Source organism: Papilio machaon, chromosome 24 (genome assembly GCF_912999745.1).
Source record: "Papilio machaon chromosome 24, ilPapMach1.1, whole genome shotgun sequence".
In the NCBI taxonomy this organism is placed as follows: domain Eukaryota; kingdom Metazoa; phylum Arthropoda; class Insecta; order Lepidoptera; family Papilionidae; genus Papilio; species Papilio machaon.
Genome location: NC_060009.1, coordinates 3,964,950 through 4,109,128, shown reverse-complemented (window position 1 = coordinate 4,109,128; position 144,179 = coordinate 3,964,950). Strand labels below are relative to the sequence as shown.

At 32.8% G+C, this 144,179-nt stretch overlaps 11 protein-coding genes across 13 annotated transcripts in view; 8 read left to right on the top strand and 3 right to left on the bottom strand.

The window, feature by feature from the left end:
* Positions 1–19,029, top strand: part of LOC106719061 — a 34,341-nt gene extending 15,312 nt beyond the window's left edge. Inside the window, exons 2-8 of the mRNA XM_045683958.1 lie at positions 10,103–10,808; positions 11,047–11,166; positions 11,971–12,175; positions 13,563–13,650; positions 15,704–15,803; positions 18,276–18,435; positions 18,734–19,029. Of these exons, the coding sequence (XP_045539914.1) occupies positions 10,184–10,808; positions 11,047–11,166; positions 11,971–12,175; positions 13,563–13,650; positions 15,704–15,803; positions 18,276–18,435; positions 18,734–18,941 (1,506 nt within the window). The 5' untranslated portion in view covers positions 10,103–10,183 and the 3' untranslated portion in view covers positions 18,942–19,029. The remainder of the gene's footprint in view (positions 1–10,102; positions 10,809–11,046; positions 11,167–11,970; positions 12,176–13,562; positions 13,651–15,703; positions 15,804–18,275; positions 18,436–18,733) is intronic.
* Positions 19,030–28,700: 9,671 nt separating this feature from the next.
* Positions 28,701–32,268, top strand: LOC106719060. The gene is made up of 7 exons (XM_014513306.2): positions 28,701–28,869; positions 29,415–29,581; positions 29,788–29,931; positions 30,695–30,825; positions 31,015–31,158; positions 31,467–31,621; positions 31,996–32,268. The coding sequence occupies exons 1-7, from the start codon at positions 28,717–28,719 to the stop codon at positions 32,125–32,127; spliced, it is 1,026 nt and encodes a 341-aa protein (XP_014368792.2). The 5' UTR covers positions 28,701–28,716; the 3' UTR covers positions 32,128–32,268.
* An 898-nt stretch (positions 32,269–33,166) lies between these two features.
* On the bottom strand, positions 33,167–33,942 carry LOC106719065. Its single transcript, XM_014513312.2, has 2 exons — positions 33,877–33,942; positions 33,167–33,703 (listed from the first exon to the last, which is right to left on the bottom strand). The coding sequence occupies exons 1-2, from the start codon at positions 33,883–33,885 to the stop codon at positions 33,239–33,241; spliced, it is 474 nt and encodes a 157-aa protein (XP_014368798.2). The 5' UTR covers positions 33,886–33,942; the 3' UTR covers positions 33,167–33,238.
* A 3,087-nt stretch (positions 33,943–37,029) lies between these two features.
* Positions 37,030–47,875, top strand: LOC106719044 (putative uncharacterized protein DDB_G0282133). Its single transcript, XM_045683904.1, has 14 exons — positions 37,030–37,041; positions 37,301–37,462; positions 38,102–38,190; positions 38,378–38,459; positions 40,752–40,833; positions 41,269–41,485; positions 42,367–42,496; positions 43,843–44,005; positions 44,342–44,453; positions 45,710–45,794; positions 46,034–46,098; positions 46,283–46,403; positions 46,486–47,502; positions 47,744–47,875. Exons 1-14 carry the CDS (start codon positions 37,030–37,032, stop codon positions 47,873–47,875), a joined length of 2,469 nt encoding a protein of 822 aa, XP_045539860.1.
* A 10,071-nt stretch (positions 47,876–57,946) lies between these two features.
* On the top strand, positions 57,947–69,512 carry LOC106719056. Its single transcript, XM_014513302.2, has 7 exons — positions 57,947–58,277; positions 66,386–66,657; positions 66,797–67,346; positions 67,718–67,907; positions 68,137–68,350; positions 69,074–69,201; positions 69,392–69,512. The coding sequence occupies exons 2-7, from the start codon at positions 66,393–66,395 to the stop codon at positions 69,470–69,472; spliced, it is 1,428 nt and encodes a 475-aa protein (XP_014368788.2). The 5' UTR covers positions 57,947–58,277; positions 66,386–66,392; the 3' UTR covers positions 69,473–69,512.
* Positions 69,513–70,560: 1,048 nt separating this feature from the next.
* LOC106719045 (ADP-ribosylation factor-like protein 3) lies at positions 70,561–71,552 on the bottom strand. The gene is made up of 5 exons (XM_014513288.2): positions 71,492–71,552; positions 71,161–71,421; positions 70,898–71,030; positions 70,684–70,787; positions 70,561–70,605 (listed from the first exon to the last, which is right to left on the bottom strand). Exons 1-5 carry the CDS (start codon positions 71,495–71,497, stop codon positions 70,561–70,563), a joined length of 549 nt encoding a protein of 182 aa, XP_014368774.2. The 5' UTR covers positions 71,498–71,552.
* Positions 71,553–71,867: 315 nt separating this feature from the next.
* On the top strand, positions 71,868–72,856 carry LOC106709452 (H/ACA ribonucleoprotein complex subunit 2-like protein). The gene is made up of 2 exons (XM_014501257.2): positions 71,868–72,209; positions 72,625–72,856. Exons 1-2 carry the CDS (start codon positions 71,971–71,973, stop codon positions 72,854–72,856), a joined length of 471 nt encoding a protein of 156 aa, XP_014356743.2. The 5' UTR covers positions 71,868–71,970.
* A 4,794-nt stretch (positions 72,857–77,650) lies between these two features.
* On the bottom strand, positions 77,651–93,910 carry LOC106719046 (rho-related BTB domain-containing protein 1). Its single transcript, XM_045684008.1, has 21 exons — positions 93,647–93,910; positions 87,297–87,479; positions 87,029–87,132; positions 86,505–86,588; positions 86,296–86,409; positions 85,664–85,871; positions 85,258–85,350; positions 84,698–84,853; positions 83,927–84,012; positions 83,090–83,216; positions 82,624–82,761; positions 81,961–81,984; positions 80,882–80,995; positions 80,499–80,669; positions 80,070–80,257; positions 79,882–79,942; positions 79,463–79,596; positions 79,072–79,193; positions 78,760–78,791; positions 78,596–78,675; positions 77,651–77,812 (listed from the first exon to the last, which is right to left on the bottom strand). The coding sequence occupies exons 2-20, from the start codon at positions 87,474–87,476 to the stop codon at positions 78,613–78,615; spliced, it is 2,199 nt and encodes a 732-aa protein (XP_045539964.1). The 5' UTR covers positions 87,477–87,479; positions 93,647–93,910; the 3' UTR covers positions 77,651–77,812; positions 78,596–78,612.
* An 878-nt stretch (positions 93,911–94,788) lies between these two features.
* Positions 94,789–127,115, top strand: LOC106719048. Its single transcript, XM_045683903.1, has 66 exons — positions 94,789–95,207; positions 95,757–95,907; positions 96,305–96,464; positions 96,971–97,228; positions 97,855–98,068; positions 98,345–98,498; positions 98,766–98,934; positions 100,587–100,754; positions 100,835–100,978; positions 101,769–101,868; positions 102,351–102,455; positions 102,656–102,778; positions 102,859–102,943; positions 103,105–103,504; positions 103,769–104,482; positions 105,491–105,601; positions 106,130–106,217; positions 106,290–106,356; positions 106,518–106,572; positions 107,166–107,219; positions 107,322–107,406; positions 107,777–107,806; positions 110,385–110,473; positions 110,986–111,028; positions 111,147–111,223; positions 111,513–111,537; positions 111,779–111,894; positions 112,264–112,306; positions 112,410–112,531; positions 112,634–112,670; positions 113,061–113,179; positions 113,437–113,476; positions 113,548–113,666; positions 113,734–113,785; positions 113,867–113,931; positions 114,050–114,698; positions 114,832–114,875; positions 115,161–115,197; positions 115,280–115,327; positions 115,723–115,814; positions 116,264–116,387; positions 116,675–116,764; positions 117,147–117,211; positions 117,317–117,371; positions 117,700–117,752; positions 117,936–117,957; positions 118,401–118,478; positions 119,036–119,104; positions 119,497–119,613; positions 119,954–120,037; positions 120,222–120,263; positions 120,635–120,712; positions 120,830–120,904; positions 121,000–121,202; positions 121,456–121,483; positions 121,893–121,993; positions 122,488–122,515; positions 122,754–122,848; positions 122,944–122,980; positions 123,551–123,675; positions 123,981–124,017; positions 124,372–124,463; positions 124,673–124,706; positions 124,780–124,838; positions 126,862–126,901; positions 127,034–127,115. The coding sequence occupies exons 1-66, from the start codon at positions 94,789–94,791 to the stop codon at positions 127,113–127,115; spliced, it is 7,584 nt and encodes a 2,527-aa protein (XP_045539859.1).
* Positions 127,116–128,233: 1,118 nt separating this feature from the next.
* On the top strand, positions 128,234–136,075 carry LOC106719062 (proteoglycan 4). 3 transcript variants are annotated; one of them, XM_045684035.1, is made up of 17 exons: positions 128,234–128,249; positions 128,558–128,751; positions 129,011–129,062; positions 129,262–129,428; positions 129,611–129,653; positions 129,740–129,801; positions 129,929–129,980; positions 130,087–130,655; positions 130,894–130,995; positions 133,184–133,224; positions 133,456–133,524; positions 133,653–133,707; positions 134,227–134,270; positions 134,543–134,637; positions 135,262–135,343; positions 135,785–135,830; positions 135,988–136,075. In XM_045684035.1, exons 1-17 carry the CDS (start codon positions 128,239–128,241, stop codon positions 136,032–136,034), a joined length of 1,731 nt encoding a protein of 576 aa, XP_045539991.1. In that variant the 5' UTR covers positions 128,234–128,238; the 3' UTR covers positions 136,035–136,075. The 3 variants fall into 3 exon arrangements, with proteins under 3 accessions (XP_045539991.1, XP_045539993.1, XP_045539992.1); XM_045684037.1 differs by lacking the exons at positions 133,184–133,224; positions 133,456–133,524; positions 133,653–133,707; ... (3 more) ...; positions 135,785–135,830; positions 135,988–136,075 and adding an exon at positions 131,304–131,705; XM_045684036.1 differs by lacking the exons at positions 133,184–133,224; positions 133,456–133,524; positions 133,653–133,707; ... (3 more) ...; positions 135,785–135,830; positions 135,988–136,075 and adding an exon at positions 131,301–131,705.
* Positions 136,076–137,034: 959 nt separating this feature from the next.
* On the top strand, positions 137,035–140,758 carry LOC106719057 (ubiquitin-like domain-containing CTD phosphatase 1). The gene is made up of 5 exons (XM_045684002.1): positions 137,035–137,270; positions 137,660–137,841; positions 138,394–138,529; positions 139,264–139,475; positions 140,012–140,758. The coding sequence occupies exons 1-5, from the start codon at positions 137,099–137,101 to the stop codon at positions 140,339–140,341; spliced, it is 1,032 nt and encodes a 343-aa protein (XP_045539958.1). The 5' UTR covers positions 137,035–137,098; the 3' UTR covers positions 140,342–140,758.
* Positions 140,759–144,179: the final 3,421 nt, after the last annotated feature.

Genomic DNA, 144,179 nt, shown 5'->3' with positions numbered 1-144,179 from the left:
TTATAATGGACGTTGAGAAATGCAACGTACATTTTAGTGACCTTTGCGATATTATTTATTCATTTGAATAAATTTAATGATCTCTTATAAAAGGCACAAATATGTTCTTTAATTGTTAGCTATTTTTAGGGCATTGGAGATAAAGACTGAAATGTGAAGTGTAATTATTTAATTTGCACCTTTTAAATTTAAAAATAAATTCAAATTACTTACTACATAACAATACTAACGTACGCCTGTAACCCAGAGGGGTAGGCAGAGACAACGGATCTTTATTTAGCGCGGTCCTGACACTTCTCTAATTTTTTCATACATCTACGCATAAATGCACGTCGGTTTAGGGTGCTCTTAATACAGCCCTTAAGTATTTCATCAATTCAAGTTTTTTTTGTTTTATTATGTTGAAGGTTATGGATAAAAGGGTTCATAAGATTTACCTTTACGTATTTTACGGCCAATCTTCTGACCACGACCAAAATGTATTATTTATTAGGCAGATATTTGTAGGATGCCTTACGATGTTTTCCTTAAGCCCAAGCCGAGGTCCCCTCTCGGGGGCCCTTGCGCCCAGTCACTCCATGGAGCGTCCGCCGAAGCGACCTAAGAGCTCGGTGACCTCCCAATCCGGTAATAATAACGAAGTAACAGCCCGAGCCGAGGCTCCTGAGGGAGCCTTTGAGCCTAGTTACTCTTAAACGAGGTTTAGGCTAAGGCCATCTGCGCCCGGCCAACTCAAGCCCGTTGAAACTGTAAATGCCTCATCAAGGCAAACAGTAACTACTCAGTCACAAAAAAAAAGATGTTTTCCTTCGCCATAAGAATTTTGGATACAAACTAAATCGAAAATCAAAAAACCCATAAGTACATGGCGGGATCCGATCCCAGGACTTGCAGATTACAAGTCAAGTGCTTAACTCCTGAACCATCGACGTTCTTTTACACTCAACATTGAAAACATCACTTTGTATATCATAAAACTTTACAGTTATAACCATGAATATAATTTATTCCCAAAGCACAGAGCACATTTACAACAGAAACAATAAGTTTCTATTACCGTATGTTTTACTTTGAGAACAACTGTCGTAATAAACATACTCTGTGTTATTCTGTTGTTTTATTGTATAATGCTTTAGGGTCAACAACGGTCACAAAATTGTCTACATAATTCGTAAACCTGAGGTTCTCGGTTTAAGTTGTCGTATTTCGTAAAAGGAAATTAAACTGTTCCATTTAATTTTCTCTGTTCATTTGCATCTTTAGTATTTTAAATAACACCCGCTTCGTGTTTTTTTTTTTATATTATTAGCTAGCACACGAGCCAAGCGACCTCAGTCCATAGATGTAGACTGGATATAAAGATGGATTCATGTGGGTATTAGTTTTTGATCGGTATTAGAAAGCGAACTGTAGAACGTTAGAACTTAAGTTTAAAAGCGAACTTGCTTTTATCCGATTTACTTTTAAAGATACATCAATTTTTTAAATCCGTCTGTCTGTTCGTTTGTCCACAAGGTCGCGTTAGTTCTGGGTAATCTTCAGAACGGCTGGAACTATTATGATCGGACTTTAACGAGAAGGCAGCTGATGCACACGGGAATATTGTAGTTAATTTTTTAATTGACGAAGTCGCGGGCGACCGCTAGGCATTATTTACAATTATTTTGTGACCCACTACTCCTAAACAATCAGCAGAGTATAAGAAATCAAAAACTAATAGTCATTCATTTATCGGTGTCAACAAAACAAATGTACGCATCTCGAAGCCGGATTCTGAAGGAAGTTACAAGGTCATTGCTAAGTCAATAGAAAACTCTCTCAACTCTCACAACTCACATTTGCTAATTGAATCAGCTGATATTGGTTATGTTGGACAAGCCCAAGACAAGACAAGAAAACAAATGGAAATTTGTCATTTAATAAAAAAAAACTACGTTAATGATGAATAAAAACTGGAAAACGTTCTGGCTGTTTGTGACGATATGTCAGGAAAGAGTTTTGTTTTTAAATTATTTACCTTCGGTTTCTGAGAACAAAATCCCCTTTTAAAACATATTGTTACCTCTGTGTGTTACATGTGTTTAAAACGATATGTTTTATACAGAGATTTTGGTCTCAGAAACCATATGAAAACATTTGAATGTTTCTCAAGTTTCTTATTGAAAATTGACATTTCTCAAATCAAAAGGTCTACAAAAGGAAAAGACAAAACATAACATGTTAAATGAAATCACCAACAAAAAAGTCACTTCACAAATAACACTTGGTGATGATTTGTGATGTATTGATGATTATTAATAGCGCTGAAAGGAAAGTGCAACTTTTTTGCAATCATCGAACGATATTAGTAATATTATGCAAGCCATTAATAACATAAGTATTGCATATCTACATATCCGTACATATTAATATACAAGATACTTAGAAAGTGGTAACCGATATTGAAGTCACACGTCACTGAACCATCTGCATGAAGTGCGTTGCTTTTACCGCGTACTTCGTACAAGTCATACGCTGAAGCGATTTACAATAAACAAATAGCACTAAAACACACTAACGCGAATGAACATCCGCAACACCAAAGGAACCCAAGGTGTGTTGACGGCTTTAATGGAACATCCTCCTAGATTTTTAACAGCGGTAGATCCCGCAACAACAATATTTGTTGGGTGCACGAATTGGCCGGGTCAATCTTTAAAATATCACGACAACACAGAAGACAGGCGTGAAGTAGAAGCAATCTCGTGTTTCGTCTGATGAGTGTGGTGCTGAAGGCTTAATTTTAGTCATCTTTCCCTTCCCGCCCTTTTCTTACTAGAAAAGGATTGACAAGTGGATTTGGCGGAAGAGGGAACGCATAGGAAGGGAAAGATCCTCTTTCTGTGCGTCTTCTTCTCCATTGATTAAAGGTAGGCAACGCATCTGCATTTGCGGATGTCTATGGGCAACGGTCGCCTCGCTATTTAGGCGAATTCAGGTGGCCGTTTGCTCGTTTGTCACCCTTTGATGATGTGCAATCGCTCTAAAGCGATACCATAACGAAGTTCAAAAATTTAACACCTCACAACTTAAGCCATACGTCGTCCAAGCGAAAGTTGTTTACCGGTGATTATTTTATTCTTTTGAAACATTCAAATTAATTATAGTAACCATAAAAACATTACGTTCATCTTGCCCTTTTCCCTTCTGTGGAGTCGTTGCGCTTTTACATCACTAATAATGTTGGGCTCGGTCATCAGTTGGTGGTCCCACATATCTCTGGATGGATGAGGTAGATAAAGATCTTCAGAAGCTACAGGTCCGGGACTGGGTCGGGACGTCGATCGGAGAAAGTGGAGACTTTTGCTGTCAGAGGCCAAGGCCCATTTTGGGTTACTGCGTCACCTTAGTTATAGATATTTTTGCACTTTACTACTAGTGCCTACTTTAGAATATTATCCAGATTCCACTTTAGTATCTAAAAGGTATTGAAGTAATTAATTAAAGTACAGAAATAAGTTAATATTCATTAACTGGATATGTTCATATATTTAACGAAGAAAATAGAATACAGAATAGAGTATAAATATAGAGTAAGAGTAATACAGAATGCGAAGCTATTTTTATTTAAAAATAACTTGCATAATAAGGTGCACTTACTTTGTAATTCAATAGAATTTTCCTTGAAAAACGAGGCGAGTGAAGCGGCGAAGAGAATAAATTTGAAATAAAACTGTAGAATAGCTTTGTTGCTCAATTTATACAGTTATTTACGTCTTACATGAACTATTACCAAAACACCAAATTACCAAAATTAGGTACATAGAAATTGAAATTATATTCCAAGGATATATTTAAAGTCAAAGAAAATATTCAGCTATCTATAGTAAGGTACTTAATTTTATTACGATTTAATTTATATAAAGAAATATTTCATTTCTGGGGCCACAATCTAATATATAAAATTCTCGTGTCACAGTTTTCGTTCCCGTACTCCACCGAAACGGCTTGACCGATTCTCATAAAATTTTGTGAGCATATTCAGTAGTTCGGAGAATCGGCCAACATCTATTTTTCATTTTTTTTTTAACTTCGCGCGGACGGAGTCGCGGGCGACAGCTAGTCAATATCTTCTATATATATAAAAGAAAGTTGTGTTAGTTACACGATTTATAACTCAAGAACGGCTGAATTGATTTGACTGAAAATTGGTGGGCAGGTAGCTTAGAACCAGGAAAAGGACATAGGATAATTTTTATCCCGTTTTCTATTTTTTATTCCGCGCGGACGGAGTCGCGGCTAAAAGCTAGTCTTTGTATAAAACATATCGTCATCCTTGCCATTATCTTTGGCAAAACAGAGATAGCAATATATTTTAAACGAAGGTTTTGGTCTTAGAAACCCACTATAAATCAATTACAAATCAAATCAATTTACATGTTAAAGCTATTATTCAATAAAAGTAAAGAGAAATCCTTGTCATAATTAATCTCTGACGTATTGTACTTTTCAATAGTAGCGTGGGAATCTTTCTTCTTTCTAAATGTTTACGTAATTATAACGTAGTATAACTTTGTAATTCCTGTCAATTTAGATTCTTTTCTATAGTTGTGTTAAGGTTTATTTTGTTTTATATTAATCCTGTATTCTGTATCGATATTACGTATTAACCCGCAAGCCTGTATGTTATATTTTTTTTTCTCATTGTAAGTGAAACATTGTGTTTTTTATGAGAAATAAAGATCTTTAAACCTAATTATGTTCATGTTTGTTATAGAAATAGAGTTACTTATTGATTGTGTCAAAACAATTGTTATTTAAACTTGAAAGACAGTACATTTGTTACTGTACTGTGAATCCAAAACGGTTAGCACTTTAAGAATTAAATATTTGAGTATATTTCAGTTTATATTCTCTCCCGGAGTGAATGTTCTTTTTGATAATCATACCCTCTGTCCTCATTACATTCTATTTTTATTCTTTAGATGGATCTATAATTTATTAATTCAGTCTCTCCCTTCTAAATATTTGTTTAATAAAACTCCATATTGAGCAAAACTGATATTTTAATATACTAAATGATAAAAAATCATTCACCTGTTTATGAATACAGATACTACATCATCCTCATTCCTTTAAAAAAAAAACATTATGCAAAAATCTACAAACTAATTACAATATCGAAAACTTAACACAAAGTAAATAAGTTTTTTTTTGAACCATAAGAATAACAGAAAAAAAAATAAACTATTAACATTTAGCTAAATATAAAACTAAATAAGTATTTTAAACTTTAATCACGGAAACAAATTTTTCGCTGAAATAGTCGCCTGCCTAACATCAATTTTTTGCACATTATTATTGGGTAAGGTTGAAAACGTTGCGAACTTCCTTGTTGAAGTCTGTTACATGGAAAATATGATGCATCCGATATAAAAGAAAAAAAAACCTGTACACTTTATACGACTTCCATAACAATGTCACATCACATTTTCACAACAAACCTCATAAGGCGGAGCTATAAATTTTTACGTTTATTTTATCACGCCCTACTTGCTTACCCCACGTTTAACGTTACAACTGAAATATAAGTAGAAAGCACTATCACGCACTGCTTTTTTATATATATTTTCTTATACCGGAGAACTTTAAATAGGTTTTGGAGTGAAAGCCGTCAGAAAAGTTTTTATATTCGTTGAATTGTGACCTGTAACATACAGCTTAACCTAAGGTAGTATAATGGACAGGCTATAAATGGAAATATATTGTGCCTATTTGATTTTCGTCATTTTAACCTAACGGTTGCGGTTGGTAGCGGTTTTTTTAATTAATTTATTCTTGTACCTACTGTTCTTTTAATTGGAAGCTGCCATTATTTTTAAGTGATTACAAAAATCGGTAAAATCATATTTAATTCTAATAAAAGGTGATTCAATTGAGTGAATGCCTTCTTAATTTTTCATTGTGGGAAATAAATTCAAACAACTGTTATAAAAGCTAGAATAAAACCACAAGCAAATCTGTTGGCAACAAACGTAATGATAAATTAATTAGTTTTAATAATGAATACAATGTACAGTCGAACCTGGTTAAAAAGGAATCCAAGCTACCGCCATATTTTTCTCACCGTTATAGGGGTCTCTATAACCATAGTTTCTCGGTTATGGAGGTCGTGGAAGATTTCGTCTGATGAGTGTGCTTGCCGCAGGCCTAATTTTAGTCCCTTTCCATCTTTTCTTATAAGAAAATGACGGGAATAGGATTTGGCAGAGGAGGAGACGTATAGGAAAGGCAAATATCCTCTTTCTGTACATCCCCTCCCCAGTTCATTAAAGCTAGTTAACGCATCTGCAATGACAAACGTCCATGGGTAGCGGTCGCTTTGCTACGAGTATTTCGGTGAATTCAGGTCGCTAATGATAAAGGTCGTCCGCCGCGACCATATAATGACATGCTCATAGAGATTTCTCGCTTATCAGGTTTGATTGTAGTCCCTGACTCTGTAATAAAGCCGTAATCTAGCAACGCCTCGGAATTACTTTTCCAACAAATATGGGGATTATAAGGGTAGTTGTAAGTGCGGTCTCTAATAACCATGTTGTGTAGATAGCACTTAATGTTGTATTAATTAAGGGATTGTATACTACCGTATATGTTTCAAACTAGTATATATTTAACTGTAAACAATTTATGGATATGGTACGTAATAGGATTAACTTTAAGATTCTGAGTGTCATTAAGTAGATCAACATTTTATATGTGAATGATTTTTGTGAATAATACTCGTCATCATACTTATGACTTGAAACTATTCATGTCCATAAAATTCAAAGAATAAACTAGTCCAAATTGATGTTTTTTTTTTTAATTTGAGTGTGCGAGCATCGGTGGCTCAGGGGTTAAGCACTTGACTTGCAATCTACAGGTCCTGGGTTCGAATCCCGCCACGTACCGATCTGTTTTTTTTTTACATTTACATTTGTACAATGCGACGTTCAGACGCAAAAATCATATCCTCATCCTTATACATCGTGATGTAATCTGCACATATCTGAGAAGAAATTCAAAGTTATGTGTGAAGTCAACCCGCACTGGGTCAGCGTGGTTGACTATGGCCTAGTCACCCCTAACTTATGGTAGGCTCCGAGCCCCTCAGTGGGGACGTATAGTGAGCTGATGATTGTACAGAGCATATATAGGAATCTTTATAATACATATATTACTTTTTATTAGTAATACTAATGCGAATGTTTGGATGGATGGATGTTTGTTAGTAGGTAACTACCGAACGGCTTAACGAATCTAGATGAAATTTGGCATAAATGAAGAAGTCTGGAAGAACACATAGGTTACTAATAAAGTTTATTTTTAATTCCGCGCGAGTGGAGCAACGGGCGATAGTTAGTATACAATAATTATAAATGTTATACTTGTGTTAAACTTTGACTTACTAATATCATATTGCAAGTTCTCATTTCTCCAAGGAGCTTGAATGCAAGCTGTTCATTTGCAATTTACTAAGTTTGGTTCACTTCAATAGCTTCGTTATGAAATGTACAACTTCAGTAACATAGTTTCTAAGAATCCCCTTGAAAATAATTAATTTAGTCTTATTAAGCCTGTATAAAACAATTTCGGAAATATAGTTTTAGTTGTTATTCTTCCAACAAAGTCAATAACATTTAAGTTGATATAACAGTGTTAAAAATGTTATTTGTTAATAAATAAACAAAAACCTAGCGACTTTTACTCAGAAGTACGATACAAATCGAATGACATGTCACTTGTCAAAATCGGTTTATTAATTTAATCTACAGGAGGCCCTGCCCTTATCCCTATTGAGGGTGAGCCCAGTATGTACTACTCCTTCATCTCTATCAGCAGTCATATCTGAATTCACCACCTTCTTATATCCTCTTTCACACAATCCATTCATACTTTCTTTGGCCTTCCTATACCTTTGTAGCCATCCACATTCAATCTCATTACTTTTTTGTTTATGTGATCATCATCCCTCCGCATAATATGTCCACGCAGGAGACTACAAACCAACTGTTGCTGAAGATACATGGTTTTCTGGAGTTTTTTTGATTACAACGGACGGTCGTACGCTGCAAGAACTTTAGGGCGAGTGACCTCGACACCCCGCACCGTGTCGCAGACGCATCCTCCCGCACTTTAGACCTCTTCGCCGCATTAGTCTTATAACCTATAACCCTTCCAATCTTAATTGATGGCTCGGAGTATGGCTAGTTTGCAACTACCATAACTAACTTATTTACTTCTATAATTTTTAATATTATCACAAACACCAACATACATAAAAATTTACAAACGCGCGAAAATCTTTATTCACCGGAGCAAAACTGGTAAAAATATATTTTTATGTTTTGTCAGGAAACTTTGTCGTGATATATCTATAATAACATCAGTCACACGACAAAATCACCGGCTTACATTATCGCTTATGTATCCGATCGAAAGTAAAAGGGGGGGCCTTTCACCCCGCCTTTATTTATGACTGCGGAAAGTTTGCTAAGAACATGGATCGTAAATGTCAAAAGATGGCCGTAAATACACAAGTAAATTTGACATACAACTTCAGTTTTGTGAGGATTTTATGGAATAATTTATTTATATTTCATATGTACATTTCTGATCGTGACAACTAGAATTTTAAATACTAATAAGGAGGGGTACATCAAGATAGGCCTAGGAGGAGACGGATACGTTAAAGTTGACATGATTAAGAGAGTAGCAACTAATATGATGAATGATCGATGAATGAATGAATGAATGATCGAACTGGAGAACGAAACACTTGTCATTTGTAGGTAATTTTAGATATCATTAATTAAAATTGGTTGAAGAGAATGGCATGCTTTTGTACCCCAACCAAGTGTCAGATAGATGTAGTGAAGGGACGTAAGCATTGATATTTTTATAGGTCTAGTGTTGCGCCGATACACCGGCACAGTGTCGGTTTTCTCTGTTAACAGTAGTATGATGTTATCATAAACTTAAAAGAATACTTATTCTAATGTATAACGTATCATGGTTCATGTTTAGTGCAAACCATTAAAAGGCACTGTAGGAGGCTCACTGTAGGTGGCCGCTCTATTTGTCACGCTGCGTGAACATTTGTGGTAGACTTTTTGCATGAGTGTCGCCACCGACCATTGACCGACCTTAATTGACCTTGCGTGAACGTCGACAACGATATAGAACAAAATTGTAGACCAGTTCGTAGTAATTGTGGCGCTGTTTTCACGGTTACTTCTGTCAGAAAATATCTAAAAAGACTCGCTCAGCGTTAACGATAAGTTAAGCAGACTACTAAAAATCTACACTTATATTCGGTTTGCCTTATTAGTGATGTTGCCCAAAACTCCCGCACGGAATTAAACAAAATATAATAAGAAAGCCTATGTCTAAAATGTTTCTTCCCAAATGTAAAAGAATTTTTCAAATAGGTTCAGTAGTTTCGTAGCCTATTTAATACAAACAAACGAACAAATCTTTTCAATTTATGATATTAGTAAAGACAAGACAACTACAGTCCAACAATCTTGTCGGGATATTTACTCATTTTTGACATTAGCAGCGTCTATGAGCTATTGTATGTTACGATAATTTTGCTTATGTTCACTAGTTAGATAAAAAAAGTATATTTCAGATATAGTTGATGAATTAATAATTAAAAAATAGTGAAGAAACTGTAAAAAAAAACTTTTCAAAGAAAGATTTGTAAGCATTGCAAAATACAACAGAAAGAAAACAAATATGTGTATTGATAAAATTTAAAAAATATACTTTACATTTTAATCTGAGAGAGAGTTTACTCGAAGTGAAATCTACTTATAATAAGAGTTTTTACGTAAATCATGAATCTATCATAATTGATAAATGTCAACATATTTTTTTTTTTTTCAGAAAAATTTAAATTGAATAGAAACTTTCAATTGTTGGACTCATTTGTCACACTATGTAATATCTGAATTTCCTTTCATTAAATTCACTGACATGATATATTTTGATCAATAAACTAAAACATTGTGAAACTTACTTATTAATAATTTTTACTTACCGATTGAATATTTATTTTGACTTTCTTTTATTTCAGATTACATCCATGAACATTGCTGCTGATTTATCAAAACTAACATAAATCCGGTGATGAAGTTTGAAAGAATATATATTAAAGATGTACCAAACAAATGGCAGAGTAATGAGCAAACTTACCAGACCATGTCGGTTAAGGTTTGCTGATAAAATTATAGTAATATTGTACATATTTCATCTAATTATCACATGTGATTGTGAAACTAAATTCAATGATTCAAGTCAAATTTATAACGAAACCAAAATAGCAAATAATATAGAAAGTAATTTAGATTCTAATAAATGCCATAGTTGTGAAAATAGTAATTTAAAAGGAAATATAAACACGAATAATATTACAAATGAAAAAGTCAACAAAAATGAAGAGCAGAAAACTGAAAGTTTTATGGAACAAGTTATAGACAGTGTTAATACATTTACAAAAAAATATATAATTATTAATCAAACAGAGAGTCAGTTGGAGAATGAATTCGAAAAAGTATTAGACAATGCATTGAGTAAGGATCGATATGAAATTTTAGAAGGAATTGAAATACGACCGATAGATACGAAGAAAGATATGATGAAGACAGACAAAGTAGATGGAAGAGCATTATTTAGTACTTATACTTACGAATACAGAGTCTATCAGAAGATAAAGAACTTTTTTGAGACTCACATATTATCTATTAACCTTCCAAAAGCCGCAAGACTAATGGGATTTAGATGTAAGTATGTTTTGTTAACTTTGATGAAGAAAGTATTGCTTATGCGGAAGAAGATATGCGTAAGAACATAGAGATGTATGAAGTTGTTGATGATGTCGATGTTTTGTTGTCTTTTATTTACTAAATTACTGTTAGATGCAAAAGTGTACTTTCAAAATTGTGAATCATTTTAAAAGTACAGTTAAGATATTAATTGTTAATTGATGCCATAAAATAATGGTTATTTGCAAAATTTCAGCTTTCGGTCTGAAGAAATTCTTTCTACCGCTGATAATAGGCATGCAAGTCTTCAAGAGTATTTTGCTGGCAATGTTCCTGCCGAGTATTTTGGGAAGTTTCGGCAAAATTCTTGGTAAAGGTGAGTGAAAGTTGATAAACTTTTCCTTAATTAAGTGAGTGCGGTTGTATTACATATCCTGCTGTGTCGCACGATAATTCATAAGAACGAGTTTATAGCAGTTCTGTACCTTTAACTACTGTATATATAGGTAAATAAAATAAAAACTTACCCAAAACGATGATGTTCACTGAAAGAAAAAAGAAAAAAAGTTATATTAATCATTGCTATAAAATATTTTGAATGATTACTATTTAACTGTTCTATTTTCTTAACAAAAATTTGCTCTAATTTCCATGATTTTAAGTACTAAAAGTATTGTTTTTTTTTCTATTGCAAAAAGTGGACTTTTTTAATTAACAATGTTTCCATAAGAGCACAAAAACATTGATTAATGCCAGACAAAGTTAACTTTATAATTCACAATATTTTAATTAAATGAACACTGATCTAGAAAATGATAAATGATGATGTACGCATTTTCACAATTATTATTTCAACAAAATATAATAACAGCAATTCGGCATTTCCAAAAATATGTGATCATTTTTACCGAAATAAACAGGATGTTTTGATGTAAATCCAATATTTCACTTCATTTCCATATATTTTCGTTAATATTTCATAAATATTTTTTACCCGACTGACTCAGGAAAATAATATTTTTTGCCGGTTTGATATTACTTACATCAAATTTCATTGTAACCCTCGGGAACCTAAAACGACTGAAGCGATGTTAACGAGTGAGGTATCCTGTGATGCGTAATCTTCCCCAGAGCGTCACAGTGGATCTTTTTTTAAATTAATACGTTTGTAACATTTCAGGAATATCCCAATTGTCAGCAGCATCGAGTCAAGCCAGTTATCCACCGGCAAACACAGATGACCAAAGCGCGTACAATGACAACAAAGACTTCATGGGTTACGATACCAATCAAGCTGGTAGTTATGCGTACCCACAAGAAGGATTGTACGAAGCAATGGCTGAAGCCAATGATGTTAATGACTTGTCAAACGTCGATATGTCTAGGTAGGTTCCTTTTTTATTTAAATGTAGAAATTTGTATTTGAAATGAAAAAAACTTGAGAGGTGTCAAGGGACACCCGGATGGAACGAAGTTCATTTCAATTAATTAGTGAAGGAACCAATGTTTATTCTATGAATAAAAAAATTAAGTCTTCACAAGAAGTACATTTTATTTCTATGAATTTTCGTTATATTTTGTCACGTCGTTGCCATGGTTACTATAGCAAAAAGTGTCGTGACAACTTTTCGTAAGAATTTTTTCCGTCTAGCCCCCTTTCACAACGTGCGATAAGGAACTTCGTTCCAATTATTACCGACCAATTGTCACACATTTAGTAATTCTAAACCTTGTCTCCGTTTGATTTACTTAAAATCTACCTAAATCTGGCTAATATTTTAAATGCGAAGTATTAGATGGATGAATGTTTTTATTATTTATTATCTTTCTGTTCTTATCTCCAGAATGGCATAGATCGCAGAAATTTGGCATAGATGTAGTATATGATGTGGCATAGTCTGGAATAACACATAGGTTACTAATTATTTTTGTATACAGATATCTTTTCAAGATTTCACCTAATAAATAAAGAATGTAGTAGTGAAAATAAGTGAGCAGATATGAGATGGAATAACCTTGTTGTAAATAAAACACTAATTTTAGTTGTATTTGTTAAAAACAATATAACGCCTATCAACGCCTATTACAAAATCGAATTTAGTAATCTGTGATGACCTTTACCACTGGTGTTTTTATGTGACTAGCTGTCACCTGCGACTTCCTCCGCGCGTAATTTAAAAAAAATAGTAGCCCATGTGTGCAAAACTATGCTCTACATCCATGCCAAATTTTATTGAGATACAACAAACATCCATCCATACGAGTAAATCTAAACTTTCCCGTTTTATAATATTACCAAGATTAATATTATCTCGAATTTCAATTTATGCTTATTCTATTCCCAGATTAAAACTTCTATTCAGATTTATTCGTAAATCAGAACGCAAATGAAATAGGAAATTGAAAAAGTACTTAGAATAGAATTTCCGTGCGGAGCTTAAGTGCCAATCTATCAAAGCCAATGGAAATACTTTTCATAAAGATAGACATATGAAAAAATTTAATCTTCAATTTATTGCTTTATAATGAAAAATGTCAAATCAATAGGTTAAAGTTTAATCTGTAATGTATTAAAGTTATTTTCCTGAGCTATAGTACGACAAAATTATCTTGCCCGGTGATAGTCTCTGTGTCGGTTACTTTTATCAGAAAACATAGCGAGTGCTAATGAACTATTGTATTATTATTTATGCCCACCGGGTCAGACAAGTTTAACAGATTATATTATTCTGTATTACTGGTTTATATATAATATATTTTTTATCATTACAGATTCGGTGCTAGCGGCCAGAAAGTATCATATCTGCCATCAAAGAACAGCTACTACAAAAATCAAATGTCAAATACTAACAACTATAAGGTAACTAATTTCATAAACCTAAAGAACCTTTTTTCCCCCTTTGCATTTAAATTTTTTGTTGGCCTGAAATACTTGCCTGTTATTACAATGCCTTTTGATTGCGTTTGAGTCAGTAAGCGCTTTTAATGTGGAATACCTACCAATACGAAAATATATTACTAACTTCGACTTACTGTCGGTTTTTGAGACCAAAATCTCCGTTTAAAACACATTGTTACCTCTGCTTTGTGAAAGATAAAGACTCTGATGACGATAATATGTTTTTATACTGATATTTTGGTCTCAGAAACCGACGGTAACAGAGTATGATTTTTAAAATACAAGTTATCAAGTATAAATATTTACTACACAGCTACTATTGCCCCTACTATTTACTATTAAAATGTCTACGCAGGAAAATAACATTTTATTCGAGTTACAAAGTGTAAATAATTCGAGACACCGAGTATTTGTTGGTTCAGCGGAAGGAAACGGCATTTTTTTTTCGATTAAATGATTTCAAATCAACAAGTTAAAAAAAATAACTAAACATGTATCTAAATCAAATCCTATGAAATGAATGACGTTAAATTATTATGAAGTTTACATCTAGTTCTCGCATTATGTTTAAATCACGTTCTCAAACCCAAAGCGGTGAATCGGGTCAGTCATAAAACCGACTAATCCACTGCGGTTGTTCCCTAACCACTTCATATTACTGCGGTCCCATTTAGATTTGCCATATTAAGATTACGAATACAACGTGATAGCATAGACGCATATTGCTTTTAAGTCTCTTTTTATTTTTAGCTTTACGTATTTAAAAAAAGTTAAATATTAATTCTGTGTTTTAAACAGTCAAAGAATTTGCTTCCCACTTTAAATGGAATAAAAACAGTCACCATACGAGCTATAGTTTAGCTCGATGACAAGTTTACGATCAAATTACATGATCGTCAAAATGGTTAGGAAGTAAACGTCCTCGACTGGATGTCTTTCCATTCTATTGTTACCCCTGTAGAATAAACGACTAAATCAATTTGGGTTGTCATAGAATAATCTACCCCCAGAGAAATCACTTACTATGACCCGAATTATATGTCAACGTGAAGAGAAATCATATTTTCTGACAAAAAGTTTTACTTAGCACGTTATTTTATCTAACTTGTTGAGGCACTTTGACCCACTTGTGAACGTGTCACGTTTACACTAGCAAAGTTTTTACTTGGATTGTAGCGCTAATATTTTTAAGACAAACCAGATGGGACGCTTTGCTTAAGTAAATTGTAGGAAACGTAGTCTGTAAATGGGTTAAATAGTTATACGTAAACTAGCTATTGCCCGCGATTCCCTCCGCGGCAAAAAAAAACTTTATAAGTAGCCTATGTGTTCTTTCAGGCTGTGTTTTACCAATATGCCAAACTTTCGCATTTATAATAATAGCGAGATTAACTTAGTTTTATAAAAAAAATACCTAAACCATATCAAAAAACTGTGATACATATTTTACTACATTTGAATTTTGGCTAAAATTATCAAATACTAGCTGTCGCTAGCGACTCCGGCCGCGCGCAGTTAAAAAAAAAACTTAATAGCGGTATGAAAAATAGATAGTAGCCGATTCTCAAACTTATTCAATATGAATATAAAATTTCATAGAAATCGGTCTAGCCGTTTCGGAGGAGTATGGCTTTGTGATTATTAGATCCTGCGTCTTGCAATGTATTCAAAAACAAGTATTGCTCGCGATTTCGTCGACGCCGAATTAAAGAAATATAGGCTACAATATGCTCGCATGCATCAGCCACCTTACCTTCAAAAGCTGTTCCAGGGATAACCCGGAAACGCTGCCTTGCGTACAACAATACAGACAGACAAAAAATTTAAAAATTGACTTTTCGTTATCACTAACGCAAATACGATTTTTGTCGATAAAACAAACACTACAATTTTATTTATATATAGATTGCGCGATAGAAATTATTATGTGCAATTTAAAGGGAATCGCCTACGTTCAAAATATTTTAATTTTGAAATTAACGTGAATACTCATAACATTTTCATTGCTTTCCAGATATTCCAGAAAATACCATCCTCATCAGTGATTCTTAGTAACTACGATCCATTCTATTCTCCGCTGCTCTCTCGACTTGATGGTATCTTCGCAAGATTAGGTAAGTAAATATAGAATTTCTTTCCCACCATTTTCTTGTAAAGAAGATTTGACGGAGAACGGGACGTATAGGAAAGGGAAGTATTCTCTTTCTGTGCGTCCCCTCCTCCGTCGATTAAAGCTAGGCAACGCGGCCGTTGCCACTTTATAATATAAAAAAAATTAAAACATGAAACCGAACCACATTTGGTATTCGCATTTTTTGTTACATTAACTGAAATATTTTATTAAATGTTTTGGCATTGTACATTCTTTGTGATTCACGTACAGTCATTCAGTGGTCACCAAAGTATTCCATAGTTTAAATTTAGTAGTAGAAATCTACATTTATAACATAGCATAACATCTATAGTTGCTTAACTATTTAAGTAAGTAAACGGCTGAGAGTCAGGCAGATAGACGAGCAAATAATCATCTGTTCCACGAAATAAGAATATGAACAAAACTCGTGTCTCTTCCAAAATGCTTATAATTATCTTCAAAGTACAATTGTTGTTTGGTTAAAAATTTGAATGCAAGTAAAGCATATAAAGTGTAGCTACTCTATACATATGTGGAAGTGTCTGTGATTGGTTTATAATAAAGACGTTTTGGCCGCTCCTCTAAACAACACCTAATCCTATACTTACACAAAAAAGAGTGTAAGAATAAAGGTGTGTCATTTTTGTGTACTTAAAATCAAACACTACCCAAACAAACCAAATCAAAATATGCAATAAACTGATATATGTGTATACCAAACCATCAGAAATAAGTATTCCACATCAAACAAAAATCCCACAGGTCCTTAGACTCTAGGACGAAGCCACGAGCGGTATACTATGTATAGTATACTATGAAACTGTAGATTAAAAACTTGAAATACCAAACCTCTTTAACTAATAACAACCAACAGAAAGGAGCTTTCTCCTGTACTTTGTGAAATGTATCTGCAAAACATAGAGTTATAAAACCAAATAGAGAAGCCATTAATGTTATTATAATTACTTAGTAATCACCCATTTTATTACGACTTTATTTTAATTAATAATTAAACAATTTTATTAGTATTATTTTATTTATTTAGGCATTTAATTATATTTTTTAAGTCTCTGTTTTATCCATTTTCCAAATCGTCAATTAAATAACTAATTATGTTATGATCATTCTAAATTGTTGTAAATCTATGTTTTTATACAAATATTTTATCAACATTTGCCACGTACCGACGTTTAGAGCGTTGAAAATCTTCATAACATATTTCAGAAGATATTAAGATTTTACGTAAATTTTCAATTTAATATGTTAACTCTTCTTAGAAAACATTTTACCCGAAAACATATTAAAATATGAACGTTTATATTTCGCGTGTAATATTCTTGTATAATACGCAAAAGAAAAACAAAAGTTAATTTAACGTTTTAACTTCGTTATGTTAGTTGGTTATTCGTGTTGTGTTACAATTAATATTAAGTTCACTGCTGAATCACCAGAGGAATTCATAAATAAGATTTTTTTTAAGATAGTTCACAAATTATTCGTAACAAAAAATGAAAAAACGAATAAAATTTTTATTGTTTTTTTAATTACTCAAATGACGAATAAAAAAACTGACAGATGGCAGATGACAGAACACTTGACTAGCGTCACCTACTTAAAACTTTAAGTTTTTCGCCCCTTTGTAATATAATATCAGAAATTTTATTTCTAACTTGCTGACTAGTTGTTTTAATAGAATCCGACAAGATATAAAAAGCCAAAACAAACCTCTAGAGACAGTGGCTTTAGAAAATTGGGACCAAATAGATAGCAGATTAATTTCATTGTTGTACACTAGATAATAAAAATAAAATGGTATATTTTTCCTTAGCATTTTCTTTTTCTTATATAATAGGCCTAAGTCAAAGAAGGTAGAAAATGATGTAAAACTAACGAGAATTCAATAGTCCTAAATTAAAGTACTCAGAACTTAATATGTACAGTTAGCTTCGTACGTGGTTTTCCAGTTACGAAAAATCCTTATATTTTGTATCAAACATAAACGCAACTTACACTATTAATGTTTTGATCAACTTAAAAAATAACGGTGGATTACCTTCCCTGTACCCCTTTACAGTATAGGCTCCAAACCGCAACACGCTAGATAACCACCAGCAAGCTCCACTGTACCTTACCCCGATATCTGTCTTATAGACTTCCTCTGTGTTTAGTTGTAAAACAGCTGACGCTTGTGATAATAAGTGTCTATTTTTATTAAATTGTTAAAACATTCGTCAAACAAACTTACAAAAAAGATTATTATCCCCACTAATTGTTAAATCATTGTCGCCACCAACTTGTTTCGAGCCTTGAAGAAGGGTCCCATTTCTTCAAGTGGAACAAGGATTAATTCGCGGTCCGTCTTACACAGACGAGTTTAGTATTAAGTATATGTATGTAGCAGTTCGTATATGGTCTATTTTTATATTTTAATACGTAATGTTAATTTCAATAGGTCTAGCGCCGTCGGAGAATTCAATCGACAATGGTATGGGAGGTCAGAACATGGTCGACATGAAGCTGGAGTCATGTCGGGAGCAACTCATTTGCCTGATGTACGCCAGCCCTGCGAAATACGCACCATACAGTAACTTAGTGTCGGCGCAGTTGAGCAGGTAAACATATGAATTCGTGATAATAATTGGTTAAAGTGTTCATTGAATTATACAGTAGAGTATATTCCATTAAGTAGCTGTCGCCCGCAACTCCGTCCGCGTGAAATTAAAAAATATAAATATTAATCAAGATCCGTTGAGCCGTTCTGGAGATACTTTCAAACAAACATCCATCCATCCACCCATCTAAACATTCGCATTTATAATATTAGTAAGATTGACGTCTTTAGGGTAAAATTATGACCTATTGGAAAACAGTGTTAACTAAAATGAAATAAATAAATGTTTTTTGTTCCAGGGAACTAAACGAGCTCCGTCGCCCGGTATCCGATAACCCTGAGATTTTGCGGTTCTTCCGCTACATGCGAGCAGCGCGGCGTGGGCAGGAAGGCGCGGACTGCGTGGGTTTGAATCCCGCCTGCGCCACTACAACACCCTCGCACACTATGATCGCTGCATACCATGATATTAATAAACTCGTCACCGCTAGAAAGATCAAGAAGTGATAGGGTATGCAAACTTTTATTTTATAACATAATAAAAAAATTAACCAACCATTATTTGAAATATTTCATGTTGACATAAATCTTGTTGCATCACGTTTTCCGCTCATCTAAGGAGTATTTTGATTGAACTGAAAAATCTTTCTGAATATGCTATGACCTATTACTATGCTTATTATATTCAGAGGAAAATTTCAAATTTATGACACCTCAACCATCAGAATCATCAAGCTGTTTAACATTATAGAAGTATACTATTGAATAAGCAATTAAAATAGTTATTTATGTATTTAATCAGACTGATTACCGCTTTCACTGTACCAAACCGTTAATAATTTTTAAATAATAAAGTAAAAAAAATCTATTTTAAATGATAAACTTTATTTTAAACGGCTGAAAGTTTCATTTATATGCCTCATTATAATGTCTCCGAGCGTCATATGACTTTATGTTCTTTTATACGTGAAACGTTTTACGCGAATTTACATATTCACTTTAAAGAATAACTGGCCAGTTAAAATTTTCATTTTAAATATAAAGATGACGGCATAAATGAGAAATAATTTCTTTGTATATTAAATAAAAATCTAGTTAATTATACATTAATTACAGATTTCTGAAGATACTAGGCTGGCTTACTAATGGAAAACCCAGCCATTCAGAAGTTCTAGGACCAGTTTATTTTACTCTAAAAATTATAATGAATTGTCTAAATTGTAAAAGCTTTTATAATACTTGTAAATTTAATATTCAGTACAAGTATTATTATTGTTTCACTTTCAAGTTCACTCTAAATTTTAACTTTTGATATTTAATTAAAACATCACCTGTATTTCAATTTAAATGTCTAAATGTAATTAATTTGACAATAAGATGTTGTGATTATAATTTTATTGTATTTCAAATATTAATCAGAATTGACACATTTATGAAAATTTATTACCAAGATGTAAATATTAGATTAATTAATTTATTAAATTAAATTAAGCTCCGTCGAAAATGGCAAAAATAATTTTAATTAAAAAAGTTTATAAATCATTAATTAATAACTAAAATAAGATTATTTATTTTTTTGTGTGAATGTAATTTATTGCGTAATTGTATTTATTGTGTGCGTGTAATCATTTTAAATATATTTAATATAGAATAATTAAATTATATTTACTTTAAATTAAATTTAACTTTAATGGTCTGATTTGATTAAAATATTAATTGTAAATATAAGTCCTTACAAAATTTTGTTTTATAATTAAATGCCTCAGTTTGCAAGATACGCCTTTTACGTTATTTCATTTAATATTTTAATTAAATTTTGAAACACCCTATGTAAATTTGTTATTTATGAAACGCGTTATATTGTAAATTTAAATAAAGATATTAAAGTCTTAACAGAATTTTGTAAATTACTTTAACATGCCTTATTTAAAATTAATATTGTTTTGTTTATTTTGAATTAAATAATTTATTTAGTCATAGCATAAGTTAATAAATTATATTTTGTTTGACATCTTCTGTTATTATTTACACAACTCACGCTTGTAACCCAGAGGGGTAGGCAGCGATTACGGACCTCCATTTGGTGTGGCCAAATGAACATCCGCAGTCCACTTTTCGCCATTTCGGGAAACAAGGCCGCGTCGCAGTCTTTTTATCCAGGGAATTCACACATATGTGCGGGTTGCATCACGATGTTTTCCTTCACCGTACGTATGTCGGATAAATGTATATATGTAAATCGAAAATCAATCAATTGGTACATTTCGGGATTCGAATCCAAGTCCTGAAGATTACAAGTCAAGTGCTTAACCCCTGAGCTACTGACGCTCATATATGTAATAAATAAATTTCATAATCATAATTCGTCCATTTCAATCGTAAAATAAAACATAAGTAGTCGAAAAATATTAAGTACATTATTTGTGGTAAGACATATTTATGTTAAAACATATAACCATGTTGAGAACAATAACATCAATCAGCGGCGGTCAAAGGGTTAAAACACGTGTTCAAATAAACGGTGTCTAACAGTAACACAGTAATAACCAACCTAACGCTAGGAATAGAAATGGGGAAGTTATAAAATCTCAGAATATCGGTGTAAAATGTAACTTTGATATGTCTGGTCTAGATGGCAGTGGCCTAAACCTTTCCTTTCCTTATCGTTATCTAACACTTCCTCTATTTATATCATAAAGAGGCAAAATAAAATGTTTAGATAGAACGGTAAATTATAACTGCTGAATCACTAGTAATTCGTCAAATTTTTTAAATGAAATAAAAAATACTTTTGTACGGGATTTTCTGCAGTGATAACTCACGGTAGTTTAAAAAATACTGCACCAATTTTTAGAAGCTCATTTATAAATGAGCTTTCTTTTATCAGATAGCGTTTTCCAATCTTTTTCTATTTATTCAGGCGAAACAGAAGCAAGTTTTAAACTGTCAGAGTTCACCTGTAACTTTTCAACTAAGAGGTAATGAATTGTAGCCAACAAAGGTAGTGAATTAAAAAAATATGAATGGATTGGGTGAAACAAGATTTGTAATAAGGAGTAAATCGAATATGACGGCTAATGAAAAGGAATGGAAGAGTAGTACATAATGTGCCGACACTACGTAGGCATTAATAATAGGGTTAGTTCTAACATAAAAATCCTATCAAATAAATATCGGAGACTCTAAATTGTCCATAGATATTTATCCAAACAAACTAAACCGGTTTAATAAGTTATTTTCGCACCGTTTCTCAGTTACTTAAAAACAAAAAAATAATAATTTTTCAAGTATCAAAACGCACGAGTTGGAGTACGGTGAATGTACTCGAAGATCCGGTTGTTTATCCCACTACTGTCTCAGTAGAAAGTTAACCTTACTTTAATCTTACTTCAACAAGTGATTCTAGATCTTATCAACAAGATTATAAAGTTTAAATTGTAACAAACCAATTGATGTTATACTTATTAATGCGTGAATCATTATTAAGTAATATTTTGTGTGTCATTCGGTCATTGTTTTGTGTCAATTAAGGTCACGCAATATTAGAATTCATAAGAGTTTTAAAAAGCTATATGAAAATAATTGAAATTAAATATACCGACTCTAAAAGTTTTGCAAAGATCAACTGGGATGTAGAGCTTAAGGGCTTCTGTAACTCAATCTTCGGGATTTCACTGCACGCCGATATGAAATGCAGTTTGCGGTATTCCAATTGAAGATCTGAACTTTGTTAACAAATGAACGTCTTTCATTATACAAGGCTTATATAAAGTAAGTTATTGACATAGAACTTTTGAATTTAAGTCGGACCTTGATAAAGGAGAGTGCAAGGGACCTCGAGATTTTTCTCTAACCCGAATTTCTTACTTGTAAATGGGTACCGGACAGTAACTGTCGCTTATCCAGCTGCGACTATAGTTTTAATCTGGCCGATATACTTGTTTCAAAATATCTTGCTGTCTCTGTTTTTAACAAGATAATGAGAGGAATGAAAGTATCATCTTCATCAGCTCTCTATTTACCGAAAAGGGCCTCGGAGCCTAAGCCAGGGGTGACTGGACCATAGTCAACCACGCTGGCCAAGTTGAATAACGATGTTTTACATCACGATAAGAAAGTCGGATAAATGTACATATACAAATCGAAACGACGGGATTCGAGCCCAGGACATGCAAATTACAAGTCAAGTGTTTAACCCCTGAACCACCGCTTTTAGTTTTATACAAATTTCTCAACAGTTGAACATCAAAAACATCTATAACCACGCACTGTTTTTAATTCAAAAAATATTGTGTAATTTTTTTTACGGGCAATGCGTAACCTCAAAGATAATAATTACTTTTTATTATTTCCAAGTAACGTAATGAAAAGATTTTAATGGAATATCCATTAAAACATATTCATCCATACTTTTCAAACATGACTTTCACATATTCAGAATTGTTTTGATAATCTTAATTCAATATATACGTACAAAAAACTTCCATAAGGATAATTTATTCCTCACACTGATATTTTTGACACTTATTTTTAGTTACGTAAAATATCGAATCAAAAACAAACTTAACCCAAATCGATATTATTGTTTTATTCATACTTAAATAAACAAGCTATTATTTACTAGCTGACGCCTGCGACTTTGTTCTCGAGAATTAAAAAAATAACCAAGTGGTGCGCTATTCAAAATTGTAATCTATTTCTGTTACAACTTTCATCCAAATCTATTATACTGTTGTGGAGTTACTTGGTACCAAACATGTATACAACCACTCAAACATCCAAACAGTCGCATTTACAGTATAAGTAAGTAGAAAGATTATTTAAATGAGTAGGTTAGGTAGGCGTCTTTGAGTTTTGTGACTAGTTTTATTTGTTTCCGTATCCGAAAAATTATAATCCAACTCAATATTACATTGCTTTTTTAACTACATACTAATTAATTTTTTATGTATACTAACTGTCGCCCGCGACTCCGTCCGCACGGAATTAAAAAAAAAAAAACATAATAAGTAGCTTATGTGTTCTTACAGACTATTATCTACCACCTATACAAAATTTCGTTGAGATCCGTTGAGCCGTTCTGGAGATACCTTCAAACAAGCATCCATCCATCCATCTATCCACCCAAACATTCACATCTATCTTATATATATAAAAGAAAGTCGTGTTAGTTACACTATTTATAACTCAAGATCGGTCGAACTGATTTAGCTGAAAATTTATGGTGAGGTTGCTTAGAACTAGGAGACGGACATAGGAACTTTTTATCTTGTGTGCATTTTTTTTATTCCGCGCGGACGGAGTCGCGGGTAAAAGCTAGTTTATAATATTAGTAAGATAAAATCCCGGATCCAATTTATGAATGCAACCGATTTTTTTAACACTGATTGGTCAAATTTTGAAACCTTACCGAGGTTTGACGTAGGGAGTCCCCATGAACTAAATGATGAAACCAAACCAGGATTTGGTTTGCGAATTACAGCTCGACAACAGTAGAGAAGGCTTTTCTGTAATTTTAATGTTATATCATATTTTTTTAAAAATTAAAACAAATATTATATAAATACATTTGTTTTTATTTTAACGCTATTGTAAGGACTTAATGAAAGAGGGTCATTAAATCTGATGTTTACTCTTTCTATGTATAGTCCAACTGGCATTCAATAACGAATTACGGCTGGACGAGGCTTGAAAAATAAATTTAGCATTCAGATTAAATTATCATCTACAGTTTTACAGGGATAAAGAAACATATATAAATACGAATTGAATATAAAATAAAATTGACAATTTTATCTTTCATATTTTCTCTGAAAAATATTTTACAGTCTCTCTCCATACTTACAGAGCTCGAAACAATCACTGGGAATATCCCGAAGTTACGCTATCTTCATTCAAACGCGATCGTTTTACAAAAATTAGTTACGTAAAATTAATCTTAACTCTAATACCTTTACGAGTCATTTTACTGTGGCATATTATTTGTTTACACTAAAACTTTAAAAAAGTACTTATTAAGCTAAATTGAACCCAAAAACCTTAACACTTAAAGTATAAAATAAAATGAAAGCACAAGTCACTCATAGATGTAGTGTATAAACTGAGATTTGTGTAGGTTTTAAAATAGTTCTTATCAACTAAGCTATAAGGTTCAAATTAATTTGTCGTTATTTGAGTGGATACAATACGGATCCAAGAAGTTTATGCAATTCTTATGTTTGTTATTATATAAGGATAGTCGAGACTTGGGTCATTCTTACCTGCATCGTTCAGTGCATTGAACGTGAACTAGATTTTACTTAAAATAGTTTTTTTTAGTTAATTAATTTAGGTAAGTTTTTATTTATTTAAATTTAATTTATATTACATAAAACACCAATCAAATAATCTTATATTATACAGAGGAAAGATAAAGTAACAAATAAATTAATTTTCTCTTACTATTAAAATGCTAAATTATCCCTGAGGCTAATAAAAAAGGCATATAAAAATCTCAACACCAAGACCTTTTACTATAAAAGTTAAAGTTAATTATTCTTTGACATAAATAACAAGATCTAATAATAAAAGTACTTACTATACTATTTTTTATATAATATATTTTGTTATTTTTTTTTTTTATAAAATGTATTATATAAATAATAAGAGAATAAATGAATAATAGAAAAAGTACTTAACTATGAGTTTCTAAGACCAAAATCTTCGTATAAAAAATATCGCCATTCCTAACATTATGTTTTACAAAACAGAATTAAAACGGTTATTTTGATCTCAGAAACCTACGGTAAGATTAATTAAAAATCTAAATATTCATTCATTATACAGAGAAATGAAGCTTTAACACGTGTATTTAAAAGGCTATTGTTCTCAGCACGAATGAGCTTTAATATTGCATGTTTATTGTAAACTTCTGCTTATTATTTCTTTGCTGAAAAATAAAAATCGAACGAAAAAAGGAAAACCGTTGTCTGTCATATTAAAAATTGACAGAACTCACAATGTGGCTTTTAAAACTAAAGGGATACAAATATAATACTAGTTATAGAGCGGACGTTAAGAGTAATATGCTTTAATATTTTAATCATTATCACATAATCGTGGGTCTGTCAATCTGTCACAAGTATCTAACTAGACCGAAATTGTATCGGTGGTACACCTTTTTGAGCATACGGTTTCGTTTGGAAAACCCCGTCTTCGTCCCGATCGTATGTTTTTAAATATATTTGTTCACAAAATTCTTCTCACAAAAATAATGCAAAGGTTGTTACTGTGGACGTCGGGAATTTGCTTGAAAAATGTTTTTAGTATTTAAGAGAAAGTTTCCTATCCTAAACAGAGGGCACTTTGTTTCTGGGTTACGAACGGAGCTATGAATCATACGCTGAATGGACGTGGCATTCAAACTTGATATTACGTAATTCATTTCATAATACACAAACGGTACAGTTTAAAATTTTGAGGGCATGACAAATATAATATTACGTATTGTGATCATATTAAACGGATTATATAGTTACAGTTGAGGACGTTCATTTCCTACCCACACCTACTTTCTGGTGGAGGTGGATTTGATAAAGGAGGAGATGCATAGGAAGGTTATTTATAGTTATAGGTGCTTTTTGTGCGTCTCCTCTTTAGTCGATTGAGGGTAGGCAACACCACTGCAATTGCGGATGTCTATGGGCAGCGGTCGCTTCGCCGTTTCGGAGAATTCATGTGGCCGCTTGCTCGTTTGCCACCTTGTAATATAAAAAAAAATTATATGGAATGTCGTTTAACGCTGAGAGGGGTGCATAAAAATATAATATGACATCCAGTCCGACGTGGATCTTGCGCCACTTGTTTGTCATTAATAGGGGCGCCTATGGGATATGGGTTATCGTATTTTAATTTTTTTTCCTACTGGGTTAGCTTGTCGGACCAAATGTTATGTCATCTATTTGATAACTATTTGATAGTAATAATCATAATCTGATTTTACTCTGAATTTATTCGTTGATTTTCATGACAATTGTAATATTTATTAGGACACTATAATTAAATACTCGTATTAAATACCGCATTCAATGCACTTATTAACTTCAAGTATCAACATTATTCATTCAAATCACGAGACGAGCTCAGCTGAACAGAATGACAATGTCAGAACTTTCCTATGCCGAAATTAAAAAACTATTTTTTTCTTCAGCTTACATTTAATGGCAATATTAAAGCCCTTTTAGTATTTGTTGCTGGTAATTTTTTTGTTACCAGTAGACAATTCTCCTGCCATAAATGTGCCAACGAAATACTCATGTAAAATGTTTACTAATATGAAAATAATGGATACATTAGCAATTTTGAAATTATGTCTGATTTAGATATACGTAAAAATAATTTATACTCATTCCCGATTAGTTGTTTCTCCAACGAATAACAAGTGAAGGTACATTTTCTAACTAAAAGGAAAGTCCAGTAGACCGTAAACCTTAAATTGCACGGGCGCTTTTTTAACGCCACGTTTAAACACGGTGTTGGTGGCTCTCAAGCAACGAACGCTTTAAAATCACGCTAATTCCATTCGCGCAGTGCTAAAAATGCAACACTATCCGATAAAAAAGACGTTGCGTTTTAAATAACGCTCCCCAATGAACAGATACATGGAAATGCATTAGTTCTATTTTAACATATTTTTAACAGCGATAAAAACGCCCGTGCGAATGAGGGCTAAACCTTTTCTTTAAGAAATAGCAAACGTAACTTTAATTGCTATTGAAGGCTCAGGCTGTGGCAACGCTTTCACTTAAGCTGACTCAAAGGAACTACTTTGGATGTAAATTTTACTGTTCACGGTACATATTCATAGACTTCCTGTATATTGTCCGATTTTCTATAGATACAGTTAGAATTTTCAAATATTGTTTTAGTTAAATCAGAACTGTGACTACTAGCGCCATCTATGGTATTAAACTGTTAACTTTTATTAATGATAAAGGGTTAATATTATTTTTTCGTATTTCATTTCTTATCAAACACCGCAATTTAATTTTATATTGGAATATATTTGATAACTTTTTAGTTGGTTCAGTCCATCCTTATTTGAAATCCTAGCAACAGGAAAACGAAGCCTTTTAGTTTGTTTGTTTGCAAGCCAGTTGAATTATTTTAGGCGCTGAAAATTTTCAGCTGCATAGGAATTTATATTTTACGTTTTTATGAATATTCAATTCCTTTCACGTGTGAATAGATTTTAATATTCAAGTACACGTTTTGTTTTATTCGATCGCGCGCCAAAACTGTCGCTAACCGTTACCGGCGGCCATTACGTGCGCCTGCGCCAGTTGCCGACCGAAAGTTGTGCGTCTCGCTCGCACGTATAGTGCGCGCAACGTTCCATTTTCAAAATTAGCCTATAATTTTGAAATTAATAGTAGCCAGTAATATATATTTTAATAAAGTTTGTTAGCAATAAAAATAATAGTGTTTTAAAATTGTATTTTCACAAATACGTGGAACTCAATCATCCACAGCATCTGAAATAACCGTGACATAAAGCATGTGTCGCACTTTCTATCTTTGACAGTAACAAATGGAAATGCTTAGGTATAAACACGCGATTTTGAACCTTATCTCAAACACATAATGACTAATTTATATAATCAAAGTTTATTGCACGCAACTAGTGGAAACAAACAGGAAAGTGATGTGTAAAATGAAAAACAAGAAAAATGTGTGAAACAATATCGGATACGAATTACACTTAAATTGATCGAAGTCGTAAGTGTAACAACGAAACTCATATTAATTGACGATAACGATACGAAGACGCTTATCGCAATTTCGTGATAGACCCACAGATGTTCAAAAAACATTTGTTAATTTATTTGTAGACAATAATAGATATGCGTAAGAAGGGAGTAAATTCAGATATGACGGCTGATAGAGATGTATGGAGGAGTAGTACATACTGTGCCGACCCTCCATAGGGATAAGGGCAGGTTGATGATTTGTAGACAGTATTTGACGAATTACAAAATTACAAATGCAAAGAAAAAATCGTTGTACAGATTGAGCTTAACTCTAACAGAGTTCTATTCTAGTTAATCCTTCGACTCCACAACGGCTACGTGTATCTTGCTGAAATTCATCATAGATTTAAACTTAAAGAACACATTGGCTAGTTAGTAGTTAGTTAGCTTAGTATTAGTTAATTCCGCATGGAAGGAGTCGCTAGCGTCAGCTAGAATTACTAAATGTAATATTTAATTTTCTTTTCTTTGTTTTAGGCACAGTTACTACAACAATGGCATACCAAGCTCGGTGGTTTATGCTGGTGATAGCTGCAGCATTAGCGTTGCAATCTAATGGCGATGGCGGTATACGACTTCCGGATCAACCGCCCAAAGAAGATACAGAAGGAAGATCTTTGAATTTCGGCGGCGACAATGGACGATCGGTGAGTTAAACATGTCATCCCTCTAATTTTCAGCGAAAAAAATGAGATAACAGTACCTTTATGTATGTTTGTAATTAAACAGTAGTAACTAAATGTTAATAACGAAGAAGACAACAGAACTATTATTGACTAAAAACTGTGGTCTGTTTCATATAGTAATGTGGTTACTTAGAAAAATAAAAAAACGTTCAGTTTGTTAAAGGTGTTGCAAAGGGTTTGACTGTCCGATATTAAAAGAAAAAAGTCTATATAGGCATTGCACTAAACTTTTTTACCGCGTACTTTGAGGTAAAAATAATGAAACCCAAATTTAAAGCCACCACTTTCTGCTTTCATTCAGTTAGTTCCATCGTCTATTTTTATATTCCACAATGAAAATAATAAAGTATCTTATAATAAAGCTTAGGTTTAAGTAGTAATTGTAACAGTACAATATAATTTATAAATAAATCAACTTGATAGTTTGCCTAAAATAATAGAATTTTAAAATAATTAACATCGTCAACTACAATAAAAAAATCGCAATGATAATTCCTTCTCTACAGCCACAAGCTTCCGGGCGTGGTCTTCTAGACTGGATTGGTCTCGGCGAAGACCAAGACCCTTACATCCAGCAAGCAACGCAGCAATGTATCAACGGTGATCTCGCTGATTGCTTCAAAGCTCAAGCTTTGAGATCTTTCGATGATTTCTTTGACAAACAAGCTTACAAGTAAGTAAAGGTGATAGAAATTCTAATTGCAAAAATATAGATGTATTTACAAAATGAAAATACAAATGCTTAAAACAATTGTATTGTTTAATTAAAGTTTTTACCGTTGTATCCAAAAATTCACTTAAAAAGTAGATTCCAAAGATTTTCCTAAAAATTTATAGATAACTTTTCTAAATGATTTATAATTGAAATGCGCTTTTCAGATTATCAGACAATGCAGTTCTGGTAAAGGTGGAATCACAAGCACGCGCTTTAGCCCACGAACCTCCAGAGTTAAGCTCACAGCCACGCAGCGAAGATACGGATTGGGATGCCTTAGTCAAATTCGGAATGAGGAAAATTGAAAGGTTTGCCTTTTTACAAGCTAGTATTAATTTCACTATTAAGTCACATACTCCTCTAAGTTTGAATTTAGAAGATTTACTAAATAGTAACGACGATAAAATTGCATAGACTAGGAATATCACTGTGATGGAGTTGAAAACTGTATACAACGACATCTAGTTAGAAACTAATTTAATTAATACGAATAAATACACAACTTTAAACTTGACACAATAAATTGATCCATTATTTGCACAAGTTACAAACGATAAGAATCGATAGTAATACGTAACTGTAACGCAAATTAAAAAAAATTCAAACAAATGACTGTTTTTATATCATTCTTGGTAAGATTTTTTGTTCTTGTTTACCTTTACCTATACTTGAAGTAAAAATAAAGAAACACGCATTATAAAAAGGAATTTGTATCCTTTCCTGGATATCAATATCCAGTAAGTTTAGACCACTTGTGGGCTGTTACGTACGTAATTGGAGTAAACAAGCGCAATAACAGTCGAATTTTAATATCAGCTTATGCAAATGAATTGGCTTGACCTCCTTGTTACTGGTGACATTTCAGTTAATACGTGCCAAGGCATAAACAGAAATGCCACTCTAAATATATTCTAAATACTATCCCATTGTTTTCCAAACAAAATAAAGAAAAAAAATTAAGAAAATATTATAGTCAACGTTTGTTTTTACAGCCGTGATCCGTAACGATAGTTAATAAGTTATTTAAGAAACTTGTATTTAATTACTACATTAATTTGTCTTATGTTCCAGGTTCTTAAGGTCTACAGCATTGGAAATGCAGTTAGACGATGACGTCACTTCTAACGGTGTCATTGCCCCTCGCTTCCTCGATCAGATCGCGGATGAAGTTGATATCATTGAAGATAAGAAAGCACCTTTCCGTAAGTTTTAAGAACTATTGCATATATCTTAATACCTAGTTTATTTCGTTTCGCCTAATTTCAATAAAAATCCGGTAAGATATGATTGAGTAAATGCTGCAATAAAATCCACGAACAAAATTTCATGAACATGCAAAACTCTAAATTAACTTTTTTAAATTAGCGAGACTTATTGTTTACTTTTCACAGGTCGTCATAAGCTAAAGAAGCTTATAATTCCCATGCTGCTAATCCTCAAGCTGTTCAAGCTGAAGCTGCTACTGTTCCTGCCTCTCATCCTCGGCCTCGCCAGCTTCAAGAAATTCCTAGGTTTCATGGCTCTCATTGTACCAGGTAAGATCAAATACCATCGAAACAAATCGAATACATTTAAAATTTAAGATAATTTAAATTTAGAACAACCAAGAGTAACCACAACAAAAAGAATATTGTGAAATAGAAATGCTGTAAAAAATACCATAAGATAGTCCTGTACTTTGCAGTATAAACCAAATTAGTAGTAGTAAAACAAAATACACTTTATAATCCAAAATAGTTTAATTTATCTTGGTAAAAACAACACATTATACAAGATAGAAAATCATTAAGAATTTTATACAAAATTGACTCAATATTTCAATACATTCAACATTTTCTTTCAGGTGTCATTGGCTACTTCAAGTTCTGCAAACCTAATCTTACATCGCCATTCTCCCCCAACCATTACTCCGGTCCTCAGTACTCACCAGCTGGTATCGGTATCCATGGACCTTATAGAGAGAGTCCGCCACACTATGCTCAATACGAGAGCTATCCTGTAAGTATCTTGATTGGTATCTTAAACTATAGCTTGTAGTTCTTGTTATTTTACTTCTAGGTATTTAAAAACTTTGGTTCAAATGTTGCCATATCATCCTTTTTTATTTTTAATTATATTAACAAAAGACGATCGTTGTTAGTTCGAGTTAATTTACGTCAGCTCCGAAAGGATTAGCCATTATTATTAGCAAAGTTTCAGAAGTAATTTCGTACATTTTAATACTAAAAAAATTGGGAATATTGGAAAGACATTGACCTCTTTACACAAATTCTGTATAAAAAATACATTGTTAAATAATAGACTTAAAAAAAATAGATGTACCATATTCTAATGTAACTGACGGATGAATTAATAACTACCTATTATTTCAGAACCCTCATAAATACGGATCAAATGGCATCGCGTTCAGAGATCATGAATCAAGCCCTCAGGATCTCGCGTATCAAGGTTGGGAATACAGGAACAAAAACGGTGGCGAAGAGATTAAAGCAGAAAGCGCTTAAAGACTGAAAAGTTGGATGTTAAAAATGTAGCGCTGTCTTGCTGCAAGTCATTTTGTAAACCAATATTTGTTATTTAAGTTTTGTAAAATAGGAGATAAATAGCTTTTGTAAATTTTGTTAAACCGGTATATAAACATCGGTTACTTGGTATACTTCATAAGTGTAATGTAAATAGTATCTATTAGTTATATTTTACGAGATAAGCTAATTTTTTTAAATACTCAGTGCCTTAAATGAATATTTAATAAATTATTATTTTATAACAATTTCTTTTGTTTTAACATTAACTTCTACAATCTGAATTGAAACTACTACGTTTTTATTCTATAACTTACGGTTTACTGTTTGCTGAAAAACAAAATTGTTAATACGAGTACGTGCTAAAAAATCAAAGTACCTCATCTCAGAAATCAATAAACTATTTCATTAAAGTTGATCGAATAATAAAAAATAATAGAATACAATTTAAACCAGATTCATAACAAACTCAAAGCGTCATAACCGTTATCATTTGGCACAGGAAAATAGAAACGTTGCCAACAAAATATAGGTCAAGTTATCTCACGTAAGAAATAGGTTTTAAATAATAACGCTTTTGATATTTATATTAGCAAAATTTTATAAGGCTGGACATAGCAGCCTACCTACCTCATACCGTGGCTTTCAGTCATCAAAACTTCTGCACAAACATACATTGTTATGCTTTATATTCTGTTAAAAAAAAAAAAAAAAAAAAAAAAAAAACAGAGAAAACCATATGATTTTTACATGTGTTTTGCTAACAGTTTCAGCTCAGGTATAGCCATTCAATAGATGGCTAATAGAGTTTACAAATCACAAAGAGCCAAATAAATCTGACCTCCAGTGAAAATATATTGGGGTGAAATGTGTCATAGGAATAAAAATAACGGACGAGAGGAAAGATTGCATCAAGTCTATAATGTTCTTAAATTTAAAATAGTTAACGTAAATAATCGTTGTATAATAAAAAATAAACAACATGAAAATGCTCAACAAATTACATTTAATGTCTTAAAAAATAACCAATTCCGAACTGGTACATTGTTCCTCCAATAATAAAAAATATAGTCACAAAGAAGATCCAATTCTTTTACCAATAATTTTTGACATGTGCCTTTACTACATCATAGCCGTCTTCGTCACTAAGGAATTGGATTTCATCTAAATCTTTTAATATATACACGTCTCTATCATTTTCTCTCTTGTATCTATAGTGAAAAGGTAACTTTTGGAATGGCATTGGGTACCTCATTAGCTTCAAATTCTTCCGTGATTTCTTTCTTAAATTCATCTGTGTTGTCACTTCGTTATTTAGTACTGAGAAAGATTTGTCTATTAGATTCGATACTTGCGTTGGCTGCATCGTCGCTAGGTTGAAATTTCTCCTATATTTCGTTTTGCTTTTCTTTATTATCTTCTGTACGGTTCTCTTTGGTAGTTTTTTTATAGTTTTTCGTTTTCTCTTCCTATCTTCGTAGTATTTCTTCGGCATTCGAAGTAAATTTTCCGATTTTTCGAAGTAACTTACATTTTTTGTTGGTATCTGTGGATATAACTGAACAGAAGTTTTAAATTAGTCTTAAATGTGGCAGTATTAAAAAAAAGTTTTCAGTCAAAAACTACAGATTTTTATGACAGTTTTCCGCTAAAATTCGTCAGAAATTTTACAATTACTAAAATAAAAAAATTACCTTTTAAATAAAGATATAAAATAATAATAACACTTACGGACATCATTTCTGTAAAATATGTAGTTGGCTTAAGGACAGTAGGATTTCTTTGTTCAATAGCCGAATTCTGGAAATTTTTAAAACACAAATCATTAATCCGAGTGAAGGATAATAAAAAAGGAATACATATTCCAAGATCTCGAACTTGAAAAATCAAGTCCTATATACTTAAAGTTAATACACATCAAAAGTTAAAATGCGACAATTTTAAAACTAGAATCTGATATTTTAGAACCAAGTATTTAATAAATTTCTGATCTAATTGTCTAGCCAGTGTTACTATTTAAATAATTTAAAAGTAAAGTAGGTCAACTTAATTACGATATTCAATGAGTTGATTGTACCGTACCGTACCAAAACTAATCATTAATTACCGTACCGAACCAAAACGAAGCATTAACGATTGATTACAACGAATTAATTTACTTAGCAATGTATTCGGGTACGACATTGATGAAACGGAATCCTTATTCCTCTTTCATTCTAAACCAGAGATTCCAAACATTTCTCGTACAATTTTCTAGTTTAAGTAAACTCCCTGCTATATTTCTTCTTAGACTTGAGAACCCACTATGTTCCTCCATCATACATCCTCCTACTGGGTACTGGGTGGACCTCACGGGACCACTTTGATAATCGCTGTTCTCACCTAACTATGGGTTTCTATAGAATTATTAGCATAGTATAGCGTTATCCCTTTCTATCTCTTCACAAAAAAACAGAGACAGCAAAATCTTTTGAAACAAGCGTTAATGAATAATTTAACTGTAACGATGTTAATTATCTTAAATTGAATATAAGTTAAGAATATGCGTAAAAACATAAATACTTTTTGCATAGTATTCCAAGATTATAAACTAGACTGCTATCACTGGCACTAACACCAAAAACTGAGATTTAAAAAAAATTAATGACAACCAATAAAATAATTTAAATCTGGATTTTAATATTTTTTTATATCATAAGGTGAAAAACGAGCAAACGGCCACCTGGATTCTCCACAATAGCGAGGCGACCGTTGCCCATAGACATCCGCAAATGCAGATGTGTTGCCTACCTTTAATTAACGGAGAAGGGGACGCACAGAAAGAGGATATTTCTCGTTCCTATGCGTCCCCTCTTCCGCCAAATCCACTTGCCCTTCCCATTCTATCATATTAAGAAAAGGATGGAAAGGGAAAGAGGACTAAAATTAGGCCTCCGGGACCACACTCATCAGACGAAACGCGGAATTACTTCCACTTCACTCCTGTCTTCTGTGTGGTCGTGGTATTGACCCGGCCAATTCGTGGACCCAACAAATATTGTTGTTGCGGAATCTACCACTGTTAATATGAATTTAAAATAATTATAAATATAAAATTAATGATAATGAAAACTTACATGCGCATCATTAGCGAATGATAATTTTAAAAAAACATTTATAAAGAATATAATTAAGATCATCATTGGTATAGATTGTCATCAGTACAGTAGTTGGCACATACAAGTTAAAATCGAGAAGAACTACTTTTATAAACTATGGGCAAAGTTTATCGAAATAGAAACACAAAACACCATTGTTCTCCAACACTCAATGCTGGCTGTTTGAAAAAAGGTAGCTAAAGGACAACGTCCGAGTATTACTTTTTTATTCTAATGTGGGAAAGTTATTTCTTTTTACAATACAAAGATAAACAATACGGTATACTTGATACTGGTGCAATACATTTGTAAATGTTATCAATTGTACAGTTGATATTTAACATTGCTAGGTGGATGTACATTGTTAAAAAGTGCTATTGTGATCGTGGTATTACCATTTTTATAATAAATTTTATTCTAACTTTATTTTATTTAATGTAACAAGTAAGTACACAATATTATCTAAAGTTATCTACATCCATTGCAGCAAACATATTGAAGTGTTTCTTTCTTTCGGGTTTATTTCTAAAAATAATGATCGGATTTTTTAATTACTTACCCTAATGTAATCTTTAAGATTTATCTAGCTTTTTTCTTTTTTAATTACATCTATCATGATTGAATTAAAAATACATAAATTGTACTGATTGTGAGAAAATTACTAACTAATAATAAATATGTATACATTTGCCGTATACTTAATGTATACGTCTGTAAAAGGCCTTAATTCTTGTACCATATATGGAAACTTTTAACATTTGCAAACAAATATTTGTGAATTTTTAATTTTAAGATTTATTCTTGTGGCTGTATAAATATTAACTGACACGCTCAATCAATTAATGGTCCACACACAGTAAAAGAAATCTTCACTTAAATCAGCTCTAAAATTTACATAACGTTTAATGCTCTTACTCTCGCCATTTTAATAAAAGTAATAATTCTGTAATCTGAGATATTTGCAATGGTTTCACATATTCTCACTTCAAATGTTTGCTAATGCCCTACATCTAAGTACTGTAAGGCAATTTTAAACAATCCATATCGGAGCAACACCTGCGTATGTTTTGGTCGGAAACACAGTCGACGCCTTTGTTTCAACATTGCATTTCTCCTAACAAGTTTTCTGCTTCAAAGCTCCAAATATTCCTACTTCATTATTACAAAAATCAATACAGATTTTTATTTAAATTAATTATTATTCGTCTTCTTTAGAAATACGGACATAACAAGAGAACAAGAAAAACAAATATCATGTTCTTATATGTAGGGTAAAATAACATATATATGTGTCCGCTATTCCAGCTAGTAACTTATCTGTTGTCCAAATTACATCCCGATTTATTTAGCCATTTTAGAGTTACCTTCTAACATCCATCCATACATCCATCCTCTAAACATATGCATTTAAATATCAGTAAAATAAATGAATAAAGATTACTTAGTAAAAATAATACTAAAACTATGAATTAAGTTGAAATGTTATGCTTTTTCTCCTACTTTCATCACTTCCATATTTCTTTAAAACATTCATTTTACTTAATTAAGAAGATAAAAGTATATCTCCTTTAATTGTTTTTTGGCAATTTTTATAACTTTGATGCTCACAAAATTTACTTTACATATTAGCAAGAAAATTCAGAGAGAAACCATGAAACGATGTTGAAAGTATCAAATTACATCAAGCCGATTATAATTTCTTAAAGAATATGATGCTGAAAAGATATCTGAATATAGATATGTTATAATGTTTTCCTGGGTAAGTATCAAACACATTGACAACAATAATTTGTATAATACCGCTGAAGACTGTTTTTGTCATAAACTAGCCTTTGCCCGCGAATTCGTTCGCGCGGAATAAAAAAAAAAAAGTATATTACTCAGTGATAATGTAGCGTTCTAATAGCAAACGAATTTTTGAAATTTGTTGAGTACTTTTTGATTTTATTGATTAATAAGTACAGATTACATAAAACTTCACACAATAAGTTTAGTAGATTTAGATTTTTTTTTTTCAGACATACTCTATACTTTTGATATATTTATCTACATTGGATGAGTTGACGTGCTCTCGAGTCCTAGATGCAGTCAATCAAAAGAGTGTTTATGTATCGGAATATTGCCCAAAGATGCAGTACTGTAAGGAAGGAACACATGTTATGTGCATGTTTTATAATAAGGTATTAAGAACAACTCTTTACTTAAGAGAATAGCTTTTTTTATATCATAAGGTGGCAAACGAGCAAACGGCCACCTGGATTCGCCACAACAGCGAGGCGACTGTTGCCCATAGACATCCGCAAGTGCAGATGCGTTGCCTACCTTTAATCAACGGAAAAGGGGACGCACAGAAAGAGGATATTTCTCCTTCCTATGCGTTCCCTCTTCCGCCAAATCCACTTCCCCTTCCCATCCTTTCCTAAGAAAAGGGTGGAAAAGGAAAGAGGACTAAAATTAGGCCTCCGGTACCACACTCATCAGACGAAACGCGGAATTGCTTTCACTTCACGCCTATCTTCTGTGTGGTCGTGGTATTTCACCGGTCGACCCAGCCAATTCGTGCACGCAACAAAAATTGTTGTTGCGGAATCTACCACTGTTAAACTGAAAGTTATAACTAAGTGGCGCTAGCGTCAAGAGTGGTCTGTCATCTTTCATCTATAAAATTTTTTATACGTTATTCCAGAGATTAAAAAGATTTATTCCCTTTTTAAATTTATTGTTTAAAATAATCTATGGACAATAAAAAAAATTACTTAGTTTCGAACTTTTTGTTTCCTTGTTTTGGTTCGTTTAATTTTAAACACTTCACTTTCCAGGATAAAGAAATGGGACCACACTGTCTCAACTCACCGAACATTACTATAACTCCTGTCTTAGCATCGAAACTTTTGGAAATATCAAATGCGTAAGTAATTTTAGATAACTGTAAAGAAAACAAGACTATATTTTAAAAATAAATACCATATTACAAGAGTCACCTCAATAAATTATAATGCTACATCTAAATCTAACTAGGAACTCTAAGCTAGGAAATAAAAATTTAAACCTGTATAAGCGAGAAACCTTTTTAAAATAACAAAATTTATTTTCAGTATAAGAAGTAAAGTTGCTCTGGGCAGGGAGAAGGGGAAAGACGGAAAACCGTTGCCTAGGGGCTTTGGAATGCTGAGATTGGTGAGGATAACTATTTGTTTCGTAACACAGATAAAAAAAATTGAACTGAAATGCATTAAAAATACTTCAGATTTTTACTTTATTTAGTTGACTTAAAAGTTTTTAATTTGAAACTCTGTCTTGATAATGTCAAATAGACCATAGTGATGGGCAGCTATTCGAAAGTCAGGTACTATAATTATCTCTTTTATTCCTTAGAGAAAGAAAGAGAAAACAATATAGTTTGTATAAGTCAGTATAGTACACCACATTTATAATACAAACTAGCGGTCGTCCGCGACTTCGTCAGCGCTCAAGTGAATAAAAAAGTAGTCTATAACATGCTCGCAATAATCAGCTACCTTCCCATCAAATTCGGCCTAGCCGTTTCTGAGATTATTCGAAACAAACACAGATTTGCGAATAGACAGAAAAAAAACTGAATTTTCGTCATTATCATGTTCACATTTTTCCTTTCGATGTTACATACAGACACTCGAATTCAATTAATTGTACAGATATTCTCGGCTCATTCATTAGCTTAATTAATAGGATTACTCATTATCTGAATAAGCCATTTGTCAAAAAGAAATAAGACCTCAGATTAATTAATAGGAAAACCTTCAATAATAAGGAAAACAACGTTGTATATGTTTTTATTTTCTTTGCATTCAGCAGAAATCAGCAGAAAAGATTCAACCAACAATTTGTTGAATATCGAATATATATGTATATATTAGGTCCTTACATATGAAATTGGCGTTTTGTATGGGAGGAACAAAAAGTCGAATATTTTTTAATATAATTTATTTAATTAATCAAAGTATGAACCATTATTTTCTATGCACTTTTGCCATCTCATAGGTAGTTCATTGATCCCTTTACTAAAAAAACCAGTCGGCCGAGAATCAATAAAATCTTTGAAGGCGATTTGGACTGCCCCATCGCAGTTGAATTTTTTCCCTTGCAAGAAGTTATCCAAATTTCGAAAAAAATGGTAATCTGTTGGAGCAAGGTCCGGGGAGTACGGAGGATGTCTTAGACTTTCCAATTGAAGCTCTTATTATTTAGTAGCCGTCTGTTGCGCAGTGTGTGGTCTAGCGTTGTCGTGAAGCAGCAGTGGCGTGGAGCGATTGACCAGCCTAGGTTGTTTAGCCGCTAGCTTTTCCATCATGGTTTGCAATTGCTGACAATAGACATCAGCCAGCTAATAGTCTGGCCAGATTTGAGAAAACTGTAATGAACAATACCGGCACTAGTCCACCAAACGCTTACAAGTAACTTTTTTGAGGTTAATTTTCGCTTGGGGCAGGATTTGGCTGGCTGGCCAGGATCCAACCATTGCGCTGAGCGCTTCCGATTATCGTAAAGAACCCATTTTTCATCACTGGTAATGATTCGGTTTAAAATACCTTCATTATTGTGCCGGTTTAGTAATGTAACGCAACAGTCGACGCGCGTTTGCCGGTTTGCTTCAGTCAATTCGTGAGGTACCCACCTTTCAAGCTTTTTAATCTTCCCAATTTGCTTCAAGAGAATTAAAACAGTTTTATCACTAACATCGCAGCCTGCAGCTAACTCGGACGTGGTTTGCGATGGATCCGCTTCCACAATAGCCTTCAACTCTTCATTATCAACTTGAGTCTCAGGCCGTCCACGGGGCTTGTTCTGCAGATCGAAATTTCCAGAACGAAAACGTTGGAACCAAAAACGAACTGTGTTTTCTTTTGCAACACGACCGCCATACACATCATTCACCCTTCGAGTCGTTTCCGCAGCACTAGTGCCACGGCGGAACTCGTACTCGTAAATAATACGATATTTCAAGTTTTCCATTTTGTAAAATGAGTGACGCAAACAGAAAAAAACAGAAGAAAAAAAACAAATGAATGACGGTCATCGAACCACAAATACATGAGTCTATAGCTGTACAAATTTGAATTTGGAATTCCTTACCAAAGAGGAGAAATTCGTGATTAAAGTGGCCAGTACGAAAAACGCCAATTTCATATGTAAGGACCTAATAGTAATAATCTACTAATCGAATTTAATATACGCACAAAAGATCCAAGCAGTCTTATAACATTTGCCAAACAAAACTCTATGACACTATACGTACCAACACACGTCCTACTAAATCTCTTCTAAATTTCAAATCGTAATTACTAAAAAGAACCATAATGTTGGTTGGATCTTGCCTGGTTAACAGGGTTCATTTTATATTTGCAAAAAGAGGAAAACTACTAGTACCTTTCTTACATCGTATACTAAATACAATACTAAATTTATAAAACAAGATTTTACAATTTACAGCAATGGGATGAAGAACTGGCAACATTTGCTCAAGTTTTAGCCAACCAATGTGTGTTAAGACATGATATTTGTAGAGCAACAAGTAAGTATTTTTGATGCTTTACAAAAAAATGGTTTTTGAATTTTAAAAGTACCAAGAAATTCTATTCAACGTAAGTTAATATAATTGTTTTGTTTTAATGTGTTACACAATAATAGTATGAAAACCTATGCGATAGCAGAAAGGAAACATTACAACAATGCTATTATAGTGTTTCTGTTATTCTTTTGTTTGTTTTTTCGTGTTTTGATGTGGATATTCGATCCTTGAGATAGATCCAAAAACCAAGAAAAATTATTCAATCACCCTCTTAACAATAGATTATATTTTTCGATTACTATTGCGATGTTCAAATCGGTTTAATTTGAAACAAATTGATTATAAATGTTCATTAAATAAAGCAGATAAACAAAAACGATAACGAATATTGATTTCGAATGCTAATGGTCTTTTACTATATCTCGTAATATCTTTCAGAGACTTTCCCGGATCCAGGACAGACAGCTGGACTAGTTCGATATACTTATCCTGATTGGAATTCAATATCAAGAACATTTCCCAGCGGAGATGATAATGTACCTGGACTTACAGAAGATAAGTTAATATACGCAATCAAACAAAGTACAAAGTCATGGTACATTCAGAAGACTTCTGTTACTCCTGAAATGATAATGAACTATCCTGACTGGCTACAGTAAGTATCTTCTATAACTGTATTTCTAAAACTAATGAATAAGCTTTTGCACTTATATGCAATTGTAGTAGTCTATTTATTATTTATAAACACACACACAACTCACGCCTCTTACCCAGAGGGGTAGACAGTGATCACGGACCTTCATTTGGCGTGACCAAACGAACCTCCGCAACCCACTTTTCGTGACGGTTGACGAGCCGCATCGCCATCTTTTTCTCCCGGGAATTCACACATTTCTTTGAAATTCCCTTTCGCTGATATATGCAAGTTGCAACACAATGTTTTCCTTCACCGTAAGAAAGTCGGATAAATGTACTGTTAATCGAAAATCAAAAAACACATTGTTACATGGCAGGATTCGAACCCAGGACCTGATTACAAGTCAAGTGCTTAACCCCAGAGCCACCGACGCTTTTTTATCTCTTTTTTAAAATATCTCTGTTGCTTCTTTATTGGTTGGTTAATCATAGAATTGTCTCCAACTTCCAAACTGACTGATATCAAGTTTGTTTAAAACATCATTGTCACTTCCATTGAATACTACTTTGAAAAAATTCGTCTTTTACTCTTTTTTTTCCAAAATTCCTACTATCGTTTTTAAAACAAATTTTCCTCAAACGAAACTCAACCGAGTCAGAGATTGCTCAATTTTACATTATATAAATTAATTAAGTAATTAAGCTTGTTGTCGTATGTAGCCAAGCAAGGAAAAAGGATTATAACTTTAATAATTGTTAAAAAATTCTTCATTTACAACTCCTTTACCTGGCTATGTGGGTTTGTCCACCAAGTTTTTGTCCTCCAGACCAATCGAATTCATCCTTTCTGTAATTTATTAATGTAACTTAAAGTTAACTTGTAAAATTAAATGTTTACAGACATCCGACGAAACATGCCGGCAAATTGTACCTAGAAATGATAACAGGTCACGCAACGCACATGGGCTGCGGCATATCTGCCTATACTGAATACACGTATAGGAACAACTTTGCTGCTATGAGTTATAACGTAAGTTAAAGAACAAGTATTCTTGTAAAGTTCCTAAAATCATCATCTGTAAAATTTATTTATTTTCTAGCTTTTGTCTACATAAATAGAAACTCAGCTAGTATATGTTCTTCTAGACAATGTTCTATATTTGTTCCAAATTTCATTGAAATCCGTTTAGCCGTTTTGAAAACACCCAACAGTCACTCATCCATTAATTCATCCAAATTTTTCCATTTATAATATTAGATAGATTCATCATCACGTGTTTATGTCTGGTAACAGTATATAAGATTATTGATATTTAAATATTTTTTATAACAAATAAACTTCGTCCTTATCCATTTAGAGTGGGATGAAAAGTGAGAGATGACGACAAGTACGATATTAAGTGATAAACTCGAAAGTTGACTAGCTTCGTAAATACCTGTTGTAGGGTAAAACATCTTGAAGGCACCTTATAACTGGACCAAAACACTCACCTATTTCTAAGCAATATATGTGGAAATCCCTTGAAATTGAAAATATGATTTACACGTATATCCAATAATTTGGGTCGCATTTATAAAATTGGGTTAAACATTTCTCATGCAAAAAAAGGATGCGACCCAAAACGATGAATGAAGAGGGCGGTAGGGATGTGATAAACGATATTTTGTTACCGAGAGTTCGCTTACGACCCAACATGTTCGATTTACGAAGTTAAGTCGGGGGATTAACAGAGTGATGCGTTACTTAACATATTGGGGAATTCAAGTGAACATACAGTTTGCTTTAGGGAACGGCCTAATATCAAATATTCAAGGGAATTACTACGTTAAATTCGTCCTATCTGTATTCTGGTATTATTTGATAATGTTCTGTAAAATATTTTAATCCCCTATAAATGTAAGAAGCTATACAACATTATATTGACTAAAGAAATTTATTTCATTTTCATTCATTTATTTAATTCAGCACAGTTATCAACTAAACAGACGATATATTTAAAGTTACTTCTCCTTTTCTATTAAGAATCTTTAACTTATTTCAGGTCTTCCTCGACCAATCTAATACAACCAGTCTAAACATATCTAACGAGCGTCGGTGGCTCAGGGGTTGAGCACTTGACTTGCAATCTGCAGATCCAGGGTTCGAATCCCGCCATTTACTAATGTGTTTTTCGATTTTCAATTTACGGTGAAGAAAAAACATCGTGATGCAACCTACACATATCTGAGAAGAAATTCAATGATATGTGTGAAGTTAACCAACCCGCACTTGGCCAGCGTGGTTGACTATGGCCTAGTCACCCCTAACTTAGGGTAGGCTCCGAGCACCTCAGTGGGGACGCATAGTGAGCTGATGATGAAAAAACATATCTCTAGTCTGTTCAAGTGATATGCAACTTCTCTGCTCGGCCAAGTCCCGGCACATCAGTCTATAACACGGAGCCACCTATAGACTCTCCACCGGGGACACAATGCGGCTGCCCTCCTGGGTTCAACGAGGATGAAGACTGTTTATGCAATGAAAGTTTCAACTATAGGCGTAAGTTTATTTGATTCTGTAACATTTTTCTGTTAATCCACAGAAAAACTATTGCCATCGTTATGTTTTTCTGATTTATGTATCCTCAGTCTTTAAAACATTGACCAGTGATTTAAAAAATTGAGCTCTACAGAAGATTCGATACGTGTACAATGTCGGGAAATGAAGTTGACGATTAACAATTCGAAATAAACATAGCAGCACCCGGGGTTCTCTGTTTTAAAAATTAAAAGTGTTTAATTTATAGGACGCTATGGAAAAATTACATCTCTTATGATTCCTAAAGATGTAACTATTGTCATTAATAATTCATATAATAAATATTGTTTGTTCCAGCGTTTTCAAAAGATAAACCTTCGTGCAATGGAAAAAACTGTGTCCCACCTATTGTTTTATTGCCAATTATTGCAATGGAGGACGCGCCTCCTCATAAACTGAAAAGCCGAAGGTTAGCAACTATTTTAAATTTAATTACGAGTTAACTAAAGCCACTGACTGATCTCTATAAATGGATAGACTATTGATGAAAATAACAGCTTTAGCTTCGTTCCGATTTAAATGACAGTTAATTCTATCTTTATTATTAGTTCAAATCCACACCAAAGCTACAAACCACTACCATCAGAGCCAAAATGTCGAAAATCAAATAGGCACAAAAACTACGTCTGCTAATAGTCCAGTCTACATAACGTTATTTAAATTCTCGTGTCACACTGTTAGTAACTTTTATATGAATTTATTTATAGGGGGGCTGAGAATCAGCTACAATCTATTTTTCATATCCCTGTTAACTGTTTTTTTGACTGTGCGCGGACGGACAACTATTAATAACTAGCTTTTACCCGCGACTCCGTCCGCGCGGAATAAAAAAAATAGAAAACGGGGTAAAAATTATCCTATGTCCGTTTCCTGGTTCTAAGCTACCTGCCCACCAATTTTCAGTCAAATCGATTCAGCCGTTCTGGAGTTATAAATGGTGTAACTAACACAACTTTCTTTTATATATATAGATAGAAGATATAAAAAGTATTGTCATTTACTTAATTTCGAATATGTCATCAAATTATTTAAATGTGAAAGTTCAGATGACTGGATGTATTTTTGTCAGTAGGTAACTCCGTAACGGCTAAACGGATCTGGATTAATGTCTGAAATAGCGCATAGGATTACCGAGACTTTTTTTATTCCGTGCAGATAAAGCCACGGACTAAAGCTCTTTTAATTTGATTAAAATAGATTCGATTAAAATTCTGGTCTCTATACTTTTGTATCAGCTCATCTCTTCACCATAAGGATCTGAAGACACTCATTTCTTTCTTTCACGCAACAAATGTGTATCCGCAAACTTGATAATTAGTGATTTTGTATAACTTTTCGTCTATCAACAACACTGTGAATGACTTTTATAGACCGACAAAGTTATCTGATCCGGTGGGCATAAGTCAAAATAAATCATGACCACTTAAACTCAAAAAAAAAAATCTGAGCTTCTAGTCATGTTTTTTTTCTTTTATGTCATTATCTATGAATATGTAGGTGTTACATATTTTATGACAAAACACACCTTTATAATAGCGCATCTTTTACTGGCTCAAGCAACGTCGTCGCACTATACAAAAAAATACGATATAGCTGTGTAATTAGTATTTACTGTCAAAGTTAATAAATTCATAGCTACTATTGTGATTTATATTTTATTTTCAGATATAATAACAATACAGATGATCAATTTGAAAATATGGACATATTTAGTAATGATAATTCTGATAACAGCATTCACGGAAAAGAGGTAATAATAATATTGAAAATTATTTAACGTTAAACAAAAATTCTAGTATTTGATTGTACCGATGACAAGATGCCGTTTACTAATAGCGAGTTTCCAAAATAATCTATTTAAAACAATTGTTGATTTCGCAACATTTAAAAAAACAAAGGTTTTGTCAAAGACAGTGACAGGGATGAAGAAATATTTTATACGGAGATTTTGGTCTTAGAAACCCACGGTTAACATTATAAAATTTTCAGGCCTACATGACCAGTGACTTTGAAAAGACTCTACGCGAAGCACGCATCAATTTGCAACAAGCAAGGTAACGATCAAGAACAGTTATATTGACAAAAACTTTATCTTCATCAAAATTATTAAAGAGTTCCAACGCCTTAATTCATTGTCTTTCCAATTAAATAACTAAATTTAAATAAAACAAGTAGAAGTACAAAGCCGTAAAGATTCTCGATTTCGGATTAAAAGACAGTTTTTTTTTAATTTTACAGAGCACTAACCCACAAAGAGAACACCTGGAAAATACACAATGGATATTTTGGAAAAAGTTCGTTAGCTCCAGAAAATAGGCAAACAGTTCCGCAGGCCACCGATTTGGGTCGAACTACTATCGTAAGTTTTGACATGTCTTCCAAGTTTGTTTTCTTTATCTACTATTATAATTATTAAAACAAGATACATTGTTTGTTTACAGAAACATAATGCAAGAAAAAGTATTTTCTCAAATGTCAACAATTTTAAGCTACCTGTAAAAGTTCTTATAAAAAAAGATGTCCTACCAAGAAAAGACTTTGCAAAAGTGCAGAACCTTGTAAATAAATATTTAAATAAAAAGAGAAATTTCACTTCAGCTCAGCCAAGTGAAGAGGATAAAACACGTATAAAAATTAATGAGGACATATTTAGCAACGATTCAGTTTCTAAAATATATGCTAAATCCACAAATGTAAATGCAGACAAAAAAGTTATGCATTTACTAGATAATTTAGAACAAGAAGTTGATCATATAAATTTTGATCAAAACGAAAAAGAAATCTTAGATAGTAAACTGAGGAAAATCTACGGACGTATAAGTAATGAACCAAAAAATCTGATATCTGCAAGAAAGCTTGAGGATAATGCTTATAAAAGTAAAAACAACGAAGAAAGAGAGAATTTTATTAAATACGAAAATAGAGTGAACGAGCATTTGATGAACGTGGAAAGCGAACCTCAAATATATTTAAGGGATACTAAAAATGGTCGAACACTTAACTTTGATGATAGGAATTACCAAAATCGATTGGTAGAAAAAGAAAGGGACTATGAAGATAATTTAGGTACATTAAAAAAACGATTAGAGAAACCTATTAATGATAATGTATACGACATTAATGCGAATTTAAATTTTAATAGACTACTAGATAGAAATACAAGAACTATGAATGCATTAGTTGAATATAGTCATGGCCAAGATAATACAGATAGAGATCTAATGAACTATCGTAACGATGAAAAAATAAATCGACGCAATATAAGAAAAAATGATTTACCTGATGAAAGATACGTATCTAAAAATTATGAGGATCCAAGACAGAAGAATTATTATCCCGTAAGTCGTATGCTTAGTGATGGACAACTTAATTATAAGAGACGTAAATATTATCAAGACAAGTTAGATTATTTAGAAAGGAAACTTCAGAAGGTACGAAATCATAGGCGACATAATAAGGTGAGTATAGAAAAATTAAACTAGAATGTTAGAATATCAACGTATTTACAAAACAAGAGAAACTAAGCTCTTTAACACACTTACTTAATTTCCAATGTCGTATTACATTATAAAAGAATAAGATTTTTCAGAAATGGACACTGACGTTTAGGAAAAAAAAAATATTTCGCTGCACAAATGTTAAATGTAATCCAAATTAAATTTCCAACACAATAATTAATGAAATTATTTATTTTTCTAGCCAAATGAAAATCGTCAACTTCGACCATTCAAAGTCGATAGAAATGAATTAGAAGTAAGACCAGGACAACAGAAGATAAGAAAGAACATATTTTATATACCTGACAGAGCAAGAAGCGTTCATGGAATATAAGAAAATAAAAGATTTTTAAATAACTGTTTTGTTTTATTTAACAATATTTAAATTAAATCGTTTGAATACGAAAAGGTGAAACATAAAAACTTTAATGAACTGAATTTTAATTTGAGTAAATAATAACTGCTTTTTAATAGAAAATAGTTATGAACCTTGATCATAATCATAAGAAAAAGGCAATCAAGTATATAATACTTCCTCAAACATTTTGTATTCAAAGAACTTTAAATGGCACTTAGTAGCAATAACAGTTATAGCTTTACTACGGCAAGATTTCTACGGCGCCCTCTTTTTTTACTGTGGCTTTATGGGGAGGGAAGTTAAACAAGTGAGGCTGTGTATTTCGTAGACATGTGACTCCTCTTTCTGTCCTGTGCCCTAGGCGGTCGTCCGGCCGCGCTCTACCCTAACATGCCCTGCATGGATGAAATTTAAATCATATTACCGTCCTTAGAATATAATATTAATATGTACAGACTATCAAAACCTCGTACATCTATAGATGTAAAGTGCCAAGTGCCGCACCTTTCATTTGACGCTTTCTCCATTTAAAGGCTTGATTATTAACTCGATGAATCTATTACAAAAAAATTGATAGCTAACTGAGCATTAAAAAATGAATAATAAAAATTATTCGATTGTTTGCTAAATAATAAACTGTTTAATAAACACGCTACAAAGGAGCTATTAAGTACTTTTATTTTCACAGTAAAGATCGTTTGGAAAATGATAACAGGCTTCAGAATCGATTCAGTATGTTCATATAGATTCCAGTAATCGTATAAAAAGTTTCTCGACAGTTTTTGATATCAGAAAAGGTCATACAATTGTGCATCTAAACTAGTGGCAATGCGAATCGCTTTAATTTTGTGTCTCTCAGCACAATTTGTGATATCGAAGGAATCACATTTAAAAGAGGTAATTGAAACTTGCATTTTACTAATAGATAAAGAATGCAACCCGACTTCGCGTTGGTAATAATTGAATTATGAATTATCCTTTCTTAGAAATGACCACATTTTTTAACTATCGTTTAGTGTAACTTATCCCTGTCATCATAAGAAGATTTGTTTAAAATGTTTTGGTTTATAACATTTTTAATTCTTTATTATTTAAGACTCTTGCATCTCAAAGTAATATGGACGAATACTTCACTTTATCGGACTTAAAATTTCCTCCAGCGAATCTAAAACGAGTAAGTTAATTGAATATTTTAATATGTTATTACTGAATTTCTTTCGCAAACTATAAACTAATTATCATCAACTCACTATACGTCCTCATCGAGGGGCTCGGAGCCTACCCCAAGTTAGGGGTGACTGGGCCATAGTCAACCACACTGGCTCAGTGTAGGTTGGTTGACATCACACATACCTTTGAATTTCTTCGCAGATATGTGCAGGTTTCATATCGATGTTTTACTACAGCGTAAGAACTTCGGATAAATATAAATATGTAAATCGAAAAACACATTGGTACATGAAGGTATTTGACCCAGGACCGTAATTACTATATATTATATGATTATTTTCCTATCTATAAAAGGTAAGCGTGGTATGAGCATGTTATGAGGAGAAAGAATCGCATGTGAAAAGGAGAAGTTTAAATATGAGTGTGGATGTGTGGATGTAGGAAGTGGCTTAGGAAGAGATGGATGGATCACGTGAATATGACATGATCAAGAAAGGAGTGACGTCAGAGATGATGGAAGATATATCGATATGGAGGACGGAAATCTGGTGTGTTGAACATAAGTAGGACAAACACAGGGAGATGATGATTCTACTGTCGCAACGCGTGAAAACAACAGAGACAATCTTTTTATATCGCTAATGGAAGTCCACACTTAAAAATAACAATTTTTATAATATTCATGACTTTATTACTATATTTTCAGATACGCCGCCATGTTGAATTGGAACAACGCGATGTTTTATCGCATATATTGAACAAAAAACAACAAAATATTTTAAAAGACAACAAAAATCAATTTATGAAGAGAGCGTTGAAGATATTAGAAATTAAAATTAGAAAGTTGATGAAGATGAAGAAAAAATCCAGAAAAACGGCAAAAGAAAAAAATTTTAATCAAAAACAGTAATTCCATGTATCATATTACTATTGCTTGTGACTTGGAATAAAAAATAATAAAAAAAAACTGATTATTTCGTTGCTGTTATCGAGTACTTGGAAGAAAATCAAATACAAACCTATCCTACGGAATCCTTATTATGTGCTACGAAGTAGCCAATGCATTCTTCCAAACTACGAGTATGTTCTATATCTGTGCCAAATTCCTTCCGAATTTGTTTGGTGACTTTCGATTTATTTAGTAACAAAAATCCATTCAACTATTCCCACTTAAAATACTACTAACTTTATACGAAAGATCTAGCTTACACATATATTTATGTCACAGTTTATTTATTGGCCAAGTATCCGTTTCATTCGCTACCAAGTTTCACTAATAAACTAGAACACATCGGAAAAGTTAGATCTTAAATATGTCAAAATCTAGACTACATTTTCACTCGTTACCGCAAAGAATTTTATAGCAATAAAAACTTTTTATTACAAATGAATTTCGTTCTATAAGAATTTGTTATAACTTACTAAATTTGTACTTTAATATTTTAATTTTTGCAATTGGTACGCTGTTTAATTTGGTTACAGATTATTATCAAAACATTATAAATAACTGACACATATGACTACTCTTAACTATGATCCTGTTACTCCCAGAAACAGTAATTTTAATGGATTTTTATTTGATAGTTATTTTGAAATAATTTAATATAATAACTTAAAAACACACAACATTATTCTGAAAAAAGTTTTCTTTTCTTATTGTTCCGAAAAAAAAACAATTTAATACAGTGACAAATTTAACTTAACGTTATCCTTTACGAAACACCTGTGTTAATTGCAACTCAAATAGACTGTTACAAAGACCCTGTTTACGTTGAAACCTATTTAATCCAAATGTCTGGTTTAAATTCAACTTGAAACCGCAGAAGCGAAATTAACGCGCCGAATAAGACTTTGTTATTTATGAATTTCAACCCTTTTATTTAAATTTATAAAAGAACTTATCTTTTTCTTAATTTAAAATTACTTATTTTAATCGAAAGAATATTGGTAAATATAATTTTAAGGTATAACTGCCGCAAAGTACTCAGTTTTCCTGTTTATTGCTACTTTACTAGTATTATATAGGTAAATGCGAATGTTTGGATTGATGAATGGATGGATGTTTGTTAGAAGGTATCTCCAGAACGGCGTCATGGATCTCGCTGAAATTTGGCATAGATGTAGAACATAGTCTAGACTAGAAGAACACATAGGTTACTAACTACATTTCAGATATGACGGCTAATAAAGATGTATGGAGGAGTAGTACATACTGTGCCGACCCTCCAGGGATAAGGGCAGGTTGGTGATTATGATGGGTACGTTAAACGTGAGGACGTGTCCCAGACGACAGCTAGTTAGATAATATTTATGGTCAAGGAATAGTTCATATGTCTTTTAACATAAATATACAAAGTTAGTTTATGTTATAAGATTTTTATGTGTACTTTTACGATATGACGAGAGAGTTGATGGTTGTAATCGTATTTCAAAAACATTGTTCAATGTTTACTGAATTTACCGTAGGTTTACACCGCCGAAAACATTTTACAAAAACATATTGTGTTGTTTTTCATTCTTCTTGAAAACACTAAGATAAAAATATGTTTCTGTTCGTGTTTTTTGCAGAAAATCAGCAAATTTAAAGTTAATCAAATCGAGAATTGCTATGAAGTTTAATTTTTGGTACTCATATTATTTACAGATTTTTTAAGAAAATATACCATGGTACCTTTAACCTATGTAATATGTTTTATACAACAGTACTTTAAAGATGTTAAGGATCTATCGCAAAAAACACATAAATAAACAATTAAAAATCCAAAAAAAAAAATCTGTTATAGTTTGAGTCCAAAGCTGCTTGGAATTACGGCGTATAAAGTTTGTACTATAAACCATGGCCTTTCTTACTAAATGAAGTCAAAAATAAAAAAATATAACTATATATTCAATCATTTTACTATATGTACTACAATATCCGGCTTACGCCCCATATCATCGGCCGCTTCTTTCGAACCTGACATATTGGAATCTTTATTTTTATCGCTAACTGTCTTCACAAACTTTGTCGGCGGCTTCTTTCGTTTCATCTTGTTTTTTGATATTTTCTTCTTCTTCATCATGATATATTTCTCCTTTTCCTCCGTTTTCTTCCATTTCTTTTTATGTTTACCAATCTTTTTGATTATCAATTTAGGCATTTCCCTTTCTTTATCTAATTCGTATACCTCTGTGTAGTTTTTTAAACCTTGAGGATATTCCTGCAAACAGAGAAATTTTATAGATTTTTTTCTCCTTCAAATGCGATAATTTATAAATTAACTAGCTTTTACCCGCGACTCCGTCGGCGCGGAATAAAAAAAAATAGAAAACGGGGTAAAAATTATCCTATGTCCGTTTCCTGGTTCTAAGCTACCTGCCCACCAATTTTCAGTCAAATCGATTCAGCCGTTCTTGAGTTATAAATAGTGTAACTAACACGACTTTCTTTTATATATATAGATAATTTAATACCTGAATATCATATTTTCCATAATATTCACCAGTATATTTCTCCATTCCTGAATAGTTTTTTGTATCCACCTTAAAGAAAGAAGAATTAAACATTAATCACATGAAACATTTTCAACATAAATTTCCTTTATACTTCACATCACAAGAATTATATCATTTTAAAATGCTTAATTTATAAAACGACAGATATTGAAACCTCAAGCCCTTCGACGCTTAATTTTAACTGCACAGTCGAACTGTGCCAGGCTTTACAATTATCACTTAGAAAGAGCGGTATTAAGAGTGCCAGTGGAGGAGGGAATGCATAGGAAGGGGAAATGTTATTCTCTTGCATCTCTCCTCCTTCAATTAAAGGTAGGCAACGCATCTGAAATTACGGATGTCTATGGCAACGGTCGCCTCGCTACTTCGACGAATTCAGGCGTATACTCGCTCGTTTGCCACCTTACGATATAAAAAAATAAAAATAAAATGTATATGTATGTTGAATAGTCTATACTTATGTAGACTTGTACTGTACACACATATTACAGTTATTATGAACTAAACATCTTTCTAAGATAAAGTAAGCTGTAAGAGAACTTATTTAAATTAAAGTTCACCAGTACTTCACCGCTTTTTCCATCAAAATGTGGCGCAAGAGGTATGCGAAATAATTATCTCTAAGCTCTGTCTACCCCCTTGGATTTACGAAATGAGTTGTATTGTTATATTTGGCTGTTACAGTACATATTCTAGAATATAACCATCAATTTCTCGGTTCACTGATTTAGGTCATTAAATACAATTCATAGTTAATTGGCGTGACTTGCAGCCATCAGTTACGAGCCTTAACACAACACTTAGAAATTAATCGCAATTCCCAACTAATCTAAACTTCGGTACAAAGTTTGTAGTAATAGGCCCAGAGAGACTTAATTGCCTGCGGTGACAACTAATGCCTTTCAATTATTCATACTTTTATACCTACTTCTAATTTAATTATTACATTACCATAAAAAAACTTAGTGTTTCAAATACATTTTAGGTTAAACATACGTCAACCCTTTAATACCGTGACTCTAGCGCCTGGCGTGGATTTTTGACAAATCATAGTTATTGAAACATTATTATTTTATTAGGCTTGCGAAATACGATCTTTACGAAAAATCGAAAGCATTGTGGTGATACATATTTATAGTGAAATACATCACCACGTTGGCGTCTATAACATCAATCAGTGGCGGTCAAAGGGTTAAAACTCGTGTTTAACTAAATAGTGTCTAACAGGTTTTTTTAAATAATACAGATAAGGACTTCGCGGTCGCGTCGCGTCTCGCACTCAAGAATGATGAAGAAGATGGACCCCCGATGGGTCCGAAACTAGTCGGTGCCGTCACCGGACGATCAAACGTGAGTTAAGCCGTTTCTTAATTATTTAATTATGATGTCTCACGAAAGTTTAAACAATTTAATACAGATAAGGTTTAATACAAAATATATCATTGCTTCTTTTATCCATTTACTCTTACCACTTCCTAACTCTAGTTTAAAAACGAAACTCTCATATACACTTAACCCTTTTATTTACTCTAATTTATTTACCCGATTTCATTCCAAAATTAATTATGAAAACAAAAAATTTCTTACCTGATTGTTTGAAGTGCCCAGTTGTATAAAACACACAATTAATAATATCTGAAAGTAGTTACATTGTAAATTCATTGCAAATATATTAAAATCCCTCATTACACGTACCAATGGGTACGAATATCCTATCTATAAGTAAGTACTGAGCATAGTCTTCGAAGTGTCAATAGGGACTGAAAGCTTAAACCCTATCCGTAGTTAAATTCGGTTGTAATAAGAAATCAATACTATCGCATTTGTTTGGTAAACATTATCGAAGTTTCAACGGTTGTTTGGTAAAATACATGTCACGTGTTAATCGATAGCCATTGGTCAAAAAATAATAATTGACCGTTACATTACGTTCACTGCTTATGTTTTATAGCACAATATGGCAGACGAGATGGTGACTACCTGAAGACGCTAAAATAGCGAAGTAAACTGCTGTTGGACATCTGCTAAGTTTAAAGGATACCTATGGTGAACTGAAGAAAGGATGTACTAAAACTAGATTAAAATTAAAAAATAAAACAAATAGTGTAAAAGGAGATGAGGATTATAATTGATCTACAGTTCCTACTCATCAGAATAAGACGAAGAATTACATCCATTTCACGTCTGTCTTCTGTGTGTACGTGGTATTACACCTGTGGAGCCGGCCATTCGTACAGCTAACGTAACTAATGCCTTTACCGTCTCTACCACTGTTAGATAATAATAATAATATTTATAAAGCGCAAATAAAATCTTATATCGAGGGGTGGAAGGCTATTTGTTTTAAGCGACATTTTTTGCGATATTGACTTATATATACGAGTATATTCAGAATCAGAAAAATTCCCTGATTCTGAATATATATATATATATAAGTCAATATCGCAAAAAATGTCGCTTAAAACAAACAGCCTTTCTTTCACCCCTCGATATATATAAAAGAAAGTCGTGTTAGTTACACTATTTATAGCTCAAGATCGATCGAACTGATTTAGCTGAAAATTGATGGGGAGGTAGCTTAGAACCAGGAAACGGACATAGGATAATTTTTACCCCATTTTCTATTTTTCATTCCGCGCGGACGGAGTCGCGGGTAAAAGTTAGTGTAAAATAATGTAAAATAAAATGTCCATATATTATCAAAGATACAATAAGTAGTATTTTATATAACTTTGTATACACGAAGATATATTGATTTATTGCTTTGGAACCCCCTCGTAAATACAGATTAGGTAAGGATTTATATATAGCCGAGCCATTTTTGTCAAGCAATCGAGCAAATAAAAGTTGATTTATTGTGTACTAGCTTTTACCCGCGACTTCGTCCGCGCGGAATAAAAAAATGCACACATGATAAAAAAAGTTCCTATGTCCGTCTCCTAGTTCTAAGCTACCTCCCCATAAATTTTCAGCTAAATCAGTTTGACCGATCTTGAGTTATAAATAGTGTAACCAACACGACTTTCTTTTATATACATATATAGATTTGTTGATTTATTTCGAAGCCTTGAAGCTTCGATGTATTTTAATGAATTGTCGCACATAAAAAACCTAAAATACTTAATTACTCACCAGAATATACCAGTTCAACTAACTTACTAAATCTTTAAGGGATCCCTAAGTATATAAAACACTTAGGTTACAACATAAAGTCCTGTGGAAATTGAGGGAATAAAAAAAACTGGATTATCAAAGTGCTCGATTTGCGTATGGATTGAAGGAACAGTGAGTTTGCACGCATTAAAAAAAATAGATATGTGATTTATGCATTTGTTTTGACAGACAAAATCCACAGTAAAGAAGTGTAACTTCAATAAATCTTTAAAAATAATATTCAATATTGTATATTCAATTGAAACGAAGTCCCTGATCCATTCAGTACGTGATCAAATCTGTGTCGCGTAGATCAGCGGTTGGCTCTTTTGCTTTACACTTTAGTACACTGTTTTTCCATACACGAAGCACTATAAAAACCATTTGTCTCGTAAGGCCGTATAACGTTTATAAGTTTATATCTTAAATTTAGTATTTACACATAAAATATTAATTAGTTTAGTCCAGTATGCATCCATCAAAACTATTGTAACTACATATTTGAACTGACTTAACAAAAAAAAATGTGTTTACTAATCACGTATTCATTTTAATAAAAGTAATGGTAGAAAAAGTCTTATATGAAAAAGTGACTCCTAGAGTCGATTCGCTAGAAGAAAAAAGTAGTTTCATATCTTTAAAAATAAATACTGAAAAATTTCTTCATAAACGAAACAATCCACAAAGGAAACATTTTCGATCGTTTTACTTAATGATTGCCAATCAAGACAGCCATTACGGAGTTCACAAAAGCCGGATTAAATTACTCTACCACTCAGTTGAATTTCATATCTCTTATCGATAAATTTCACTTTCACGACTTAACAGAAATATTTTATCAATAAAATATACAGCAATTGAAATACCTTCGCAATAAACGGATACCAGAAGATTAATGTACCAGAGAGGATACAGAACCACAATTGTATTTATCCTACTTGTCTTTCCAATAAAGATTTATTACTTTGACGAAACAAGATACCTTCGAGTTTCAGTTGATTGGGCAAAGACTAGGGCGTTTTGTACAGTGTTTTGTTGAGAAAACATTTATCGTAATTTCTAGTTACTGTGACTTAGCTTGTAATAATATAGATTAGCGAGATTTTTAGTGTTTCGTCAATCTTTATTACATTCTGTATCTATCCTATCTTGTGACGCCTGATAAAATTTAATAGCAATAATATGATCGTTTTTATTTGCTCTTATGTCAACGCTAGTTTCAACGTTCTTGTATTATTTTTATTTCAACTATGCTGTGTCAATATTTGTTTACCAACGTCAGAGTATTGACTGAAACGGTCTCCATTTATCTTAATTAACGCCCGAGTGATACTTCGCATCCAGCGGAACAGCGACATAAATTCGGTTTTAGAATCTTAATTTAATTAAATATTCAACTAAAATACGGGTAACCGTCTCAGATGTCACAAGATGTTTTGTTAAATCAACACAAATAATTACTAATATTATAAATGCGAAAGTTTAGATGGATGGATGGATCGAAATGGTGTACTACCGTACCGTAAGTACCACTGCGATATAATTTACCAGCAAGACAAATTAAAAACAAAAGCACAATGTTAAAGTGGCAAATAAAAAAAATAAAAATTATTACAAATGCAAAAACAATCAAATTTTATACAACGACTGTCAACTTAAAGAAGAAAATAAAATAATATTAATCGAATGAAATTAATGAACGGTGCGCTACATATATTTTTTTAAATAATTAAGTAAATAATGTACGATATCTTAAATTGCAGAAGTTATCAGATAACAGAAACAGATAGGCAAATATTTCTTTGAATCATACAACACAACTGATATAAGCATATCTCAGAATTTTTATTTATAAAAATGGGTAATCATTGTTACTAAATACAGAAGAAACAAAAATAAAATATTACAAACTGACCTACAAACATAAATAAATTCCAATCCAAATGTCTTTTGTTTTCAAAAATATTAAGAAACGAGGTCAAAGGACTTAATATAACAGTAAAATATAACAGTTCGAAATGTTTTCTAATTTTGATCCTTCGAAACTAGGGTCATTGACAGGCAGTTTGACACATAGGTGATAATTGTCTCCTCTTCTAACATTAGGAAATTTTAACGCACTGAGCGAGACAGAAAATCAAAACGGTACTTTTCTTAGGAACCGCTCTGTCAAGGACGAATGCATTCTTTACGAAAGAGGTTCTTCAATAGTATTTGTGTTGAATCTTTAAGAGATTGTTGTATTTTGAATTGCTCCCGCGCTATTTGTTAATCTGTATTTTACTATTATTTAAGTAAATTACAACTACATTTTTTTGGCAATATTTTATGAAGTTTTAATTTTTGATATAGCAACACTAAAGTTTTATCGGGGTAACGATTACGTGTTCTTTTGCCGCTTTTACGAATACCGTTGAAGCGAACTGAGTCAGTCATGAACATTTCTCAAAGCAAACCAATTGATCTAAATTAAAAAAGAAAATTATTGCAGTACATTTGTGCAGTGAATTATTGTGTTTATAAATATTATTATATTGGATAAAGTTAATATTTGAAGACGGTAAGTGTTTATCTCAATTTAATTTTAAATAAATTGTGAACGAAATGCGAAAGCATTTTAAATTAATTTTTTTTGTCGGATGGTTTAAAATATTTGAACATCAAATATATGATATCAGCCAGTATTGAATACATAAAAAGAAATATTTACTGATAAAATTTTATGTATTCCAGTTTACAATAAAAATATTTTCACGATAAGTATTGAACTATAAATCTTTTCGCTTCGTATCGTAAAATATTTACTATGTGTTGTCTATTTTTTTTTTGCAATGCATTAACATGTCAATATTAAAATATTGTAGTCAAACCTACAATATAATAAACATCGGATTTCACTGCCTGGACCTCTCCGTTCTAATACCTGGACAGAAACATTTAACAGGCATCAAAATTTATTTAATAACTAGCTGTCGCCCGCAACTCCGTCCGCGCGGAATTATTAAAAACATAATAAATAGCGCTGTATGTGAAAAAAGATTTTCCCGCTTTTCTGTTGAAATTTTTCCTGAGTTTTCTTTGTTATAAACCTCACGGAGCCCGAGACCTTTCCAAAGAATGCAAAACCGTGGAAATCGGTTCGTGCGTTCTGGAGTTATAGCGTCAGGAAGAAAAACCCGACTTATTTTTATTTAGAAGATTTCATGTGTAAAACATTCGGGGTCACTTCGCTATTTTGTCTTATTAAAGTGGCCACTTGACGTTTGTGATATTTAAGTAAAAAAAAATAGAAATCTAATCGACTGACCTTATACCAAATTATAAATAAACTAGACAAATTAATAACTAAAAATTATGAATATGCATTTCTACTGACGATAAACCTGTTTAAAACTATGTAACCTTTTAATTCGTGAGACAAAATTTCAATATAAATTAATTTTATTTTTTCGGTAGTAAAAATACACTGTGATAGTTACTGAACGCATAAGAAGACTGCATCAATAATAAATTTACGGTTAAAAACCGAATTTGTCGTTTATTTAGCATCGTATTGTATTTAAATAAATTGGTACAGATAAAATCATGAATTCGCATAAAAACCGGGGCAAATATTGATGACACCTACGTAAAGTAGCATATGTTCAAAAACGCAAATTTTGCAAGACCAAACTTTACATATTAGTACAATTAATTACGACTATTTTTATCAAAGTATAAAGTACTTCTTATTTCTAACTTTACCTTCAAATTAACACAGTAATTAGTATTTATAAAGCTGACTTAAATAAAAATACAAGGCATAAATCACACAATTGTGACTTACGATAGTCTACGTAGGAGTTATCGTGTACGACTTAGTTTTATAAATGCAATATTACGCAAAATAATTGCGAGTCTACAATTTATTTATGTTTACGAAAACAAAACTCAAAATTTAACATATACGTATAAATCAATAGATGGGACTTTACGAACGAAACCTTATACTCAAAAGGACCAGCGGTACAGTTTCGGTTACTACTTCGATACTTTCAGATAGCGGTACTTACGATCATGTGTGATTATATTTAATATATTTAAAGAAGATTGCTCATAATACCCATTCTATAATCTTACATCTTACTAATATTATAAATGCGAATATTTAGATGGACTGGTGGATATTTGTTTGAAGGTATCACCGGAACAGATGTAGAACATAGTCTGGAAGAACACATAGACTTCTTATAAAGTCTTTTATTATTCCGCGCGGACGAAGTCAACCAACTTAAACAGGGCCACAACCAACTTAAACAGGGCCACGTTGTTGATGTCCTTCTCACTCTTAACTTAGGGTAGGCTCCGAGCCCTTTAGTGGAGACGTATAGTGAGCTGATGATGATGACCTTACACTACTCGATTTATAAAACGAAATTCTATTTATTCTTATTTCTACAGCCCTTTATGGACATTGGCTTAGTCGAACTATTTCTGACAATCTCTCGAACGCAACAAAAATAGTTCAGAACTTTTTAAAAGTACCAAAATTCCTTGAAATCGCTTACCTGTAGCGATAAGAGAAAATTCTTAACAAAAACAATTGTTATGACGAAAGTTTTGATATAAAAGAGAACAGATGACTCACTTTTGCTTTACAATGCAATAGATAAGATTGTGTTCAAAATTTTTTTGCTTTAAAGAATTTTGTACTTTTAGTATTACCTTGTGATTATTATCTAAGTCCACTAATAGTTATTTTCAACTATTGCCACAAGGAATAGTTAATATCCTTAACATAAGTACTTTGTTATAAAAGTGTTCTAATAAACAATAGCTAAAAAAACAATTACCCATTAGAACACTAAATAAAAATTGCAATTCGAATAATATCTCACTTTTCAAAATTCCATCAAGTCAATTAAGCAATCAGATTATTTATGCTCACAAAAAAACTTACTGATATTATAAACGCGAATATTTGGAATCGAATCTCGATGAAATTTGGCATAGATGTCATCATATACTGAAAGAACACATAAGCTAATTATTTTGTTTCTTTTTAATTACGCGCAGACGGAGTCGCGGTCTACAGCTAGTATTGAATAAAATGGCTGAATATGTAACATTACATATATTTAAATAAAACTAAAATAGTACAGCAAAGAAATATAATTCTTTAAGTACACCATACTGTGCTCAAATCAGCCAGTTTGCCAATTTACATCCTACGTTATAACCTTTTTTATCAAACCTTCTTGAGCGTAACCTCCACGGACAGGTAGTAAGGTCAATGGCCGAAGGCGCTGTTGTGACGTCACACGACGTTCCTTGTACCGCTATAAAGTTAGGGACCGTATACATCTATAACTAGTTATAATAAAAAATTACACTCCTGTGTTAGTCGATTAGTAAAGAGAAGGGAATTTAGTGTTTAATTTTTGCGAATAACTCGAAAACTACTTAATTGATATTATAGTTTTACTACTGAAAAAAAATTCAATCAAACAAAATTATTTATTTCGTAATAAAAAATATGTCTTAGTAAAAGACATCAACGCATCGATATTAATATAAAATGAATTGCAACGAGTTGAAAAAATTCTTAAAACATTACTATTTATAAAAATAGTTAATTATTAGCGTGGATTTCCACTGAAGAAACACTTGTACAGTAACGTATTATAGTCTATTTCAATATCATTAAAAGGAAACATCATTTTAAACATTTTTCATTCAAATTTCACGAGCTTCATTATTGAAAAGTTACGAATTAAACAAAGATGAAAGATTTCTCTAAAATTATGTGTATAAAATATGTTAGTTGTACAAGTGAAAATGGTCCGTTATAAACCGCTACATAATGCGTGTGACTCTTACTACTAAGTTACAATCCAACTAACTTACACTGAGCTCGAATTCATGTTCATAATTGCACTTATTTTACTACCAATGAAAAGAGTTACATCTCTTAACTCACCTAATAACAAGAACTTTTTTCGCCGTATGGTCTATTTGTATAGCATGTTTAACATATAAAAGCTATAAAAAGAACTAAATATATCAATTTCCATTAAACATCTAAATATATATTTAACGTTACTTCATAATTCTCCTGGAAGTAGTTTAAAACTTGTATTTTATCAGCATTAAATTTAAAAGTTGTATGTCCTTACATTAATAACAAATCACTAAATTAAAACTAAAATAATTCCTTAAAGAAAAAAAAAACAAAATTTGTTATTTCCTGAATATAATTCAATAATATATTTTATGAAATGTCGCAATAATAGGAAGCAATTTTATTATATAAATCAACATTCTCTTCTCATTCTTTTAAGAAGGAAAACTTTTTACTGTTGTATTTTAATATGTTTATAACGAAAAACTCAAAAACTACTGGACGTACAATTTTTATATGATTAAAGTTAAAAATAAAAAAAAAACAACTCCATTCATTTAAAGGTCCCAGGACGACCTACAGATAAACAAAATTAGAGTGTCTATATGTAATATCAGAATTGAATTTTCACATTTCGTAAACATAATGTATTTGCGTTACTTATCAAAATAAAATTGTTAATTTTTCGTTTGTTTATCTCTGTCGTTATTCCGGGTAATCCCCGAAACGACTGGACCGATTCTGAAAAGATTTTTAATTTAGTGTAGCATTTTTACGCTTATTTTTTAATTCATCCCTGTTAAATTTGCAAACAACAGCTAATAATACGGAAAATTACTCAAGTAACAAATTGACTAAGATAGTATAACAAGTAGTTATTTAACTATATGCATTAGTCTGCTAAATTCAAGTAAACTGGTTTGTAAATGTTAACCATTTATAACAATTTATAGTATTGTACAAATGTAATTTGTCTAACCGATAACGTACTCGATAATAATGCCTATTTATTTAATCTACCTAACAAGTATTTAAAAAAGGAAATTAAAGCTAATGATTACTTTGTCATTAAATTATTATAATCACACACCATCTATCTTTATATAACAAACTAAACACATTATTTACGAAGCAGTTCTATTAGTCGTCAGTACCCTCATGCGTAGTGCAAGATATTTACTGTTACACGCATATTACAGCTCTCGCATGGGAGAACCATTTCAGTCGTTGTCGCCCGCATGCGTTGAGCGTCCTTACTTTTCCTTACCGCACTTTATACTCGTCAAGTGAGTCTCACGATCATGTTCGTTAGACGTAAGCACGTATGCGGGAACCCCACGCATGCTGTAAAACGACCGAGGTATCGACTAATTAAATTGCGCAATATGTTTTAGAGTAATGGTCAAATAAATAGAAGTAGCACAGATAACATAGCATTGCTTACCGTAAATTACTTTAAATAAAAATCATTTGTTAATAAAACGAATCTCTCGCAAACAGTTATCAGTTTATAACATTCTGAACTGATTATTATTACATAATCATAAGGATTAGACATCGTTTTTAATCGTTATATAAAATTCTGATACATTTCTTATCTTATATCAATTCGTTTCGGAAATTGATTTGTTTTACATTGATAAATAACTACATACCAGATAATACTTTTATATCACATGTATATTTAATAACTTATAGTTTTGTATCTATGCGTAAGAAGGGGGTGAATTCAGATATGACGGTCGATAGAGATGTATGTAGGAGTAGTACATACTGTGCCGACACTCCATAGGGATAAGGGCAGGTTGATGATGAGTTTTGTATCTATAAAGCCCGCAGCACATCTTCAGTTTACAGTTAAAATTAATAGTTTGACGGAGTTAGATATAAGAAAAGTTGGTGTGAGAATTTGTGCTCGTAATTTCACTAAACTATGTGTTTGTCTAAACATCTTTACATAAACGTTCTATCATCTCTTTCTGTGTCTTCGACATAAACGGGGAAAACTATATTGTTTTCTACAGATGTGTTGTCAGTGAAAACTCATGGTAAATATAAAATGACTTACCACTCGATGGCCGTACTACATCTTGCAGGAACACACTGTATTTAAAAAATGTACATTAAAATAAAATAAAACTTACAAAATTGTACCTAGTTCGTATGTTATTACAAGACCCATTTCTTATGACTAGTTTATTTATCCCAAAACATCACCTTAATTCTATGTCACTTATATAAAACATACTAGCTGTCGCCCGCGGAACTAAAAAATACCTTATAAGTATCCTATGTGTTCTTCCAGACTATAGAACATAGTACGAAATTTCATCAAGATCCATTGAGCCGTTTCGGAGATACCTTCAAACATCCATCCATCCATCTAAACATTCGCATTTATAGTATTTGTAAGATTTTCTCTGTTAACAAAGGGTATGAGTGGGACGACAATTTGCTTTATACAAGAATATAAGTCGAAACTCATCCGTAAGATCATTACTTCGTGTAACAAACTTTGTCCTGAACAATCCAGTAACTTTCCGCCATCTTTGTGGGTTAACCGCTTTCCTTATTTGCTGCACAACGCTTATTACTTTCTCTCTACTGATTAAATTGAGAATACATCGGTAGTGTATTTTAAAGGTTGTATGTTCTATATTACTGTATATTCGTTTATTTTATACAACAATATTTAAAAATAAAAACTATCCATCTTTTTGTTAAGTGCAACAAAAAAAAACATAAAAATTAAAATAACAATGATTGCTTTCCGAATAAATTCAATAAGACCCAGATTATATCAATTCTTCTTTCCTTCTTCTAAAAAAGGAAAAGAATGGGAAGTTCTCGCCTTCTTAATTTAAAAAATAATATAGTATTAAAAAGGCATTCGTATATAAGTGTTCATTTGACAATTTCTATAATGTACAAAAATCTTTCCACGAGCTGCTTCTTGTCAAAAAATTTACAAAAGTTCTGGTCCATTTATTACAAAAATACCGTACATCATAGCATGGTAACAGTATACACAATACGAGCGAGATTTCATCCGATTTCCCTTTTAATATACGAACAGTGAAATCCCGATACTGCACTTGATGGACCGTTAACAGCATGTTTTATTCATGTTGCTGCTGCGCATGATGCGTCCTAAAAATGTCTACACGTTTTACAAAAGATCTATGTAATAAAAATTACAACTACAGACCGGCAAAGTTATCTTACAAGGTGTGCATAATATAGCTAACTAGCACCCCCATTGTCGAAGTGAGAATCTTCTGAGATTCTTGTCGGTTTTATACATTTTCTGCTTGAACAAGCCGCTATAGCAGCGCATGAGTTTGTCACATTATAGAATTAAGTTGAATTCCAAATTATGTATGAAGGAACACAGCAAACCTAATATAACCAGAACTCTGGTTTTACTGTCTAATCACCCGTACATTATTCTTATCTCAGTTTTTTTAAACAGAACGAGTGGGATGAAAACATATTTTATTAGATTGTTTACGCAGGATATTCGGTTATTCATCGAAGAACAAAATGTTCTTTGGTAGATTCTTTGTTAAATTTTCATTGGAAATTTTTACATCCAGTAAGTAAATAATAAATTACAAAATTATGAATGTCAGCATACATTACATATTTTAATTGATGTTATTGATGAAAGAATCAATGTCAACAAAAACAGAAAAGCAATTCGCCTTCTGAATTGGAATTGCAATCAACAGAGGCATACGAAGCCACATTGACGATATTACGAGTATAGTAGTCAAACATATAGAGCGCATAGATACGACTTTAAATATTATTGAATATAGGAAATATAACTAAGGAAGATTCAAGGCATTTTACTCTATGAAAATAAAAAAAATCATGCAAGGGACACCCGGATGGAACGAAGTTCCTATGAATTTTCGTTATATATTGTCACGTCGTTGCCATGGTTACTATAGCAAAAAGTGTCGTGACAACTTTTCGTAAGAATTTTTTCCGTCTAGCCTCCTTTCACAACGCGCGATAAGGAACTTCGTTCCAAAAATTCTGTTGCTAACGTAAGAGAAAAAAAATGATGTTCATTACTTCTGCTACTAAAACTGCTGTAACTTTGTACTAGCTTATAAATCATAACTAAACTGAAATTGGTAGAATAAAAATATTATTATTTATTGCTAGATCTGTTCATTTTATATCAATGTTTTAAATTCAATAAAATTTTTAATCCAAAGCATAAAGCCACTACAATGGTGATTAATTTGTCAGTTAAAATTTTCATCAAATAAACCGACACAATAGATTCATAATAACTTTTTTATTGTAACATAATTGACTAGGAGTAATTTCGTAGCGTCTGTTACTCTGAATAAGATGAACTTCACATATGTTTTTGTAAACGATTTCGTTGCTGAATATTTAACTGTCGTATTAAATCTACACTAAGGGTATGCTTTAAAGACCATTAAGTGCCTCTGAGTGAAGTTACATACCTAATTATTAACTCGCATTAGTTTTTTTTTTTAATCATCATCTCCCTAGTCTTATCCCACTCAGTTGAGGTCGACGGACTAGGTTTTATGAACCTTAATATTTTAGCTTAATTTTTTACGGGCAACCACCTGCCTGCCGCCGACCCTATTTGGGTAAAATAAATTATAATTTTTGCAAGCGGTAACACCACACTATTGACAAACTCCATATCGAGCAATACATTAAGTAGTATGGAAGTATACTAGTGATGTCTAACGTTCGATAATATTTTTATTTAATTAATTTGCATATTTTTACAGATAAACCATGGCAAGGGTCAGCGTTCTACTAGTGTTGCTCTGTCAGATTCTGACGCTACCGATCCTTGGTGGTAGAAGCGACGATGACAATCCGTTCTTGGATCTAGCGTCTTCCTTCCTTCAAAACATGGCGGACGGTGGTGGTAACAATATGAATGGAATGGCGGCCATCGGCAACATAGTCGGAACTCTAATGCAGGGTGATAATGCTAAGAATTTAGGAGCGCTTTTTGGACAATCAGATGGTGCTAATACTGGTGACGTTTTGTCTGGTAAGTTTTTTGTACCTACTACTACTAACTGTGGATAAAATTGTGTTTAACTTTGATACTATTCATGTTGCAATGAAGAAGCTATACTAGTCGAGATTATTTAGACATTACGGCTAATTCGTTCTAACTGTATCCGCAGGTCTAGGAAGTCTACTAGGTGGTCAAGATGGCAAAATAGATCCAGCACTAATGGGTTCTATGATAACCATGTTTGCAAACCAGATGGGAGGCGGCGAACAACCAAAGCCACAACGACAGAAGAGACAAAGTCCAGACGGTCAGATGAATCTAGACGGTATACTTAATCTAGCTTCAGGGCTACTAGGAAATAAGAACGCAGCAGGAGTCCTTCCTTTAGTTATGAATACACTAAGTTCCTTCTCTGCTCCCGAAGTAGATAAACGTGCAGACAATCATAAAGAACATGCCACATTCCTACCTCCGTTCTTGGAGAAAGCACACCTTTATTGGGATCTGTTTATGAACTCTGAACTAGGAAAGACCATTTGGGAGAAATCGGGTTTGAAGAAAACAATGAAAGCGTTCACAGCTCCCGATGGTTCGATCAGTTTTGAACTTATGTTTAAGAACTTTGAAAATCATTCGTTCAGAAGACACTGGATTAAAACAGCTGCAAAATATTTGACTGATATGGTTGTTCACGTGGCTAAACCGGAAGTATATCAGAGGTAAACATAAATAGTTTTTAGGTATGCCGATGAAACTCCAACCCTAGTTTAAATTTAATAACTTTCAATTACCCCCTAAACTAGTAAACCCTTATGAAAGGCCATTGTTATTACTCCTTTCTTTTGCCCGCGACTTCGTCCACGCTGTGTGTTCTTCCCTATGTCTGCCAAATTCTATCGAGATCCATCGAGTCGTTCTGGAGATACCTACGAACAAACATCCATCCACACAAACATTCGCTTTTATAATATTAGTATAATGTTACTCGTTAATCGTGATAATGTAGCATTCTAAAGGCAAGAAAATACAAACTAGTCTAGAAGTATATCTAGATTGTAATCATTCAAAATCTTAATCTACTAATTTTCAGATACCTAGTATCAGGTCAATTCATTATAAACAGCTTCCTAGACGCACAGGGTCTGCCAGCAAGCACTCATTTCAATATGAAGAGACCAACAGAGTCTCTAACAAAACTCATCAACTACGTGCTACAGCATTACTTGGACATGGATACCGATGTATCAGATTACGTGAAACCTGCGGTGGAATATCTTAAGGTAAGCAATATTTTTATTATAATTCAACATAGTTCGAAAGACATGGATATTGTATGTAGACTATTTTAATCAATTCAAACATCATAACCCTTGGAACAGAACTAATAAAGAAAAACGTCATTCATCATCAATCGAAATTCATTTTGTCGTGAGTGAAAAATTAAAGGTGATCGTTGGTGAAAGTTTATAATTATTTCGGTGTCCTACTAATTACTTGTTTTTTTTTCAGCAAACTATGAAAATGGCTCAATCCACATCACAGAGTATCGCCAGTAAGGGCGACTACAATGCCGTAGCTGACAGGTTGACTGACACCCTGAACTTGGAAGTTATAGAGCCAGTTCTCAGAGTGTACCGAGCGTACAAGCACTCGGTGAAAGCACCACACTGTCAAGAACATCTCATGTGCCTTGTAAATAGACATCCAGATGAGGGCAAGCAAGGTAAGTGATCACAGACTATAGTATGTGATAACCTAGAAGATATAACAGAGACTATTATCTGTTAGATACAAACAATAAGTTGGCAACCCTAGACGAGAGAAAGTGACCATAGAAAAACCATAGAGCGAAAGTGAATTTACCGAAGAAAAAATATTCGTTAAATAATTTTACAATATGTCGGAAGAGCACCGCCCGAAGTGTTTGAAAAACACACAACGTCAGTGGTGGTAGCACCACTAACATCATTTTTAGCATTGCTCATCCTTAAATGATACGCAGCCTTTGATGAATATCCTTATATTTCTCAGCAGAGTTTTTGCCTCCTTGAAGAGCTCTGAACACTCCGGCGGTCGTACTGAGACTGACTCTGTGCCGCCGGAACATTCTTATTTATACCCTCATGAGACTTACAATAAAGTGTTTGAATTTAGTAATCGTTTGTAAATTAATCTAAAAATTACAATAAATGAAGTTTTAATCAATTAATCGATTGTAAGAACGTATTTACAAGAGTTATTTAATTAATTTCAATAATGAGATAATTTAATAAGATGGTCACGCCGATAAATATAATCTTTAAAATAAACTTTGACATAACTTGTTGGATTGTAAAATTTTAATGAATGGGTCTGTCTAAACACCATTTGAAGTGTTTTTGAAGCAATATTATTAATCCTGTAATTATAACAGTTTGTGTAGTAATTGTGATTTCATATAATCCAGGTCTGCCCGGCTTCAAAGCTGGTCTCACCAAACTGAGCAGCCTCGCCGCGTCTGCTGCGCTTAGCTTCCAGAACGGAAAAGGATTCTGGGACCTTTACAACGCTATACAGAATGACGTCAATTGTGAGGTTAGTCACGATTGGTCACGATAATTCGTTATAAAGAGTTCTCATAATTAAACACTGGCAACACTTTTTGGTACTGGCTGTTAATAATTTGGTTTATTTTTAAATATTTTTTTATAATTTTTTTTAGATTTGTGCTTGTTACATTAAGTTATGATGAAAATATTGATTATATTTTTTTTTCTTATTTTAGGCAAAATATCCCGCCGATTGCGCTTCTTTCCACGAACACGAAATGAAAGTAACAACTGAGGTTTACCACATGGAATTATAAAACTAATATGAATAATTATAGTTAATATATTTTTAATAAATATTTAAGAACACAGAGTTAATAATTTCAATATATTTGCACGTTTAATAACTAAAAAAATTATGATATTTATAATCTGTTCCTTTGAAAATGTTTTGCGTAGATTAAATATAAATATTTTTTGTAATTAATAATTATAATATATTAGCAACTGAACATTTTAAGTCGCAAAATATATTTTTAGATATAATATTTTATAGGAAAAAATTAGTTAAGGCATATTGTCAAAAAATTTTTTTGTGACTTAAGTTAGAAAAAAAAGCTGGAAATGGTGCTAAAAATCTATGGCGTTTAACGAAAGTTAGACAATCTTTCCTTTTTTCTGTTCTTAAAACTTACTGAATTAAAAATTTAAGTTTCCTTGTAAATATGGTATGTATTTGAGGTAAGAAATAAAAGACTTTATAATTTAAATATTTTTTATTGAATCCATTATAATTGGAAAATATAACTATACTGCAGAATATAATATTTTATTAGTCTTACGCAAATTCAATCACGTAACAAGTTCTAAATTGCAAAATACACAAATTCTTACTGATTTTTAGCCGACTTCAAAAAGAAGGAGGTTATCAATTCGACTGTATTTTTTTATGTGTGTTACTGCGAAACTCCGCCCCTGGTGATCCGATTTTGATAAAAAAATATTTTAATCGAAAGGAAGTGCTTGCAGATGGGTCCCATTTTTTTTTTTAATTACTAGAAGACTAGTAGATTTTGAATTTTTGGTTAAAGCGTGGGGGCAGGTTAAATTTCTGTCGTATTTAAATTAATGTTTTCTGTGATAAATGACTAGCGATTATTATATCTGAAGACAAATCATTGAATTTTTTATATATACAATTATACTAAAGCCAAGTATAGGATTCTAATTTTCAGATGTAACGCGGCGATAAGCATGCGACATTAACTTATCCTTACATCGATCGATTAATATCATCTGGCAATTTATTTCATACTATATATACATATAGCAGTAATTCGTTAAAAATATCATAGATAAAGGATTAATTGAAACATTAACTAAGTACTCTGTTCAGTGCAGACGTTTATTTCTTGACTGGTATGTTTTTACATATCCATTCCATACCCTCCTAAAAATAGAAAAATTATAAATATTAGCATTATAAATTACAGAATAAAAACAAAGGATACTTTTTAAGAATACTTGCCTTCACTCCTGTTCCCTCTATGGCAACACACGCCTGTATTTGCCAAGTACGATCTCTAATTAAATGAAGACCGAGATTTTGGGCAACCTCACTGGCTGGTAAAGCTATAAAAATAAAGTAAAAAAAAAAAAAACAACAAATTAACGGACTACGGAATGACCTACGAAACATGAGATCATTGCTTCGAATACTCATCAAGGATAAAGGAACTTACCGGTATCCAGGTCCTGTTTATTGGCGTAAACCAACAACGGTACGCCTCGTAATTTTTCATCCTGCAGTAATTCCGCTAACTCTAGACTTGTTTCTTCCAGTCGTTGATGGTCTGAGCAATCCACGACATAAATCTAAAACAGCACAATGTAACACAGTTCCTACTGATTTTCATAACTATGATCTGTCTTAAATATGTCCGAGACAAATGGAGAGTTCGAGAAGACTAAGGTTGTAGTTATCATACGATGTTGTTCAACATACCAAGATGTCAGTATTTTCGAAATAATTCCTCCAATATGGACGAATCTTTCGTTGTCCTCCAATATCCCACACGTTCAATTTAAATCCATTAGATAGCACGGATTTAATATTAAAACCTGCAGTTGGTGTAACGTGGTTTACATCTTCTGATGCCAATTGCTTTAAAAGTGTTGTTTTACCCGCATTGTCTAAACCAAGCAGTAAAAGACGCAATTCTTTATCTGGATTTGATCGTAACTTTCTTAAAATATTTAAAAGGCCCTGGAAATATAATTTTCGCTTTTAAGATATTAATTTATAATAACCAAATCGTTAAATTTAGGTTAATTACCATCATTAATACGGTGAGATAGTCACTTAATATTAAAATAATTCTTATATCACCTAAACCACAACAGCTAATCAAGATTTATTTGTATTATTGTTGCTATAGTTGCAATAGCGTTCGAATTTGCCCCGCAGTCTCTTACATCGAAGAATATTCAGCAACATAGATGATTTTTTAAAGTTTTGTTCAATTAATTACGTCAATTATGACTTAAGCCAAGCGCATTTTACGGTATAAAATACTCCATTATGATATAAAATATCAAATGATGAGATACAGAATCAAACAAATATTCTAGGATTAATTTAATGAAATTATTTTCGATTTTGCCTTTGGCTGTACGAACTATTTACGTTTGCCTTATACTGTCAATGTCAAACTGAAAAATATAACCTAAAACATAAACAAAATTCCTCGTTGGCGCACGTGGGGGTTGGTCGTGTTTATCTTAAAATAACAAGCAACAAACAGTTTAATTAATAATGGGAAAAGTAAAACAAGAACCAGTGGAGGGTAATGAGCAAGCGGACATATCAGTAAAAGGGGAACCGCAAAATTATGATGATAAAATCGAACACTGCAGCGTTATCGCCAAGCCGATGGCACCTAAGAAATTAAGTAAAAAGATATATAAACTGATAAAAAAATCGAGCAGTCATAAAAATTACATTAGGAATGGTCTTAAAATTGTTCAAAAACAATTAAGATTGGGCGAGAAAGGGTAAGCGTTTTATATTTCTTTTGTAGTTTGTAGGTTAGCTCATGGGCGCGAATAGCGTCCTTTTATTATATTGTAAATAAATGATTATAGTATGAACAAATAATGATTACCTACTTATATTATGCTCAGATGTTTTAACATTTATTATAGTGTTATATCAACTCAATATTTATCATCTATATTCAGCACAACTAACTACACACTATAATTACAATAGAAGAACATTTTACACAAAAGATACTAACAGTATATAAATATTATATTTATAAACTCAAATAGAAATTTTAAAAAATGACACAATACTTACTGTTCTAGGTAGTAAAACTCTCACTTTAAGTTCTGTTTAATAAATATTTCACATATTCTCCACACACACTGTAATATACCGAATCTCAGTTAACATTTATAATTTCAGAATCGTTGTATTTGCTGGTGATATATCTCCGATAGAAATAATGTGTCATTTACCTGCCGTATGTGAAGAGAAAGATGTACCCTACTGCTATACTCCGAGTCGTAAAGATATTGGTTCAGCAATGGGAACAATGCGTGGCTGTATTATGGTACTGATCAAAGAACATGAAGAATATAAAGATTTATATGACGAAGTTAAAAGTGAAATCAAATATTTAGGTCATCCTTTATAAGTTAGCTATAAAATATAAGGTTCATTTTTCTATTTAAAAAAAATCAGTTTACTTTCAAGCAAGAATTAAAAACTACAAAGATAAAGATGTATTAATAGTTGACAGAGGTATTTGCAAAAATGTTTTGATAAATAGACAATATTAACTAGAATCTAGATAACCTAGAGTCCAAAGCACTGAAATATTTTTCTCGCTTCTTCAATCAATTCAACCAGTCAGGATATCTACATATAGTAATAAACAATCATGATGTATTGTTTAGAGGGTGATCAAATCATTTTTGTTCCATACATAGTAATTTAAATAAACTTGGGATCAATTTTAAAGATCTTAGCTTATTAAGTTTGACTAATCTTCTTACTAAATAATGTACTTTCAAAGAATTTAAATTCATCTGCCGTTTCTCTGATATAACAGTCAAAAAATAATACATATGTCATAGCTGTAATATTGTTACATTGCATATTTTCACAGTAAATGTTGTTTAAATTAGTTTTGAATTGTGTTTTTAAATAAATAAGTATTATAAAAACTTCTTGTTGTGAAAACTTTAAATAACTTGCAGTAGTTCGTTAATTTTGACAAAGTTCTAAAAAAAATTATATCATTAAAAACAATTCACTAATAACTAAGTTTTAATTTAAATATAATTTGTCACAGACCAAGATAGCATTGTAAATACTCTATGATGAATAAATATTCCATTTCATAAATGTATTTTTATTTTAAACTAGATGTCGCCCGCGACTCCGTCTGCACGGAATTAATAAAAAAACATTATAAGTAACCTATATGTTCCACATGTGTGCCAAATTTCATCAAGATCCCTTAAGCCGTTCCGGAGATACCTTTGAACAAACATCCATCCATTCATCTAAACATTCGCATTTATAATATTAGTAAGGACTGAAGTTGTTTAAAGATTGTTGGTATTGTGGCTAACAATTCTTTCTATGAAGATATTTTCAAATATGACAATAAAATTAAAGTACCAAAAAAATCAGTAGATGGTGCAAAAATGGGTCTTGTAAAATGGAATTAGAACTACAACATACATACTTTTCACTTCAATCAAAGATGGCTAGACACTCTCTGGTTTCAACTAGCTATGTATTTTACTAGTTTTCCAAATGTAAGAATTTAAAGGAGTAAAATAAACCTACTTAATTATTATATAACCATAGATTTATAAAACGTTGTACATCATTTTTTTTCTATCGCTTGTTGTGTTTGCTCTTTTTCTCAAAGAAATGAAAAGATACCAGGAGCTCAAGAATAATATACTTTATAATGAAAATTAAATCTTAATTGTACAGAATTACAACTTAAAATAATTCGCTTTAAACTTATTAGTAGGTTGATATTTAGTAACATATTTTGTTGGTTTAACTTACTGTAATAGTTAGCGCACGAATTCGTGTTTTGTTCAAAAATCACTAAAAAATAATTGACAACTGTTCAATAAGAATACGATAATTTTTTTTTTTTTGGACAAATATTTCGCCAAAAGGTAACTTCGAACAGATCTATATTTTTTTATAAAGAAAAAAAAAATAATAATAATAAATAAAACAATTCAATAGTTACACATACATTTATTATACTTATTAAAAACTATAGGTAAAAAATGGCAGATTGTCAATAGCTGACAGTGAAGATTGGCAAAATACATTATGTACTTTAAATTATGCACTAAATTACTAGATCACCTAAAATAAGAACTTTAGATTTGTCTTCTAGAATAGATTTCAGGTGTCTATTTGTGTGCTCTTATTTAAAAACTACAGAAAGATGATTGCTTTTGGTGTCAGACAAATATTTTGAAAGAATTATTTCGATGGGTCTTGATAAGGGCCAAAGTAACAAACTGATGACTTTTACTTTTTTATGTTAAAAGCCACGTCTTAGTTAAGTTAACAACATGCACTAAACACAAATACACATTTACATGTGTAAACGTGTTTTTTGCTAAAGTAAAAGGGCATCTTTTCCTATATGGTTGAAACTTTGAAAGCCTCTCCTGTAAAGTTGTCAATTTGCACATTGGCCCTTATTCGTAGGAGCCATTTTTTTTTCTTAATTTATTTAAATTCATGATTCCCAAAGTGATCTAGGTGATAGTTATCAAAGAACCCATTGTATCCACGGAAGACCCTCCAGGGAATGTGATCACAGGAAATAAAGTTGAGCGTTTACAAATTTAAGAAATCTTGGAGATATAGTGGTGATTTCTATTTAGTTCTTTTTGTCAATTAACTTGTCAATATTTTTTTCAAGTTATTTGCCCAAAAATATTTTCTTATTATTTATGATTATTCTGAAATCTATTCTATTTACAATGTTTTATAATCTAATAATTGAAGCAAACTTTTAGTGAAACCCTGCTTTTTAGTGCATTTTTATGAGATCACAATTTAAAATATTATTTTCACGGAATAAAATGCAATAAGAAAATACAGAGATTCTTTGGACGAGACCATTTTTTTTGTGTTTACTGTCGAATTCTCATGCCGTAACATTTATAGTAATACATATTGACGTCCCTTTCCATCCATCCATGAAATCCCTCTGACAAAACAAAGTACAATATGTATGGATACAAGTGTGTTACGGCAATAGAATTCTATGGTTAAGAAGTGTAAGAGATATAGCGAAGATTTATTGATATTTGTACTTCAAAATTCTTAGATTGACGAGTACCTAGATTAATTAATTTTATATATTATATGGCCAAAATGGTTAAATTTAATTATCAATCACTACTCATTCATACTATTTAATACCGTCTAAAGCAAATAAAATCTAAAAGTGCATCGTCAAAAAAATTGCACAAAAGTCATAGGCAACAGTAGTTTCAAGTTTTGCGAGAAATAAATCATACTGTATATAACATTTTGGTTCAACCATATAACGTAAATATAGGTGATTAATAATGTTTTAAATCCATTAAACGGATTACAATAAAAATCTTAGGATTGTAAATAATACTGGTACAGTGAACTCGATTGATGACATTTAAAAATAACAAACGTCTAAGGAATAATTCAAACGTTTGTTTTAATATTCAAAAAATAATATTACTATTTTTAATGAGTCAAAACTTTATTCACATCATCAAATAAAATGACCCCAAAGCGTAATTATAAATCTATGGAATTTTTAATTTTAATGTTAGCAACCCTATTTTATCTAACCAATCAGAGCTAATAACGCAGTGTGTGGTGTCGCTACCGTCGATAATACAGCTCACTGATTGGCTGACACCATCGGAATCGTTCCAAATTCAAATGTCACGCAATCTGAGTGCAACAGATTGTCATATTTATTGCGTTGCCAACACACATCAAAACACACCAAGCTATACCACATCACAGTTACGATTTACATTCTATCACAGACTACGAATACAAAACCTAAATATACTACGATATAAATCAAATTCTGCTTAGAGCAACTTTATAAATTATAGTTTTAAAGTTTAAAATGTAAAATATATTAAAGCCTACAGCCTACAAAAATAAAATTTGTCGATATTTTATGGAAAAAAAAGTTTTAACTTATTCCAATGATTAAAAATCTCACAGATATATTTGTCAGTAATAAGAAACATTTCTTAATACATTTTTACTTTCGTAAAAAAAAACCTTGAATGTTTTTTTCTTATGCATTTGCGTTTAAGCGATATCTAAATGTGATTTGTATTCTAATTATACAAGTATTTTTATTGTGGAGTAAATAATTTCATTAGTAAAAAAATAATACCTAATACTTATCAATTAGCGACTTACATTAAACATATAAAATACTGAACTATCTTCTAAAATGAATACGAGACATATAAAAATATGACAAGCATATTTGAAATAAATATCACAAATTTATACTTTTAAATGTTTTCGAATTATATTAAATAATAATTTAATAATTGTGAAGACAAATTTAAGCTTCGAAAGAAAAAAGAACTATAATTTCACTTGAATTTTTGAACCATTTAAATTACTTCAATATAAATTCATACTATGAACTGAGGCATAATGTAGAAGGTAATTCGAAACATACTGAAATAATTTGAACAAATGTGTTAAATATTTAAATTAAATAGCAATATCTTACTAATACAAACTAATCATATAAACTAGTTTACCTTATCGTTAGTAATAGTGGTGACCGACCAATACTGTATGTCTATATCCAAACATTATTTCCATCCTTTTTCTTTGTACTACAAATTAAAGGAGGGAAGATAATTTGAAAATTACTGCAACTCATTCTGCTTAATTATGTATCCTGGTAACATTAAAAAGTGTCAATTATATTGCGAATTTGACATTGACAGGTGTCAAAGACATTAACAGCTGTCACAATTTAGTGAACCGAACACACGAGATTTATAATACAATGATACGCGTCAATTTTAGTCGTAACAAGAAACAGTCTCTGAAAGCTTAGACTTAAAAAAGTTTAGCAGTCGTGTATACCAGTGGTTGTCAACCTTTTTTTTTTTGAAAAAAAAACATCTTGCAACATCAACTTGGTTTTAAAAGGAATTTATTCAAAACAAAAATAGAATAACATGACTATGAAAAAAAACCCATTCTTTTTTTCCAAAGGATAAAACAACTTCAATAAAAACCTAAAAGAAAAAAATAATACAATATTGGTTTACTGTTTATGAAAGTTTTATCGCAAGCAGAATATCGTTATTATAAATAATTATTCGACTGACTAACATTGAAGATGTCTTTCGATTAAATTTTAAGTAGCAATTTTTTTTTTTGAAAAAAAAGGTTGAGAAACACTGTCACAATTTCATATATAAATCAAGTGCGATCTATGTGAGTGTCACTATGTGATGTGTTAGAGAGTTATGTGTAGACGTGGAACAGCAACAGAATGGTCAGTATCGTACTCATGAAGCACATCGACACCGGCACGAGAACCGCGAAACGGAGAGACCTATAACATTATTTAAATGGTACAACACTTGAGATAGAAAGAAGCAGATATATTACTGATTGACTATCCTTAAAACGGTGTTTACTTTTTTTGTAGGCACAAAACCTTTGAAACTTCTGCCAGATAATCTCATTTCACTTCACTTCGAACTTATATTACAACAGAACAATACTATGGGCCTAGCAAGAAAATATGCGACAGGCGTCTCTGTATCTTCAACGTCATTTATGTAAAACTAGCTGTCGCCCGCGACTCCGTCCGCTTGGAATAAGAAAAAAAAACAATAAGTACCCTAAGTGTTCGTCCTTCCAGACTTTACCTACATCTATGCCAAATTTCATCAAGATCCGTTGAGCCCTTTTGGAGATACCTTCAATCATCCGTCCATCGATCCATCCATCCATCCAAACACTCGCATTTATTATATTAGTATCAGATTTTTGGTATTCTTAACGCCCGCTGCACATATTTTAATACAAAATGTGTCGATAACAATACTATGACGCTTGTCACTAATATTCGTGCTAGACACACTGAACTGTAACTATAACAGTTATACTAAACCAACAAACTTATCCAACCCGGTGGGCATAAATAAGACTAAAATCACCGACCTCTATTAGACAGGCTATAAGACGTTTTATTTTGTGCCTATTTGATTTTCGCCATTTTGACGCATTTGACAAATCTAGCTGCGATAACAGCGCCTCTCACTGGCCCGGATAAGGTTTCAACCTGTGGTCATCAACCGTCACTAAAATGGGTTTTTCTCGGTCACATTACCTCCAGAAAGGCGTACGTCAGAGCGGCGGGTTGGGTTGCGGCTCGCTGCGGCACAGCGCCGTGCTCGCGTCCGGCAGCACCTCCGCACTCGCACCTCCGCCCGCCTCCGCACTCGCACCTCCGCCCGCCTCCGCACCCGCACCTCCGCCCGCCTCCGCGCTCGCGCCCGCCTCCGCGCTTTCACGACGTACTTTACCTACACGCAATAGTTCAATATTGCAACGAAAAACTTAATACCTCACGATTAAAATTTTTTTTGTTATATTTTTTGCTTTATGGATTATTTCTAATGTGATATTCCAAAACACTATTTTGCCCTATACCAAAACACATTTTTAACTCGTTTTAATGCTATCTATGGTTATCGAAGAAAACTATCCATCTGTCTTGAATTCTTCAAAACAAACTGAAAAACTGATGTTTCGACAGTGAAAGCCCACGGTTATATAAAAAATCTTTAAATTTTTATAACTTACTGGTAAAACAAAGGCAACCAGTCTGCTGATTCGCTTGAAGCGATGTTGTTGGTCTGATTTCTTTCTGTTCTTTGGACTGCTCGTTCAGACATTTCTGATAGTAGTCATATTCCTTCACATACCTGGAATTATAGTAAAATATATGGCAACATAATGTTTAAGTGAACAAAAGACAAGACTTGTCAATATGGAAGCCTTCAAGAATAGAGTGAAAAGGCATTTACAAAGCTAGCGTGTACCATGTTTAGACCACATCATCACTTCATCGGGAGGGATCGTGATCAAGCGCTAGCTTTTTCAATATAAAAAAAAAGTTATAAAAATATCAGAGCCTGTATTAAAATATTCTAATCACATAATAATGAATTAGACAAATAATTATAATAAATACCAGACAGGTGGCCAGCGGTTATCTGCTAAATATTCCCTCGAGGACTGACTGAGATGTCGCGCGCGACACACGCGGTCGTACGCACCGCACAGCCTCCATGTACACCACTCAGCCAGACTGTGCGCATTGTGCAACTGTAACCGAGTGTGTAATGTGTAATATCACTCTAAATGTGTAAAACACCCTGAAGATGGACCTCCGATAGGTCCGAAACTAGTCGGTGACGTCACCAGACAATCATACCTTAGGTAAGGTGTTCTTAATTAATTTATTATTATGTCTCACCAAAGTTTAAACAATTTAATTGAATGTATAATGTTAATCAGTGTGTAATTTTGCCTTGAATGTGTAATGTACTTTGAATGTGTAATATAACTTTTATTGTGTAATTATTTCAAAGTAAAAAAGGTTGCATTTACCTTAACAGGCTCCAACAAGGACAAGCATATCTCCACTACTTGATCCTCTTCGCCGCAGACCCTGTAAAAATTGTAAGTCACAGTTTTAAAATTGATTTATTCTCAAATCTAACCTCAGAATAGTCAAGTTTACCACCAAATATGGTTAAAGCTCACTAATCATGAACTGAAAGTAGCCAATCTATTACCTGTCTTGATGCTGCAGATGCTCAATGACCCTGGCTTCTATGAGGTTAACGAGGCGGTTCATACAGAGACGATTAGCCAGTTCCAATAGTTCGAGGCACCGAGTCGGCTCCACTGACGGTATCTTGTCAGAGTATATGTAGCAGAGGAGGATTTGGAACGCGTACATTTTAACGCCGGGGAATGAGATCTGTTAATACAAGACATAGTAATTAAACAGACTGAATGTGTTTTTTTTTCACTCAGGGAAAGATTACAACATAAGGGAGGCCATTGTGGAGCACGCCGATGATCTTGGACCGCCAAGATATTTCAAAAGAATTATACGCAGAAAGAGGAATTGGCGAAGTATATAACACGTTCTATGCCATGCCGTTAAAAGTGGGAATAGGAAAGATCCCTTCTCTTTCTCATCCCTTGGAGAAACTCACCACTCTGGATGTACTCTCCCTGAAATGTCCTTGGAACATAGCCTTCATTGGATCACATCGGGCCATGAGTGCCGCGCGGTGCGCCAAATGTATCCCGTCGTCCAAGTCAAAAGTGACGTCAGCGAACAGGTTACGTTCTACGCACATTTCACGCAATCTTTGCGGAAATGACTGTAAATATATCAAAAATATATGAATAAATCTGTTAATATTTTATTTTAAATAAGGTAGGATTACTATCCTACATTTAACTACTGTTAAATAATCCAGCAAACGATATTAATCTTTTACACACTTATAGTGTGTAATCCACGGAAATTATTCAATTTTTATTTGTTGTGTACACTGTATGGAATTCTTTAAACCTTTAACGAAGTACTTACCGTATGAAATTGCAGCATAAATCCTTTATCAAATAGAAGATGCTGGTCCAGTATAAACTGGCTTAGTTTGCTCAGCTCATGGAAGCCGAGGAGTTCTGCCGCTTGACGAATCTCCTGTAATCATCATAACCAAGTTATTCACAATATTATTGCTAACAATTTTATAGACCGACAAGGATATCTGACTCGATGGCACTGGTCTTTATAAATGGATAGGCGATTACTTGGAAATGACAGCTTTTGTTTGTTCAGATAATAATCAAATAGGCACAAATACTACGTCTTATACCCAGTCCATTTATAAAGGTCAGTACCCGATGGGCATAAGAAAGCGCACTAGCGCCACCCGGTTAATGTCAAAATGTATGACGGACTGTTTTGAACATATTACAGTTATTTCTGTTTTTTTTTTTTTCAAAGACAATGAATATGCTGTTAGTGAAAGACAGAACAAACTCCCTCAAATTATAAACTAAATACATATACACGGTTATTTTTTACAAAGACAGCGGTTGTAATATTTTCCACACATTCTATTCATAAAAAGCCCCAATTACATTTACCTTTTTCCCGCTCTTTCACTTCAACCCGCCTAGACATTTGCATTGACAAAATGACTCGTAACATTTTGTTTACCAAAAAATATTGTGTCCACGTTTTTAAAAGGTTTTTTTTAATTCTTATTTTGTTTTCAACTTACTCACAATTTAATAAAAAAAATAATGACTGCATATTTAAAATCTTATATGTATTCTATATTACCTGTTTTTTTTCATATTATTAAAAAATAACCGTGTAATATGTAGAATATATTTTACACTCACATTGAAAAACATTAAAAAGAGCATATTAAATGATATACCAAAATATCTGTGAATGCCAAATAAAATAATAATAGTCCAAAATAAAGTCAATAAAATGCTTAAACGTGATTATGCCAAAAGAAAACATCTACAGATGAACAGGAATAATTTTTAAAAATAATAATAATATTCAATAAATAATGAAGAATATTATTAATAATGAGGTAAAGTAATAATTATGATTTTTATGTATTAATTTATTATAATAAAAATTACCAGTAGTAATCCAATCGCAGCGGACTGCAGGACATAATTTTTAATTATTTATTATTATATAATTATTATTTTCATTTTTTTTAATAACAATAAGTAAAATAATAAATAGTTTGAGAAATATTAAAGACAATTGTAAGTAAAAAAAATATTAGAAGATATAATAGAAAGATTTAAATTTTATAAAGATAAATTGGAAATTTTACGCAAACTTATTTTTAAAACATATATAAAGCTAAGATATACGAGTAAGTAAATTATTAATTTATTAATTATTAAACTTCTTTAAGCATTTTACATTTTAATTTATAAAATTAATCAAAGAAGTCATTGTTGAATTCAAAAATACTGTCATCTCAGTCTATCTCAATAAGTATGAAAGGGATGACAGTATTTCTGTAGTGGTATTTCATAAAATTGAAACACACGGAAAATGTATGCATATTATTATCAGTCTTAAAAAATGTGCTGAAAGCTTTTATTAAGTTAACACTTTAAATGCTACTACAATATGCATTGTTGGTTTCGACTGTCGTTACTCTTGTACACAAATAACATATTATTTTACTTTATCTTTGAAAAAACAGAGACAGCAAGGGTCACGTCAGTCGTAACCCACAGTCAGTTATTCAAATATCAGTATCATTCAATGTGTTAAAAATTTACCTGTTGTTTAAATGCACTACTGTCCAAAGTCCCCGTGTAAATAAAGTTAATAATTTCTTGCATCACATTTTGTGATATTAACTTGCTCATTGTTACTATAGTTTGAGTTTGTGAGGTCGCGTGTTGTATTTTGTCGCACTGAAAGGGTTAACTGGTCAATAATAAAATTAAATCCGATATTAGGTACTAGCACAAAAAACTTCCTTCGTATCTAATAAATATTAAATCCTCGAGATGGATTCAAATTTATACTTTCAACTTTTTTTTTTGTTTCGAGTGGGATGTTAAAATAATACCCTGCCTTCTGTGAGAAGTCAGGGTTATGTGGGGGGTTGGAAAAAATCCTTCGGTGTTCAACCTTGACTACAATAGAAGTGGGTTCTGGGATCTCTTAGGCGTGCACCAGAATCCTTAACACTATTTTTCAGGAATTTAAGGACCAGATAATATCTTAAAGACTTATCACCTTAACAACTCTAATAGAGTTAATTGCGGGATGGTTCACTTCTCTGTATAGATCGGGTGGCTTCTTGCAACTGTCACTGAGTGGTAAGATCTGACAGGAGGAGCGTCGCTTTATCTGATCCCATACTCTACAAAAATATAATTAAATTCCAAAATATAAAATGTAGACCCATACTACGTAAAGAGTTACTTCTGGGATCCCTTTAAAGATGTAACTCTTTTCATAAGAAAGGTTGAAATATGTAACCTCAATATAATAAGCTACTTTTAATAATGTTAACAGAAAATATCTTAATTTTTACTAATAAGTATTGTTAGAGAGAAAAACAACACTATGCCGATGGTTCGGCGCAACACTAGACCTACAAAAATATCAACGCTTACGTCCCCTCACTACAGCTATCTGACACTTGGTTTCGGGTTACAAAAGCGCGCCAAAAATTTTAACTAATAATCTCTAAAAGTATTTATGGTTAGAAATTATATCAATATAACTCGAGATAACGTTATAAGTACACTAGTTGTCGCTCACGACTCCGTCCTCGCGAAATCTATTAAAAAAACTTAGTAGCCTGTGTTCTTCCAGACTATGTTTTACATTTATGGCTAATTTCATCAAGAACTGTTGAGCCGTTCCGAAGATACCTTCGAACAAACATCCATCCAATTAAACTTTCGCATTTACAACATAAATAAGATAAATTTCGTCCGTTTAAAAAATAGTAGCATATGTACTCTTCCAATCGTCAATTTCGCCATTTTTAACTATACATATCAGTTATGATACATAAATAGTCAATTTTTATATTATCTATCTTTGTTTATGTACAAGACTTACCTCATCTGCTTCGCTTGGTCCTGTCTAATCAAATATTCGGTGTCTTCATTAAAATCACCTGTTGTCGCTTCACCCATACTGCTAACCTATAAATAAAGTCAAATATTGTTGTTTTTTTTTTTTCATTTATTTCAGAGATTCCAGAACTTTTTATTTCAAAAAACTTTATAAAGAATTTGACTAGTTTCAACGAACGCCTTTCTGGTAATTTTCCTCCATAATATTCCTAACCTAATTTAACTTTATTTCTCTCCAACGTGTACCATGTCTTCTGTGGGGGTCCTTATATGGCACTTTGGAAATCATTGGTTCAGACAGATATAGTTTGAACATCCTAGCAACTAACTTCTAAGTTTTGTTATCTTATGTCTCAAGTAACCAGTGCTTAGGGCTGCAGAGAGAGACTGAGGTGCGCCTAAGGATGCAGCGTTCCCTTTAGGGGCGCAGCGAGGGCCCCTTCCCGAGGCGGTCGGTGGGAGGTTGCGGTTGCAAATTAACATGATCTCATGGCGCCCCACTTAATGGCCTTGAGGGTACAGAGGGTATGCTCTCATTCGTGGAGAGAATCTCAAATAACTATCGTGCTTGCCCCGAGGCACAGAGTATGAATAAAGCATTCCCTCTCAAGAAAAAAAAGAGTTGCAGAAACAGACTTTTGGTATCAGGCATGTAATCCAACTGTTTAGCGAGAGTTTTTTAAAGTGCTGATCAAGACTAACTGGTCTAAAGTGATAATAAGCTTGTTTAATATTATATAATTTGTACACTCACCATACTACTCTCGCTGGAGCTACGAGCCAGCTCGGCTGACAAACTGACACAATCTGTAGTAAGCAGACGATGGAAAGCCTCACACGCCGCCGCCAACATGAACCTGTGCACTGGGAAACCTTTCGCACCACAGATTATCACCATATCAGAGAAATACTGAAAAGAAAAATAACTCCAAATTGGCAGAGGCTTGTAATTAGAGATTCCCAGTCTTTTCTTGTAGACCACTTTCAGAATTAAACTGACTTCAAATTGTGAACATTAAAATTTATTTCTCGTTATATATCCTTCCCCCTGAGTCGTCGGTGGGCACCAGGAGGTAAACCTCGACCACTATAGAAATCATTGGTATAGATATAGAGGAATCTTGGTTTGAATTGGACTGCTAAAGTTCAAATAAACAAGATAACACTTAAAAAAGCGACCACGAGCCTTTAAAAGCATATCTGTCGCTATAAAAATAGCGTCAATTGCATAAAAAAAATTAAGTACACACGAGGTCTGTACTGGTATGCTGGAATGAAATTTTTAAATTAATTTTAATAGAGGAACAATTTTACCTGTTGACGTAGTAATGTCGTCATATTTTCTAAATAAACGCTGTTCACTGTCACCACTTCTGGTTCCATAGGTCTCGGGGGTCTGAAAGGGGCCTACGACAAGGAGACAGAAAGCAAGAAAAATATAAAAATACTTTTTAACAACGTTTACTTCAATGGAGTAAATGTACTTTTGTGACCCCCTAAATTCTGGTGTAATTGTCAAATTGCACTAAGAGTTCTCCTTCATTAGTAGAGACAGTCAAGACCGTCTTAAAAATATTAGGTGGTCGGATGCGAAAATCAGCCGCCCCCTAAAATGATTGCTACGCCTTTTGGTTGGCACCCCCTAAAGTTAGGTTGCCTTCTGCACGCAAGGATTAAGACGGCTTTGGGTCTAAATGTTTAAGAAAGCCTATGCTATTACCTGCAACAACGGCCGCTGCACTCGCTTCAAGTTAGTCATCCAAAACCTCTGCTGCCTGCGAGCTATAAGGGCCGCGCGGATCGCATTCTCAAACACTTCGTTAACACCGTAGTATGTGAACACTGATGTCTCATAGTAGTATATACCGAACTCGTGCGCTAACGCCCGCCCTTGATCTGGCATTACCAAGTCGCTTTTTCTTGGAGCCCTATAAAAATGTACCTTCCTTTTCATTTATAAGAAAAAAAAATAAGTGTGGTTTTGAGATTATGATTTAGGGGGTCCTAATTACATTTGGGTTCTTGACTCTATATATGTTCTATATGTTCTTACGGTGAAGGAAAACATCTTGATGCAACCTGCACATATCTGAGTCAATATGTGTGAAGTCAACCCGCACTTGGTCAGCGTGGTTGACTATGGCCTAGTCACCCCTAACTTGGGGTAGGCTCCGAGCCCCTCAGTGGGGATGTATAGTGAGTTTACTATAGTAAGGTAAAAATTTGAAACCATACATTTTACATGAACAAATAAGGCAGCAACAGTGTATTTCTGGGTTAAAATTTAAATTACGATTTACTTATGTAAATTTTAAAAATACTCTATTTAATTCTATAATAAAAATAACTTACCTGATAAATGGACTGCGATCTTTGCAGTAGTTCAAATATGTCTCATCTCTGTACATATAGCGGAGGTCATTCTTACATCCGACAAGTAGCACTGGAGTGTTTGGACAGAATCGCCTACAAATTTTATGACATAATTATATTGTTACAGTTAATGTTCACTATTATCGCATTTAGTAATAAACTTAAATTGAAGTTGATAATTAAATTACCTGATTTCGGGATACCACATGGCACCACAATTTCTTAACGATATCGGATTGGTAATAGAAAAACACAATAAAACAACATCCGATCTGAAATAAATGTTAAAAAAAATTTGAATCTAACAGTTATATTGACTGACATTTCTTTTCGATAGATGTTGAAATAAGGATTCACGATATTGTACGCAAGTGACGTAAATGGACACCAAATCAATTAAATTTAGCATTCAAAGGGTTAATTAAAGTAAACATTTGTATAAAGCGTCAAAATGAACGACTCTTTGATTTTTAGTTTATTTGACATTTCATATTTTGTTCAATTTTAAATATGTTGACGCCTTAGAATCCTTAAAATTGTTATAATTGTAATCTAGAGTTCATAAGGAACACATCGATATATGTTAACTCACTGAAAACAACAAAAAATTATGTACGGTTCCGTATCTTGTACAAAAAAATCTCTTTGAAACATAAGAGACATTCGTTATGCAGAATTTCATCTATTGGCGTCCTATTCTAGATTATTTTACCTTCCATAAGCAAATCTTCTGTCCTTTTCATGATCACCAAAAGTGTCCCACAACCTTAGTGACACGTTCACACCATCAACCACTTCCCAAGATCGTTCAAGGACCTGTTTGGAAACACAAGTTTATGACAAACTGTTTAAGAAACCGTCGATTTCTGCATAAAATCCTTGTATAAGACAAATTACTACGAGCCTGCTATATTTATGGCAATTATAGAAATGGATTGTTTGCAATATAATACTTCGCTCATAATCAACTACATACTCACATCTTTGTAAATCCTATATTGATCTATGGCCCACACAGTGGGGACGTGCGTGGTCATGAGCTGCGACAGAGACACGTGTTTGTTGCATGCGCGGGCGCAGATCAGCCGCGTCTTGCCCACAGCCGTATCGCCGACCACCACGCATTTCACCAATTCCTGGTGAGGCTGCTCGTTGTCCATGATCTGTTAGAAAGAGGTAGAAATGATGACATGTTGCGATAGAAAGGAATAGATAACTGTCAGGTCGCGAACTTAAACCTCATTTTGACGCGTACCCAAAACAATAAAAAAATCTAATCTTCAACCGTATTGCGGTTTATTGCTTGAAGTAATGGCTTATTTTTTTTAGTAAAGCCTTTATAACAAGACAAAAACATGAGCGGCATTTTAAATAACACAAAGATAAATTAAAGTCTTGATTTATGTTACGATAATTTGTTCAAAGCCTTCATAGATAAAGGCACTAGCATGTCTTGCTGATTCATGTTGTTTGCGTATCAGCTGTCGCCCGCGACTCCGTTCGCGCTGTTTAAAAACGTAATAAGTAGCCTATGTCACCTGTGCCAAATTACATCAAGATCCGTTGACCCGTTCCGGAGATACTTTTTACTTTCAAACAAACATCCATCCATCTAAACATTCGCATTTATAATATTAGTAAGATTGAAAACATTACTTATACGTCGCAAACATATTCCTTACTTACCTACTTCTATTGTATTTTATACGGCCATAAATCCACACATACATTACGGGTTCTAATATCGTCCTACGCTATAGTATCTCATAACTTTAGTGGATAAACCTACAACGTCCTCTAAAAAAAACTTTTGTTTGGTAAATAAATATTCCTTGAATATTTTTATAGTCCAAGCCTTTCAATATATATTTTTAAACTTTTCTAAAAATATAGCCTGTTTCTTTTTTCAAAGAAAAATACTACTATTCCTATTAGTACTCCTAATAGTAGTGTATTAATAACTTGTATTTCGGCAGTGGAATTTAACGGTCACGTTTAATTTTAGAGAAATGAAAACCAGATTTTAATAAACAAATGAACTACGACGAGTTAAAAGTAAAAGCAGTATTTAAAAGAAAATGCGTCATTTACTTTTTTATAAACAACTAACACGCCTAGGCCTTTCAGCCCAACCCAATCACGCAAATAATTTTAACGCAAAAACATTTTAAACACGCATTTCTATGGAATAACGAAACTAGTTTACTGTCAGATTATTTTTATTTTTCCATTACTATGTAGTTAATTTCTAAACGCTACACCAAAGTTAACTTTATTATTAGAGGTAAACGAACTTTATAGGTATTTTAACCTATTTCAGCATTAAATATTTTGATATGCTCCTAGCATCCATAAAATTATGGAGATTACATGAATATTTCATGATCAGTGATTTATTTATTCACTGGCTGCTGCTCACACTCCGTCAGCGTGAAATTAAAAAACAAAAAAAAATTACTTCCGCATACATAACCTAATTCTGCATAAAAACTCCCGTCAAAATCGGTCCAGGCGTTTTTGAGATATCGACAGAAACATTTTATAAATTGTTTTTTTTTTTTGTTATAATTAAAGCAAATACATCGTGTGCAGATAGATTGGAAAATATTTATAATGATTGCTAGATTTAGTAGACTGTTAACCGTTGGTTTTCAAGACCAAAATCTTTGTATAAAACATATCGTCATTCCTGTCATTATCTTTGACAAATCAGATGACAATATGTTTTAAACTGAGATAATGATCTCAGAAACCCACGGTGAGTCTAGAAAACATGCAAAACAGATCGCATAGAAAATTCAGAGAGTAAAGTGGTTTGTATTAATTTTTAATGTAACAAATGTGAGTTGAGCAAATACCCTTGAATTCATAATGCGACGAAGCTTTTATACTCTATGTTTATTTAGCTCGTTTCTAAGTACAAAGTGTAAATTTTACAATACCTTTTCTAAAGCACTCACTTTAATTAATATGGATGTTTTAACTACGATATAAAGGAAGACATTTACATTTTCAAGTTAAAAATACAGTGTAAAATCTCTTTATAATCTCACGAGTACCTTATCTATAAATATAATAATAACACCCTATTTCACTTTTCAACAGTATCACGCGTCAACGGCTGAACTGATGGCGCTATTTTTTTTTGTCAGCAATAGTTCTTATGAAAGAAAAAAAATAGAAAATTAAAAGGAATCTCGATTAAATTTAGCATAGATATAGAACATAGTCTGGAAGGCTAGCAGTTAAGTTTTTTTTTTTAATTCTCAATAACGAAGTTGCCGGAATAAGCTAGTTGTCTGTGCAAAAATACACTCTCTATAACATCACATTCTATTTAACGTAAAAAAATCAAATATTATAAATCATTACACAGTACTTTCTTACTGTAGGTTTCGTATGAGAAGAAAAATTTATATAAATCAAGACATTACGTCAGGTCTACGCCCACGTTGGTGACACAGTTTATTTACTAAGAAAATATTATTGCACATTTACTTTGTTATAGTTTACTCTATATTTCTTCATAGTTTATGGAAACAATTACTACTAAGTCATCGCTCGGCAAATATATTATGAAAATTGCGGTCACACACTGAACCATACATTTGCGATGTTAGTAGCCAATGCTCACCAATGAAAAAAATAATAGAACATGCAATGTTCCATGAACATGTTAAAAATTAACATCCTGTAGTTTGTAGTATTCAAAAAAATTCCTTCTAGTTGACGGGCTCATATATAAAACATATTTCGCACTTAATCGTGACAAAACAATTATAAACAAAAAAATATACCTTTTAGTAAAATGTAAAATATTTTAAATTCTTTCTTTTACTTTCTAAAATCGCGTGTTGTTTTATGTAAAATAAATAATAATGCGTCCTAGTTCTCCTTAAGTTTCTTGTTAAACCGTTTATTGCCGAACACACTCTAATTTAACTACCGAGACTATGTCGTCGCTTTGGCATTATATTTTCATAACCTTGTAGGTTACCTATAATCCACTTTAGTACCTAATAAAGTACCAAAGTCAAAGATACTCATAGATACAAATAACGGATTTCCATAAATCCTGGATATAGATTCAAAGATTCATACACACCTCTCTGACTAAACCGAATCTTCATTACCGAAACAACCGTCCAAAATATATCGTTAATTCGCTTTTTTAAACAAAATGAAAGGAACAATATCAAGGGCGTCACCAGCCTATCATCTAGGCTAGGCTATAATAGATCTGTCTAGTACTTAATTTTTTTTTTATTCCAAAGGGAATGTATATCAGGATGTTTCAAATTTTTATTGATAAATAGTTTATGAGTTAAGTATCATCGTAAGCATCTATTTTTATTTTTTTCGATTTCCTAGAGGGGGAAGGGGAACAGCTATTCAACTTCGCGACGTCGAATTTTGATTTTTTTTTTATCTTATATTGTATAAAACAAATGTCATCTACATTATGCCAATTTCAAAACTCTTCACCAACATTGTCTCTCATCATCTGCTAAAGTGAGCAGTGATTCCATACAATTTATAACAAAGATACGCGAGATGTAATTCAATAACACGACCACAAAGAACGATGACAGATGTCCTATTCAGATGCAAACAGTTATTTTTAGACCTTTGTTAACATTATCACTTGTATCCATTGGATAAACAAGTTTCATTGCTGTTTTACTTAAATTAAATGGATTATTTAACGAGGAAACGTAAAATAATTGATTAAGACTCGCATTTTATTAAAAAAAGTTAAACAACTTTAATTTTCATTATTTATTAATTAGATGGCGCTGTTTTGTGTTTTAAATTGAAATAAAAAACCAATATTATTATTAGAAGGCATTTGCCGCCAAAATTAGAATTATGTAAAAAAGATAACATCAAAATACAAATCGGAATGTAAATGTCAAAAAAAAAATTAAAAACAATTGAGTAAATTAATATTATTCGAAATTAATAAAAGTCATTTATAAAAAGATTAATTCTTGGAAGTGAAGTGTGGCTATTCAAACTCTTTTTATCTTACTAATATTATATATGCGAATGTTTGGATGTATGAATAGATGGATGTATGTGAGAGTGTATCTCCAGAACTGCATATATCTCACTGAAATTTGGTATAGCCTGAAAGAACACTTGGCTACTATTTTTTTTTATTCAACGAGAACGGAGTCGCAGGCGACAACTAGTAAGGATTATAAATGCACAAGAACACATAGAAAAGGTTCTATAATTGGTTTGTCACACAATGTCGTAATAAAAGTGTACGCCGCGCCGTCATTAATAATTCCTATCCTACTATGACAATATAAACATGCATCGAGTAAACAGACCTTCCTGTATACTCGATCTCGACTCTAGTGAACGATGATTATTAAGTTTTCCTTTTTTTAATATCATAAGGTGGCAAATGAGCCAGCGGTCACATCAATCCACATAAATAGTGAGGCGACCATAGAAATCCGCAATTGCAGATGCGTTACCTACCTTTAATCGACAGAGGAGGGGATGCACAGAAAGAGGATATACCTCTTAATATGCTTCCCTTCCTCCCTCAAATCCACTTCCCCTACCCATACTTTATAAGAAAAAGGTGGATAGTACACATGAACTAAAATTAGGCCTCCGGAACCACACTCATAAGACGAAACGCGGAATTGCTTCCACTTGACGCCTGTCTTCTGTGTGGTCATGGTATTTCACCAGTCGACCCAACCCATATGTGCAACCAACAAAAATTGTTGGTGCCGGATCTACCACTGTAAAACTTAGGTCCACCGGGTCAGATATCTATGTTTGTCTTATAGACATAACGTTATTATGTAAATGCCTCATACAAATAAAGGCTAGCAATACATTAATCACTCTTGCTATTGTTTGTGTGAGTAACCACTTAAAGTAATTGAATTGGTTATTTGCAACTTTTTCAATAAAAAGTTACAGGGACATAAGTTTACAAACCATTAGGCTATAGGGGCTTTAATAGCCTAATGGTTAAGGTTACTGAGATGGTTGTTGATTTAAACACCAACACATTTTTAACAAACACTATATTGTAATTAGTTTTAAAATTGTCAGGACTAATAATATAGTTTTAAACTTTAAAAAATCAACAAAATTAAAAATAAACTTTCCTTATAGGTCAATTTTGTAATGTTAATGACAACACTAGGGAAATTTGCCACAAAAATGCATCCGGAGGACTTTACCCTGTCTTCACTTTTGTGCTATGGATTAGGTAGATCTTTGGTGAAAACAATTGGACTTTATACCCTTAGATATCTATAATATTAGGTAGTGGCTTAATGACATTTTGTATTGTAAACTGTTTGCATTACCAAAACATATGAACATTGTTACAGTCTCTTGCTTAAAATAGCCATTGGTTCAAACATTTAAACTTAATAACTATGGGTTTTTGAGAACAAAATCTGTGTATAAAACATTTTGCCATCCCTTTGACGAAACAGAGAAAATAATGTTTTAAATGGAAATTTTGATCACAGCAACACATTATTAGAGATATAAGTAGTAGTATGTGTTTTAATTCATAGATTCTGAAACACTTGTACAAAAACATGTCTTTCATTTTCAAAAACAAAAAGTTTTGTTTTATAAATTCATAAAATAAATTATGTAAAGGAAACCTTTTATGAACCAATATGTGACTAATTATTAATAATATTTTTACAAAATAGTTACAAAAATAAAACAGAGGTTTAAATATTTCAGATTTCAAATGCAATACTTATTTCTTGTGCTTGGATTTTCTAAAGCCTAAATATTCTAATTTTAATGCCTAAAAAGAAGTAAACATAAAAAGAACTAGTACCTTGAGACATCCTTTTTAATTGTAAATGATTTTTAGGATACAAAGTATAATTTTGCAAATGTAAAAACAACAAAAATTATTTTTATCAGCACCCTCAAGAATTATCAAAATATTAGTAGTAATGGAAATAATAAAAATTCAAATTAATAACAAATGTAAAGAGTACAACTAATAGTGTCAAGTTATTTTGACAACAATAAATAATGTTGCCTTATAATTAATAAACATATGGTTAAACAATAAAAGATAAACAAAGAATTCTCTGAAAATAATTAAGTTCTAATAAAAATAAGTAAAATATGAAAGAATTAAATAGATCAAATTCACCAATTTATTGAAATTGTGGTATAATACAATGTAATTATTTTTAAATTAATTTAGTAGAAACTCTGAATAGTTTATTTTTAGTGTAGACTCGATTTGGAATCAATTGCACATTTCCACGGTATATAAGGTTCTTTCGAATAGAAATTACAGTTTAACGTTACTTACATGCGTTTGTCTGCTACCTCATAAACTAATTTTAATCATATGAACATTTCCACTTTATATTCACTAAATATATTCACATATTAACACAAATAAACGACATTTACTCAGGGAAAAAGCCGTGCAAAAATATATATGTAGTTTCTAACCGGAGCTAAAACAGTCTGAAGTTGATTTTGTAGCAATGCAGTGTTCTGCGCATGTTTTATGAATGAAGAATCCCTCGCGCAGACCCTCTACAAAACGGTGCGAGCACATTTTAATTACATTATTGATAATATCTGATGAGTCAATGAACTTATGTATTGAACTTTTGTTCTAATGTATTAAGTTCGATTTGATTTAGACTATGTGATATATTGCAGTTAATAAGTGCGTTGTGCCGCTAAATTGATGACAAAATTGTCAACATCCTTATTACCGCTGATGTTTATGGAAGCACTAATTTTGTAACAAAGGCGATATAACGAAAAGTTAGGTTTTTGTATTTGTAAGATAGGATGTTTTTTTACAAACTGTAAAAGATTCATATTTCATTCCATTAGACAACAAAAAAGTTTATTATTTAAAAGCGCCTAGCAAAATATACTACGCAATAACATTTGTTGTAAATACATGTTAATGAGATTAACATTGTATCAGGTCTGTTACCCGTTCTGAATTTTAGTGTTACTTCTTGATTACTAGGTATAATCCATATATTACGCTAAAAACAAACTTAAAAAGCACGATACAGAGGATTTGAGAAATTTGTCCTTTTTGGAAGTCTGTTTAATAAATGATCTATGACGACACGATACGATTTTAATAAAATTAATTTGATATCTTTATTTTTTATATTATTTGAAACGTAATTCTTCAATAAGTTTCCTTAATAAAGTAATGAATTAATAAAAGTTAATAAAAAATTGATTTGTTTTTTCATGTAATTTCAAAACAGGCCACCAAGAAAATCAGTTAGAATTAAAATAGATATTTCAGACTTTTTGTCTTCAGGCTTCTGTCAGGTGATGGTTTTGGAAAATACACCGTGTTTTACAATTTAATAGAATATTGTATATTGGGACTATGACGCCAAATATTTTTAAATTATTTTACATCCAAGATACGTAATACGTAATAAATAATTTTGTACCACCATAAAGATGGCTAATTTTGCGTTGCTCTGGAAGGCACGCATTATCGAGAAATACAGGTCGGCATATGAAAAAGAGAAAATTAATTCAGTGTTACAAACCAATGTTGAAGTTCCAAAGAACACGTTGATGCAAAAATGGTCACATTACAGCTACAGTACGAAAAAACGTTTGGTAAAAAAGTTTAAAAATTTGTGCCCCGAAGGATCTTCCGTATTCAATTTACTCGTTTATTTGACAACCGATCAGACATTTCCAAATTTCTTAATGAAGAGCGTCATCGGATTTATTGGAGGAATTGTATTTACTTATTTATGCTTCATGTTTTTCGTATTTCAATTATCAATATCCCTGATGCATGCCACTATTATGAGCTCGATAATAGGCGTCCTACTTACTTTGGGATTGGCTTTCAGCTATCGAGTAAGGTAATTATATTTTTTATATTAAAGCTCTAAAGAATTTCACGTTATCACGATATGTGTATTTCAATATATGCGCATTACTACTAAAAAGGTTCTAGTTGTATGCCCAAAATATCTTCAATGTATAGGTAAAAGTGAGAATACTTATTTAGGATATAAAAAGAAAAAAAATGTTAGTGACTTCTACCATTTTTTTATATTATAAGGCGGCAAACGAGCAAACGGTCACCTAAATTCGAAATGACGACAAAAATCCTATGCGTCAAGTCCACTTCTCCTTTCCCTCCCTTTCTTATAAGAAAAGTATGGGAAGGGAAAAGACTAAATTATGCCTTCGACACGCACACTCAACAGACGAAATACGGAATTGCATCCACCTCACCTCTATCTTGTGATATTTCACTGGAGGTGGCCAATGTTGAAAATTGTTATATCGTAAGCTAATTATCAATTATCATAATTATCCAAGCTACAGTCAAAGTTGGAAGTCCGATGTCTGTGGTACTTATTCCTGAACTATCTTAAACAATAATTATAAGCCTAATTTCATAGATGTCTTGTATTTCTACTGATACCGCAATTCTTCTCCCGTGTTGGGAGATATACGTTGACTTGCTACGCTTTAGTGCTAATATTGACCGGCCCTGCAACAAACACGTTGAAGAACTCTGAAGTGTTATCCGAATCTATGGCTTGTCATCAGGTAATGTAATTCAGTATACACCATCGGGTCTTCACTACTGAAACTCCTATATGTAAATATATCATCATTGCTTACTGATCCAATGCCAGAAGGGAAACGTTTTTGCGATTATATATAGTAGTTTTCAATGATCTTGGATGTTTAACTTCGCGCGAGTAGCTACTCAGAACACAGTTTTAGATGCAAGGGGAGGGTATTGCGCAACACGCCGATGATCTTGGGCCGCCAAGTTATTTGGATAGATCTATACTTATGTCCGTTCCGATGTAATCACCTATTGGGACCAACTAAACCTTTAACTAGCAATTTTGCTCGCCTTATTATACTAAACAAATTTAAACATAGACACCACTTCGAACTCTGTTCTCTTGGAATGATGAATTAACTTTCGTTCTAGGAACAAATAAAAACCAGCGTAAAGGATATAATGGATTCCATAAAGAATCCATTTAACGCAATGAAAGATTGGATAGAGAGAATGACTGAAGGTATAAAAGGAATCGCAAAGAAACTAAAAACAACACTAGTTACGACTCATCGATTGGTGATTAATATTGGTAAGAAACACGCTATTATTATGACCAGTTTTTTTTTCTTTAACTTCTAACTAGCTTTTACCCGCGACTTCGTCCGCGCGGAATAAAAAATAGAAAACGGGATAAAAATTATCCTATGTCCGTTTCCTGGTTGTAAGCTACCTGCCCACCAATTTTCAGTCAAATCGATTCAGCCGTTCTTGAGTTATAAATAGTGTAACTAACACGACTTTTTTTATATATATAGATAGATTAAGTAAATACACGACATATGAAAATTGGTGTTGTACGTGATCTTAATTTAATGACTTTGTTTTTCAAGTACAAATTAACGAATGGAAACACAGTTATCACATATTGCATTTGACATTTTATTTGATTTCTCGAGCACTTGTGATATTCTCATAAGTTTCATTGATTCTGTTAAAGCAGTAATAAATATATAAGTTAATGACAATGTAAACAACTTTGTTGTTCTGCTATTTGTTATGTTGTTTATTGAAACTAAGTTTTTCGAATAATTCCAGCAAACGTTCTAGAATCTTCCTTTCCATGGTTGAATTCGATTACGAAGAAATGTAACCAGAAGTTAGGAACGCCGTACCAACATTGCGTCCGTATGTTGAACCTAGGTAGTAGCAGTAGGATATTACGATCTAAAGTACCAAGGTTCTTTAATTTTGACTATCTTGCTGAAGTGTCATGCCAATCTTTGAAACGCTTCAGAAGAATATGTGAGATTGCTGATTATACTAGGACAACTATTGTTGCTACAATGAAAAGAAGTAAGTTTTAGATAACTCTCTTCCGTTTCTTGATACGAAGAAGCCCGGATATTTTCTATAATACTGTATTGATTATTGCCATAAAGTTAAGAGCAGTTAAGTAACAATAACAATAAGTAATGTGGTTAATGGTACAAACTTGAATAAATACGAGAAGGGACTCGTCTGAGCGGTGATTTTTATCATCAGCTCACTATACGTCCCCACCGAGGGGCACGGGGCCTCATAAGTAAGGGGTGACTAGGCTATAGTCAACCCCGCTGGCCCAATGCGGATGGTCGACTTTACACATATCCTTTAATTTCTTTGAAGATAAGTTCAGGCATCACGATGTTTACCTTCACCTTAAGAATGTCGGATAAATGTACATATGTAAATCGAAAAACACATTGGTATATGACGGGATTCGAATCCAGGACCTGCAGATTACAAATCAAGTGCTGAACTCCTGAGCCACCGACGCTCCGGTGATTTACGAGGGTGTTATCAGACTATTCACAGACAAATATATTGATCAATTCACTAACAAGATTTCGGGAAACCTCACAACCTTAGCACCGATACGTGATTATGAGACTTCTAAACTAAATTTCAAAATCTTGTTAACATCTACATTTATGTTTTAGAATTTAAAAGCTTCGCTAGACGTGTCCAGTCATTGCTCTGCGTAAAGATCCACGTCCACCATTCGTATTCATTCAGTAGCAATGCTAGTCGCTCCGCTAGTCAGGTCGCTGCTGGTATCGTTACTGAGATTAGGAACAGAGCTGATCCGTTGCTGACTTGGTTGTCGTGGAGTTCATGTGTCACTAGTTTGTTTCTATTGCTCATTATTTTTAGGTGAGTTGATATTTTCTTAGGTTTGATCGAATTCTGCTTCCTCTTTAATAAAAACTAGCTTTTACCCGCGACTCCGTCCGCGCGGAATAAAAAAAAATAGAAAACGGGGTAAAAATTATCCTATGTCCTATTCCTGGTTCTAAGCTACCTGCACACCAATTTTCAGTCAAATCGATTCGAGCCGTTCTTGAGTTATAAATGGTGTAACTAACACAACTTTCTTGTATATATATAGATTAACTTAAAACTAATAATTTGATGTTAAAAATCTTACAGAGCTAAAAAATACCAACATATGTACGATACTAGATCTCGTTTCGACAATCGCTATGTTACTAAAGAGCTTCGTAACTTGGATTTTGAAAGGCTCAAAGAAGGCAAAGAAACGATTCTGCCGTTGAATCGCCGAGAGAAGGCCAAGTACATTACTGTGAGTCTGTTTTGTATTCTAAAATTAATAACAACACAAGCAAATTCTTAAGCCCAATGATACAAAAATCTATACTGTTATATCCTTTGTTAAGTTATTAAAAGACCCGATAAATGTCAGATTTTTTATTGATTATTTTCTGTTCTAAATATCAAGTTCATTAGTGAAAACTCTTGTGATTGATGAATCAATGTTCAACTTTACATAATAAGCAGCTCGCCATCTTTAATACTTGAGCAATAAACTGCATCGTAGTAAATTCCACAGACTACTTCATTCAGACTATTGGCATCAGAGAAAGTCTATCTTACGCGGTCTATCGTTCACATGGTGATCACAACATTCAAGCTACTTATCCACATGGCAGCAGATTACAGTCTATATTGGGTGTTAATGACGATACGGTATCATGAGAGATTTCAAACGCCTTTGCAACGTAAGTTCAATGTTTTAACATATTTCAGACGAGTTTTTGCTTGCGACTTTGCACGCGAGAAATTAAAAATAAACTTAATTAGTAGTCGATGTGTCCTTCCAATGCTCTGTTCTACTACTATGCCAAATTTCAGCGAGATCCATGTAGCTCTTCTGGAGATATCTTCAAACAAACATCCATTCATCCATCTATACATTCGCATTTATAATATTAGTAAAATGTCTTCGGGCTGCAATCTCTTCGCTATTCGACATATTGATGAATTATATAAAAATTCTTTAGAAAGACATACTTATTAAGGTTTCTAGTGTTACGAGTTGGACTTTCACTTATAATAAATCAAACAACAAGAAGCTACGATGGTAAATTGACCAAAGCTAAGATGGAAAGTTTAGTGTTACGTTAACTAATATTGCAATTGATTTAGCAAAATAAAACTGACCTAAGCGACTGTTTAACACCTTAGCTGCGGCAAGTAAAATCTTAAACCTTCGTCTTGTGCGGCGGCGGGCCAAAGTGAGCCCCCAATGATTTTTCCGCCAGTGCGTGGCAGGCCTTTCTCGACCCACCAGCATAAGGTTAGATTAAATCGCTATAACTTTGCGAAAACATAATATAGGTGTGTACTTTTTGGACTGTTAGAAAAACCTTGAACCCACCTTCTTTAGAGTTGATTCGCCCCGGGATCTGCCAAACAGGAAATGAGAAATGAACCAGGGAAAGTGGCGGGTCGATATCGACCAGCACCGCACTAGAAAGTATTTTTAGTAGTGATGGAAAGACAAAAATAAGGAGATATCGAAAATAAAATAGAATTGTAGAAAAGAAATGAAAAATAGTTTATTTAATTATTTATTTATGTTTGTCTTTAAAACATTTCGCACAAAGATTTTGTGTGCACATCCTATTTTTTTTTTCTTGAAGGAAAATATCTATTTTTTTCTTGAAGGAAAATATCTATTTTTTTTCTTGAAGGAAAATATTTCCTCACTGCTGTCACTATCACTTTTATCTGCCTCGCGAATTAGTTTATTTTCCAAAATTTGTATTTTTCTTTTGTTTCCTGCCATCGTGCGTCGTTAATTTTACGGAAAGAAAAAACGCGACGTACAGTTCAGTGAGATGGCTCAACACTAACTAGCGAAGCGGGGCGCTCCGTGCGGTATCGGGTCGCCAACCGCCTGTTGGGACGGCGGGCCGCGATAGACCCCTGCCGCACCGAGTTGATATTTTTCACCGTCAGTGCGTGGTAGGCCGATAAAGGCCTGCCGTGATTTTTTATGAGATAATCGTTCCGCACCAGTGAGAGGGACATAGTTTTCTTCGTCCGCACCAGCTGAAATTCCGCGGCAGGTCGATCTAGGCCTGATCCGCAGTGAACGTGTTAAGTAATCATTAACTCACCCTGAGTGTCGGAGGTAGATCATTGGAGGTCTCATTCAATTCTTATTTCACCACGAAACGACTTGGATTTAGTTTGAGTCAGAATTTGGGTTTGATTTTAATTCCTTCACTTGGAAACCAGTGCAGGGACAGTTTAGTCTGCCTCTGCTTCGTTGAGCTAGCTTCCTTTAGCCACACTTTGATATTAATTTTGTGCCTTGTATGTGTTTTTCTTTCTATCTTACTCTTTCATTTACTGTTAATTCTAGCTGGACCTACAAATGTGGGTGTGCATATATCAGGAAGTGGTCCAGTAGCAGAAATGCTACGTTCTTTGATAGGATTCCTGACCATACCATTGTCCGCACATCCATCTTCCACAGTCTCCTGTCTACCCAACCCAGACCCGCCTGATTTGTATCGTTATACACAAATTGGTAAGTTAAAGTCTACTATTGCGTTTCTACTGCCAACATCAGTATAAATACATACCTTCTTCGGTCTCCTATCTCTACAGGTGTACTAATATTTCTACTATGGTTCTTTGCTCTATTCGAGCCTTATGGGCTACGGCTGAGCCACGTTATTATGGGTCATTACCGTCCGGAGCGCGCAAAAGCCAGAGCATTGTGGCTTTACAATCATATATTGAAGAGTAGAGGTAAGTTAGCTTAAATTCTACTAATAGATTAAGTTAGTAAGTAAACAAGGAAAACTTTCGAACCTGGATAAGCGAGAGTCCAAGGGACCCCGATATTTTTCTTATTTAGGTTTCTGAGTTATCCAGTTCTCGCTTATACTACTGTATATAATAATAACTAGCTGTCGCCCGCGACACCGTCCGCGCGAATTTAAAAAAAAAAGATAATAAGTAGCCTATGTGTTCTTCCAGACTATTTTCTACATCTGTGCCAAATTTCATTATGATCCGTTTAGCCGGTCCGGAGATACCTTCAAACAAATATCGATCCATCCATCCATCCAAACATTCGCATTTATAATATTAGTAAGATATTACATGGAAACAGCGAAGTATGACGTATTTTGTGACACTGTTCCTGTTTAGTTATAATTTTACTACAAAATTATTCTGAATATTCAACAACGTGAGAGAATTTCACGCTCTATATCTTTAATTCCCCCTTCCACTGGTTTAATGGGGCGCTTAACGAAGCTATAACGATTTATGTTATACTAGGTACTATTAAACATACTTTTGAATTGTTTAGTTAGACTTAAAGATTAAAAAATCAGGACTTTACCCAACCAAGGTTTTTTTTTTGCCATACATGCTACCACGCTGTTACTATTCTTAGTACAGATATGCCTTAACCGGAATAAAACTTGCAAAATTCTGCCTATAGCTTTTTCTATCTTCCCTCTCGATAGTATTCCTTGCTTTTTCATAAAATTACATATTTTAGTTTGAAAAATTTAATTTAATATTTAAGGTGGTTTCATGAAGTTTGCTAGAAGAAAATTGCACAAGGAATATAAATATTTAAAAAAAGACGAGCTAACGTTCGTTGAATGGTTGGATTCTATTTTACCGTAAGTGATTTTGTACAAAATAAACTAAAAATGATAATTCCAAACAACCCATATTCTTTTAGGAATACATTTTGAGAAAGACATGACGTATGTAGAGTTATGTTCATAAAGATAGATTTTGTTGCGACTTTTTATATTTGTCACTTTACTACTTAGCTATAGAGTCAAATAAAAATCGTGGCTTCTCTTATTTAGCCGACTTCAAAAAGAAGGAGGTTATCAATTCGACTGCATTTTTTTTTATTAGTTTACTTTGTCTCCTTTCAATTAAAAAAAAATATTAGTAGCCTTTGTGTTCTTCCAGACTATGTTCTACATCTATGCCAAATTTCAGTGGATCTATGCTGCCGTTCTGGAGATAATTTGTAACAAATGTCCGTCCATCCATCCAACTAAACATTAGCATTTGTAATATTAGTAAGATTATAAGTAAGATGTATTCGTTAACAGTGTTATTGTAGTAGTATTTTTATCTATTTAAGATGCTGGTGGCTACGCTGTTTGCTAGGAACTGTACCAAAAGAACCAAATTGTTTGCTATGTGGATCTATTGAGGAGACCAACAAATTGGATTCGAAACTTGTCAGGTATTTAATGAAATTAACAAATCAATCAAACGTATTATAATAGTTGTTTTTTAGGATATCTTAATAAATTACGGATTCCTTTTATTTAAACATTGTCATAACAAAATTGTAACAAACATGTAATGATGACATTTCTAAGGTGTCTAGTTAGTCGATATTTCTTCGAAATTTTTCTATTCTATTTATTTTTTTTAATTTAGATGTGATACGTCAAAATGTCCAGGGGTATATTGCGAACGTTGCTTCAACGATTTAGGACAATTATGTACTATTTGCTTGAATCCCGAGGACTATGGTGATTTCAGTGATGTTAGTTTAGAAAAGTAAGTATTGTCTAATTTTCTTTCAAAACTTGTACTTGAAAAAAAAAATCGTTTTTCAATATTTCCATGTTTTAACACAGAGGTTCTTCTGAAGATAGTAACAGTGACTGTCAGGATTTCGATGAACAAATGGATACTGAAGATGATGCTAATTTTAAACAAACCGTAAGTTTAATAGATTCCTGGCTATTTAAATTACTCTGTAAAGTGCTTATGTACTGAAGTCTGAAAATTCCATACGTGTAGTCTTTGTTGAGTAATTTCTAATGGGAATACGTGTGCGAATGAATATATCCTGAAGAGTATATCATTTTATATAATTTCAGAAATATATTATTGACAAACCAAAAAATATCTGTGAGCGATTTGAATTGTTGCCTAAAAAGCAAACGGATACAAGAGATTGGTTTTTAACTCAAACAAAAAGTAATTACACTGAAGAAGATTCGCTTAGATATAAAAATGGTAGACGTCCACTTGCTGAATTGAACGGGAATCAAAGAAAAGCAAACATTGTAGAAAGTTTCAATGATGTTTATGACTTTGATGTAAAATTTGAAACAAATTTAATGCCATTAAGTGTATCTAGTAAACAATACAGTAATTTATATCCTAGTAGCACCTATTATCCAATAAGTGTTGAAGAAAAAGTTGATAAATATTGGAGAATATCGAAACACAATGTAAATTCCCAACTTAATAATGGTGTTCCTAAAAATTCAAAAGGTAATAAAGAAAACAAAGATATGAAAAGACTCTTTTCGAAGTATAACGATACGGGAGATAATTTTAAATATAGAAGGAAAAACGAAAGAAAGATAATAAATGAGATGAAACAAAGACAAAATCTAATCGATTACCTGAGAAGTAAAGTAAGCAAAATGCAATTCCGTAGAGTGAATTTCTTATCCACAAGCTTACCTTCATTGAGTGATTCTAAATACAGATGTAATAAGACCATAAATCATTTCCATGATGCATTAACAACAGGTTGCAGTGACTATCCATCGCCAAAATCTAGTTACTATGAGATTAAATTTAAATCCAGCTCTCTAACAGTTTCGAGAATGTCGCGTTCTAATATATTTGCCAAAAACTTACGACATAATTACAAAAGCATTTTTCGATGCAGTAGCAAAGATAGAAAAATTAATACTCGTCTATTCGCCAATGAAACTGATTATTGTAGCTGCGACTACAACTTTATCGAGCAACAGAACGTGTCTGATTATTGTAAAAAATCTTGTTTTATAAAATCAAGTAAGTCTGAATCAAATTCTAAGCAGACATTGGATAATAAAAAAGCAAGTAAGACGCCTCAGGATGAACCTAAGAAAGAAGAAGCATCAAAAAATAACGAAGACAATGATAAGAGTGCAGCAGGTCAGGGTGATAAGCAAGAACCAAATAAACCTGAGAGTAAAAGCACTTGTCGTTGTATCAAGCGCATGCGTAGGCTTTGCTTCTGTCGCCATAGAAAATTTAGTTTCACCCCGTGTTCAGTTTTTAAGAAAATGTTCAGAAATAATAAGAAAGCCTCACCTCGAACCCAGAAAACTAATCACAAAAAGAGAAAAAAGAGTAGTCACACGTCCAGTCATAAAAGCGATGACAACATAAAGAAAGATAAGGATGACGAGGATGCCAGGATTTATAGGCTGTCGGAATACATTGGCCAACAAGATTGGAAGAAAACAAAATTTAGTAAATCGAATCATTTGGAATTGAAAAAGAGCAAAATATTTCGAACTAATTCAGCTAAAAGTCTGCACAGACTTAAACTTCATTCTGGATCGAAAATGGTTGATGTCGTAAAAATGTCTAAAGTACGTCACTTTTATTAAATAATATCTTCTAATTTTAATAGTCTTTGAAATAAGGGTAAGATTAACTAAGTAACACTAGTCGTCGCCTATGACTTCGTCCGCACGGAATTAAAAAAAAACTTAATTAGTAGCCTATATGTTCTTCTAGGGTATGTTCTTTATCTACGCCAAATTTCAGCAAGATACGTTTAGTCGTTCTGGAGATAGTTAATAACTCATCCATCCATCCATCCATCCATATTAGCAACATTTACAGGTCAAACCAAAGAAGAATAAAAACAAAACGAAACTGATTAATGCAATTGAAGATGTAATAGCTGGACATGAAACAGATATTGAATTAAAATTAAATTCAAAGAAAATGACCATCACAACCGGAGAAAATACCGGTAATGTGGCTTTTTTAGTATTAAATAAGAAAAGATTTTTATGTATATTATTTAAAATCTCCTAAACATAAGCAGTGCTAAACTAAACTTACGTGACGTTGTGCCTTCGAGTAAAAGTAAATTTTCTATACTTTCTATATCCGCTGTTTTCTAAAAAAATTACTTACATAAATTCAAAAGTACCATCAGGGAATTTGGCGGTATTCCACTTTTTAACGAGTCATTTGAAACTTTCATAAGCATTTAGGCGACGTGACGACGCAGAAACAGTAACCAATAAGACGCAACTTTTAAATACGAAAAAAGGCAGATCAGTACTTCACGGCTTATTATGCCGTCGTTTGCGTAACTCTCTGCTACGTGATTGATCATTTTTAAAGGGTGGAGTTTGTCTTGTTGCAAGAAACACGGCAATTTTTCTATAAGTGAAACACCGCCAAAGGCCCTGACTGTACGTATATGCGGTTAATTTTTTTTTATTGAAATACTTTTAACAGCGAAAACCCAAAAATCCTTCCTGACGCATAAATGGTTTAATAATTACTACTCATTGCTTCCAAATACTTCATCCTTCTCTTTGAGGACAATAATGAAGGCAAAGAGAGCGGGTACGTTTTATAATTTTATTTAGTTTATACAAAATCAGATAAAAATACATATATAAGTAGAATGTAGAATAGTTTATGAAGACAAAGTGCATTCGATACCACAAGGAACTTCAAAAATATATAGAACAATACAATAACTTTCGATAAGTCACTTAATAGGGTCCAGCTATTTTTGAAATTCGTTATGGAATCGCTTCAGAGCGAATACACTTTGCCCTCGGGAGGCCTAGTCTAGACAGGACAATCTATATATATAAAAGGAAGTTGTGTTAGTTACACCATTTATAACTCAAGAACGGCTGAATCGATTTGACTGAAAATTGGTGGGCAGGTAGCTTAGGACCAGGAAAAGGACATAGGATAATTTTTACCCCGTTTTCTATTTTTTATTCCACGCGGACGAAGTCGCGGGTAAAAGCTAGTTATCAATAAAAGATGAGGGGAGACGAATCTTGTAAAAATTGTAAAATTTATCAAGCCAGCAATTTCTCCTTCAAATTATTTTTTTTCTTGTTACCTGCCTTTCAGCCAATTCTGTCTCCGACTACGGCATGTCACGGAGTTTAAGATATTATTGTTCTATAGGAAATACTGAATTCGATCAAATTGACTGGCCGTAAGTTAGCATTACATTTTTTTTAATATTAATTAAGTTTTTAAACATATTTTAAAGGGTTTATTGTAACAGGGATGCATTTAAAACTAGAGGTGTACCAAAACATTTATTGAAAAAGGAAGAAGGTACTCTAAAATCGGTAAGAAAAAATTCAACTAAAACGTTGATCGTATTTGTAACTGATATCTTATACGAGTAAAAAAATCACAGTATTTTTTTTTAAAATTTACTTATCTCTATAAATTGTCATTAAAAGTAAATTTAGATAAAATATAATTAAAATGTTTGTAATGTTTATAGTTAAAGGGGGAGAGTGAGGCCTCTCCATATCATAGCTGTTGCTGCAGTTCACAAGGTAATTATTTTTAATTTTTCTAAAGCAAAGTGTATGTAAACTAATTGAAAGATACTCTTAGTCCAATTCAGTAGAAATAAGAAATTTTAACAGACCTATCTAAACAGTTTACCTTTATAAAGATGTAATCACAGACTTCTTAAACACAGAGATGTTTGTATACTAGATTTAAACACTGAAACGTAGCAAAATAATTTAATAAAATAAAATTGGAATGTCTGAATGTAATATTAAAAAAATAATCATATTTCGTACACGTGGTGTATTTGCGTTGCTGAACAAAAAACAATTATTTAAAATTTTTGTATGTATATATTACTGTATTTATTCGCAAGGCCACGTTTGTTCATTTTGACGGGATTTGTCAGCAAGGTAGCTGCTTAATTCTGCGCTGACGAAGTCGCGGGCGACCGCTAGTGTGTAAATATGATTTCTCACCTCTATTGCATATAGGCTCAAGTCTAAACTAGTTTCAAAACATAACTAGTGACTACACCTGACTAACTATAGCCGTTTATAATGTCTCACGATTTTTTAATTATTAAATATGTTTATCAACTATTACGAAATAAAATTAGTTGTCTTTGTTACAGATATATCAAAGAAATACTTGAACAATCTCAAACATTATCAACCTAATAAATTAGGTAGTAAGTTGTTGATTTCTTTTTTGTATTCAATCATAGAAATAAAGTCTTATTACAATAATGAGTAGGATACAGATGTCGTAAAACACTAATTGTTTTCAGCTTCGTCAGTAACATTAAATTTCAAAACTGAATTTGAAATGCTCTCGAAACCGGTTCGCGGCATTAAACTGAAGTCCATCAAACAGTAAGTTTGTATTGACACTTTTTATTATTTTTAACCAACTTTAGCTTACAATTTATAAGCATTGCTATCACTGTTAGTTCTGTCAGAAAATATTTCAGACCTACTTAGGCATAGAAAATGACAATAAAATATGACAAGGCAGCTACAATACGACAATACACATCACTTTTATACTTTAACAGGGGGGCGCTAGTGTGCTATCATAATTTAGTTTAACTTATGCCCACCGGGTTATAAATTTTAGTTGAGTTACCCATGATTATCTGTCATTGTCTCTGAAAAAAATCAGCTGACAGAATTATGTTTATACGAAATTATCTAGACATTTGTTTTTAGTTTATTATTTAATTTTGAAATATTTGCTTTGCAGTGCTATGTCTGATCGGTTTCTACATTTGAGGTAAGTGTAATTATTTTATTTAGAGTTTATTTTTACTATCTCTCTCTCTCTCCCTCCTCTCACACTCTCTCTCTAATTATCTCTTTGTCATTTATCTAATGAGCCTCTTTAATTAGGTTACAAAAAATTGTCATTAAACGATTAAGTTACTGATTTTTTACAACATATATAAAGGATCGTCCATTAATCATGATGTTTTTAGCAATTTTTGACACCCACCCCTTCTTAGGTGATACATATATGGTTAGGTTTTAGACTACCCTTCAAGTACGTAAATCGAGTGTATTTTTTATTACAAAATAATATTCATATTTTAAATAATTTTTAATTTATTCACTATCTTTACGTTTTTTTAATTATAAGTTGGCAAACGAGCAACAGCCGCTTGAAATCGCAGAAATAGTAAATTGACTGTGTAAAGACATCCGTAATTGGTTATGCGTTGCTTCCCTTTAATCTTACTTACGAAACGCGGAATTACTTCCACTTCACCTGTCTTGTGGTCTGTCTGTTCTGTGTGGTCGTGGTATATCACCGGTCGAGCCGACCGAGCCGTCATCACTCAGAAAATAAATACACGTCATATCTTAGCGTAGGATTTTCGAAAATTTAATTGAGGAACTTTCTTAAGCTTAGGTATATCCTAAATTTGAGTATTTACTCAAATAATACAAACGTACGTACACTGTTATTACTGTCCCCTTTGGGACAATGATATGGTACGGGAATGGGTTGCTAACTAACTATAGTTTCGGTAGTGAAAATCAACGGTTAGGAATTGAAAAAGTACCTACAAAATGCATAAAAAATCCATAAAATATCTGAATAATTTCTTAGAATATTTCGTATATCGTAGATGTCACATAATTTTATTAATATTAAAAGAATATATCCTTCCTAACTGTTCTTAATATTTCACTATTTTCATGAGAATTCACTAAGGAGGTAAGAATTTAAATAAAGAGTTCGAAATGCAATTTAACCTCTTTATAAAGATTTACTAAAGACATTGACGATGATAGCGGAACTTTCAAAATAATTGTCAATCAAAATGTCAGAACTAAGGTGTCATGTATTAGGTTTGTTGCGCAAATTTTCAAAATTTTATTCCAGTAATTTAAATACACTCTGTGAACATTTGCTGTTGTTTTCTTCTACTTTCATTCCTCTCGGATCTGATGCTGCAAAACGGATAAAAATTACATGTGGAATCGTCATTGAAATGGGATCATTAATTAAGGTGTTACACTTGTTAATTATCTATTGTTTGTGATTAATAACTACTGAAGTTTAATTTTATTTCATTATCCACAAGTAAATTTATTTAGATAATGTTCTTATTGATATTTCATAATTTGAATAGAAATATTTGTCTGTGTAAATGTGTCGAACAATTCATCTTAATACTATACGACTTATGTTTGATTTAAATGTTTTAAAATTAATTTGGCTGATTTAATGCTAAATAGATTTTTAAATTTGCGAATGCAACTATCCAATAATCCTGAAAAAATATTTTTTTTTCCTTTGATTTTAAACTCCCTTGCAATATCGTTATATCTTGCAATATATAACAGTTATATTTCTACGTTGAATGTACACAAGTACCAATTAGTTTAGTTTCTGTAGACTCAATCTATATATATAATAATGAATCCCTACATCCCTTGGTCTCGCCATCACGCGTGAACAGCTGGACCAATTTCACTTTTTTTTGTGTTTGTTATTGTCAAAAGGTTCTTATGACAGAAAAAAATTAAAAAATTTAGATCCATCCAGATGGATAAATGGATGGATGATGTATGTTTGAAGGTATCTCCAGAAAGGCTTATTGGATCTTAATGAAATTTGCTATAGATATAAAACATACTCTGGAAGATCACATAGGCTACATATTAAGTTTTTTTTAATTCCGCACAGACGAAGTCGCAGGCGAAAGCTAGTTTAATATGTATTAGACATTATCTAGATATGGAGTGTTTAATGATACTGATATCGTACTAACTACAATTTTTTCTGTTACGTTTATAATGCTTTTGTATTATTTTATGACACTATTGGTTTCTGACACCAAAATCTCTGTATAAACAAGGATGACGGTATGTTTTATACAGAGATTTTGGTCTCAAAACCCACGGTTAGAGATTGTATTAAATTAATTAAAATATCAAATTACTATAAAAATATTACATTTAATAATTCTCACTTCGTTTCAAATTTTTATAAGATTTTTTGAACTTAATACTTCAGTTAGGATAATTAAAAAAACAAAGCAACAGAACAAATAATGTATAAAATTGTGGAGCCAGCAACGATATCTGTACCACGAATGGGCAGGCTCGACCGGTGAAATACCGCGACCATACAGAAGACAGACGTCAAGTGAAAGTCATTCCGTGTTCTGATGATGAGTGGATTACCGGAGGCCTTATTTTAGTCCTCTTTCCCTTCTACCTTTTTCTTATATGGAAGGTATGGACCGGGAAGGTGGATTTCTCGGGGAAGGGGGAATATCCTCTTTCAGTGCGTTCTCTTCCCCTTTTGCCACTGTATCTTATTTAAAAAAAATCTCTTTCAGATTACGAAATCCACTGCCTTTGGTAAGAGATTTTTACTCGAGTATGCTTGATGCGAAAATGAGAAAAACACATGGTAAAGAAAACGATGGTAAATATAACTAGATATATAACAATTGATGGATTTTAGGATTTATTTGTCTTAAGTAGGGTTGCCAGGTCGCCAAACCTACTAGCCGGACAGACCAGCCAGTTTGGCCGGACATTTGGGTAGAAAGGTCGGACACCCTATGTTATTTAGGATTTTGTCTCAGTATTAATAGGTACACTCTTGTTTAGGATATGTAAAAAGCCGAACAAAAGCCGGAAAACCGTTTATTTTGGCCGGACACGCAATCAAAAAGATTACCTACGTCCGGCTTTATCCGGACGCCTGTCAACGCTAGTCTTAAGCATATTTTTTTATCAATTGGAAATAATTAAACCTCAAACTGAAGAACTCAAACGAATCTGTCAATAACAAAACATTTAATACATTATTTTTATAATATTTTTATATAATACAATACAATATTCACTCTAAATACAAAATGAAATATTGCATTCTTTATAAAACGTGATTATTTAGTTTAAAGATCTTCACAAAAATATGTTTTATTTTAGGTAAATGTAAAGCTGTAACGGTGCATCCGAAACGTAAATCGGCGTAAGTTCTATTATTATTTTTTAATTAATTGTAATTTGGAGTAAGAATAATGCTGATCAAGTTTTGTTCTAGAACGCACGATATTCTGCATTTATCAGTATATGTTTTACTTTGATAGGACTTGCCAGTGTAACAGTGTCTGCGACCAAGAAGTAGGCGACTGCCCAAATTATGAATTTAAGAAAGAAAATGTTGGTAAGTTGTACCTTTTTAAAAGTACCATGTTATTAAGGTTTTCATTTTTTAATTTAATTACTTACACAATCTTGGATATAAACGATGAACGTTTACAGGATAGACTACAAGGAGACTAAATTACAAAATCAGTTAAAATCAGCAAGTTTTTAAAACTAATACTCACTCTACTCACATTCATAGTTAAGAATTTAATCTTACTCGTATCAAAAATAAGTAGTTACTTAAATTTGTTCTGTGTCAAAATTCAACTTTTCAACTTTATTTCATAACTTTTTTGGTATTACAGAATCGACCAATCGACGCCCTATGCTGTGAGTATTATACCATCATTCTTCGTCTTCATTGGTTTAGATCACATTGGTGATAGCAGCGCCCCCTGAAAATTATTGTCTAAATTAATTGGAAAATATTGCAATTTGTTTCAAATTTGTCTCAAGTACTACTTAATTGATTTCTTCTTACATTTTTACCTTATTAGTGTAGAGTTTGCAAAAATGAACTTTGTAAATCTACCTTGGCAGTTAACTTGTAATCTTTTTGGACAATTCCTAGGGATAACTCCTGTGAGACGCGAGAATTGCTGGTACAGAAGCCAGAGTTGTCGAAGACGTCGGCAGGGAATCAGGCCGCTTTGGAAATCAATCGGAGAGAATATCCAATATCAACATGTAAGTATAAACACAAATGTTCAATTTTAAGTTCCAAAGTTTACAATTTATTTAAAATTATTAAAACTATCGTAAGACATTTTTATAATTCAACTAGCTGTCGCCCGCGACTCCGTCCGCGCGCAGTTCTAAATTTGAGATTTAAACTATCCTATCTCTCAAGTTGGATCGAACTGCACATGGTGTGCGAATTTTATTAAAATCGGTTTAGTGGTTTAGGAGTCCATTGAGGACAAACATTGTAACACGAGATTTATATATATTAAGATAAAGCAACGGATAAAATCACATTTTGTAGTCCGGTATAGGTACTTGGATACAGAGTTTTCACATTATACATACAATTTAATTGTTATTTTTTTATTTTAGCTAACAACAGTCTCTCTACAGTTAACATCAGAAGTATGTCTTTGTAAGTACAACTATAAATTATTAATTTACATATCCATTATAAACAGGAACATAATTATCTGTCTGTACATACCTATCTCTATGCTGATTTTCTCATTTCATAGCCTCATCGTACAAAAATCCAGAGAACAGCCCAGCAACACAGATCCACTGCAAAGGGTGGAAACAGTTAATAAAAGCGTTGACACTTCACATACAGTATTACATCAGAAAAGAAATGAAATAAGTGAGTAAATTAATTTTTAATAAGTCGTTCATTTATTTTGGTGACATTTAGAACCCAAAGAGACGTACATTATTTCAATAATTTTCACCGATTTGTTTTCAGCAAACACAACACCATTGCACAACAAGACAAATACAGCGTGAGTAATAATTTTTATATTAGTAGAACGTGTAAAAAATTAATCCAGACTATGCACCAATTAAAAAGAGAAGTGGTAAAAGAACAGCTTGTGTTCCTACCTAACCTAAATATGAATGTTTTCAGATATCTTGGCGGCTCTTAGCTTCACGCGAGTCGCTGCGCAGAACACATTGTAAAGTGTAGCGGGGTGTACAATGATGCGCAAGAGAGGGCAATGCGCAGCGCGCTGATGACTGGGCCGCCATGATATTTGAAAAGAATTATACTTGAGTGCCTATTTAAAAGTCTGATTATACAATTGCCCACAAAATTCTTATGATATTGCACCACGGTATTATGTCGTACACACTAATGTTTTAGCAGTAACATATAATATTTTATATCACAGGGTCGGCTCCAGTCATTTTGTAGAGACGGTATATCGACCTGTAGAACAAGGCAGCCAACCTACAGAATATTTACAAGGAAGAAATGTGTCGTCAACATGTCATAAGCTAATGGACCTAAGTACGTTGTCATATTTTTTATTTTTATTATTCTAAGTTTTGGTACCGATTTTAGCGCTACTAGCACCCTGGCTGAGATTTCTACGCCCCCTATTTTAACCATGACTGGTGCCGCATTATCCTAACGTCGGTAGGTACTGCTTAGTGTTAATGATTCGACAATTTGAACTAATTCATAAATAGTCCTTTTTTCTATCATTTATAAAATAAATTGAATGCTTATTATTCTTCCGTTAAAATTTTTAAAATCTTCCACAGAAAAAACTGTTTCCACATATACACCGAGAAAAGTTCAAACGTAAGTTAATTTAATATTACCTTTGCAATTACTTAGGTTATAACATTGCACTGATTCGACTTAATTTTCAGGACCAACCACCAAAAACCGTATATCTTCCGACCTACGCACAATGAAACCAATTGCCCAGAGGATCCAACATTGACGACCCATCTAGAACCCTTAGGCCTTGGATCACCAAAAAATAAAGGTTTTTATCTATCTTAATGTACACAACTGCCTGGTTGATTTTTTTTATAGTGCTTTTTGTGTTTTAGGTGACGATCATAATTCTTCATTCCAAAAGAGGCAACGAACAGTAGCTACTAGGTAAGTGTAAAGATTTAGTTTGTCTAACTTTCAAGCACGTTAGGAAAACTACATTGCTCTATACATGTAATCCTGTTTTAGTGGAACAAACAATTACGAAGACGCGGTAAGTGAGTGGGAGAGGCAGTACCAAAAGCATCGTCGAGGTAAGATTCTAAGCTAAATTGTTTGTTTTCAAAACACATTGTGTAATCAAAATAACTCAGTAATTTGTCGTTTCTTTAATGGTAACTTTATCATTTCTATTTTATGTTTTGTTTTCAGAAAATGAAGCACTAGAACAAGAAAGAAAACGTAGATTGCAACGAGAAGACAACAGGAACAGACTGGATAATCGTAAAACGCAATGTGTACCGAAACGAGATAGCTTATCGAAGATTAAAAAGCGATCAGAGAAAAATTCTAGCACCAATAAAAGTGACAACTATGATTCTTCTTTTCAAACTGAACGCCATTGTCCCGGTAATGATATTCCAGTTAACAAGAAGAGTCGTGACGTATACACCAGTCCTCAAAGAATTGCAAGCCGGATAACAAATCGCGAGAGATATCCAAGCAACGATAGACAGTTGAACAATGATAGACTCGGTAATTCCAATATTGAAAAAATCCTCAGTCGAAATTCAGTATACGATAGAAACCGTGACCACGAAAGACATCCTTCATCTTACGACAGATACTCTCCGGTCTACGATAGACTTCTTGACCACGATCGATATGCTGACTTCGAGAGACGTAACTCCCGAACCATACCTCATGAAATCCAAGAAAGCTATCTACGTCACGATAGACTATTGGGTCCAGAAAGACGAGATTTTCAGAATGCACCGGTTAATGTACCTGAAAGATTAGAACGAAAAGAATTAAGTAAACGGGAACGTAATAAAATGCGGGAAGAACCTCGAAAATCGTCGTAAGTAAGCTGCTATTCTATTAATCTATGGTTCATCATTGGCATTAACTAAAGTTAATCTTGAAAAGATTTTTTATTTTTTTTACCATAAGGTGTTAGTAAAATTATTGATTGATAGTTCTTGTTTTGACAGTAAGCGTGGCTTAGATGTTGCGGAACAAGTTGACTGCGAATGTGGTAAGTTTTTAATATATCAACTACTATTTTGCTATATCTTACTAATATTATAAATGCGAATGTTTGGATGTATGGATATATGAATGGATGGATGGATAATTGTTAGATATCTTCAGAACGGCTGGCATGGATCTCGCTGAAATTTGGCATACATATATGTAGAACATAGCCCTAGGACACATAATTAAGTTTATTTTTAATTCCGCCGCCGAGTCACGAGCGACAGCTAGGTTTCTATAATTTTCATAGCAGTTGGTTTGATATAACAATCGTTTACTTTCACAGCGGAGGTTACAAAGAAGGTTTCAAAGAGGACTGGAAAGTAAGTTTTGAATATTGATCAACTTTTTCTTTATTTTGGTTTTTATTATTATCTTCAAAATGTATGTTTTTTTATTCTACAGGAGTGATGCCAAAAAGTGTAGAAATTCAAAACCAAAAACAAAAACAGCGTAAGTTTTAATATAATTGTTTAGTAACTATATTCTACTTAATCTTGGCAGTGCAATAACGACTGAAGAAAACAAAAAAGGGCTTAAAGCGGTTCATTATTTTTTTTTTCTAATTATTCAAATTTTCGTGAGACATTATCATTAACTTATATAGGAACGGCTAAAACACTCACGTATATATATCCATATATCTGGTGTCGGCACCAACTAGTTTCGAGCCCTTCGGGGGTCCTTCATCAGGGTGAGTGGGACTGGTATTATTTCGCGGACGCGGCTCGTCGCTCACATGGAAAGGGTCCCCGATGGGCTCGAAACTAGTCGGTGCCGACACCGCATATATATACGTGAGTGTTTTAGCCGTTCCTATATAAGTTATTTTTCTTTCATTTTCTCAGAACATGTCAATGTCCGCCATCACCAATGTTGAAAACACCAAAGTTATCAAAAATAAAATCTGACACGCGAATGTCTACGGACGAGGACGTGGGTAAGGAAATTTAGGACTTGAGCCCGAGAAAAAATATTTTTAACACATATTAGACAAGGATCAAAAGTAGGCAATGTATCTGCAATTGCGGAAGTCTATGGGCAGCGGCCGCTTGCTCATTTGTCACCTAATAGTATAAAAAAGGAATTAAAGCTTGCCATTTACAATTTTAATTATGAATTTTGATTATGTTCTGCGTCACTGTGCACTATCAATTCAAATAATTCACATGAATCGGTGGTCCTTCGAGTCAGATGTGACCCAGCAACGTAAGAAGCAGCTATCTAAACAATCGAAGCTTTAACAATGCATTCTTACCCATAGTAGGCACTCGGAGACGAAATTCAGTCTGGCACCTTTACAAGTCGTACATTTACGGCCTGACAGCCTAGGACTTAGCACCCTACGCCCCTTGCAGTGGCACTGCTAGTTGAATTTTATTATTGTAGATTTCATTGTGGATGAAGTGAGAACGGCGTCCCGGTGCAGTCTAAGGGGAGGCAGGACGTATACAAAAATGGTTCCAGCACCACTGAACAATACCTACCCAAGAACGAATAGAGCCAGATCGGCGTGAGTATTTCTAGTAAATATTTTTTTTTATCTTTTACCACAGTTAAAAAAAATTAGCTCTGTATCCGCACACTGTGATACATTTTTGTCACTATTGTTAAATGTATTGTAATGTTCGATTTATAATGTCACTAGTCATATTATAAAGTGACAGATTAATGTGTACCCAAAGAATTATGTAAGTGTTATCGATGTTGTTAAATTTGGATATTTTGTTTCCACAAAAATGTAAGAATTTATAGCTAGTTGATGACTTTTCTTTGATTATTGATGTAATTTTTATTTAGGTCTTGCTCGTGGAATGCGCAAAGTGAAAGTGAGATTGGAGACTCGTGGAGCCGTGAGATGCCTCGCAGCGTTTACACCACTACATCAAAGTAATCTATATATATCTATATATATAAAAGAAAGTTGTGTTAGTTACACCATTTGTAACTCAAGAACGGCTGAATCGATTTGACTGAAACTTGGTGGGCAGGTAGCTTAGAACCAGGAAACGGACATAGGATAACTTTTACCCCGTTTTCTATTTTTTATTCCACGCGGACGGAGTCGCGGGTAAAAGCTAGTGTATTATAAAACTTCAATATATTCTAAAAACAAACTATCATTTTTCAAAACAATACTCAAAAAAATAATACGAGTTTAAGCTATAAATATTTGTCTATGGTGAACATTGATCGAATTCAAATTTAACAAATTTATTTAGTCAAATTTTTAATATGCACTAAAAAAAAATGTTTCTTCATATATATATAGGTTATTCGAGCGTGAACAATCTCGAAAGTACGGTGTCCCGACATCGATGGATTGTAACGGATGTTGTAAGTTTATTGCAATTATAATTCCCTTAGGATTATTAAATAACTATGAATGCGGCAGTCAATTATATTTTTCATACAGTATATTAATTAATATTAATATTCCAGCCGACAACAAATCGCTGTCATCTCAATCATCTCGTGTCTCGTGTAGTAAATCCTCGTAAGTGTATACAAATTCCTACTCTTTATTCTAAAGATAACAATAGTTTGATTTTAGAAAGAAGGTATTACTATTTTCAAATATCTTGACAGCTTTTAACAGCATGCGAGTCGCACGAACACAATTTTAGGCGTGTTAGGGTAACGCAGGGGGAGTGCACAACGCAACGCGCACATGTCCTAGAGCCGCCAAGATATTTGAAATAAACTATATATGTCTATTTAATTCAAATTATTTTATACTTGGAACTTGAATTTATAATATTTTTATTTGTATTTGTTTCCTTTAAAAATATTTTTGTAACGATTTACAAACTCGTTTAATACAGTTGCTGTTCATGTCCTTCCAACAAGAGTAAATGCCACAATAGCAAACATAACCGTGAGTATAGAAACATTCTTACACAAAAAAAAAAGAAAAACAGTGGTGTGAAAGATGTTAACATAAAAAAAATTCCAACTTCCCTTATTGTGGTTCTGTGCCCTGTCTCTTTCTATTTTGGTTTCCATTTTCATTTCACTAAAATTAAAACTCATATGCATTAAAAATGATTTGAAATTTCAGGTAAGAAGTCACAGAAGGATAAGTGAGTATTTAAAATTATATATTTCTAATCCCAACTGTCACGAAAGAACTCCCTCGAATCATCTACTGAAGAAGTAGGTTTAAAAATGTATAGAGACATGATTTTAGTACTTTTTTTGAACTTGAAAAATAGGGAAATAAAATATATTTTTAATACAGCTCTTCTGTGAGTTTAAATGAAATGTAATACTCAAAAAGAATACAGAAACTATTTAATAGTATTTACTATATTTCTAACCTTATACGCAAGCGGTGGAAAGGCAAAGAGGACTTATACTAGGCCTAATTCTAACGTATGTACCTTGCGGGGGAACGTGTGTCTATTCAAATGAGAAGATAATCATGATTTTGATCTTTTGTTTGGAAATTGAGTGATTTTTTTAATTTATTCCATATTATAGAATATAAATAAGATTTTTGAACAAATGTATTTTCTCTCACTAGAGTTCTCACTAAAGTTATTTCGGACATAATAGAATCGTCAGCGTTTCAATCTACGCAATGGGCTGCGGATGAAGATATGTAAGTATATACCATTTTATATAAGGCAATTCTTTTTTTAATATAAAAAACTAGCTGTCGCCTGCGACTACGTCCGCGCGGAATTAAAAAAAACAATAATTAGACTATGTGTTCTTCCAGTCTATGATCTACATATATGCCGAATTTCATCGAAATCCGTTAAGCCTTTCTGGAGATACCTTCAAACAAACAAACATCCATCTAAACATTCGTACTTATAATATTAGTAAGATTAATTTATTCATTTTTATTTTGTAACAAGACTACTTTTTTGTAGCTTTATTCTAAAATACTTTTTAAGGTTTAATACTCTATAAAGCTTTCTAAACTTTAGCAGTTAAAAGACATTTTTTTTGTAGACCCCCGCAAGGTACTATAAGTAGAATATAAAATTATCAGATGTTTTAGTCCGATAAAGTTATCTGACCTAGAAAATAAAATCTATTTAGCTAACATACTGCGGATTTATTTGTTCTAGGATTTTAATATTTAAATGTACAAACTCCAAATTACTAAAACTTTAAAAATAAACTCAAAAACTACTCTTATTGTTGTAGTGGCTACGAGGATCGAAACGTATTGATCTCGAAAGACAACGAATGTTCAGATTCCGATGAATCAGACGAGTAAGTAAATTGAGTTATTAAATATATACTTAGACTAACTTGCCCTCCACTTCGTCTACGCAGAATTTAAAAAAAAAAACTTCATTAGTAGCCCATGTGTTCTTCCAGGCAATGTCCTACATCATATGCCAAATTTCAATGCGATCCATGAAGCCACTCTGGAGATACCATCTAACATCCATCCATACATCAGTTTACATTCGCATTTACAATATTAGTAAGATTGGTTAAGAAGACGAAGGTTTACTTGTTACCCTGGTTAATACGATCGGTTTTTTTGTTATTTCTATATAACTTTATTTTACTTATGCCTCCGAAATCTGTTAAACTTGTGTCCGCGAATTTTTCTCGTACACGACAATTTGACTGAACCTATCTTTCTTAATTTTCAGTCATGATGAAGTTAGAATTATCCCCCCAAGAAATCGAAATATATGTGAAACACCATTAAAAGTTGAATGTTATCCAAAACCTCAATGCCACAAAACTAAACAAAGTGATATGCGCAGGTGAGTTAAATACATTACTTTTTTTTTAATTATATGTTATTAACAGCTATGGAAAAAATGCCTAATGATATCTATGGTAATTGTATTTTTTGAAGACTCTTGCTTTGTCAGTAAAATTACTTAAGTTTTAAGCGTATAGCTTGTACTGTACTTATAAAATCCTCGTCCACCTGGCACCGCCCCGCCTCGCGGTATACAGTTACCGTCGCCTCGATGTAACCAAGATATTTGCTAACAAAACGATAGCTCGCTCTCGATTGTACTAGTTGAATGTCACATTTGACAATCTAGGAGACGTCTTAGATTATCAAATGTTTGCCATAGCTGAATATTTTTGCAGACCGAGGAAGACAACAATTTATCAACCAGCGCAAGCACCAACCACGCCATCAACGTATGTACCAACACAAAACCGTTGTTCTAGGTGAGGGACGGAATGCGACGCAACTCAATACTATGTGACCAATACTAAATACGACCAATACTAAATGCGACCAATATTATGCGACAAATACTAAATACGAGTATAGAGGCAATACAGTCCACAAAACATATCACCTTGATATGGTGTCGCGACATTTTTAATAACTACCATACCATATTTTCAGGAATCGTCTGATAGCACGCAGACAACGAAATCACTGTTCTCCGTGAGTAATAAATAAAACCTCTAGACCTGACATATACTCAATACTCCAAAAATACAATTAGACACTGTTTAGTTAAACCGCATTTGACCCTTTGACTGCCAGTGATTGATATAATGAACGTCAACGTGGTTAGAACAGATTACGTTAGACGAAGATCGTTTTCCGAAAGCCTACGCATTTTCATATTTCATATGAAACACTGTCATAAGTTTTTTTATGGTCCTAAACATTATGTTAAATGAAAAAAAATAATTAAAAAGCAATCGTTAAACTATTTTAAGGAATTATAATTCATAGCTTTTAAAATCTATATTTTGTGGATTACAGAAAGTTGATCATTTATTGAGTGTATCGATATTATTGTTTTATAGGTGTGATTTAGACCAGCGAAGATCTTGTTTGTCTCGGCTGACTGAATATCCATCATCGGCTGACATTATGGACCCTATGTAAGTGTACTTAAGCTTTCAATTTCCTTGATACTAAGATAACAAAATGATGTTTCTGCAGTGGAAACTTACAATTAGATTTTTGTAATTGTATTCAAAAAATTACCGCACACTTAGATCGTTGAAACGTCCATGCAGACAGTCTAGAAGGTGCCCAAGTGATATTCAATGTTCTAAGAAATCACCTATGGAGTAAGTACATCAACAACCAAAACAGCAAAAAGATGACGTTATTGAATACTTAGTTTTTTTTTTAGTAATAACTATAATTTACAACCATTGTCTAGTCATTGTGCAGTCATCAAGAAGCGACAATCTGAGACATCTCCTTGCAATAATGAGACGTCAGATTGTACAATGTGTATGAAGAAAGCGTCACAAGGTACCCGCGAGACGGCATCGGGGGAAACGACCATTAAGCCTCGATGTATATTGTACCAGAAAGATCCGAGCAAATCAAAGCACAGCCCTTGTAGCGACTGTCAATGCTGTAAGTGTCGGTTATTTTTCTAGGTTATGACGTAATAAATATCTGAAAATAGTAGAAAAAGAACATATGAAACAACAAGCTAATAAATTCGCTAACATAGTGAAATGGCCGCTGTCTAGAAATCCGCATTTGCAAAAGCGTTACCTACCATGATCAACAAAGTAAGGGACGCACTAAAAGTGGATATTCCTTCCTCCTCTGTCAAATCCACCTTTGACATTAACCTGTAATAATTTTCATATCTATTTTACAGACAAGAAGAAAAATAGCTACAATATATGGTGAGTTAAAATTAAATTGAGTAAATACTTAATATGATAACGTTTAAATATAAATAGTTCTTTAACTAAAAAAAAAAACATACCCTGTTACGTAAAAAGCTGAAAAGAAAAGCCTATTGCCAAGAAATGGTAATCAGTGCATTGTTTTAAGTCAGTGCTGGTTTCAGCTACTAGTCCTGGGCGACAATTTTGCGGCGCCCTAAATTTTTACCATTCCTTGGGGGGGATGGGGGCAAAGTATAAATTGGATTGCATACGAGTGTGTATTTCGCTGATCTGTGGCGCCCCTTTCTATCCAGCACCCTGGGCTGTCGCCGTGGGCGGATGCTCTACCGCGAACTTCCTTAACGTTGGTACTGTACAGACTATAAAAAACTGAATGAATAGAAATAACGTGTTTTATTTCTAGTCAAGTTCCCACCCAAACGCTGCAACAGTGGCCCACACATAGTATTGAAACTGAAGAAATCAAAGGCTATCTCAGATCGTTGTGTCGCAATTGCCAATGTGGTAAGTATGTTTTATACAGAGATGTTGGTCTCAGAAACCTACGGTAAATGATTTAAGAAGTCGTATCCACAGATGGAATAAAGTTTCCCCAGTGATAGTATCAGCCATGCAACCCAACAATTCAACAGTCTATGTTGTGGGAGGCTATATCTCAAATATATATATATTTTTTAATATTTTCCAGTTTTGGCATAAAATGAATGGATACATTGTTATTGCATAGATATGCAATAGTTTTTCAATAGAAAAACTTATACTGTTGAGACTGGATAAGCGAGAGTCGCAAGGGCCCGCGATATTTTTCTCGCTTTTAGAGGATTCTAACCCGAGTTCTCGCTCATGGAGGTCATCTGTCGGGACGGCATTATGAATTTCGCATATAGAGGTTTTTCTCTTATCAATTTTTCACTTATCCAGAATCAACTGTAAATAATTTTTAACTATGCCTAGATATTTTGTAAAGTACTTAATAAAGAAATTGTTTTTTTTCACAGAAAAATCCTATATAGAATCGCAATCGCAGTAAGTTAGATTTTACTTTTTTTTATTCTTTTCTAGGTTTTAGTCAGTTTTGAGATTAGGTTAGATTAGTTTTTATAAGATTTGTATTCATTCTGAAATTCTTATCTTTTGAAGAAATATCTAGTAGGTACCGAAAGAATGATAAAGTAAAAAAGCCTTTTTAAAGTATTAAACTTACTGAGGTTTTTGTAACATGTTAGGAAGAATACGATTTGTTTTACTATTTTCTTGGCATTAGCAAACCGCAGGCGCAGTCGAAGGTGTGGGTAAACCCTAACAAGAGCAGTGACCTACGCGGCTACTTGCAGACGACGTGGCGTAATTGCCAATGCGGTGAGTAAAGTGTTAACACTTTCAATGACGAAACACATGTAACAAACAAGAGTTCTCTTAATGGATGGTTTTTAATGTAAATATGTTTATTTCAGGTAAAATTAAAACGGTCGTGGAAACAATAAACAAAAAGTAAGTTGAATATTAAAATAATACCAGACTTCATCATCATCAGCTCACTATACGTCCCCACTGAGGGGCTCAGAGCCTACCCCAAGTTAAGGGTGACTAGGCCATAGTCAACCACGCTGGCCAAGTGCGGGTTGAGTTGACTTCACACATATCATTGAAGTTTTTTTCAGATTTGTGCAGGTTGCATAACGATGTTTTCCTTTACCGCAAGAAAGTCGGATAAATGTACATATGAAAATCGAAATCACATTGGTATATGGCGGGATTCGAACCCAAGACCTGCAGATTACAAGCCAAGTGCTTAACCCCTGAGCCAGCGACGTTCTTCACAATTCAGTCTTGAATATCAGACTTACTAAATTAAAAAATACTATAATAATTCCAAGAGTCTTAAAAATAAGTCATAAAATTTCCACAGAAATATGAAATAATTTACAATATCTTATAAATATAACATTGGTTATGATTCTTTTTTAGTTTAATTACTACGTCGAAGTATTTGTTAGTCTTTAAACTTCGAAAGCTTTATATTACGTGGCCTTTTCTTTAACTATTATGATACTTTTTCAGTGCTACCAAAGTGAATAGCAACTGCATCACTACTGCGCCAGTCATCCAGACATTGTCGACAACAAAGGTCGGCATAGCCGGTGTCGACAACAGCGCCCTCTCCATTTGCAGGAACTGCCAGTGCAGTATGTGTTTATAACCTTTTTCCATCAAACGAATTAAATTTACTTTAATTTTAAACTTTTGTGGATAATATGAGCTCAGTTTTCTACTGGTTTGATTGCTGTCGAAGTTGCCGTTATGCGTGGTTTATCACGTAGTTGAAAAGTGCTGTTTTAAACTGTAAATATGCAAGCATCTCTTTTCCTGCGTCTGGTTAAGCAATTTAGTAATGTTTTATTAGCCTTAGAAGCCATTTACTTTGTGCAACTACAATTTTGTATCATTTTTTGTAACAACACTTAAGTCAATACAAAATTTTAATTTTCAGTAAAGAAAAAACTTGGTCAGAAAAGTAACAATACACCGTAAGTATAAATTTATGTTTATATATAACTATTTTATACATGTATTTTTTAACAAATTATATTACTTTATTATTTATAACCCTAATATATAGATGCCAAATTAACACAGGTAACAAATGAAGTTCTTTGATTAATATTGATCTTTCGAAGTGCAAATTCACAGAATACAAAGGTTTAGGGCGCAGTTTCATTTAGTCCTTAGGGCCCGCATGGGTTAGTGATAGTTCATACTATTCATTACACTCGTCAACTGAGTCTCTCGCTTTCTTTACATTGGTTTAATTTTTATTGGTCTTTAGCCCGTTGTTATTTGCGCAATTAGAATACGAAACGTTATAATTTTCCTTCTTACAGACTGCGTATGAAGAAATCTTATGATCAAACCGAAGCACAACGTCGTGCGATCAATTTAAGCTCAATGGATCTACGTCGGTATGAAGATTGTGGTAAGAAAAAAATACACGTTTTAATGAGCCAATAGCTAAAGATAACTAGTTCAGATCCCACTATTTATTTGTTACAGTCGTGAACTGTATTCTAGCTCAAGCTATAAGTTTACTATTTCTCTCTTTTAGTCTCTTCTTCTTCACTCTGTCATCCTAAAATCATTTCCTAAAATTCTCTTAGATAAGGAATTTATTTTTCCTTTTTACAGTTCGAAGTACATCCAGCTACGTAGCACCGACTTTGTAAGTTGCTTTGGTATTTATGATGTTTCTAAATAAAACTAATATGTTGATTGATTTTTTTTTTTATTTACAGTAAACACCAGATTGTTCCTGAATCATCTTATGACGACTTGAATGCAGAATATGATACAAGTTAGTAGATGCGACTACTACGATAGGTCTATCAGTAGTCGCATTCTGAATTCACTTGCTTCCTACTAAGTGCTTCTTCATATTGAGTCGCGAGCGTTGTTGAGGGAAATTCTTAACTTATAATGTTGTATGAGAGTGTTCATTGAACGCGTTCGCAGGCGCGGATGTAGGCGAGCTTATGACAGTCGCATGCGCCGCACCAGCGACAATTTCAAACATATAACGATATTTGGGACATGGAACAAGCGGCGGAGTTAGCAATTTAAATGCGATGTCAAGGAAATTTAACTGACTTATGCCCGAATACTGAAACGTTACTTAAATATCTCCTTTCGTAAGCATTGCTTACAATTTAACAGACGTCAAAATTTAAGTGGTATACACAAACGCAAATCAAGACATGTAAGCGCGTGATTCCGTAAGTAGACGTATTATTTTTACGTCATGGCAACATCCTTTGTTTTCGGTCAAAGAGTGTATAAAAAATACTTGTTCTCGATTACGTTTTCTTAAAATTCACTTTACGTATCCGTTTCACGCAGCATGGCTTGGACAACCTATAGTTGTAAGACGTGTTCATTCCCAAATAGTAAAGAAATTTAAAATAAAAATACTAAATAATCAAAAATCAAAGAAGGTTGTTAAAAAATATCCTTTCTGTTTAAAGTATTTTTAAATAAAAAAATTTAAAAAATTTGACCATACTTTTGTAGAATGGAAAGCATCTGGCGTTATGTTTTGACAAGTTTAAATTAATAAAATTTTAATAAATCATAATATCATCAAGACTCTTTTTAAGCAGTTTAAGCGGGCGCAGACAGATGTCGCTACAAATCTATTTGCGATTTCGATATATTCTCGTTCAGTCGGCATTTTTATATAAATACTAGCTGTTGCCCGCGACTCCGTTCGCGCGCAGTTAAAAAAAACTTTATAGGGGTATGAATAATAGATTTTAGCGGATTCTCAGACCTACTGAATATGCTCACAAAATTTCATGAGAATCGGTCAAGCCATTTCGGAGGAGTACGGGAACGAACATTGTGACATGAGAATTTTATTTGTCCGAATGCGATGATTATGATGAAGCAGACATGTTAACACCTTAGATTTTCACTTTTAAGATAGCCCGCGACCACTCTTAAATTGTTGGCGTACTTAAGTCGACATGACAGTTCTTTTGACAGCAAAATGTCGTTGAGTGACGATCCAGTATAAGAAATGTGATATTGAGTGGCCTTTAAGCATGGTACGACTTGAGTGGCATCAAAGTTGAGATGCGTCTTTAACTGACTTACGAAAATTCCATATTGGAGTTTAAGCGTGGTCTTATAATTTAAGACGCTCTTACATATTTAAGTGACGTTTCAGTATTCGGGCATAATGCCCGAAAAAGTGTCTTGATGATATTATGATTTATTAATTTAAACTTGTCAAAACATAACGCCAGATGCTTTCCATTCTACAAAAGTATGGTCAAATTTTTTAATTTTTTTTTATTTAAAAATACTTTAAACAGAAAGGATATTTTTAACAACCTTCTTTGATTTTTGATTATTTAGTATTTTTATTTTAATTTTCTTTACTATTTGGGAATGAACACGTCTTACAACTATAGGTTGTCCAAGCCATGCTGCGTGAAACGGATACGTAAAGTGAATTTTAAGAAAACGTAATCGAGAACAAGTATTTTTTATACACTCTTTGACCGAAAACAAAGGATGTTGCCATGACGTAAAAATAATACGTCTACTTACGGAATCACGCGCTTACATGTCTTGATTTGCGTTTGTGTATTCCACTTAAGTTTTGACGTCTGTTAAATTGTAAGCAATGCTTACGAAAGGAGATATTTAAGTAACGTTTCAGTATTCGGGTATTAAACTGGTCGCGCTAACGCCTGCCCAATGTACAACGAGAAAATATAACGAGAACCCTCAGTATAGATTTCTTATACTAAATAAACACTTAATGACTCTGTGCAGTAGTTATTGATAAAATTTATCGTAATTTCTTTTCACAGAACCAGTTAAAAATAAAACCAGCATAGAAGCATCTACGTTGTAAGTATACATTTTTTAAGATCAACTGACATTCTATTTAAATTTTTGATAATTAATAATGTATAAAAAATATGTTGTAATAATGTTATTTAATTTTTTAATTCATAATTTAAAACATTGTATTTTTTACAGAGTCGAACAGATCGAGAAACCTGATATACCTGAAATACCTTCAGGTAATTACTTGACTAATTCACTTACCGATGGTTTCTGAGATCTCTGTATAAAACATATTGTCATCCCTGTCATTATCTTTGACAAAACAGACATAAAAATATGTTTTAAACTGATATTTTGAGACCCACGGTAAATTACTTTTTTTTCTAATGTTTTAATTATATAAACATACCGATGAGATTAACGTAGTTATTGAATCTACCAAAATGTTTCTACAATCTTACTCCTTACTAATATTATAAATGCGAAAGTTTAGATGGATAAATGGAATTATAGATATTGTTTGAAGATATCTCCGGAACGGCTCAACGGATTTTGATGAAATTTGGCACAAATGTACAACATAATCTGTAGAACACAACATAGGCTACTTTATTTACTATTTTCTGTTTTTTTTTTTTTTTTTTTAATTCTGTGCGACCAGAGTAGCGGTCTACAGTTAAGTAATTATTGTTTGCAAACGTGTATAAATTTGATAATGTTATGTTTTCAGTAAATTCTCTTCCTTCACTAGATGAACCGATACCGTAAGTAAATCATGTTTATTTCGTATTAAAACAGAGTTTTTATTCATAAGCTCAAAACTTTACAATTAATAACTTTAATCCATACTTATTTGTATAGAAGGTAAAAACCAAAAACGTATATGAAAGTAAAATATCATTAAAATTAATCCATTTAATGAAATATACAGGAATCACCTTATCGCTGAATTGCAAGAAACAAAGAAAGAACGAAATGTAAAAACCACCGGATGTACAACTGGAATGGAGTTTCAAAGTAAGAACAATCTTACTAACTGCAGATTTTCACATAACTCCAATACTTCAACAAGAACGAACACGTTGACAATTTATTTCAGTACGAGTCTTAGCGGTGAAAATAAAAGGCCGTTCTAAAAAAAGTAGCAAGCAATTATGTATTTAGGTGTGTGTATGTAGAAAAAGTTACAAAGGGTATAGTAGTTTTTAGATATCTTGGCGGGTGTTAACTTCACGCGAGTCGTTGCGCAGAATACATGCGAGGAGTGGGCACTGCGCAGCGCGAATACCCTGGGCCGCCATAGTATTTGAAAATAACTTTACATCTCACTATTTTAACAACTTGAAATACATTAATCTTTTACAGAAATCGACAAATACGTTTCAGCAGTAACGAAAATGAGATCTACGTGAGTATATTAAATTAATACGACAAATATATTTTAAATGAAATTATTTAAACTTTCGTGAAACATTGTTATAAACTAATTAAAAACGGCTACACTCACGGAAACTTGTCAATCTTGAAATCAAACTAATTATACTTTAGTGTAGCGGTTTTTAATAAGTTTTAAATATATTTTTATCTAACTTATTGACATCGCATTCTACTATATAAAAGTTTACAAGAGTAATACAGAATTATAAATACGTTTTAATCATTATCAGCCATTTTTCCAAAGATTACCATAACTAAAGTATGAATTCTTTATTCCAGATACAACGAATCCAAACATGCGATATTCGTCTCAGATGTTGACACGTGTTGTTCGATTGATGAACTGAGGAGGAACTATTCGCGCAGCTGCAACAAGAAGAACTCTTGTCACGGCCCTTGTAAAGCAAAGTCGAAAAAAAAACGAAAGAAAGGCGTCGATCGCGCACAAATTTTTCCGGAGAAACTCTCGTGTGGTTGGTATTTTTTTGGAATATTTTTATTAACTAACAAAATACATTACTGATTTTACTTTTACAAGCCTTATTATTCGACTGACTAGAGGGTAATGTTTTTGGTGCGTATATGATCTTTTGTGACTACCTAGAACCTAAACGACTGGATTCATGTTGAGGACAGTGGTAATATTCGATTTGTCTTCTTCTCCGGTGTACAGTACAGTCAGTGGGGCAAACAAGGGGACAAACAAGTTATAAAATGTTAAGGTATTTTCAGGAGTGGAGTCAAGACACGAAGAGACCACCACTAAAAGATTTCCTAGTGATTCGTAAGTATTTCCTATAACTCTTAACATTCAATTATCATGTATAAAAATTGATACGAAAAAGACTAAATTTAGTAAAAAAAAAAAGTAAGTTTTTTTTTTTTTTTTTTGTAAAATTTTGTATGTATTTTAATTTGTAAAATTATGAAATCCTGTATCTTTCTTACTCCTGGTGTTTTTGTTGTCATCTTTTTATACAAAGGCGCACTCGCGAACAAGTGTATCAGCCTCGAGGCTGTGTGCCCTACAAGCCACCGCCTGGGATGACGAAAGAGACATGCGAACGCGGCAGCTGCTTCCCATCTCCATGCGACAGCGAGAAGAAATGCTCCACAGACACCAAGCCTGAAAAGTTGCCGAGACGTAAAGGTTACTAGAATCAAATACGACAAATAACCACGACGATACCTCTAGCAAATACGAAAGCAAACTAAAGTGAAGTTAGGCAAACTGTTTAGCAGATTATTAAGAGAAACGGAATTTACTGAGATATTAAGTTTGCTTAAATGTCAAATATATTTAATTATTTTACACTAAATCTTTTATTTCAGATTCGGATAGACGTGTGACTGTAAATTCTAAAGTGAAAACAATGTAAGTCAGTAATAGTAGTTTCTCTTTTAAAACTTGAGCGCTTTTAAAACTGCTTGTCGGTTCCTGCAATAAATGTGTTTTTACAGAGAGCCACCCAGTCCTTGTCCTCCTGAACCTGCAACGAAGAAATGTGAAGAAACAACTCAAAGTAAGTTTGTTACAATTAAAACTATTTTTGTGCATCATAAAAAATAAAAACATCTTAAGTTCTGGTGATGTGTTCTTTCCCATTCATGGTTATTTCTTTTTAAATTTAACAGTCTCTTTGTTTATAGAAACGAGAGTTATAGAAGTGAAACCTAAAGAATCAATCAAGTCTATTTCACAGTAAGTAACTGTTTCAAATAATTTTTATAGGTGTTAAAAAGTTATTAAACTTGTTTAGCAAGTTCTCAACCGACTACAAAAATTAATAAAGCTTTAATTTATACAGAGAATGTGGATGTACTGAGGCACCTCCTGCAGCACAGCGGTCGGTGTCAAGAGAAAAACATAAAAAGAAAGTAGATAAATCATCATCAGCACACAGAGTAAAGAAGCCGCATACAGATGATTGCAAACCGAAAACTAAACCGATCCCAACACTAAAGCCTGCGCCATCCTGTGATAAACCATCGAAGCAAAACATTAAAAATTCTCTTTTATCAGATACGAAGAAAATATCAACAGATAGAAAGAGAAGACGAGACGAAGTTAGAGCTAAAATTAATACGTCTTTAAGTGACACCCAAACCTCTCGGGCAGGGCTCCGACATTCGTCCAATGACAGTCGTATGAGACCACCTTCGAGACAAACATCAAAAACAAGAAATAAATCCGCACCGTGTAACTATCGAAAGCCAGAAAATGAAAACATGAAAAGCAATACGAAAACTGTACCATCTAAAGAAACTACGCCATCTAAAGGACTTTCAGATGTAAAAATACCTAATAAACCAAAGTCTGATCAATGTGAACCGAAAGTGTGCACCGACGCCCGGAAGATTTCAGCACCAACTCGAGGTAAGGATAATAAGAAAGTATATATAAATTGTTTATTTATCACTAGCACATGACTTTTTCCTGCACACATAAGCTACCTTGCATTAAAAGTGCCGTTAAAATCGGGCCAGCTTTTTCGGAAATAACTCTAAACAAACTCAGATTTGCGGAAAGTCGGACAAACAGACATATTGACTAGACTAAGTAGCTTTAAAACTTTTATTATCTTTGATTGAAGATGTAATTTCAATGTGTACAGATGTTGCTGTAGACATAAGATGTCCGATCTGTACATGCGCCACGCAATGCCACGGCACGCGTTGCTATCGCAGCACTGAAATTATAAATCCAAACTTAAATGGTAAGTTGTACATATTGTTGCTAGAATTGTAGGAACAAATAAAATAACAGTACACTTTCTATTTTAAATATTACATATAGTTAAATTAATAATTGCGATAAAATTGTTTTTAAAAACAATCAGACTAAAATTTATACACCATAATATTATATATGGACAGTAGGTTGCGTTTCTTAGAAGTTTTGACATGAAGAGCACTATTTCTAATCAAGTCAAGCAAAGCCTCGTATCTGTTTAACTTATATACGTATAAAGTTCTTAAGAAAATAATAGCTACAATGTTAATGTTTGCATTCAAAATATAGTAGAAAAAGAAGAAGTAGAAAGCCCAGACAACTCTTTGGATGACGATGCACTATTTAGCGATTATACCAGCGAGGAAATAACCGATACGACACTACAATCGCGCACCGTATGTAGTAGAGTCGCCGTAGAATATTGCGATAGAGTGACAAAAATTAAGCATCCTTGCAAAACTTGTTGCAAATCGATTGAAAAAATAAGGCGCATAAGAAAAGTTAATAAAGGGACATGTACCAAGTCGAGGAGATTAAAGGACGTGGGCACGACAACGAAATGTTGCAAAAGTGAACGAATACAGAGAAGGGGAACTTGCAAGCGAGATAGAGGTATTTGCACAGAAGGGAAATTGGTCACGTTTAAGAGTTGCACGCAAATTATTCCACCTTGTAAGTGAACTTGCAATAAAACAATCACACACATAAATTATAATGTATACAATGACAGGATATTATACGACTAAAGCGAAACAACATTTTTATTAATTTATAGCACATTCTCTTATTTTATTTGTCCTTAATTTATGTAACATCTCGTTGATTTAATAACAACTTAATCATTAAATAATTGTTGACATTAATTAATATTATATTTATTTAAGAAAAATAATATAATGAGCCAAAACATAAATTAATATGTAATAAAGTTTATAAAACTTTGTGCGCCAACCACATGTGAGTGGGACCAGGCCATGATGATCACTTTTCGTCACAATTTTACAACGTGTAACTCGATATTTAAATACATATATATTGTCAAAAGAAACATGAAGAAAACAAGAAAAAGAAGCTATTTTATGCAAACAAGATAATGAAAAAAAGTTAATTGAAAATGAAGAAAAAAAGTTTCTTCAAACAAAGGAAATAGAACGCATTCTTCGGTCACCTTTGATAATATTAATTTCTAGTGCCGTGGTAGTTTCGTAGTTTCATGTAACTATAATTTTTCTATATAAAAAAATTGTAGCAATAATAATATTAAAACTTTATTAGCAATTATATTAAGGTGGTAGAAAGTTTGCGGCTTTGTGACCTTTTCCATTTCGTTTAATAAAGTCGAATTAAAGATTTATCTCGATGTTTAGATCAACAAGAAACAATAGTGGTCCAAAATCACCTCCTTGGGAGACACGCTATATGTAGTTGAGAATTGTTCGGTGAATTAGAATTGAATGACATAGATTTAATTAAATTATTCATATATATATTTACGAAAACAATTTTTACTGGCATATTTACTCATAATGCGAATAAGAGACAACGAATAGAAGCAACTGTGTAAAAAGCAATCTAAAAATCAACGAAGCAGGTTCACGAAACTTGGGACTAAAACATAATAATACCAGAAAAAATGGTAATATTGAAGGAAAAAATCAACGGAATCAAAGAAATAAATGTTGTGCAAATGTGTATTTTCTGGAGATGATTTATAGAAAGCTGGACCACTGCAATAAAGACTAAAAAATACATGAAAAATCTATATAAAAGATGTTTTCCTAGTAATTAAAGTTCAATGGTTATGTCAGTACTGCACTGTCTGTTATTATTCGAAATTATAAAGGAATGCATATATTTATACAACAAAGAAAAATGTTGTTTCGCTTTTCGTCGTATATTATCTGTCATTTTAGGGTTCCGTATAGTAAATTTCACGTGTAATTTGTCCGACTGTCTGTCGTTAACAATTAAATTCTTTAGTTTTTTCTTTTATCACTTCAGGCAGTTCTGACATGACTACGGAACCCTGTATTTGAGTTTAACAATTTTTAATTCACAAATTATCACAGTAATTTTCTCTATAACGACATAAAGCTTGTACTGTACTACTGTTGTACTTTCTTTTTATATTTATAACATTGAAAGTAGTAACAAGAATCAATATTTTTCAGGTTGTCATGACATTATGTCGCCTTCGAGATATCTACTAGAGGTAAGCTCCTATTTTGCTAACCTAAAAAAGATTTTTCACAGATCAGTATTAATCATGGCATTATTGAAAATTGAAATTCAATGTAAAATTATATGAAAGAGGCAAAAGAGCATAATGGAATCTTCATTATAATCATGTGCTCTTAACTTTAGCAAACTTCTAGAATGTTCATTTATCGTTGAAAGACAACATTCCATATTTGATGCTATTGATTTAAAATTTCATTTTCAGTCTCAAAGGCATTACAATGAAATGTTCTCGTCAAAGTTTCTCCACACGAATATATGCCCTGCATTTGTGGTGAGATTGTTTTTGTTGCTTTTTTTATATTTTTACCATCGATAGTTTACTATCAAATAATTTTGACACTTGGTATTATTTCTCCTGCTTTGATTGTTGTAAGATTTATGACGTTTCCTTTTTTACAGTCTCAAAAGCAAGGCGGTTTTTGTGCATCAAAGATCAAACGAAACTCTCTGAGAGGTACGTCTTAGAGTAACTTTGATTTTGCTGTTATACTCGAGTCTAACAGAGCATACCACGTTGGCCACTACGATTATTACGCAGAGCCGGCGTTATTACTGTAATTGTTCACACTGGTTATGCGAGTCGCTTTCATAACTGCTATTTCCATTATCATCAGCTCACTATACGTCCCCACTGAGGGGCTCGGAGCCCACTCTAACTTGGAGGTAACTAGGCCATAGACAACCACGCTGGCTGAGTTATTCTCAGTTATGTGCAGGCATCTCGATGTTTCCTTCACCGTAAGAACGTCGGATAAATGTACATATGTAAATCAAAACTCAAAAAACACATTTGTACATGGCGAGATTCGAACCCAAGACCTGCAGATTGCAAGTCAAGTGCTTAATCAATGAGCCGCCGACGCTCTCTCCGACTGCTATTTATATTCAGTTAATCATTATTATTAAGTGTGTTGTATGTCCGATAAAATATTTTAACCTATGGCAAAATAACTATGCCATAAAATAATTGCAGGCTACAAGGCAAAGAGGCCGGAACACCATTCGTTGCGGCGGCAGGTATAGTTGAATCGATATTTTCATTATTTCCTTTCGCAGTGCAGTTCATTGCGTAATCACTGATGTTCTCTGTTCATCCAATACCCATTTATCCTCCAGTAAATTACTTATTAGAACTCATACCATCGATTAAAGGTAGGCAACGCATCTGCAATTGCAGATGTCTTGGCCAGCGGTCGCTTCAATATTTCGGTGAATTGACCGCACGCTTGTTTGCCACCTAATGATAAAGAAAAGACTGAGCGAAAATTATGCATTATTTTTGTTTTAAGACAAGTCCAAGAGCGAGCGAGGACCGCACTAGATCTGACGACAGCACAAGACCTGCCATCAGGCTTTTGAAAGGAATGAGACGATATAGACTAAGGTGAAGCTATTTTACGGATATTATTTTTCAGTATTTAGCTTCAGGTTTTTAGTGTCGTCAACGTGACTATATATCGAGAGAGTTGAAGATGTTTTCTATGAGGGTGTAACGCTTACTATTTCACCGCATCTATAATGACATTTTTTTTTTATTTCAGTGACCTGATTTAAATATTATTCGTTAAATCAAAGTTACACTGAATTTACTATAAAATTAACCCTAAAATTGTCGTTTGTTCTTTTTATGCTGCGTTTTATGACTCTGTATGTATGATTGAATCACGAACAATGTTGTTTTAATGTTCGATGTAATCGTCTGGCAAAGCCGCACTGTACAGTACACTGACACGGCACATCGCGTGACCGACATATAGATGGAAAAAATTATATGACCCGGTGGGCATAACTGAAACTAAATTACAAAATTGCTCGCGACACCAATCAATTTCTAAAAATTAACACAACATTCTTGTACTGTAGTTGGCTTGTCATATCTCTGTTTATGTATATTATATTTATATATTTTCCGAAAGAATTAACCCCGAAGACGATGCCTCTCATCGGGCCAAATATTTATGTAGCATTATATCACGCGATACAATAACGTAAACAATTGTTTTCGCAGAAACGAAGCTAAATTAAACGCTGTGCGGGAACAAAAATGGAAAAGGCATGTTTATAAAAGTCCCACGAACAAAAGTTTAACGGTTTGTTTAATTTTGTTAATAAGCAGTTGTAGTTATCATGATAAAACTTGCAAATATGATTAACTAACTGTCGCCCGCGCGGATTTAAAAATAAACTCAATTAGTGAACTATGTGTTCTTCCAGACTATGTTCTACAACTACGCCAAATTTCAGCGAGATCCGTGCAGCCGTTCTGGAGATGCCTGCTAACAAATATACATCTAAACATTTGCATTTGTAATATTAGTAAGAATAAGATAAGAAACACACATAATTCTTTTCACTTGTGTGTTAAACGTTCCTTTGATTTGATTTCTTCTATGAACTTACTATGTTTTATTAATCGGATAGCTAGACAAAGTATCGAGTTCCACACAATATTGAGATTGATGGATAATTAATCTTATCTTCTAGTAGGAAATTTTTTGACAGCTTACATTTATAGAAATCTTTTATTTCAGAAATCTCAACAAAATTTATGTCTACAATACGGTGCTGCCGAAGACAGTAAGTTTCGATAGTTGAGTTTTTTTTTAATTCCATTTCACAATATTTCACAAGGTCAAGCATCATCAAAAATGTCTTCGTCTCCAACTCAGAGATACATCTTGTATTGAATTCATCCTGCAATTAAATTTAATATTTTTCCTTTCTTTTTTTACAGAAAGTAGCAGTTTAGTTGGGCACTGCAATTCTGCGAGTAGTTTTTGATGAATGATTGTTTTTAATGCTGTTAATTTTGGTGTCTTTACTGGACGTTGCAAATAAACATGTATTGTTTTGTTTTGTTTTGTGTTATCTTTTTAGTCCTACCAATCTTTTATAGGCGGATCAAGTGATGCTTTTCAAATGTTTTGCACTACGACCTTTTAACAGTGGTAGACGCCAGCAACAACATGCACGAAAAGGCCGGCTCGCCCGGTGAAATACCACGACCACACAATACAGACGTGAAGTGGAAACAATTCCGCTTTTCATCTAATGCGTGTGCGTTCCAGAGGCCTAATTATAGTTCTCTTTCCCTTCCCACTCATAAGGAGTGGATGGTCAGGGCAAGTGGATTTGATGGAGGAAACGCATAGGAAGGAGAAGTATTGATTTTCTGTATTTTCTCCACCATTCAAAGATAGGCAACGCATCTATAATTGCGGATATCTATGGGCAGCGGTAAGCTTCTCCATTTCGGCGAATTTAAGTGACCGCTTGCTCGTTTGTCACCTTATAATATGAAAAAGCTTTTTAATGGTACTCTTGGCACACATCAATAGACATTACCACAGCTTTATTTCATTTTAAGGAATAAAGAAAGAAGATGAAAATAACTCTGGGGACATGTCCATTCGTTGAAGGCAGAAATAAAAAGTTTTTCGAAACCTTTGGTAATACGATTATCATCAGCAGCCTGTGTTAGTTCACTCCTGAACATAGGCCTTCGCCAATGCCTTCCAGATATACGATCCTCCACTTTCCACACAGCGGGTTCGGCAGTCCGCACTAGGTAAGGGAAGGACGAGCAGAGGAGCTCTACGCGACTAATCCCATCCTTAGGCTTCCATTTCAGTATTCAGATATTCCAGTATTTCTCCCATCTGGCGTTAATGCCTTGTCAGATTATATTCACCAATATTTTTAGTGCTTTTTAGTCTGTGCATATCACAGCAAATTTCAAGGCACATCCCTAGCGTCAAAGTTGTTTTGTTTATGTGTCACTTTGATGTCATTTGCCATTCTACGGATCTGTACATGAACATTTTGCGAAATTTTTTAATGCAAAAATGTGTGATATAAATGATAATCCAATTAAATTAAGTGTTAAATGGAATGGCAAGGAATTCGATATACCGGAGTTGTCGCCATCGGATTCCGTAGCAATGCTCAAGATTGCTATCGAAAATGCCACGGGTGTTCGACCGGAAAGACAAAAACTTCTTAATGTAAAATATGAAGGTAAATTCTAATTTTATATTTCTATATAAAACTTACTAGCAATGACATCTCGACAATGTTTAAAAATAAATTAAATACTATGTTTATTAAATATGTAAATAATATTAAGCCAATAAACCGAATTTCGTAACCATAAAATATTTTAAAATTATAGCCTTATGCCTAAACTATGTAAGATGCACAAATTTAAAAGACTGATTTCTAATAAAGTATTTCACCAAAACTAGTTTCTATCACAAAGACATAAGAATGAGGTTAAACAATAAGTTCTTTGTTTAAATTTTTTATTAAATTTGTTATTGTTTTTTAATAATACTGAAATGTTATTAAAAGGATCCATTACTTTTAAGATTTTCATACTCTTACGATAATCGCCAAAATTATTACAGGTAAAGTGGCAAAAGACAACTGCACCTTAGCAGACTTGAATCTAAAGCCAAACTTAAAAATTATGATGATGGGTTCTCTGGAACAAGCTATAGAAGGTGCTCGAACAAAACCTGATGTTGGAGATGATGTTGTCAATGACCTGGATATTGAAGAGGAAGAAGTTGATGTTGAGAACCAAGAGGTTTGTTAAAATATTTTATCTAATTAAATAAACATGTAATCTTTATTACAATATATCAAAAGAAGTAAAACTACCTTATTAATTTGTTAACTAGAGAGGTTATAAAGTGCAGTAGAATTTAGATTTGAATGAAATTAAGTCATATAATAGGTTTTCTATATTGAATAAAGTGTACTTTAACTGTCAGACATTGACCTGCAGCCAATATATGATTTTCAAAACTAAACATAAAAGCAAATATTGCCTTTTATAAAATTATAGCAATATTGTCAAAATAAACTACTGCTAAATAAATCTTTCTAGGCACAAAATTTCCTGAATTTATTGCAAAATAACATCAGTCATTATTTACTTTTATAAGTATTAGATTTGGTTTAATGGAATAAAAAAAACTAGTAATAAATATAGTTTGCTTATGTTAATAAGTAATAATGTAACTTTATAATGACAAAAATATTTATGAAATTGTTCCGGTAATTTTTGTCATTACTTACCCAAATTCAAATCTTTCCTCTTTATATTATTAGTATAACATTTTGTAAACTATTTCAGATATATTTAGCTAAAATAAACAAGAGAGTTCGAGATTATAAGATAAATGTATTGAATGAACCCAGACCTGGAAAGAAATTACTTGTTCTTGACATAGATTACACACTGTTTGACCATAGATCAGTTGCTGAGACTGGTATGTATTAGATATCATCACAAAAACACCCATACAACAAAACATTTTACCATTTTTAAAGTGAACAATTTTTTCGTACAAATGACATGGTAGTTGAATTTCATGGAAAAATACAACACAAAACTTATTTATTACTTTCTTTGATTTTTATAAAACACTAGCTTTTACACGCGACTCCGTCCGCGCGGAATAAATAAATGCACACAAAATAAAAAAGTTCCTATGTCCGTCTCCTAGTTCTAAGCTACCTCTCCATAAATTTTCAGCTAAATCAGTTTGACCGATCTTGAGTTATAAATATTGTAACTAACACAACTTTCTTTTATATATATAGATAGATTACTTATATAGTTTCCACTGTTACGAAAACAATATCACCTTCTCATCTCTCCCTTAAAAAATCTAGTCAAAAATAATGTTTCAAAACATGTGTTAATCATCAGCTCACTATACGTCCCCACCGAGGGGCTCGGAACCTCCCCAAGTTAGGGGTGACTAGGACATAGTCAACCACAGCTCAGTGTGGGTTGGTTGACTTCCCACATGTCTTTGAATTTCTTCTCAGATATGTGCAGGTTGCATCACGGTGTTTTCCTTTTAAATGTACATATGTAAATCGAAAATCGAAAAACACATTGGTACATGAGGGGATTTTTACCTACCTTCATTTAGAACCCCCGAACCACCGACGACCAAATATCCTTGTTAATTATTAATATTTGTTTCATTCCTAGGTTATGAATTGATGCGACCTTTCTTACATGAATTTCTAACATCTGCTTACGAAGACTATGACATAGTGATATGGTCGGCAACTGGTATGAAATGGATAGAGGAGAAGATGAGACTGTTAGGAGTATCCACCCATCAGGAGTACAAGATTATGTTCTATTTGGACTATTTAGCTATGATTACAGTGCATACAACTAAATATGGTACTATTGATGTAAGTTTTTTTTTACTTTTCATACTCTATGGTTGTTATGGTGTTGCCAGTTAAATTAATAACAAATTCAATACCATCTATGAAAATTATGGCAAAATATTGTTAATTTACTGCCAACAATCTGATGTCACACAGCTTTTTAATTATTTAAGCAGATTTATTGGAACGAAGTTCCTTATCGCGCGTTGTGAAAGGGGGCTAGACGGAAAAAATTCTTACGAAAAGTTGTCACGACACTTTTTGCTATAGTAAGTATGTTAACGACGAACGAGCGCTACTTCACCATGGCAACGACGTGACAATATATAACGAAAATTCATAGAAATAAAATGTACTTCTTGTGAAGACTTAAGTTTTTTATTCATAGAATAAACATTGGTTCCTTCACTAATTAATAGACAGGAACTTCGTTCCATCCGGGTGTCCCTTGTCACCTCTCAAGTTTTTTAATTTATATTTGTGCGTAACCTATAGCTAATTTAATTGCCTATATTCTGAATTTAATTCTGAAAGTTTATTCATTTCTATAATTTCAGGTAAAACCATTAGGCGTTATCTGGGGAAAATATCCACAATACAGTCCAAAGAATACAATAATGTTTGATGACATCCGAAGAAACTTCATCATGAATCCAAAGAGCGGTCTCAAAATCAGACCGTTCAGACAAGCACATCTAAACAGAGACAGGGATAGAGAACTAGTCCATTTATCAACATATCTGAGAGAGATAGCACAATACTGTGATGATTTTGACCAATTAAATCATAAGAAATGGGAGAAATACAAGCCTGATAGGAATAGAACACAACATGCGGGTAGTAAGAGAAAAGCCGAAGATAGTACTCCAAGTACCCCGAAAGAATGACGGTAGTTCCACAAATTGATACTACCGCCCCCATTTGGCAGGTGGCGCAATCTCGAATCGCCTTATCGCTTAGAAGACTGCAATATTTTTACAAGGATATGTAATGTGAGTAGAACGCAATGTTTTATCGTTAAAAAAAATATATTTAATCTGCGGCTAGTTCAATTTAATGTCACAAATTTTGTTTCATAGCAGAGTTTTTGTCCTTGATACAACTTACATATATTGGTAAATAAATTCAAAGATATGTGTGAAGTCAACCCGCACTGGACTAGACTTCTATTTGGGTAGAATCCTGTCCTTTGGTGGGGGAATTATTTGAACTGACGATGTTTTTTGTCCTAAATATATGGCCATTTCTACCAAAATTTAGGATAATAGTGATACAAAAATTAATTTTGGTTTTCCTAACAATAGCCTGGATAGTTTTTATGCTTTTTTCTGAACACGCAAAGGACACGCAATCTTTTTTAGATACCCTCTTTATAAAATAGATGATAAAGTGTAAGAAATTTTTTGATATAAATACATAATACTATAAAAGCTTCACACAGTAATTCTAAATCAAATTTAACGTCTTTACCACTTTAATATTTTTAATAGTTTAATTAATTAGTAATAAGTTTTCACCAAGTAATATAGTCAATAATTAGATGCACCTTTTTTATTGTTTAGTAAAACAAAAATACATTAAAATATGTCATCTTTTTGTATTAAAATTTTTGCATTTAAAATATAACCTTTTTGGTAAATAAAAAATATATATGGCAACATTTAACTTCATAACTTATTTTGAAATGCTCTATTATAGTTAGAAAATCGATTGAAAGTATTAACAAAAGTTTTTAATAAGGTCATGACAATAATAATAAATTAAATGGTTAAGGACACTCCATTTCTGATAGATTCTTTTCATATGGGAATCTTTAAAATGCTATTTAGTAACACCCAAAATTACTTGTTCTCTGTATTTCTTTGTAACCTTTTTCGCTCTTCACAACCTTTAACATTTTCAACTTGCAATTTATTAGGCTGAAGAACAAACTTTAAACAATACTAAAATAAGGGAATAGGTAAGCATTTAATGCATTGTATTTATTTTTTTAAACTGGCAACATTGTGTCATTTAAATAAATGCTCCTTATATTATGAATAATTTTACAGCGATTAAAAATTAGAATAGAGATATTTATAAATGAATACAATAAAATATTAAGAAACAGAAGTTTTTGTTTTTTATTTACTATCATCGCAGCTATTTAATTTCTAATTCGTTGTATTCATGTATTTCATTATACCAGACTAGCTTTTTCCCGCGACTCCGTCCGCGCAGAATAAAAAAAAAAAGAAAACGGGGTAAAAATGATCCTAAGTCCTATTCCTGGTTCTAAGCTACCTGCCCACCAATTTTCAGTCAAATCGATTCAGCCGTTCTTGAGTTATAAATAGTGTAACTAACACGACTTTCTTTTATATATATAAGATATATGAGGAAGTCGTGATACTTATGACAAAATTTACGATTAACTAAGTTATGTTTAATTATTTTAAACAAGTTTATAAGTGACATATGTTTAACCAAATACCCATGACATCATTGTTTACAATAATCTCCAATTTATGGTTTTACACTAGACATGACAGTTGATATAGTGGCTCCATATTAGTGGCGAGAATTCGCACAAGTCATGCCCTCCACATTTGTTCTTGAAACTCACTACGAACTGGACGTGGAAGCTGATACTGCAATAACTTTGTTTGCTGTAGCAACATACTATTTAGATGTCCAAAATAAATTATTCCAAAGCGTTCAAAAAAAATTGGTGGATGACATCATAATTATTGGAACGAAGTTCCTTATCGCGCGTTGTGAAAGGGGGGCTAGACGGAAAAAATTCTTACGAAAAGTTGTCACGACACTTTTTGCTATAGTAAGTATGTTAACGACGTGACAATATATAACAAAAATTCATAGAAATAAAATGTACTTCTTGTGAAGACTTAAGTTTTTTATTCATAGAATAAACATTGGTTCCGTTACTAATTAATAGAAAGGAACTTCGTTCCATCCGAGTGTCCCTTGACACCTCTCAAGTTTTTTTTTAATCAAAATAAATATACTGGTACTAGGCCGTGAATGTAGAAAAGGAATTGTGTAGGAAAAGGATCTTGTGATACTTTTTTGACGTAAAAGGGTGGCGCTAGTGAGCAGCCATAATTTGACTTATGCCCACCCAAATATACTTGTCGTTATATTCCCACTTCTACATCACGTTTCTTAAATACTTTTCTCTTTATAAATCTTCACATTGCTTACAAACACAATTTTAAGTGTAATGAGGCGTAGCGGAATGCGGGGGACGGCACTGCGCAGCGCGCCGATGACCTTGAGCCGCCAAGATATTTGAAAAAACTAACAATTCATTTATTGATATTTGCTATTGCCCACTTATCTTTAAGAAAATATTGACACATAATATTATAATACAAAATATTGATATAAACGTTAAAAGCATGTATCAAAATATTTGATAGTAAGAAAAATACACATTATATCACTAGCTAGTGATGGGATTAGAGTTGCTTTTCACTCGAGTGAGTGGAGTAGTTTTTGTATTGCTCGCACTCGAGTAAAATTTTTGACAAGTTGATGTATGTATGACAGGTTTAGTTTGAAAGACAATTCTATTTTTTTACATTTTGTTTAGATTTTTTTTGAGTAGCTTTTACATTAATGCGAACATGAATACACATTTTCTATGTAAAATGTATATTGTTATATTAGTTTTAAAATTTTGGTCACTCAAGTTTTGTATTCCGAGTGACGCGAGTCAATAAAAATCACTCGAGTTTTATCTTCACTGGAGTGGCATTCGAGTGAGAAAGTTACCAGTACCGAGTGACTCGAGTGAAAAAAAAACTATCACTAGCAATCACACTATAACATCGTTGATCGAGGTAGTTCGTAAAATTTTTATCTTAAAAATTATACAATTTATAAAATACGTATCATTTTTGAATAAAAAGTTTTAAAAGAAATTGCTAGGGTCCAAAGGCAGCACAACATTCACCGCAACATTCGAGACAATTTTGACAAGCTTCACAAGTACCATTAAGGCATTCCCAACAGAAATTGTCGTAAAAACAAGCCACAAAACACGTTATTATCACGTCCCAAAATTCAGCACATAATGTACATAAATCCAATGGACACAAACAGCATTCATTCACGTTATTTTCACTTTGAATATTTCGGTCTCGGTCACTATCTTGTTGATTCTCCCGCGCTTTGACAGGTTGACAGCTTATAACTTCGGTTAGAAGTTTTCCCTTTGAACTTTCTTCGATAGTATCGATTGATTTCATTTTCCAAAACAAAAGCAGTTAATTAAATTTTATTATTCGCCCAAATATGCAAATTATTTTTGTAATTATTTCGCAGTATACCGAAGCCATAAGCGTTGGCGAACTCAATATGCTTTAGAATCGGTGAACCAACCAAACGTTTGTAGAACGAGTTTAGTGTTACAAAATATCTTATTTTTAGTACGATGACGTTTGCCGCCCGTAGGATTATTGTTTTAACAACACGACGTGATGGAATCTAGCTTTATTGCATGATCGTACGTAAATTTATTTTATAATCGAGTGTCTTTTTAACTTTTCTTATATTCTTATTGAAAATTACACAAGTGCTTTGATTTTTGTGTATCTATTTCTAATGTAAAAAAAATACGTTTTTAATTAAGTCAATAAAATATAATTAGTCATTGTCATTAAAGAAATATCTTTAATTGTCTATTTTTACTACTCAATTATTCGCCAACGACCATTAAAT

What these genes read in the sequence shown, in the direction of transcription:
- LOC106719046 (XM_045684008.1), bottom strand. Translation starts at nt 87,476, where the DNA reads ATGGACAACGAGCAGCCTCACCAGGAATTGGTGAAATGCGTGGTGGTC. An exon ending in AGAAGATTTGCTTATGGAAG is followed by an intron (nt 86,589 to 87,028) that starts GTAAAATAATCT and finishes CATTTATTTCAG; the next exon opens with ATCGGATGTTGTTTTATTGT. An exon ending in CGACATTACTACGTCAACAG is followed by an intron (nt 84,854 to 85,257) that starts GTAAAATTGTTC and finishes TTTTCTTTTCAG; the next exon opens with TATTTCTCTGATATGGTGAT.
- LOC106719056 (XM_014513302.2), top strand. Translation starts at nt 66,393, where the DNA reads ATGGCAAGGGTCAGCGTTCTACTAGTGTTGCTCTGTCAGATTCTGACG. An exon ending in TACTGGTGACGTTTTGTCTG is followed by an intron (nt 66,658 to 66,796) that starts GTAAGTTTTTTG and finishes CTGTATCCGCAG; the next exon opens with GTCTAGGAAGTCTACTAGGT. An exon ending in AAACCGGAAGTATATCAGAG is followed by an intron (nt 67,347 to 67,717) that starts GTAAACATAAAT and finishes ACTAATTTTCAG; the next exon opens with ATACCTAGTATCAGGTCAAT.
- LOC106719044 (XM_045683904.1), top strand. An exon ending in GCTTTGGAATGCTGAGATTG is followed by an intron (nt 38,460 to 40,751) that starts GTGAGGATAACT and finishes TACAATTTACAG; the next exon opens with CAATGGGATGAAGAACTGGC. An exon ending in ATTTGGGTCGAACTACTATC is followed by an intron (nt 46,404 to 46,485) that starts GTAAGTTTTGAC and finishes GTTTGTTTACAG; the next exon opens with AAACATAATGCAAGAAAAAG.
- LOC106709452 (XM_014501257.2), top strand. Translation starts at nt 71,971, where the DNA reads ATGGGAAAAGTAAAACAAGAACCAGTGGAGGGTAATGAGCAAGCGGAC. An exon ending in TTAAGATTGGGCGAGAAAGG is followed by an intron (nt 72,210 to 72,624) that starts GTAAGCGTTTTA and finishes TTATAATTTCAG; the next exon opens with AATCGTTGTATTTGCTGGTG.
- LOC106719045 (XM_014513288.2), bottom strand. An exon ending in TCGAAAATACTGACATCTTG is followed by an intron (nt 71,031 to 71,160) that starts GTATGTTGAACA and finishes GTGCTGTTTTAG; the next exon opens with ATTTATGTCGTGGATTGCTC. An exon ending in TAGAGGGAACAGGAGTGAAG is followed by an intron (nt 70,606 to 70,683) that starts GCAAGTATTCTT and finishes TTCTATTTTTAG; the next exon opens with GAGGGTATGGAATGGATATG.
- LOC106719057 (XM_045684002.1), top strand. Translation starts at nt 137,099, where the DNA reads ATGTGTGATATAAATGATAATCCAATTAAATTAAGTGTTAAATGGAAT. An exon ending in TTGATGTTGAGAACCAAGAG is followed by an intron (nt 137,842 to 138,393) that starts GTTTGTTAAAAT and finishes AAACTATTTCAG; the next exon opens with ATATATTTAGCTAAAATAAA. An exon ending in TAGATCAGTTGCTGAGACTG is followed by an intron (nt 138,530 to 139,263) that starts GTATGTATTAGA and finishes TTTCATTCCTAG; the next exon opens with GTTATGAATTGATGCGACCT.
- LOC106719048 (XM_045683903.1), top strand. Translation starts at nt 94,789, where the DNA reads ATGGCTAATTTTGCGTTGCTCTGGAAGGCACGCATTATCGAGAAATAC. An exon ending in AACATCAGAAGTATGTCTTT is followed by an intron (nt 112,307 to 112,409) that starts GTAAGTACAACT and finishes CTCATTTCATAG; the next exon opens with CCTCATCGTACAAAAATCCA. An exon ending in ACACAAAACCGTTGTTCTAG is followed by an intron (nt 120,038 to 120,221) that starts GTGAGGGACGGA and finishes CCATATTTTCAG; the next exon opens with GAATCGTCTGATAGCACGCA.
- LOC106719062 (XM_045684035.1), top strand. An exon ending in AAAAGATTTCCTAGTGATTC is followed by an intron (nt 129,063 to 129,261) that starts GTAAGTATTTCC and finishes TTTTATACAAAG; the next exon opens with GCGCACTCGCGAACAAGTGT. An exon ending in CAAACGAAACTCTCTGAGAG is followed by an intron (nt 133,708 to 134,226) that starts GTACGTCTTAGA and finishes AAATAATTGCAG; the next exon opens with GCTACAAGGCAAAGAGGCCG.
- LOC106719060 (XM_014513306.2), top strand. Translation starts at nt 28,717, where the DNA reads ATGGCATACCAAGCTCGGTGGTTTATGCTGGTGATAGCTGCAGCATTA. An exon ending in GGAATGAGGAAAATTGAAAG is followed by an intron (nt 29,932 to 30,694) that starts GTTTGCCTTTTT and finishes CTTATGTTCCAG; the next exon opens with GTTCTTAAGGTCTACAGCAT. An exon ending in AGATAAGAAAGCACCTTTCC is followed by an intron (nt 30,826 to 31,014) that starts GTAAGTTTTAAG and finishes TACTTTTCACAG; the next exon opens with GTCGTCATAAGCTAAAGAAG.